We start from the raw sequence: 144,179 nt of genomic DNA, 5'->3' as shown, positions 1-144,179 counted from the left end.
AGGAAATGTGACTAGAGGCTTCTAAACACTGGAGAAGAAATTTTAAATTATTAATTCAATGCAACACCCTATAAATTTGTTATTAAGTAAAATTTTGCATTTTAGAAAACTTAGTACCTCAAAATTCTTATTTCAAAATTCATTCTAAACTGTATCCAGATTCATTGTTCTTGCTAACAATAGGCTAAAAAGACATCCAGATACAGAAATGGGAAGTATAAACATCTCAAACTTGCCTACAGGGGCCAGACCCCCACCCCGCCAAAAAAAAATCTGGTACCTGAGAAATACTATTCTGAGGCTTCCAGAGCAGATAATCATATTGAATATGCTCTGTACCTATTTGGGGATGCCTTTGGTAATTGCTTTAAAAACCAAGCCTTCACCACAATGAGAAACCACTTTGCATCCCATAGGATGCTGTAATAAAAATGATATATAAAAACAAATGCTGGTAAAGATGCAGAAAAATTGGAGCCCTTTTACATTTCAGATGCAAATGTAAAACAGTTTGACAGTTCCTCAGAAAGTTAAACATAGATTTTTCGTATCAGCCAGAAATTCCCAAGGGTATACCCAAGAGAATTAAAAATATGCATCCATTCAAAAACTTGTGTATGAATGTTCTTAGAAGCATTATTCCTGGACAAGACATGGAAATAGCCTAATGCCTGCCAACTGCCAAATGGAAAAACAAAATGTGGTTTATTGATATAAAGAAACACTATTCAGACATAAAAGAGAAATAAAATACTCTTTTCATTTGTAGACATATGCCACAACCTGGTGAGCTTTCAAAGTGTTATGCTATGTGAAAGAAGTGGGACACAGAAAACCACATGTTGTATGGCTCCACTGACATGAAATATCCAGAATTGGCAAATTGATAGAGACATAAGCTAGATTAGTTAACATCAGGAAATGGGTAAATAGAGGAATGGGAAATAATTGCCAATGGCTACGGAGAGAAAGAGAATGTCCTAATATTAGATAGCAATAATGGTTGCACAGCTTTGACCTTACTAAATGCCACTGAATTGTGCACTTTAAAAGAGAATTTTATAGTTTTTAAGTTGCATCTTTTAAAAAAGATCATTTATTTATTTACTTCTTTGTTTATCTGAAAGTCAGAGTTATAGACAAAGAGGGAGAGACAGCGAGAGAGAGAGAGAGAGAGAGAGAGAGAGAGAGAGAGAAGAGAGAGAGAGAGGATTTGAGCTATCTTCTACTGCTTTCCTAGGCCAGAGCAGATTGCTGGATCAGAGGTGGAGCAGCAGGGACTTGAACCAGTGCCCAAATGGGATGTGAGCACTGCAAAGCAGGGCTTTAACCCACTGCACCACAATGCTGGCCCCAACAGGACACATTGAACCCCAAATGCATTACCCACTTGAGAATTTCTTGTTCGTAATTTTTCATGTACACAGTCTCATTTCTGAATCTCTCTTTTAGAATGTTGTTGCATTATCTGAGAATCACTCCAGTTGAAAGTAATTAAGAAAAAAAAATCTGAAAACTGGAAATAGAAATAGAAAGTAAGGAAAAAGATATGGGGAGGGTTTAAGCTTTTCTTTTGAGGCTGTGAGGGAAATAGAGGAATTTGTCAGCAAGGAAACCATGCCTCCGGGATGTTAGATGATGAGCTGTATAAACCAGAGGGCGGGGAGCTGTGCCTTGAAGCTGCCCTGTGGGGCCTGGGCAAGATACTGAAGTCTCTCAAAGTCACCACTTACAGATGGGGAAACTGAACAGCATCTTGGATGGAGAGTCCCTCAGAACAGCTATGGGCAGTTCATCCGTGACAACTCAAACAGTCTTCCCAGGCATCTCAAGGAGACTGCCAGGGAGAATCTAAGATGTTTCAAAGTAGTTAAAGGCTCGTAAATGAAATTTGGTTGTATTTCACTCACTAGCACTACTTTATGATGTATAGCATGCCATTGACATGATCCTCAGGCAATAGGGAGTTGAATTTGTTGTTCTCAATACTTGTAATGCCTTTAAGCTTCACTCCAGCCCTATTTTTTATAATGTCTTAAATTCCTCAGCTTTAGTTTGTCATAGAAATTTTCATTTTTACAATTGGGGAAGAAGTTGCTGCATTTGGCTAAAAAGGTTCAAAGTAGTTGGATATATCAATGTTTTATAAGAGCAGATTCAATTATTATAATGTTTTTTAAACTATGAATTTGCATTATTATACATAGACTATACCACCAACATAAAAACAAAATAAAACTAGATGTTTTATGAAAAATATATGAATGATGGTAAATTTATTTAAAAGAATGTTATTTAGCAATTTTATTTTATTGACAAATCACAATTACATACATTAAGGGGTACAATATGAAATTTTGACATATTCAACAATTTGGAATGGTTAAATCAAGCAAATTGACATATCCATCACCTCACTTACCTATTATATTTATGGTGAGACATTTGAAATTTATTTTCTAGTTATTCTCAGTGTATGTCTCTTAAAATTATGCAGTGCATTTTCACTACTTTCGTTATCTTGCTATGCAATGGATCTCCAACTTATTTCTCTAGTCCCTGTGAAACCTCACGTCTTTTGCTCACAATTCCCCTCCTCTCCCTCCCTCACTTCAAGCCTCTGGTAATCATTCTACTTTCTGCTTTTAGGAGTTCAGTGTGTGTTAGATTCCACATATAAGTGAATGTAGTGTTTGTCTTTCTGTGCCTGGCTTATTTCATTTAGGATAATGTCCTCCAAAGGGGTCATCAACATTATTACAAATGACAGAATCTCTTCTCTTTTTATTCAGCTATTCATTCACTCTGTACTCTGTTTTAATAATCCTATGTAGTGTGTGTGTGTGTGTGTGTGTGGTTAGGTACTAGTGAAACAAAGATGATATCTCTGTGTCTCTGGGTCATTTAAGTTATAAGCAATATAAACTTGAATAATACCCCACTGTGTTTCTGAAGACATCCCTTTGACATTTGATTTCTCTTACTTTGGATATATACACAGAAGCAGGATTGCTATTTTTGTTTTTTTGAGAAACCACCATACTGTTTTAAAAAATGACTATACTAATTTACATTCCCATGAATAACATACAATAGTTCCCTTTTTTCAGCATCTTCAACAACACTTGCTATCTTTCACCTTTTCACTAAAAGTCATTCTATCAGGTATGAAGTGACGAAAGCATTGCGGTTTTGTTAGCATTTCCGTAATGATTAGTGAAGCTGGCCATTTTTCCGTGTATCTATTGCACATAAGTATGTCTTCTATCAGCAATGTCTATTGATATCCTTTGTCCGTTTTACAGTCAGGTAATTTGTTTTCTTGATGTTGAGCTGTTTGAGTTCCTTATGTATTTTGGCATTAACCCCTAATCAGGTGTATGGATTACAAATATTTTCTCCCAGTCTGCTGTTGTCTCTTCCCTTTAGTGTTTCCTTTGTTGTACAGAAGTATTTAGTTTCAAACCATCCCACTTGTCTGTTTTTAATATATTGCCTGTGCCTTCAAGATGGTTGCTTTAATCGAACCAATTTCATGAAGTTTTTCCCCTGTGTTCACTTCTAGTAGTTTTACAATTTCGGTCTTATAGTTTAGTCCTTAATCTATTTTATAGTTTAGTCTTTAGTTGACTTTTGTATTTTGTATGAGATAGCAATCTACTTTCATTCTTCTTCAGCACTGTTTTTAAATTTATTTGAAAGACAGAGAGAGAGAGTGAGAAACACACAAATCTCCCATCTGCTGGTTCACTCCTCAAATATCCTCAATATCCAGAGCTGGGCCAGGGAGAACCCAGGAACCTGGAGTTCAATCCAGGCCACAATGTGGATGGCAGGGATGCAAATATATGAGCCATTACTCACTGCTGTCCAGGGTCTTCATTAACAGGAAGCTGGAATCAGAAGTGGAGATGGGACTAGAAGCCAAACATTGCAATGTGAAATGTGGAATATTCCAAATGGCATCTCATCTTCCAAGGCGAATGTCTGTCTCCCTATACACTATTTGTTTAAGAGACAGTCCTTTCCCCACATTATGTGTTCTTGGTATCTTTATCAAAAATAAATCCCTGTAAATGCATGGATTTATTTCTGGGCTTCCTATCTTTTTCTATTGGTTAATAGGTCTGTTTTTATGCTCCTATCATGCTATTTGGATTATAATTACTCTATATTTTTAAATCAGGGAATGTAATGCCCCCAGCTTTGTCCTTTTTGCTCAAGATTGTTTTGGCTAATCAAGTTCAGTTCTTTTGTGATTCCAAACTAATTTAAGGGTTGTTTTTATATTTCTGTATGCAGTAAACTTGTAGGGGGCTGGTGTTGTGGTATAGTAGGCCAAGCCTCTGCCTCCAGTGATGCCAGCATCCCATATGGATGCTGGTTCATGTCTTGGCTGCCTCCACTTCAATCCAGCTCTCTGCTATGGCTTGGGAAGGCAGTGGAAGATGGCCCTGACCCATGTGGGAGATCCAGAAGAAGCTCCTGGCTCTTGGCTTTGGATCAGCCCAGTTCCAGCCATTGCAGACTTTTGGAGAGTGAACCAGCAGATAGAAGACCTTTCTGTCCATCTCTCCCTCTCTCTGTAACTCAGACCCTCAAATAAATAAATAAATCTTTTTAAAAAAGAAATAACATTGTAGTTTTGATATGAGGATTGTTGAATTTGGAGACTGCTTTGGGTGATAAGAACATGTTTATGATACTCATTCTTCCTATTTATCTTTCCATTTATCTGTATGTTCTTAAATTTCTTTCATTAGTGTTTCATAGTTTTCAGTAGAAAAGACTTCACATCCTTTTGTTTAAAGTAACGTTAAACATTTTAATTAATTTGTTGCTGTTGTCATTGGGATTATTTTCCTAAGTTCCTTTTCAGATTCATTATTGGTATTTAGAAGTATTACTGATTTGTTATGTTGATTTTGTATTCTTCAACCTTACTGAATTCACTTATAAATTCTAACAGAGTCCCTTGGGTTTTCTGTATAGATAAGATCATGTCATCTGCAAATAGAGACAATTTCATTTCTTCCTTTCCTGTCGGGATGCCTTTTCTTTCTCTCACCTAACGTGCACAAATTTTTAAAATGATACTCTCAAAGGTTTTAAAATGCACAAGGAAATCCATACAACATAATATTAAGCTAGAAAATAGAATGTCAAATTCCATATCTCATGTGAAATTAATAACAGAAAAACTTGAGAATAAAGACCTGAATTTCATGTTAAAGTCTTAACAATTATTATCTCTAGAGAGTAGAATTACTATGATTATTATGTTATATTTATCTGAGTTTTATAGATTTTTCTTATTTTCTTTTTAACTCAGGAAAATAAACTTATATATTTGATAAAATAGATTGGATACAATCTAAAAGCTGGGTCTTGGACTTTTGAATTTTCCAGCTGCCAATTTATGTGGCAGAGCGTGTACAAAAAGGATAAGATATTATGATTCTGTGTTCAGGATGTCACAAGTTTCACAATATTCCAGGAAGATTTCTCTTTTACATATATATGGGTCAGACTTGGCTGGTGCCGTGGCTCACTTGGCCAATCCTCCGCCTGCGGCGCCAGTACCCTGGGTTCTAGTCTCGGTTGGGGTTCTGTCCTGGTTGTTCCTCTTCCAGTCCAGCTCTCTGCTGTGGCCTGGAAGGCAGTGGATAATGGCCCAAGTGCTTGGGCCCTGCACCCATGTGGGAGACCAGGAGGAAGCACCTGGCTCCTGGCTTTGGATCGGCGCAGTGTGCCTGCCGTAGCGGCCATTAGGGGAATGAACCAACGGAAGGAAGACCTTTCTCTCTGTCTCTCTCTCACTGTCACTGTCTAACTCTGCCTGTAAAAATATATATATATATATATATATATATGGTCAGACTGAAACTTGATACAGTTAGATAAGTCTCTTAGTTTGTAAATAATCGTCATTTATTTTTCATAATTATAAGCAACTCACAACTAAGTCTTTTTAAAATTCACTTTGTGCTGAATATTTAAACATATGAGCCATATCTTAAGGATTTCCCTGAGTGAAAGGCCAAGTCTCTACCTCTTCCCACTCACATTTTATTGATGAGAAAAATTGAGACTCAAGGAAATTAAGCAATCGGTTTAAGGGCAAAAACTGATTACTATGAAAACAAAGGCTGGAACCCAGGAGCCCTAACTTGGCAACTGACAAAATTTACAGAGCAAAAGATGTTGACAGATAACAAATGATTAACATAATTTAAAAGTTAGTGTTCCTTTTCATTGGAGATTGTTTAAACTAACTTTCAGTTTTCTGGCAATTAAAACAAATGCCCACAGAAAAGGTAAATATTTTTACTCAGAGAACAATCAAAGAAAGAAGAGTCTCAGCCACCATGACAAGCATGTGGAAACCAAAAGTGAGCGCAAGCATCTACGAGGTCCAAGTCCTCCCAATGGATCTGTCTCCTCTTGTCCACATAAGCTTATATGCATTGAGCACCTATTCTATGAAGCGCTGTGCAAGGCTCTTTTTCTTAGTCTGCCTGGGCAATGTACCATCACAACCATGCTGTGAGGAAAATGTTATTACCATCCATGCTTTGGAGTTGAGTGAATTGATTAGGCTCAGACGTTATGAGAATTTCTTCTATTAATAGCCAAAGCAGAATGTTCATGTTGCCCACATAACTCCAAAGATGACACTACCTTAATAGAGAGGACGGCAGGTCCCATGGGTGGAGCTCATGGCTGTCTATCACCACCACCCTCAGCTTGGCACCTGTTTCCCACTTGGTAGCTACTTGAGTGGGTCAGGGACAGAATCCATTTTTTAAGACTTTTCAAAGAAATCAGAATGAAAGAGGGATACTTCCTGTCTGCATTGTATATGAGTCTATGTGTACAATTATCTCCTGCCCTACTTTACTCACAAACTTTTAGAGACTATGTCCATTGGAATATGCCAGCACTGCTTCATGCTATGTGTATTCCCTTAGTACCAAAACACTGTGTGATAAATCAAATTTTCTTCCTCTAGGTCCAGATAGAATCTAATTTGAATGATGGGCTGTTGAGAGGGGTAAAATGAATGATGGTTTGGGAGAAGTTGCCTTATTTCTGTGTGAAATACAATGTCTTTGGGAATTTTTTTTTCTTTTACTTATTGCTTATTCTCTGAGTATTTGTCTTCTAAATCCCTCCGTGCAGGTACAAAGAATATCGGTCTCTCATGGAGCAGGAAGTGCTTTAAATGTTACCCCCTTCCCCTTTCTCATTTTTTTCTTTGGCTAAGTCAAACTCATTAGTGGTGAAAACCCAACTCAGGGTGACCTGTGCTACAAGGCTCACCTTGCTGTCATGAGGACCTGCAGCATCCACACCTCCTGGGATTGTATTAAAACTCAGGGTCTCGCACCTCCCCCCAAACCTGCTGAATGAGAAATGCTGGAGTTGCAGTCTCATTCAACTGGGTGTTTAAATGGTCAACCAATGATTCTGATGTGCCTTGAAACTGTAAGAACCACATTTATAGAAATGATATCCCTTAAACAAATGTTGTAAGTGGTATAGACCAGAGCTCTAAACAGATCAGATAGACAGAGTGAATCTGGTAATGTAGTTCTTAAATGTTCACTTGCTAGGGCTGACAGACGAAAGTACAAAACACCCAGTGAAATTGGAATTGCAAACCAATCACAGATTCTTAGAATGAGTATGTCCCATACAATATTCGGGATGCACTGAAAGAAAATATGTTGTTTATTTGAAATTTCAGTTTAATTGAGTCTCCTGTATCTTTACTTGTTAAATCTGGCAACCCTATCACTAACCCATTCTTTCATAACAGATTCTGAGAGGCAGAAGTAGCTGTCCGTTGGTGGGATCAAGTGGCCTCTTTTGTTTTGATGCCACAGCAGAGCAAGTTGGAAGAAAGCACAATGTAATTTATGTTTGCGCCTTTTATAAGCACTTTGCTGCACGCTGTGATTTGGGAAAACAGTAATTACTATACTTAACATTACTTGTTTATTTTGTATCATGGAAAAATAGAATATCTCTTCTACCCTTTTTAACCTTAATAGGAAAGCACAAAATTCCTCTTTATTTGTCCTTCTAGAGAATGTCAGAAAATCATTTTCGAAATGGCAGAAGGTGGTCACCAAGCTAGGGCTAAGTTTTTGGCCAAGGGGGAGGGGGCATGTATATATAGGTGCGTGCTTGGAGGGAGGGAGCCATAAGAAATTAGGAGGCCAGCGCCGCTGCTCACTAGGCTAATCCTCCGCCTTTGGCGCCGACACCCCAGGTTCTGGTCCTGGTCGGGGCGCCAGATTCTGTCCCGGTTGCTCCTCTTCCAGTCCAGCTCTCTGCTGTGGCCTGGAAGGTAGTGGAGGATGGCCCAAGTGCTTGGGCCCTGCACCCACATGAAAGACCAAGAGAAGCACCTGGCTCCTGGCTTCGGATCAGCGCAGCGCATCGGCCATAGGGGCCATTGGAGGGTGAACCAACGGAAAAGGAAGACCTTTCTCCCTGTTTCTCTCTCTCTGTCCACTCTGCCTGTAAAAAAAAAAAAAGAAATTAGGAAACAAATACTGTATATCCAATGTGTCAGACATTGTGTATGATGTTTTGTATAATATATATTTAACCTTGAAGCTATAGCAAAGACATTCTTGGGAAAAGTGTGTTAGAGACAAGATAGTTTGGCGTAGATGGCATTACTTTTCCCAAAAGCACATGTCCTTCTTTGTGAATATATTGTCTCTGTTGACTTCAGGAAGAAAATATACCCACCTGTACTTAACTCTCATACCTTTCCTTCAAGGAGGACATATGCATATTTGTTTTTTGTTTATTTAAAAGGCAAAAAGAGAGCTTCATTTTCTGGGTAACTCCCTAAATGCCTGCCACAACCAGAGCTAAGCTGAGACATTTCAGATCTCCCACATGGGCAGCAGTCACCCAAATACTTGAGCCATCACCAGGGTACACATTAGCAAGAAGCTGGGTGGAAATGGAAGAGCCAAACACCTGTCTCACATGAACTTAAATATTTATTTAACTAAGTTATTTATTTGAAAGGCAAAGGGAAAGACAGAGATATAGAGAGGTCTTTCATCCATTGGTTCACTCCCTAAATAGTTGCAACAGCCAGGGCTAGGCCAGGCTGAAGCCTGGAGGCAGGAACTCCATCCTGGTCTCCCACATGGATGGAAAGAGGCCAGATACTTGAACCATCTTCTTCTGCCTTTCCTGGATCAAAAGTAGAGCCCCTGGGTCTTGAACTGATTCTGATACATGTGATTCCCGTGTCACAAGAGGTGGCGTAACAGGTTGCACCACAGTGCTTTTCCTGCATGAATGTTTCCAGAAAGGACAACCTGGCAAACTGCAAGGAGTTAAATTCTGAGCTTTCCCTGAAGATTCTCCTAACCACAGGCTACTGAAGCCTTCAATGATTCTCTGAGATAAAATGCAAGAAAAGAGAGACTCCCCTGAGAGTGGTTCATGAATTTAATAACCCTGTTGAATATGCTGACCTACAGGTACTAATTATAAAACACTGTGAAAATTACAGTGCATGTGTTTCTTATTAAATACTCTACATAAATATATATTTTAACCAGTAACAGAAATACTCATATTTTGAATTTGCTTTTCTTTTACACATACCCTTTATCTACTAGGAATTGAGAGGGTGCAGGCATTTGGTTCAGTGATTAAGTTGCCATCTAGAACATTTGCATCATGTATCAGAGTGCCTGATTCAAGTTCTGACTCCACTGTTCCTGTTCAGCTTCCTGTTATATGGACTCTGGGAGGCAGCCGATCATGTCTCAAGTACTTGAGTCCCTGCCACCCATGTAGAAGACTTGGACTGAGTTTCCCACTACTGACTTTGGCCTGGCTCAGTCCTGCTGGCTGTTGCAGGCATTTAGGGGAATAAACCAGAGGATGGAAAATCTGTCCCTGCCTACATCTATCTTTCTCTCTCTCTCTCTCTCTCTCTCTCAAATAAAATTAAAATAAATAATAAATTTTTAAGAATTAAGAAGAAACGAATTGTCAGCCAAATGTTCACCCCATCTTCTACCTCTAAAATGCAAGAGGAATGACCCGTGGGCTCACACAGAACCCAAATAGCCTCTTCTACCCTCCAACCACCATCTCAGGGCAGGGGTGACAGTGGAAAAGAACCTGCAGTCACGCTGACTGTCCTGACAATTTTTAGTCTATTTTTGTTGAGTGACAAGCGAACTAATGGCTAGGTGGTGGGATCATGAGTGATGGGAAAACAAAAAGTTGTAAGAAAGAGTGGGCAGGCTTCAGGCCTTGGGGAGTCTAGACTGCCTTGTTTTGATTTAAGAAAGGACTGGTCAGGGCTCCTAACACCATTTATAACTCTCCATAAAATTTAACCAATATATTTTGTCTGTCTTCAAAGCAACCTCCCAAGCAATTAGTTTAACTGCAATTTGGGGATGCTGACATAGCTCCCGCAGTTTTTCACTAGCCATTAACCAAGCAGCTGTTTGGGGGGAGCTTTTTTTTATTTTTATTTTTCTAAACCAATTCAAATTTAGGAATCTCTTTTATGGGCATTCAAATTGCTTTTGTTATTTCTCCTTCCCTACCAAAGATGCAGTTTTTGTGATTTCTAACCAAAAAACAGAGGATTGCTTGACAGAATAATTCCATTTGCTTTCCTAGCTCTGGATAGGGTTGTTTAATCTGCAGAAAGCAGTGGCAGAAGTGAGAACAATCAAGAGACAGGAAAGTGTGTCCTTGTGTCCACTCTGCAGTATAGACGCTAACTGGTAGTGTATCACATTGTGACTCTGCGGACATCCCCGATATTTGTTTAATAGATACTTGTAGAGTGTTTTATTAAGCCAGGTGTTGAAACTGGTGATGAGGAAAGGGTTCCTGATAAAACCAACAAGATATGCACATCAGCCATTGTGACACGAGAGGACTTTTCATTTGGGGATGCTCCATAAACTGGAAGCTTGTAAAATATAACTTAGTTTGTAATTTCCTGCATTTCACTAAATCAAGGCCCACTAATATTTAGAACTGGGAATGCACTTTGTGGTAAGATTGATAGTGTTTTTCACTTTTGTATATTTGTCCTCTGTATCAGCGACAACCTTGAAGAACTACTTATACATGGCCGTATATAGGCTTGTAAGTGCCTATTAATGCATGTAAATAGGCATGCATATTTATAGGGGAGTACTTTTAAAAGTTCATGGAAATGGAATTAAAAGATAAGCTGAGTTTGCAAAAATTTTGAAATCTGTTCTTAGTGTTTTCATCATATGAATTTTCCATTAATTCTTCAAAGACCTGTGTATGTTTGTAATTTTCTGGTACATTGAAGTTGCTTAATAAATAGCAACCATTGATACCAATTACAGCAAAACTCCATAATGATGTGGTATGTGGAAGACAACAACAAAAAAAAAAAACCACCAACAGTGGGGTGGGGTCACTTTGTTTTCACAGTGAATCAAAAGGAAATAAACAAACAAGCAAAAACCCTAGTATTTTCAGCCAGCCTATAATGTCTCTTAAAAGACCAGTAGATAAAATAAAAAGAATAAAACTTCTATTATGCCTAAAGACTATACTGTTAACTAACCCTGTCCTAAAAAAACATCCTTCCTGTGCATTTAAAAATGCAGAAGTGGGGCTTGAGGAGTAACTAGAGCCAATCGTCAATCGCATGGCCTGTGACTAGGCATCATCATTGGGCTTCAGTTGTATTCTGCAGTTGTGAATTTTTTCATGCATGTTGTATGTTGGCTGGTGAATCAGATCATTCAACTAACTGATCATCTCATTCTCAAACATCTAATTCAAATACAAAAATAATTTTTATGATTTTATTAAAATCATATTCTAATTTGTGCCCCTAAGGCTGTATCAACAGGACATCATTAAAGCTGACAAAATTAATGATAAATTTAGTTACAGAGAAAAACAATGTTTTCAGGCAATCAGTGTAGTTCAAGAACGATAGCCTGCATAGTTATAACCAGAAATGAATTTGTTACAATAGTTATCATCCTCCAAAAATCAAAAGTCTGTGGCATAAATAGCATTTATCAGTAGATACCAAGTTTTTCTAATCCAGAATCAGAATTGGGTAGGTATTGGGTAAGTGTTGGGACAGAATGGTTAAGCCCCTGCTTGGGTAACATGCATCCCATACTGGAGTGCCCACAGTCAAGTCCTGCCTCTGCTTGCAATCCAGCTTTCTGCTAGTGCATGGGAAAGGCAGCAGAGGGTGGCCCAAGTGTGCCATGTGGGAAACCAGAATTGCATTCCTGGCTCCTGGCTTCAGCCTGACTGTTGTGGGCATTTGGGGGAATGAAGCAGTGGAAGGAAAATCAATTGATCAATCTCTCTCTCCCCTCCTTTCTCTCACTGTATGCGAGTGAGAAAGAAAGACTCTGCCTTTCCAATAAATAAAATGAATTAAAAAGTAAAAGAATTAGGTAGGAATGTTATCAAGCAACAAGGATCTCCTCTATATTTTATTTATAAAGATAGCTTGAAGAAAAGTTTTTGTTTTAATAAACATGGGCATTTATAAAGAAGTCAGCTGAGAGACTCTGCTTAAATATCACTCATGTTGCAGCTTCTGTGAGGAAAAAAACCTGCATAAACAATTTCCTAGACTAGTTAAAATCACATAATATATACACATTGAAACTATTGACTATTTAAAGGAATTGACTACAAAGCTCCACAATGCATTAGCACAGAATCCATGTTTTCTGCCTAAGCTAAGGAAAAATGATTCTTTCTGTTCCTACAGTTCATTAATTTCCAAGCTGGGTTATTAAAGGTGGTAATGCTTAGTTCTTCAATATGTTGTCTTCTCTTCTCTCTTATTGATTTTTAAGGAGTAAAAATGGGCCATTTCATATCCAGGAAGTGAATAGTCATTTCGTGGCCCTGTGTTTCATACCTCATATTGGGGGGAATGGAAGTTCTTCAAAAAAAACTCTTGGAAATACATATCATGAAAAAAAAAGACATAGATTTCAAAATTTTGCACCAAAATTAGTTTAATTTTTAAATCCACTTCTTCATGAGCTTTTTAAAATATTTTCACATATTTGACCATGAGGAACAAGATTTTTGCCTTTCGTCTTAGCCAAATAGAAGCAGAGTTTTCAAAAATCATCCCTTGGTTCCAAGGAAATTTCAGGAAATGTTTTCTCCTTTGCTTCCTCAGACTTCCTGGGAAGCCAACCTTGCCCCATATTATCTTTGAATGGCTTCATAGTGTCTAAGGGTTGATGAGGATGAGACAGACTCAGGAGCCAGTCTGCTGGGTTCACATCCCCGCTACCCTTGTATATCTTCGATTGACTTTGAGTAATCACTTGCTCGCTGAGGTTCAGTTCTCTCATCTGTGAAGTAGCAATAACACAATAGAACCAGGAAACTAGTAAGAACTTAATAAATATTAGCAGGGAAAAGCATTCTGGAAATTGGAAGGACTGCCTCTTGGTAGAAAGGCCCTGTTTTTGGAATCTAAAGTGCTTGATTGTGTGATATTAGACCATTAACTAAACATCTCAGAGCACTTTCTCCTGGGCTTCTTATAAAGATGAAATAAAGTAATATCTCATTGGGAACCACTGTTGAAGTTGCACTGACTTTGGCATCCAATGGGAGATTTGAATCTCAACCCTTTTGTTCACTAGCTTTGTGATCTTGAACAAGGTTGTTCTTTCTACCACTTCATTTGTAAAAGAGGAAGCATAATATCTCCATTGCAGTATCATGAGAATCTGGAAGTAATTTCTCTACAGTCCTTTAATGCATTGTAGGGACTTCATAAATGGAAGATGCATTGTTTTGTGAAATATGTTGGCATCTTTATCACTCTACATGGATATTAGCTGCCTACCTCATCATCACTATTTTTGTTCTTCTGGAAGATGAACTGGCAAAGCTCTTTCTCCCAACCCCTACTTGCAGACTGGAAGAACCTTTAGCAGTTACTGCTTCCCAAAATGCCAGGGGTATATGCCATAACTTTGAAACATAAACATCTCATGACATCTAAAAAGTGGTTCAGTTTTTATTGAAATTGTATATAATTAAGGTATACAGTGTGATGTTTAGATATACATATACATTATGAATGTATTATTTCAGTTAAGTTACTTAGCACATCCATCTATTTACATAGTTACCATTTGTGTGTGTGTGTGTGTGTGTGTTAAAATTTACCCTTTTAGAAAGGTTAATGCCACAACCTGTAGCATCAGCATCCCCTATTGGCACCGGTTTGAGTCCCAGCTGTGCTACTTCCAATCCAATTCCCTGCTATTGTGCCTGGGAAAGCAGCATAAGATGCTCAAGTCCTTGAGCCACTACATCCACCTGGGAGATCTGGAAGACACTCCTGGCTCTTGGCTTTAGCCTGGCTCAATCCTGGTCATTGCAGCCATTTGGGTAGTGAACCAGTGGATGGAGGGTCTCTCTCTCTCTCTCTTTCTCTCTGTCTGTCTCTCCTTCTCTCTATCTCTTTAACTCTGCCTTTCAAGTAGATAAATAAATCTTCATTAAAAAATTTCAAGTACATAACATAGTACTATTAACTATAGATCCCATTAGAATGTGCATTAGAATTCTAGAACTTATTGTACATAACTGAAACTTTGTATCCTTTAACCAACATCTTTCCATTTCCCCCAAAATCTCTGCCCTGGTAGGCACCATTCTATTCTGCTTCTATGAATTCAACTTTTTTAGATTCCACATAGAACTGATATCATGTTTTATTTGTCTTTGTATGACTGCCTTATTCCAATTAGCATAATATCTTTCAGGTGCATCCAAGTTGTTGCAAATGGCAGGATTTCTTTATCTTTTAAAACTGAATAATATTACATTGTGTGTGTGTGTGTGTGCGCGCGTTAACTTCCTTAACCATTCCCCCATTGTTGGACACTTCGGCCATTTGCACAACTTGACTATTGTGAACACTGCTGCAATACACATAGGCAGTACACATCTCTTCAAGTTACTGACCTCTTTTCTTTAGGATAGAAACCCAGAAGAGGGCTAAGTGAATCACTGGAAGCTGTATTTTACTATTTTGAGGAACTTCCAAATTATTTTCCATAATGGTTACACCAATTTGCATTCCCCACAACAGTGTGCAAGGGTTCCCATCAGGGTTCCCCTTCAGACGTTTTGATAATAGTGATCCTAATAGATAAGAGATGATATGACATTGTTTTAATTTGCATTTCCCTAATGATCAGTGATATTGAGCACCTTTTCAAATCCATTGGCCATTTGTATGTCTTCTTTAGAAAAATGTCTATTCAAATCCCTTGCTCATTTTTAATCATGCTTTTTGTTTATTTATTATTGAGTTATATGAGTACTTGAACATTTTGGACATTAACCACTTATCAGACATACAACTTCAAATATTTTTCCCATTCTGTGGATTGTCTTTTCATTTTATTGAGTATTTCCTTTCCTGTACAGAACCATTTCAGTTTGATGTAATCCCATTAATTTATTTTTTGCTTTTGTTACCTGTGCTTTTGATGCCATATTCAAAAATTCAATGACAAGATCACTGTCAATAAACTTGTTCCATATGTTTTCTTCTAAGAGCTTTATGGTTTCAGGTCTCATGACTTCTGAGGTTTGAAACTGCATGATTTTTTTCTGGTGCCAGTAGAAGGCATTGCCTTAGAAAATGGCTCTGTCAGTGATCTGCTTTCTACAGCATGTATCAGAAATCCAGATTAAACACATAGAGACTTACCCACGGAGACAAAAGAAGCTGCAGGGAAAGCAATCCAGGACTGGTTCCATGGCTCAACAGTGCCCTCAGCATAGGCTCTTCCGCTCTATCCGCCATTTCTTTCTCAGTGTGTAACTTTTGTCTTCATGGACCTGGTGGAAACAGACTCCGAGAAGGAAGAAGGTAGATGGGGCAGCAACTTCTGCTTCTATCCCATTGGCCAGCTCTGGGTCACATGGCTACAAGGGAATCTGGAGGAAAGGTTTACTTGACATGTTGTTGCTTCAAATGAGATTGGGATTCCAATATCAGGGTGGAAGGGGAGGACAGATAGCATTTGGAAGCTGGCTGGCACTGTCTGCCACAGTATTCTAACACTTAAAGGGGAGGTAATAGACAATGAGCTGGTGCTCCCTGTAGTGGAGCCAAGGTCTGTCGAGGTTGCATCAGAATATCACTTCATACTGAGAAGTTCAATAATTCTAAAATTCAACCTGTCTTCCATTATACGGAATAAGGTACAGTTTGCTCTTCGTGCTTTGCTCACAGGAAATATGGATGTACAATTGAGAGAACTAGTTAATGTCTGTGGTAGCTGTTTGGTTGTGATGTAGTTGGTTTGGATTTGGTTTGATTTAATCATTTTGTTTTTGTGGGATGTGCGATGGCCTTGGACATCTAGGCAAAAACGCTTGTATATCCCATGGCCCAAGGCTGGAGCTACGTCTCCCCAAAGTAATATGTGACATTCTCCAAACTAATTTGGAACCTCTGTGAGGATATAACAGCTTGTTGCAACCCTGCTAGTCAGAGCACAGCATGGGCAGCACAATAAGCACCAGTCCTGCATTTCATGACTGGAGCTTTCCTGGAGGTGAAGAGGGGAGCACTTGACTGAAATGTAAATTCTACTCAAAATAAGCTTGACCTAACTACACATGGACATGAGATGTTGTGATGAATTCTCTGTCTTAGAAAGGAAGATAAATCAAATATATAAAGTCTAGATTGGAGATGTAAATACCAAAAATAAGTCAATGTCTGTAACAAGCCCATATAAGTCAACCCAAGAAAAATGTCTGTTATTATTTGTCAGAGGGGACCTTAAAGGGGCTAGAACAATTCATCCCATTGATATGAAATTGTCCCTCACCAGGAGGGAAAACTAAAATATTTCTCCAATGACTTGACCCAATAGCTAAAGTTTTTATGTTACTTGTCAAGTCTTAAATTTTGGATGCTATAGAAAAAAGGAAGATATTAATTTGACTTTACCTCCTATAATAGTTGATGTGAATTGAGTTATCAAACTAACTCTAAAAAATTCTATGAAGTTGAAAATTTTCTAGGAGTAGTCATTGTGCTTTCCTCCTCCACAAAAGTACCCATGTGATGCTAGGCACAAAGCAGGATGTTGTCTGAAGTTAACAGAGAGAATGACTCATGGGAAAGAAGGAGGGAAGATCTGAGGAGAGCAGAGCTGAAGAGGCCAGTAGACCTCTGGGCACAAGGATAAGCATTGGGAGCCAAGGGGAAACTGGACATCTGGGGAAAAAGGAACAGAAAGAAGGCCAGAGTGGCTCCATGGAAAATACAAATGCCATCTTGTGAATTTGGAAAGAATTATGCTGTCCCTTGGCATCATAATAGTGGATACCAGGAACCAACTGTGCAATGTCACAGAAAAAGGAAATGAAGAGGATAAATATTTGTCACCAGGTCCAGTTCTGGCATCTGCTTTGGATTTATTTTTAAATAAAGCAGGTCTTATTAAAGTAATTAGCCTAGCTGTGACAATTTTGCTCCTGATTCTGGAGTTCCCAAGATAATAGACCACATGTTGAATAAAAAGAGAATTCTAAGCCTCCATGTTTCTCCAGGGTCCTTTTTCAGGACATGGTTATTGCCCAAATTCATAAGTGTTGAGCTAATGGAATGTTTTAATTGCTCATGTTCCTCTGTAGGCAGTGCTAGAATGCAAGCCATAACACTGATTAATTTCACATTTTGATTAAATGATATAAAAATCCTTTCCATCTTGTATTTTAATCATTCAGTGCTTTTAGAATATGTCCTTTAAAATTAGGCTTAGAGTGAGGGGCTAATATGTTTTGATGAATAGTAAAATGTTTGCCCTCTTTTTCCTCCTCCTATGTCAACTCCTTCTATCTCTGTGATAGTATCCTCCTAAATGAGACCCTGAGTCAGAAACATTTATTTATTTAAGAAGATTTTTATTATCAGTGTGATACTTTTTTTTTTTTTGACAGGCAGAGTGGACAGTGAGAGAGAGAGACAGGTCTTCCTTCTCCATTGGTTCACCCCACAATGGCCTCCACGGCCGGCGCACCACGCTGATCCGAAGCCAGGAGCCAGGTGCTTCTCCTGGTCTCCCATGGGGTGCAGGGCCCAAGCACTTGGGCCATCCTCCACTGCACTCCCTGGCCACAGCAGAGAGCTGGCCTGGAAGAGGGGCAACCGGGACAGGATCGGTGCCCCGACCGGGACTAGAACCCAGAATGCCGGCACCGCAGGCAGAGGATTAGCCTATTGAGCCACGTCGCTGGCCCATTAGTGTGATACTTTTAAAAGGCTATACCCTGTGTTAACTCATTTCACTCCACAGACACACACACACACACACACACAAGCACTGAATTTATCTCGTCACACTTGGGATGAAGAAATTAAAATCCATCTTTGTCTTTAGAATTGAAATACTTCACTCTGGGATTCTAAACATTAATGGCAAGGTTATAAGTAGTTGACAAATCCTTTTGGGAAAACAATATGTATGAAAATTGTAAGTGGGCTTGTTGTTTGACTAGTATGTATGTCTCAGAATCTGTCCAACTGAAACACTTGCATATTTGAATAACAATGAGTATTTCATACTGCAGTATAGCTTATAAGGACCAAGAATTAGGAAGAAAATATAAATGTTTTCATGAGCAGAATGATTGAATAAACTACAGAATAGCCACCTTCGGGATTCTATACCCATTTAAAAAGATGATTAATGTGTAAAGAAATAGTAAAAAGGTGCTGTTCAAACAGTACATATTGGATGATAGTTGTATACATTTATGTATGTGTGCCATTCTGTAGAAAGTGGATTGGAAGTATGCACCTCCAATTGTCAACTCTGGCTATTCATGGAGAGCACAGGGATTGAGCATGAAGAGGACCCTCATAATTTTGCTGAGATTTTTTTATTATATAATTTGAATGTTTTACAATGGAAATGTGTTTATGTGCAAGGGAACTCAAAAAAAGTTTGTGGAAATATGGAGTTCAGTCAGTGGCCATCCCACCTTGAATGTGCCTTATCCCATCTGATCTTGGAAGCTAAACAGGGTCGAGCTTGGTTAGTACTTGGATGGGAAATGTGGAGTTCAAAGTTAAGCTTATTTTGATGCAATAAAATTTTAATATACATGCATATTTTTACATAGTATACATTTTCCTTGAAGTTCTTAAAGATTCCTCATATTTGTTGAGTAATTTTAAAAAATGTCTTAGATAGTAACACCAAGAAGAGAAAATGAGAGTAATTGAGTGAGTGTTTAAAATTTGATATTTTGTTACTAAGCAGCACAAATGTACAAGTACACAAACACTGATATGCACATTCAACTTCAGTCACCCAACAGATATTTATTGTGTACTTACAACTTGTACAGTGCTAAGATAAATGGACAAGACCATATGTACAATATAAAAGTGGAAAAATGATAAAACTAAGAATGAGTCAACGTACTATTAAAGTTCTACCAAAGTCATATGGGAGAAAATGAATTATAAGATTTGCACAGAAAACTCCACAGGAGGCCATTTGGGGTTATCCATGTGAAGTTACAGGAATTAATGTTTATGTTTCTACCTCTATGATAACCAAAAAAATGGCTGGTTATACAGAGAGATGTCAAGAAAGGAAGGGATATTGACTCAATAAGTGGGTATACGGAAGGGATATTGACTCAATAAGTGGGTATACCTCTGTACCAGGAAGATTAGAATCTGATTTCCTTTAAAGATTCATTTTATGTTTGAAAATCGGAGTGTCGAGAGGGAAAGAAGAAAAAAAGAGAGATATAAAGATATCTTCCATCTGCTCCCTCACTCCCCAAATGGCCACAATAGCCGGGGCTAGGTCAGGCCAAAGCCAGAAGTCTGGAACCCCATCCAGGTCTCCTATGTGGGTAGCAAGGACCCAAATACTTGGGCCATCTTCCTCTTTCCCAGGTTCATTACCAGAGAACTGGGTTGCAAGCAGAGCAGCCAGGACTCAAATCAGCACTTTGTTATGGGATGCTAGCATCACAAAGGTTGCTTAACCCACTGGGACATAGTGCTAACCCCTAGAATCTGATTTTTAAGTTGCTTGTCAGCTTTAACAAGTAAAATACTGGCTTGAGTTTCAATTTTAAAGAGTACACTCAATAATAATAAATCACATTTGATTTGCAAGCTTATGAACTTAATAAAATGACAAGTAGTTTGCAAGTGGACATTTTTGCAAGTCCTGAGCAAGCAAGAAGAGGGAGCACTGTCAGTGCAGAGCTACACACTGAAGATGTTAGATTTACCAAGATGTACACATTTCAAGCAGAAACTACAGATTGATAGAGGACTCATAAATGCTCTATCACAACTTCACAGTTATTCATTGAGGGCCTAATATGTGCCTAAGCCATACCAGCTATTTTACATAGACTGCGTTACTTAATTTTCCAAATCACCCTGAACATATGTATGAGGGGACTTCACAGCAAGAGCAGAATTACAAGATAAGTTTATTTTTGGTGAAAAATGTTGTAATCTCTGCATAGTTTTTTTCACTATAAGTGTTTTCCATGGTCTTTTTGAATACCCATCCTATTATTGCCACATTAATCTGGAGAAAATGGGGCCCCAAAGTGTTAGGCAAAGTGTAAGTATTGTCACTTGGCAGAGTTAGGATGCCAGCAACACTCATCTCATTTTGAAGCCAGTGTACTATCTCCTAAAAAGAAAACGAAGAGAAAGAGCAGGAGGAGGAAACAGTGGCAGTAGCAGCAGAGGGAGGAGCATACAAACAAGAATAGATTCTCACAGAACCCAGCAATCCCACTAGAAATGAAGGCAGCACATGAAGGAGGTACCGACATGATCATATTCACCTCTGCAGCATTCACAATAGCCAAGCTATGCAATCAATCTAGGTGCCCATCAATGGATGAATGCATAAAGCAAATGTGGTATCTATGCACAGTGGAATATTATCCCATCGTACAAAGAATGAAATCCTGACATTTGCAGCAAAATAGATAGAACTGGAGAACATTATTTTAAGCAAAATAAGACATAGACAAATTCCACATGTCTCTTTCATATTTGGAAGCTAAAATACATACGTATATATATATATATACATATCCACAAGTGTAGCCATGTATGCACATGTGCATGTTCTATCTGAATTTAAAATAGTCATTATAGAGGCTGGGAAGGGAGGAGGAAGTGGGATGGGGAGGTTAAATAACAGGGATCATAATGGATTCTGTTGTTTCAGCACAGTGGGTGACTGTGGCTCCTGATGATGCATTATATTCTGTATAAAGAACTGGAATGGAAGAGCTGGGAGGTTCTAAACACAAAGAAAAGATAAGGAAATAGAAAAACTTGTTGCCTGGGATGGTTAGTTTAAGCTGTGTATGTGTTAAAAGATTATATTGTACCCCTTAAAAATGTACAAGTAGGGGCTGGTGCTGTGGCATAGTAAAACCAGCACCTGCAGTGCCGGCATCCCATGTGGGCGCCGGTTCATGTCCCAGCTGCTTCACTTCCGATCTAGCGCTCTGCTATGGCCTGGGAAAGCAGTAGAAGATGGCTCAAATCCTCAGGCTCCTGCACCCATGTGGGAGACCTGAAGGAAGCTCCTGGCCTGTGGCTTTGGATAGGCACAGCTCCAATCATTGCAGCCAACTGGGGAGTGAACCAGCAGATGGAGGGCCTCTCTCTCTCTCTCTCCCTCTCTCTCTCTCTCTCTCCTTCTCTCTCTGTGTAACTCTGACTTTCAAATAAATAAATATTTTAAAAAGTACAATTATTACATGTTAATCCAAACTTTCAAGAATATTATTCAAAAAGATGTGTAAGGAAGGAAAAAAGAAAAGAGAAGAGAAAAAAGAAAATGGAAGAGGCACTATTATCAATGACATAATTTTTCATGTCTAAAATTGAGGACCGAGAGGTGGGTTGAGATTGTACAGATCTCAGCTGGGAAGTGGAAAAATCCAGAGCAAAGCTTATGTTGTCTAAATACCTTCCTACTGTGCAACTGCTGACTGTGCAATGTCAGAAAATTAAACCACAGTAAATCTAACAATTCATTATATACTCATTTTATATCTCTATACTTTCTCTAAACCTGTAAGGTTTCTCTACTGTAAAGGTAGAAAAATTATTCAAAAATATTTTTTTTATTTCTCCCTAATAGAAATAGTTTTTTTCTCAATCAAGCTGTAATAGAGAATTGAACAAACTATGTATTATACATTCAGATTACACAGAGCAATAAATAATTCTCAAAGGAAATAAGCAATGATTTCCAAAAATTCAATTGACATCCCAAATTAGATCTACATAAAAAGATCAGCCAATTAACTCAGCCAACAGCTCTTTCTATTTTGCTATTCTCACTTGCATTCTAAAATTTTGTTTATATAATTACTTCAGAACCATAGGGGAAGTAAACTCATTTCGATCTTTTAGGCAATAATTGTCTTATTCAAAGGACAGCAATTTATCCATGAATGTGAAAAATATACAAAAGAATAATAACCAAGAACTCCTTATACTATGAGAGGAGAAAATTGTGTCAAATCGCCAAAGAAAGAAAAGGTTAGGAAGATTTACTAAAATAACCTAATCATTTTATTGGGATAAATGGCAGAGGAAAAAGAAATAGAATTGGTCTCTGTTTTCTCCTTTCTAAAGCCATCACCCACAGAGCAGGGTGGACAAAGAGCTGGCCATGTTATGGATTCTTGATGTGGAAATTCAGGAGTATCCGTCCTTTTACTTTGTAAGAAAGAGACAGTTCTCTGCTCCCACCTACAGATCTTCAAAGTCTCCTTTCTTCAACACTGTTTTGCCAAATCAATAGTGTTATTGGAAATATGTGTATAGCAAAATGCTCATAACAGTTCTATTTGTATTATCCTCAACTGAAAGTTACTAATAAGGAGATTACCACAAATAAATCATGATTCAAGGATAGACCATAGTTCTTTGATCCTTAGATGCCATTAGATGCTACTGATTGCAAGATGCAAAATTATATGACAGGCTACTTTGAGGAAAAAGACACACTATATCAAATATTCATTGATTGTTTTTTGTGATTTTTGACTTTTTCTTATCTATTTTTATTATTTTAAATTTATAAAACAAAAATTGTGAGAAAACAATACGATACCCATATACACTTCACCCCTTTTCCCCTATTAACATCTCATATTAGTATATTTGTCACAATTATTTTTGATTAATTGATAATCTCATTTAGTTGTATAATTACAGGCCCCTACAGTTGAAGTTGGAATCTTCTTTATGTATTCTCTGGTATAAACTTTTATCTAAAACCTTTGGCTATTGTTCAGTTTGTGTAGCTCAGTTAGGATGGACTGCCTTCCTAACCTAGACCCTGATAGCAACTCCCACCCCATTCATGTCTGTGATTAAGCACTTAATTTCTAAGAATATGAAAGACCACCAGAGTTCTGTCAGCATTTCCTCTTGATTAAACTCATAGTACTTTCTTCCATTGAATCACTAGTGCAATACATTAAATAGTTTCTCTTCAGAGCAATCTGGAAGCTTTTGATGGAGATATTTAATGCCTGAGTGACAGGCCATCACAGTGCATGATCACTCAGATCTATTCTCCCAGCTTTGAAATACTACCGTGGCCTACTCTTGAAAGCTTGGCAATTTCTACTGTCTCTAATTTCATTGCTTAGGGTTGAGCAGGATTTCTTCAACATGCACCATAACCTTTTCTTGCAAAGCCTCATCATACTGTGATCTTACTGAAGGCATTTAAGAAATCATTAGAAATCCACATTTAAGTTAAAATTCAAATGTATTTGGAATTGTCAAGCCAACTGAGATAATCAAAAGGGAAGATATTCTATGCACTTAGTTCAGATCACATAGACTCAGCTATGAATATTTACAATGTTATCTGCATTTTCCTTTGGCATTTTTAAAATTTTTTTTTTTGACAGGCAGAGTGGATAGTGAGAGAGAGACAGAGAGAAAGGTCTTCCTTTTTGCCATTAGTTCACCCTCTAATGGCCGCTGCGGCCAGCGTATCGGGCTGATCTGAAGCCAGGAGCCAGGTGCTTCTCCTGGTCTCCCATGCGGGTGCAGGGCCCAAACACTTGGGCCATCCTCCACTGCCTTCCCGGGCCATAGCAGAGAGCTGGCCTGGAAGAAGGGCATTTTTTAATTTTTTTAAACTTTTATTTAATAAATATAAATTTCAAAAGTACAACTTTTGGATTATAGCAGCTTTTTTCCCCCCATAACCTCCCTCCCAACTTCAACCATCCCATCTCCCACTCCCTCTCTCGTCACATTCGCATCAAGATTCATTTTCAATTATCTTTATATACAGAAGATCAATTTGGTATTTACTAAGAAAAGATTTCAACAGTTTGCACCCACACAGAAACACAAAGTATAAAGTACTGTTTGAGTACTAGTTATAGCATTAATTCACATAGTACAACACATTAAGGACAGAGATCCCACATGAGGAGTAAGTGCACAGTGACTCCTGTTGTTGATTTAACAATTGACACTCTCATTTATGACGTCAGTAATCACCTGAGGCTCTTGTCATGAGCTGCCAAGGCTAGGAAGCCTCTTGAGTTCTCCAACTCTGATCTTATTTAGACAAGGCCATAGTCAAAGTGGAAGTTCTCTCCTCCCTTCAGAGAAAGGTCTCTCCTTCTTTGAAGGCCCGTTCTTTCCACTGGGATCTCACTCACAGAGATCTTTCATTTAGGTCATTATTTTTTTTGTCACAGTGTCTTGGCTTTCCATGCCTGAAATACACTCATGGGCTTTTTAGCCAGATCCAAATGCCTTTGGCATTTATTTTATACCCTGTAATTTCAAAAACATTAAAATGAATATTATAAATTCTCAGAAAATGAAAAATCTCAGCAACAAAACCGAAACAGTTTTAGACAGGTTTAAAGAATTTTCAGACACAAGTGAAAGTACTCACTTATTAGCTCTTGGATGTGGGATGAGTTCCTTAACCTCTGTTGAAACAACATCTACATCAAAGACCTTCATTGAAGATTAAGTGAAGTGATACAGGGGCTCTGCGCTCTGGTCCTGGGCCAGTATCATCAGCATTCCTTGGGAATTTATTAGAAATACACATTCTCTATCTCCACTCATAGGTGATTTTGATGTGTGCTAAAGTTTATGAGCCACTGGAATAAAGCATTCAAAACATCAGCACATAGTATTGATTATAGATGCTGTCTTTTAAATCTAGAGCATGTGAACTTTATGCTATTTGTTTTGTATACCTAATCTTCCTTAACTGTCACAGTGACCCCATCAGCCGGCACTGCATCTATTTTACAGCTGAGTGGCCCAAGACTCAGGGAAGCCAAAGAGCTGAGGCTTGTTCAGTAGTGTCGAGTGTCTCCTTTTGAAACATCAGTGTAATGAGCTGCAGATCCCATCCCTTGTCAATCACATGCTTCTTGGTTTCATTTAGTTCACCCTCTCGTTTTACAGACTTAAAAAAAGAGACGATTTGCAAAAGAAAGTGACTTGCCAAGAGTTAAATCATTATCAGGAGACCCTAAAGTAGAACTGAAATCTTAAAGCTTCCAGCCTGAGATATTTTCATTATCTCACATTGGCCCTAAGTCCATTTCAAAGACTCTGACTTTAAAGTAACAATTGATATACATAAAAAGTCCTTCTCAGTGTGTGTGTGTGTGTGTGTGTTTCTTTTGCAGAATACTTAAGAGCTTAAGTTTCGCCCCAGAGCATTTCAAACTATTTTTCCCAGCACCAACTTGTTTTTAGATTTATATTCTTGGTATTCCTGAAGCAGTTAACTTGGGGTTACTACATCAGAACTTCCTTGTTTCTTCCAAAACAAGCATTATTATTTCACACTTTCAAAAATGAAATACCTAAAGAGATATTAACCCCAGTATCTCCTGATAAGTTGAAAGCTGTTGGCTGGCACCTGTTTGGTAGTAGCATATCCACCTAAGAACCAAACTGTTATCTCGGGATTCCCTCAATCCTAGTTTTCATAGTTTTAGCATATTATCCTCATCTATTGAATTGTCTATTTGCCAGTTAAAAGCTAACTCCTTATGCTGGCTCTCCCAGTTCCCAACCACAAATTAAGTCCTTTGTTTTTGTAGTAAGTTTTAGTTGATAAGTTGTTAGTGATATTATTGAGACATACAAAAGAAGTTATTATCATAAAAAGTTGGAGACTTGACAGAAATTAATTGCTCATAATTAATGTTTTCCTGAACATTTTTTTAAAAACTGGATGGGGGTGGGGTTGGAGCTGGCATGGTGGCAGAGTTACAGAGGGAGGGAAATAGAGAGAGAGAGAGACAGGTCTTCCATCCTCTGGTTCACTCCCCAAGTGGCCACAATGGCCAGAGCTGGAATGATCTAAAGTCACAAGCCAGGAACTTCTTCCAGGTCTCCTATGTGAGTGAAAGGTCCCAAGCACTTAGGCCATCTTCTGCTACTCTCCCAGGCACATTAGCAGGGTACTGTATTCAAAGTGGAACAGCTAGATTTAAACCAGCACCCATATGGGATGCTGACACCACAGATGATGGCTTTACCTGCTACACCACAGCACCAGCCCATAAAATAATTCTTTAAAAAGAAAAAAAAAACTGAACCTGGGGGTAAAGTGTTATTTTGCACTTGAATTGGAAAGGAAGCTATGTTCTATGTTCAGTTTTCAAGCTAGAAACTCAAGGACTATGCAGTCTACTTTGGGCTGTGTTCTCACCTTTTGCTGTGACTTCTCACAGCCAACAGGCCCTCAACCCTTCCATATGACATTCAGATTATTTAGTTATGTGAGTAGATACAATGGAATGACTATCAAGTAAAAAAGGATAATTGACAATTTTAGTTAATGAACTTCTGTTTGACCAAATGACACCAATTATACCCTTTCAATATTCAATTAAGAACCATGACATTCTCAATTCTGTGTCACCAACATTGTTCAGAATTTAGAGTAGCCTCCCTAGGTGGCATGAAAGTAATTCCCTTGATATTCAATGACTCACCTCTGGGTTCCAGGATCATAGAGAAAAGGGGAATGACTCAGGCTTGTGACCTCTCATGAACTCATATTCTACAAAGAGAGAGAAGGCAAATAACTATAATGCAAAGTAAGATATGGTGAAGGAAAGAAAAGTTGGTACAAGAAATAAAGGACCTTCATTATTGCACTAAAAGTCTGAGCTTGGTCATTTAGCCACTAGCTGCTCCTCAGGGGCTACTGAGGAAGGAGGACAAAGGTAACTGTTCAGATCTGAATGATGGGACTCTAAGTCTAGGGTCATGGAGAACAAATGACAGAGGGTACTGGAAGGAGCAAAAAGCAATAATTGGAGGAAATGACAGGGGCCCAGAGTCAGGCAATGAAAAGATGAAACTACCACTCCCATCGTTTTAGAGTCCGGCTATAGAAAACACGAAGTTCTGCACTAGAGATGAGAAGTGATGTGAAGAAATAATGGAAGGGACTAACCAGAAATTGGTCAAAATTTGTCTTCTGAATATCTTACCTCAGAAGCCAGGAACAATTCCTACCTACAATGGAATTAGAGGTTTTTGTAATTTCAACAGATCATTTCAGAGATTACTGAAAACATCAATGGAATTATTTTAAGGTATACTTACATTTAAAATATCAAAAATGATAATAAAACAGCACACATTTAATAGAAAACTGACTCTAATTCTAAAAAACTAGTTTTACACATTAGCACTTTATATGCTTATGCTAAATACAATAATTCTTACATTCTGCTGTGTGCTATAATTTATAGAAGTAAGTTAGAGTCTAAGCTCTCTCTCTGAAGGGCTTGTTCAGGTTTTTGTATCCCTGACCTTCCAAACTGCCTGCCATAGAGGTTTGCTTCTAGCAGAGCATCAGCATTCCCATATATATCAATATTCTTTATTGAGAACCGACCAGATGCTAGGTGCTCATCAGTGTGAGAGAAACTTCTGTAAACATTATACAATAATCGCTGCCCTCACTGATCTGACAATCCTTAGGGAACATAGGACGTCCCATTCCATGGGGGAAAATCTTATGACGGGAGAGGTAAGGGATGCGAAGGATGACCAGAGTACAGTATCTAACTCAGGGAAGCACAAAAACCTTCTCAAGAAAGACTTGAGAGCACTAGGAATTAGAGTTGAAGAGGGAGGCAACAGTGCAGCAGACAAAGGGAGGAGCATCTGTGAAGACCAACAGGACAGAAGAGGACATGCTACTAGGAAAGAGTTCCAATGGCTCTGGTACAAAGAGAGCCAGATGAACATGCAGAGGATGGAGGCATGATCAGCCAGGCCAAGAACATGAAGATTCTTTGTGATTTCAGCGCAGGGCCTGGCACAAAGAAAGCAAAACTATTGGATATAAGAACATGCATCAGCTGTTTTAACATACTCTCCTTCTAACCAACCAGTCTAAATTCAACGCAATCCAATGGAAACCTGAACACGGTTTTCCAAATAGTTTGGCAAAATGATTTGAAATTTGACAGAAAAGAAGGAAAGTACAGTAGATAACACAATTATTAATGAAAGCAAGTTTAAAAGACATGTGAGATCTGAAATCAAATCCTATTTTTTTGCTATTTTTTAATTTTTTTTTTATTTTTGACAGGCAGAGTGGACAGTGAGAGAGAGAGAGACAGAGAGAAAGGTCTTCCTTTGCCGTTGGTTTACCCTCCAATGGCCGCCGTGGCCTGCACGCTGCAGCCGGCACACCGCACTGATCCAAAAGCAGGAGCCAGGTGCTTCTCCTGGTCTCCCATGGGGTGCAGGGCCCAAGGACCTGGGCCATCCTCCACTGCACTCCAGGGCCACAGCAGAGAGCTGGCCTGGAAGAGGGGCAACCGGGACAGAATCCGGCGCCCCAACCGGGACTAGAACCCGGCGCCACAATTCGGAGGATTAACCTGTTGAGCCACGGCGCTGGCCTGAAATCAAATCCTATTATTAAGCTGTGATAATTTTAACAGAGTGGTTTCAATATACTCATAGGGAAATAGATAAGCTGAACAAAATATAGAGGTTCAAATCAGACCTATGTCTACATATGGATGCGGCATTGGACAAAGCCTGCATTGCAAATCAGAAGAATGAGAGAACATATTTGTTGAGACTATTGGTTTTCTATAATGAAAATGAAACAGATCTTTTTACCTGATCATACACACAAAATCAATTATAGATGAGTTAAAAATCAAACATGAAATTCAAAACCAAATCTTTTATTAAAACATGTGCTTGATGGGGGTGGCATTGTGGTGCAGTGAGTTAAACCACCAGCTGTAACACCAGCATCCTATATCAGAGGGCTGATTTTGTACTAGCTACTCCACTTCCAATTCAGCTTCCTGCTGATGTACCTGGGAAAGCACCAGAAGATGGCCCAAATAGTTGGACCCCTACCACACACACAGGAGACCAAGATAAAGGTTCCATGCCCCTGACTTTGGCCTGGCCCAACTCAGGACAGACAGAACAGATTTATGTATTTATTTGAAAGGCATAGTTACAGAGAGAGAAGGAGACACAGCGAGATCTTCTACTCCACTGGTTCACTCTTGAAATGTGTACAATGGCTGAAGATGGGCCAAGCTGAAACCATGAACCAAGAATTCCATCCAGGTCTCCCATTTGGGTGGCAGGAGCCCAAGAACTTGGACTATCTTCCACTGATATTTCTAGGTACAGTATTAGGGAGCTGGATCAGAAGTCCAGCATCCAGGACTCAAACTAGCAATCAAATGGAATGGTGGTATAGCAGGTGGAGGCTTAACCTACTGCACCACAACACTGGCCCTTAAATAAATCTTTTTATAACATATGGTTGAATGTACTTTATGAAATATGGTTAGAAAAAAATTCTTAAATAAAATGAAGAAAAAATTGATAAATTTGTGTAAAAATATTGAATTCTGTGCATCAAAACCCACCTTTAAAAACGTGGAAATGCTTGAAGGGTGAGCATTTGGCTCAATGGATAAGTTGCCACTCAGGATGCCTATATCTGATGCCTAGTAACATATTGATGTCCAGAATACAGAAAGAACTCCTATAGATCAATATCAATTACAAGTACATTGAAAAATAATGAAGGGAAGAGAAAGGGAAGGAAGAAAAGAGGAGTGGGGATGACAGGGATAGAGAGAGGGGAAAGGACAGAAGAGGCAAAAAATGATAATTTTACTAATCAAGAAAGTAAAAGTTAAAACCATAATGAGGTAACACTTAACATCCATCAGACTAGCAACAGTTTACAATTCTGACAATACCAAGGGTTGGTGAAAGTTCGAGGCATCTAAACATCACTACAAGTGATATAAATTGTATCATCACTTTGCAAAACAATGTCAATTAAAAAATACTTTCAAATGTGCAGATCCCATAGACCAGCAACATGACCACCTCCTGGTCACCAGGAGGCATGGAGAAGATCGTTACTGAAGTAGTACTTGTAGTGGAAAGAAATAGCGTGGATAAATTGAGATTTAGTCATACAGTAGAATACTCATGTAGCAGTCTAATGGATGAATTACCTTTAAGTGTCAAACTGTATAACTCTCAACATATATTGTTGGACAAGATAGTAAGTTTCAAAGCCATTCAATGAGATATGATTTGTTTAAACATAAAGTATGTAAAGTAGTATATATTATTTGCATTATTTAGACGACACTTTTAGAAATACAAATTGAATGGGCGAACTAAATTCATAGTTACAGTTATCTTATGCTGAAGGTCTGTTGGGGATCTGATGGGAGCATAGACAGCTTCTACTGTATCTTTATTGCTTTATTGTCATGCTGTAGTACATGCTTGTGTGCAATATTATCCTTGATACCTTTTTATATGCTTCAAATATTTCATTATTTTTCTTTAAGAAAAATCTCATAAACTTGATTCAAGTATTCTATTTGAATCATAGGTTGCCTTAACCATAATTAACACACAAGAACACATATAATTTCACACAAGAAGAATTTTCACATTTTTTATTCCCTTTTGCCTTCCCAGTAACATTAGTCTAGATAGGGGACAGAGCTGAGACTTAGATTAGTGTCTCTCCCAAGCCAACTAATTGAATGACAGAAACAGGACTGGAACCAGATGCTTGGCCTCACCATGGCTTCCTCCAGCCAGGCTGCCACTCAGTGTCAGGGAAAGAGCTGGTGCCATGGAGACAGCCTGAAATGGCTTGATTTAAGGGAGAAAAGAGTTCCAAATTGCTCCAAACAGTACTCTCCAGACAGAGCAGAAGAGCTAGCCTGTTTCCATAGCAGATGCTGGCGGCCAGTAGGGCGGGACTGCGTGCTGCTGGCTCAAGCAGCTGCAGAAATGCAGCCACAGTTGCACGGCCAGGGGACGCCTGGTCACCCCTCCTCTTCACATATTCAGGCACTAATGGGACCGATCTTTGTCAACAAGCATTGCAATGTCCAAATCCCCACTCAGAGCATGATTAAAGATTGGCTTCTCTGGGTATAAAATATTATTTCCGTTTGAAAATAGCATCCCATAAAAACAAATTAGGTGATCTTAATTGTAATTCAGGTACAAAATGTGAAATGAATCTGGCATTAGGCAGAATGACACAATAATCATTTCAAAGTGGAGTTAACTTGTGGGCACCTGGAAAGCTTCCCTCTTGTCCAGCCCTAGTACCTTCCACAGGCAAACCAGCTCCCCTCACTGGCTGGCTCAATGTACAAGGGACCAGAAAACTGCTACCATCATGGAAAACTCCAAATGTGTTAGAGAAGCCCTTCTATTTTTGTTTAGCAAAGAAAATTGCCATACACAAAAAAAATCAATTGATGATACACTGAAATTCTTGTTTGCTGATACATTTTCATAACCATTAGGCTTCTGGAATTAGTCACTATAATGCATTTAGCTAGTTCAAATGAACTACTGAAAGGAATTAGTAGCTATTTATACAGTAATTTATAATGAACTATTAACAAGCTTCAGCTCAGTGCACACATGGTTTATTAACACACTGAGATGCTCCTTCATTGAACAGGGTTGGCATGGTACCATTCTGTACCATTTTGAATAAATGGACTCATCAATGTCATTGCCGACAAAGAAGTGCAGTGAAGCTGTGACTCATTCTTCTTACTTGATTTCTCTGAGTTGTCACCGTGAGTAAAGATGAGGAAAGTCAGAATGCTTTCATGTGTTCATTGCTTCTAAATACAGTTGTAGTTTCAACCTTCAGCTTAGCTTCAAATACAACTCAGGGAGACTGTTCCCTTGAACTCCAGGCTGGAGTATCCAGTGGCCCCTCAGCATTCCTATTAGGGTGTTATTTAACAACTCACTATGACTGTGTCCAACTTCTACTCAAAGACAACTTCCTTCAGGGTATTCTCTCTATATCAACTTTGCGAAAAGTACATCCTTCTCATTGTTCTAGCCAAAAACCTTGACACTGTCCTGATACATCTATCAAGAGCTTGACTATATCTCTGCACCTCCAACACTGTGACACTGTCTTAATCCACCGTCTTTTATTTAAAGGTTTTTTTTTTTTATTTGAAAGTCAGAGAGAGGCAGAGACACAGAGTTTCCACAGAGAGTTTCACTTCCCAGATGGCTGCAGAGGTGAGCTGAGCTGGGGCTGAGTCAGGCCAGAGTCAGGAGCCAGAAGCTTCATCAGGGTCTTCCATGTGTGTGGCTGAGGCCCAAGCACTTGGGCCGTATCTTCTGCTTTTCCAGGCACATTAACGGGGATCTGGATTGAAAATGGAGCAGCCAGAACATGAACTGGTGCCCATATGGAGTTCTGGCTTCACAGGCATCAGTTTTACCTGCTATGGCATAATACCAGCCCCAATCCACATCTTGCCTGGATTACTTTAGTAGCCTCAAACTTCTGCTGTCCTGTCTACCTTTGTTTTCCTTTAGTTTATTCTAAAAAATGTAGTCCAAGTGTTTCTTTAAAAAAAACAGATCATGGAACTCCACTGTGCAAAACCCATTAATGGTTTCCTGTTGCATTTAGCACTCAAGGCAGATTTGGGCCCCCACTAGACTCCATCTATTTGCATCTTAGCCTCTCACTGGCCTCCTTGAAAAATTCAATTCTGTTTCTGGGCCACAGGGTCAGCATGATCCTATGGGAAGAGCACAGGGCCAAATTTAAGATCCAGAACAACCAGCTAATAGTTTATGTTCCTGAACTACTTAATTTCTTGGTTTCCTTATTTGTAAAATGGTGATAATGCATACAGTGGTTATGAAATGAAACCAACTTTACAAACTGCCTATTATATATTTCACAATCAGTATAAGGGAGGTATTTTATTATGATTTCTTTTTATTTAATGGAGCTACTGGCTTGTCACAACACAGTTCTGAGACTTACATGGGGCAAAAAATCCTTGGAAATAGTAAAATAGCAGCAGTGAACACTGTTGAACAATTAACCCATCATGATGCCAGAACACTTTGTTAGTTCTCTTACTCATTTAGCAAGCATTTGTTGAGCACTTAGTATGTGCAGGGCACAATTCTGAACACAGAAAATGGGGGTAGTGAGCAAAATAGACAAAGATCAGTGCTCTCTTAAAGTTTGAATATTAGTACAGAACAATAGAAAGTAAAATAAATGAGGAAAACATACAGTATATGGGATAAATGCCAAATGAGAAATACAAAGCTGACAAGGGGGAAATAAGGTGGTGGGGCAAAATCCTGGAGTCAGACAGCCACACCTTCTACCTCTCAGACCATTCCTGGGTCCCTGTGGTGGCTCCTGTCCTTCCAGATCTTTAGACACCAGCAGCCCTCCTCTCCAGCTCCCTGAGCCCTCTGTGGGTGGTTTCAGGACACATTTGTCAGCTTAATTTATATCCTCCAAGAGATAAGCTTCCACATCCTCACCTGGCCGGGGCAGGCTCCTTCTCCCTTCTCTCTTGAACATCCCTGAATAGACTTGGAGATTTCATGAGTCTGGAAAGAGCTCATTCCCCCACTCCTTTTGCCCAGGTTTCCCCATGACCCTGCCCAGTTAGCATAGATGCCACAATCCAGCAGGCCTCCAAAGCTTGACCCCTCAGTGGACTTCAGTCCCTTCCCCTGCTTCACCTGTCTTGGAGAATCAGATATGCAGCTGACAGACCTGCATCCAAGCAAAGCTCACATCCTTCCCCACCTCCTCCTTCTGTTTTATCCATTTATACATTTACTTGCACAGGAAACTGTCTGATGAATCCCTTTGTCTCCATCCCTTATACATCCTCTTTTCCACTCAGCTACCAAAGGAATTTCTTAAAAGTAGAGTTTGTATCATACCCTTATCTGCCCCAATATCTTCTCTTGCCTTTAATGTAACCACTGGACATGGCAATAAGCACTCTCCATAGTCTGCCTCTAATCTTCCTTTCCATTTTATCTCACAAATCTACAATCCTCTCCTTGCTTTTAAGTCCTCTATTGTGGTCTTCCCTCCATTCCAGCTGAGCTGAGTCCTGCCCTGAATGCCTACAGCCCATAAAGCTCTTGCCTAGGCCTACAGTCTTTCTTTACATCATTTTAGCCAGTGGTCCCCACAGTGAGGGGTATGCGCTACAGGAGATGTCCAAGATAATCCATCAGGGAGCACAGCTCTAAGAGAAAAGTCCATTTCTGTTTACTTTTTTATACTGAGATATAAGTAACAAACTGATGCTAGTACTCAGGTAGTCTTGGACAGGAGGTGTTCTGAAGGTAAAAACATAGTCTGAAAACAATGAATGAGCACTCCATTATGGTTTCCATATACTGAGTACATTTTAGTCTAAAGTGCCAGTTAACTGGCTTTATAGATTATGGTATCAGAAAAAAGGAGGATTTTATTATTCTTACACTGAGATGGGTAATGATCATGAAGTCTTTTCATCACATAAAAGGTCGGCACAGAGTTGGCAAACATAAAGCTGAGTTGGCATTTTTTTCTTTCAGAAAAGTTTTCTGAAATCTCTGGCCTTTTCCATAAGGAAAAATAGCTATTGGCACCCTGTTGCTTAGCAGATATTTTCAAACACAGAAATAAATGCACACCTTCAAAATCAGGTGATATTTGGATCATGGATGAAAAACTAGCTATTTGTCTGAATCAATTTTTCTATGTAGAGACTATTTTGAGAATGTCAGTGTAGGAATCTTTGCATTGTTACAAGATGTTGTTACTGATATGATGTATATAACCTATTAAAATACCAAATCTGTGTTTTAAAAAATTGGAATTAAATTTTCTTTTTATTATTTTTTTTTGGTTTTAAAGTTTGACCATTTTTAAACATTTTGCCACATGCACCTTAAATGTAGACATAATATACATACACATTTATCTCCTTGACAACAGAGATATTAATATCATAAAGTGAGGGATTCATGAAAATGATCATAACATGGGGAAAGAAGGGAATGTTATTATTTACATGATATGATTCAATGAAGTAGTATTTACAGCTATATACTAAATGATATAACCTCTTTAAATATATTCTGTTATGTGTGTATATATAAATATTGTGCACAAAGGGACTTTAAAAAGTTCATGGAAAATGGAAATAAGATGGTTTTTTGGGTTGAAAAGATATTTTGAAATATATGCATAATTTTTGCATAAAGATTTTCTCTAAACATTTTAAAGACCCCTTGTATATAGACAAGTATCAATCTCCCTTTCTTTCTCTCCATATAAATGTATTTATTATATATTCACTTATATTTATACTTTATAGCAAAACCTTTTTAGCAGTATCCAAAAATAACTGATTGGCATCCAGTTAGGTACATATTTAGAGAAGATAGCCAATATTTAAAAAAAATAAAAAATAAAAAAAAATAAAAAACCTTAGCCTAACTAGTGCGAGAGATTAAAAGAAGACTAAGTAAGTTTAGGTATCAATGCATTTCTTCTCTCTGGAACTATGCAGCTTTGGGCAAATGCTCAGTGGGGCATTGTTGGTAATCATAGAAAAGCTGGATTTACCTAAACATCCATCACTATAGAAATGGATACATAAATTGTTGTCCATTCGTACAATGTAATTCCACACAAGTGCAAAAATTAGGAACTAGGAGCTAAATACAATTACTTGGATAATTTTCAAAAACATCTTTGTGCCAAAAATGTAGTCAGTTGCAGAAAGACATATTAAGGCTGAATCCATTTATGTGTCATTTAGGAACATTAAAAAAAATCTTGAGTTTCTTATTTTAGGTACATCCAGATGTAATGAAAATTAAAACAAGAATGGATATGAAACACTCTTAATGGTTCTTCCTGGAAGATGGAAGAAAGAATGAAATCCAAGAGAGCATCACAAGAGTTAGATGGCTATATTAATGTTTGATGACTCATGCCTGGTGGTGGATACATGGATTTTCCTTTTATTATTCTCTGTGCCCCTGAAATATTTCATAATAAAATATTTTCTGCTATTGAACTTTAAAAAATCACTCAGAGGAAATTACAGCAGTGACAAATGTGTAGAGTTGTATCTGTGGCAAAGACACCCTGAGGTGCTCTGTTAACTTTAGAGAGCAGTCATGGAACTGCTCTGGATTTGGAAAGTCTATGTTCTTCTGTTTCTCTAACCATGGCAGAAATTCCCTCAGGGTTGAATATAAAATACTGGATATCAGAGCAACCTGGAGAGTTACAATCTGTAGAGCATACAAGCAGGTAGAAACGTAGACGACAGGCGTGCAAGCAAGTCAGTATTCTCCACTTTGGACTATAAGCATCTTTCTGTATTTCTCCAACAATTCCCAGTACCACATGTCTTTCAGATGCATAACAAAATCAAATAAAACTATGTTAATGAAGACAGAACAAATGGGGCCATCACTGTGGCATAGTGGGTTAAGCCGCCATCTACAGTGCCAGCATCCCATATAGGTGCCGGTTCGAGTCCCAGCTGCTCCACTTCCAATCCAGCTCTCTGCTATGGCCTGGTAAAGCAGTAGAAGATGGTCCAAGTCCTTGGGCCCCTGCACCCATAGGAGAGACCTGGAGGAAGCTCCTTGCCTGTGGCTTTGGATTGGCATAGCTCCGGCCGTTGCGGTCAACTGGAGTGTCAACCAGCAGATAGAAGACCTCTCTCTCTCTCTCTCTCTCTCTCTCTGTCTCTGCCTCCCAGGGTGTATAAATCCGACATTCAAATAAATAAATAAATCTTAAAAAAAGAACAAGCTATAATCATCAAATTGTGGCAAGGTTGATCTCAGAGAAGACTTAAGGTTTTGGTAGAAAGCCCACATTCTAAGCCAAGATAATAAAAGATTTCTCTTTAACTTAGAGAAGTAAATAAAAGGAATCAAAATATTCCTTCTTAATTTATTTAATAAGTAACTTTCATTTAAAAACAAACTCTAATATATTCATAATGGATATCTTTGCACTCTAAAAGCAGTATTTAATAAAACACAACATTACCAACTTTACAGAGTTAGTCTAAGTTCAAAGGCTTGTAATGAAATTTCCCACCTAATGATGAGGTGAAAAAATGAGTAAATTCTGGACCCAAAGTTTAGGAAAGTTGTATTGGCCATTTTTAAATAAAAGAAGAGAAACAATTTAAGAAAGCTTTAGGTGAGGTTATTTGTGGAGATTTGTGGTTAAACTATCCAACAATATTCATGATTTGGATAAATCATTCTAACTTTGTGCAGTTTAGCTCTCCTTACTTGCAAAATAACAAAAAATATTATTTTGAGGATAATATAAAAGCCTCATATGTGACTTCATTATTATATGCCAGTACTTGATGTTTTCAATTGCCATGTTCCTTAAATGTCTAAGACATCCCAACATACGAAATTTAAAAGATCCCAGCAAGAACTTGTAGCCATTTTCCAAGTTGCTGCGCAAATCTCTAAAGTTCTAAGGATAAACATAACAGATAATTGTTTGAATAGATAAAATACAAACTTCTAATTCTAGCTTCCTGCTAATGTGTACACACCCTGGGAGGCACTAGTGATGGTTCCAGCGCTTGGGTCCCTGTCACCCATTTGAGAAACCTAAATTGAGTTTCCTGTCTCCTGGCTTCAACCTGGCCCACCCCAGCCATTGTGGGTATTTGAGGAAAAACCCAGCAGAAGGGAGATCCATTTCTTTCTCACTTTCTCTTTCCTCCCCTTTGTTTCAAATAAAAATGAGTAAATAAGTAAATAAATGCAAACACCATATGTATACAGTTCAGCTGGGACATAGCACACTTCTGGATGGCACAGTTCCCAGAATAGTAGGCAAGTATGCAGATAGTCACTTTTGTTGGGTACCAGATACTGTACTACTGCCAGGATACACGTGTGGAGGACACAATATCTCTCATCAAAAAAACTTCCATCTCAGTGGAGAAGGCAGAATCATAAGCAGACAATGGTAAAAGAAGTTGTGAGTGTGAGGACAGGAGTTGTGGTACAGAAGACAACCTGACACAGCTTAGGGAAAGGGATTCAGCTAAGGGTTTATGGAGAGACTTTGCCCAGGTTAAACCTAAAAAAATTAGTAACAGCTAATGTATAGAAGGTGGGACAGGGGCTTCCCAGGCAGGTAGGTGGAGCTACAGAGACAAAAAACAGCCTACTGTATCCAGGGAGCTGCTGTGACTACTTATAAAGCCAGATTAGACTTTTGTAATGTGGTCTGGCATTAAGCTCCAGACACAACCACCAGCTTTGGAAGAGCTGAAGTCCTACCTTCAATATGTGTCCTTTCTATTCTTTTACATGGAGTTTGATGTTCTGCTTATGACATTTTGTCCTTTAGCATGTTTTCCATTAGATGTGTTTTTTCTACTGATTACTTTCTGTTCCTAGGTTTACTTGCACAGTATCCGTGGATTCCACATTCTTAGATTCAACCAAGATGGGATGAAAAATATTGCATCCATTTTGGAGACTTGCAGACATTGTCCTTGTTTATTCCCTAAACAATACAATAAAAACCATCTACATAAGCACTCAGATTAGATTAGGTATCATATGTCATCTAGAGAGGGTTTAAAGTATGAGGAGGACATTTGTAGGCTATATGCAAATCCTACATCATTTCATACAGGGGACTTGAGGATCCACAGGCTTTGGACCTCAGAAAGATCTGGAACCAATCCCATGGATGCTGAGGAAGGGCTGCACTTCCTTGCATCACGTGCCACTGTCAGCTTTCAACCAAGTCTACCTGCTCATGATTTAGACCTAGGGCTCCCTTATGCTGTTGAACAACGTGCCTTCAGTTGAAGACATCTTTCATTTAAAATCTGGTTTTATAAATGATAAAATGATATGCTTAATTACAGAGATGAACACATCATACAGAAATGATTATTTCATAGTTTAACCAACTTCCTATTGTTAGACATTTTTGTCATTTCAATATTTACTGCCAAGGATAATACTGAGATAAACAATCTTATATAAATCTACGTGATTTTTGAACCTGCATATTTAATATCTGTGATTTCCTCATAAAAACATATTTATAGAAGTGTAATTGTTGAAATAAAGTATATTGAAATAAAATCTTTTGCATATATCAGTAAATTGCTCTCTATAAAAGTTGTTCTGATCTGTGAGGAAAGTGTCTGATTCCCAACCTTCCTAGCTATTTTTTTTTTAATAGGAGAGTCTTATAGAGAGAGACAGGGCTCCAATCTTCCAGTTCCTTCCCCCCAGAAGCCCTCAACAGCAAGGGGGCCAAAACTGGGAGCTGGGATCTCAGTCTGGGTGGCAGGAGCTCAACTACTTGAGTCATCACCTGTTGCCTCACAGAGTCCACCTTAATAGGAAACTGAATTCATGAGCAGAGCTGGGACTTGAACCTAGTTATTCTGATACAGGATGCAGACATCTTAACCGCTAGGCTGAACATTTACCCCTTCCTACCTATTTTCAATTAATAATCTAGACTGAGTCTATGAAGTGGCATCACGTCTTTCTTTGGCATATATAGTCATCATGTTGAGATCCTATGAGATGATTAGTGGACATATATTCCCATCCTGATTAAAAAAAAAAATAGACATGTGTATTGAATAGTGAAGGAAGTTGTAGAAATTCTAGAGTAGTGGTTGGAGGCAAAATCTTTCTAGTACTAAGTTAGTTTTCCTCCATGCAGATAGTTGGTCTGATTTCCTTGGCCCACATTTTAAAATAAGAAGATTTAGCAAAAACATCTTGATTCTTGACTTCTTCAGAAAGATTGAAACATCGAGAAGCATTATACACACCAGGTGCAAATGACCAGGGCTAACAAATGTTGCCTTGTCAGACAGCTGGTACCTCCAGGTGCTCACATGTTGCTTCTAGCTGCCTTTACTCTCTTATGTTACCTGCCTGACACTGTCAGCTTTAGGTTGCAAATTGGACTATCAAAATATGCTTCTTCACTGGAATATTGGTGAAACTTCCTGGAATAGAATTAAGACATGGATTTCAATATTTAGCAGATCAAACCAGGACCTCTGAAATATAGCAGCAATAACAGCAGGCTTGGATCTGAGTTGGTGGATTCTAATCCAGTTCTATATTATTAAAAGATTTTTACCATAATATATTTACATAAATCTATAAATAATTCATGTGTGAAATATGCATAGCTACAAATAATATAATTGCTAATCCATTATTAGAAATAAGTGTAACAATAGATTTCAAACATGGAATGCAAGAATTTTGTTCACACATACTTACTCAACCTCAAACGGCATCAAGCACATTTGGAAAAATAATAGCCAATTTAAAATTTTAAATATCTAGCTTGTGATCAGAGGACAGAATTATATTCATTTCATGAAGTTCAAAAGTGTAATTAAACATATATCTGTGCATGGTGTCAGAATTCTGCAGGCAGTTAGCTATGCAAGACTGCACTGGAATGAAAGCACATGAAGTAGGCACATGCTGTCTTCAATTGCAACATAAATACAGTCATGCAGAATAAATATGGAAAAGCCCTCAGGAGAAAACTGAACAAATGATAAGGGGATAAGCACATATCTTTGTTAGGAGAAATAGGCCTATGGTTTTATTTTACTAAATCTTAGTCAAACATATCAAGAAGATTTATGAAAAGGCTTGCAAGTAATACTGAATTCTTTTAATGCAAGAGGTATGGGTCTTAAGATGTCCTATATAAAATGATTTACATGACAAGCAAGAAAGGGAATGTTTTCAAGGCCCATTTTATGTAAATTACTTTTAACATAAAAATGAATGCTTTCTTCACCAAGGTATCAATGCCCTGAGAGTGTGCATGCACAGTAGTAATAGGTCAGATGAATGAACAATTTAGAAGGGTCCCCAATGTGATGAACTGAAAACACCACCATATCTGCTATTCCAGTTTCTAAATTTTCATGTTTAATTTAGCTTGTTTAGTATTTTAATGTTTATCAAAATTTCCAAATAAATACCAAACAGAGTAGCATCATTGCACATGCCTATTACTTGGCTTCAACAACCATTAAATTTTGACCCAAATTGTCACAACCACATCACCCAATCACCCTCACCCCTTTCGCATTAACTTGAATTATATTCTAGATATAATTATGTCATCTACAAACATTGCAGAATGCATGTCTAAAAGATAAGGACTCTCTTTTTTTCTTAAATGTAACCATACTACTATTATAACACTTGGGGAAAAAAACTTTCCTCAATATTGTCAAACATCCTATTAGCATTTAACTTCCAATTGTCTTACAAATGGTATAATTCTTTTAGCTAATTTTTTTTTTTAAATCAGGTTTCAAATAAGGTACTCAAATTATGATTGGTGGGTTTTTTTGTTTATGTTGCTTTAAAATAATACCTCAATCTTTTTTATGAAATTCATTTCTTAAAGTAAATTGGATTATTAATTTAAAGGCTATATGAAATAAAGTTCAGAGTTAGTTTCTGCTTTTCATTACATTAGTATCGGATTAAAATGGGAGAAAGTAATCAATGAAGGGTAGCATATGTATGTAAATGGGTATGTACATGTGTATGTATATGTATAGTAGAACACCCTTTTTAGAAACATTTTGGTAACAATGTGATAACTCATTTATTCATGGGTACATTATTTGTTTGTCCATCCATCTGCATCCATCAATCCACTAACACTCTCTGACCACTCTGCAGTATGCAGCATTCCTCCTACAAATAGGACCTATCAAGTAAAATAAGACCTTGTTTGCTCCCTGCCCTCTTGTTGTTGCTACCTAGGAGTCAGAACTTGAAAGAAATTCAATGCTCAGAATGTACAAATGTCCCTGCAGCCCAATTACACAGGAAAGAAACAACCGCCTCCATCTCCATTTCTGAAGCTGTGCTTCATTGCTGCATCCCCTAGTAATCTGTGTCCACACAGGTATTTTATGCCTTGATGACTATGTACAGCTCCTACTCAGCATATCCTGGTGTAGGAATATCAACATCTTCTTTTTTCTTTTTCTTTGTTAAGTTCAGCATAGGAACCTCCAGAGTTCTGTCATGAGCTTTTTTGTTTGTTTGTTTGTTTTTTATTTTATTTAAGGTATACAAATCTCATGTATTTCAAATATACAGATTCAGGAACATAATGATACTTTCTACCTTACCTTCCCTCATGCCCATGTTCTCACACTTCTTCCTCATGCTTCTCCTATTCCCATTCTTATTATTCACAAAGATACATTTTCAGTTAGCTTTACACTCATAAGATTAAGTAAGTAAATACACTAAGTAAAGAGTTCATTAAATAATATGAAGAGAAAAAAAAAAAAAACACTGCTCCTTAACAGTTGAGACAAGGACCATTCAAAATCATTGCATTTCAAAGTTTCAATTTCACTCCTATAGGTTACCTTTTAGGTCCTCTATTAGTTACCACAGATCAGGGGAAACATATGTTTCTCTTTTTGAGGCTGGCTTATTTCACTAAGTATAATGGTTTCAAGCTGCATCCATTTTGTTGCAAACGACAAGATTCCATGTTTTTACCACTGTGTAGTATGCCATATATATACACACACATACCATAATTTCTTTACCTAGTTTTCAGCTGATGGACATCTGGATTGATTCCATATCTGTGCTATTATGAACTGAGCTGCAATAAACATGGGGGTACAGATCACTCTTTCATATGTTGATTTCTTTTCATTTGGGTAAATTACCAGAAGTGGGATGGCTGGGTCATATAGCAGGTCTATATTCAGATTTTTGAGGTGTCTCCATACTGTTTTCCGCAGCGGCTATACCAGTTTACATTCTTACCAGAACTGGGTTAGAGTATCTTTTTCCCCACATCCTTGCCAGCATTTGTTGTTTGTTGATTTCCGTATGAGAGCCATTCTAACTGGGATGAAGAGAAACCTCACTGAGGTTTTGATTTGCATTTCCCTGATGGTTAGTGACCCTGAGCATTTTTTCATGTTTTATTGGCCATTTGAATTTCCTTCTTGAAAAATACCTGTTCAAGTCCTTTACTCATTTCTTAACTGGATTGTTTGTTTTGATGTTGTTGAGTTCCTTGAGTTTTTATAAATTTTGGATGTTAGTCCTGTATCAGTTGCATAGTTGCAAATATCTTCTTCCATTTTGTTGGTTGCTTCTTCACAATATTAAGTGTTTCCTTTGCAGTGCAGAAGCTTCTCAGTTTGATGTAATCCCATTTGTCAATTTTGTCTTTGATTTCCTGTGGTTCTGGGGTCTTTTCCAGGAAGACTTTGCCTATGCCAATGTCTTACAGAGTTTCTCCAATGTTCTGTAGTAATTTGATGGTATCAGCTCATAGATTTAGGTTCCTAATCCATTTTGCATGGGTTTTTGTATAAGATGTAAGGTAGAAGTCTAGTTTCATGCTTCTGCATTCCAAGATCCAGTTTTCACAGCACCATTTGTTGAAAAGACTGTCCTTGTTCCAGGGATTGATTTTAGCTCCTTTATCAAAGATAAGTTGGTTGTGGATGTGTGGATTGATTTCTGGAGCTTCTATTCTGTTCCGTTGGTCTACATGTCTGTTTTTGTGCCAGTACCAATTGTTCTGATTATAATTGCCCTGTAGTATGACTTGAAATCTGGTATTATGATGCCTCTAGCTTTATTTTTGCTGTAAAAGATTGCTTTAGTTATTCAAGGTCTCTTTTGTTTCAATTTGAATTTTAGCATCTTTTTTTTTCTAGATCTGAGAATGTCCTTGGTATTTTGATTGAGATCATCTTGAATCTGTAAATTTTTTCAGTAGTATGGACACTTTGATGATATTGATTCTTCCAACCCATGAACATGGAAGATTTTTACATTTTTTGTCTTCTTCTATGTCTCTATTTAATGTTTTATAATTTTCACTGTAGGGATTTTTTTACATCCTTGGTTAAATTTATTCCAATGTGTTTAATTCTTTATGTAACTATTGTGAATGGGATTGATCTTAGAGGTTCTTTCTCAGCCAAGACATTGTCTGTGTATACAAAAGCTATTGATTTTTGTGCTTCAATTTTGTATCCTGCCACTTTACCAAACTCTTTTATGAGTTCCAATAGTCTTTTAGTGGAGTCTTTTCGTTCTGTGATATATAGAATCATGTCGTCTGCAAATATGGATAATTTGACATCCTTCTTTCCAATTTGTATCCCTTTGATTTCTTTTTCTTGCCTAATGGTTCTCACTAAAACTTCCAGGACTGCATTGAATAGCAATGGTAACAGTGGGCATCCTTGTCTGGTTCCAGATCTTAGGGGGAATGCTTCCAACTTCTCCCCATTCAACAGGATGCTGGCTGTGGGTTTCTCATAAATAGCCTTGCTTCTTTTGAGGAATGTTCCTTTCAGACCCAATTCTGTTCAGATTTTCATCAAGAAAGGATATTGTATTCTATCAACTGCTTTCTCTGCATGTATTGAGAAAACCATATGGTTTTCATTCTTGAGCTTGTTAATGTGATGTATCACATTTATTGATTTGCAAATGTTGAACGATCCCTGCATACAGGGGTAAATCCCACTTGTTCCTAGTGAATGATCTCTCTGATGTGTTGTGGTATCAATTAGCTAGTATTTTGTTGAGAATTTTTGCATCTATGTTCATCAGGGATATTCGTCTATACTTTGATTTCTCAGATGTTTCTTTTCTAGATTAGGAATTAAGATGATGCAGGCTTCATAGGAGTTTGGGAGGATTCCTTCCCTTTCAGTTCTTTTGAATAAATTGAGAAGAATTGGAATTATTTCTTCTTTAAATGTCTGGTAGAATTCAGGAGTAAAGCCAATGGGTCCTGGACTTTTCTTTGTAGGGAGGGTCTTTATTACTGATTAATCTGTCTTAGTTACTATTCTATTTAGGTCTTCTATGTCTTCATGACTCAACTTTGTTAAATTTTTATATATCCAGGAATCTATTCATTTCTTCTAGGCTTCCTAATTTGTTGGCATATAGGAATTTATAATAATTCCTGATTATTTTTTATTTATGAGGCTACCTGTTGTTACATTTCCTTTTTCATTTCTGAGTTTATTGATTTGGGTCTTCTCCCTTTCTTTTTTGGTTAGTGGGGCCAATGGTATATCAATTTTGTTTTTATTTTGTAAAAATTAGCTCTTCATTTTACTGACATTTTGTATTTTTTGTTTCAAATTTGTCTACTTCTTCTCTAATTTTAATTAATTCTTTCATCCTACTAATTTTGAGCTTGGTTTGTTGCTATTTTCCTAAGTATTTGAGATGCACTGATAGCTCATTTATTTGGTACCTTTCCATTTTCTTGATGTTGTACCCAAATTGCTATGAACTTCTCTCTTAACACTGCTTTTTCTGTATCCCTTAAGTTTTGTTACACTGTATTGTCATCTTCATTCATTCCAGATTTTTTTTTATTTCTCTTTTGGTTTCTTCTATGACTCACTGTTCATTCAGGAGCAAGTTGTTCAGTTTCCATGCATTTGCATATGTTCTACAGATCCTTAAGCTTCATTTCTTTGTGATCAGAGAAGATGCATGGTATGATTTTGATTTTTTTTAATTTGCTGAGACTTGCTCTATAGTCTAGCATATGGTCTATCCAAGAGAAAGTTCCATGCACTGATGAGAAGAATGTGTATTCTGCAACTGTGAGATGACAAGTTCTGTAGATATCAGGTCTATTTTTTATGCAGTCAATTAATGCAGTTGTTTCTTTGTTGATTTTCTGTCTAGTTGATCTGTCCATTGATGAAAGTGGGGTGTTGAAGTCCCCCCATTACTATTGTATTGGAGTCCATATCTCCCTTTAGATCCATTATCATTTTTAATATCCAGGCACACTATAATTGGATATGTATACATCTATTATAGTCACATCTTCGTGTTGAATTTATCCCTTAATCATTGCATAGTGCCCTTCTTCATCTCTTTTAACAGTTTTTGTGTTAAAGTCTGTTTTGTCTGATATTAGAATGGCTAACTCCTTCACTTTTATGCTTTCTATTAGCATGGAAAATCTTTTTCCATCCTTTCACTTTCAGCCTGTGTATATCTTTGTTGGTGAGGTGTGTTTCTTGTTGGCAGCAAATAAATGGGTCTTGTTTCTTAATCCATTCAACTGGTCTGTATTGTTTTAACTGGAGAGTTCAGACCATTTATATTCTAGATTATAATTGATAAGTAATGAGTTGGCCCCATCATTTTTCCATAAATATTCCTGTTATTTACTTGGATTTGCTTTGTATTTTTACTGCGAGAATTTCTGCCTTCACATTCTTTGATAATGATAACTAACTTTCTGTGTTTTTGTGTGTAGCACATCCTTAAGCATCTTTCATAAGACTGGATGAGTGGTGACAAATTATTTCAATCTCTGTTTGTTATGAGAGGTTTTTATGTCACCTTCATTCATTAATGAGAGCTTTGCAGGGTGCAGTATTCTGAGGTAACAGGTTTTTTTTTTTTTTTCAGCTAAGACTTGGACTATTTCTCTCCATTCTCTCCTAGCATGTAGAATTTCTGATAAGAAGTCAACTGTGAGTCTAATTGGAGATCCTCTGAAAGTAATCTGGTGTTTCTCTCATGTGCATTTTAGAGTCTTTTCTCTATGGTTTACCTTGGAAAATTGGCTACCATGTGTTGTGGTGAAGATTTTTTTTCTAGTCATGTCTATTAGTAGTTCTGTGCACTTCCTGTACTTGGACATCCCTTTCTCCAAATCTGAAAAGTTTTATTAATTATTTCACTAAATAGGACTTCTAACTCATTCTCTGTTCTCACCCCTTTGGGAAATCCTAGGACCTATATGATGGATTGTTTGATAGTATCCCATAAATCTCCAACACTGCTTTTAATTTTTCTAATTATTTCTTCCCCCCTCCTTCTCCTTCTTCTCCTTCTCTTCTTCCTCTTCTTCTTCTTCTTCCTCCTCCTCCTCCTCCTCCTCCTCTTCTTCTTCTTCTTCTTCTCACTCTCCTCCTCCTCCTTCTCCTCATTCTCTTCATTCTCCTCCTCCTCCTCTTCCTTCTCCTCCTCCCTCTTTTCCTCCTCCTCTTCCTCATCCTCTTCCTCCTTCTCCTTCTTTTTGTCTGACTGAAATATTTCCATAAATTTGCCTTCTAGTTCAGATATCTATTCTTCTGCCTCACCAAGTCTATTGTTAAGGCTTTCCAGTGCACTTTATATTTGACATATTTAATTGTTTATTTCTAATATTTGATTTTGATTTTTCTTTAAAATTTTAGTATCATGGGAAAATTTTTCATTCATGTCATGCATGGGTTTCTTTAATTTGTGGATTTGGTTATCATTGCTTCTGAATAATCCTATTGTTAATATTTTGAATTCTATTTCACACATTTCATCAATTTCTTCATCTTCACATCTAATATTGAAGTGTTATGTTCCTTTGGAATGGAGCAGGGAGGGGTCACATTGTTTTCCTTATTCTTATTTCTTGACGTTCTGCATTTATTTTTAGGCACTTTTGGGGATAGTTGTTTTTTTTTTCTCTAATAGCTTTTATCTTTGAACTATTTCTCTGTGATTTAGTGGAATGTCTGCCCTTCCAGTGAATACCCAGAAATGTGTGCTTGGGGTGACTAGGGATCTCAGGTCAGTGCCCTAGTGTGGAGAGAGTATCCAGGGTGGCACCCAAGTCGGGCCGGTAGATCTCTTCTTGTTAACAGAAGAGAGGATGTATTTACTTCTGTTGGCGTAATCACCCCCTCACCTCCTCTCTTCCAAGGTGAGCAGTGCTCAATTGTTAGCCCATCCATGCTTCTGCATGAAGTGCACAAAGGGATCTTTGCAGTCTCAGCATCAGAAAAGGATCCCACTGCAATGACCCACCCTAGGCAATCATGGAGCTCTGATCATGTGGAGCCACACACATGACTCTTGCCCTTGAGGTACAGAAACACACATGGATATTTTAATAATGACTGCAAAGTCATAAATGTGAGAGTACTTCAAAAAGCCCACAGGAAAATGGAATTAACTGACAACATACCTCTTCCATGAATTTTTGGAAGTACCCTCACAATATTGTCATTGAACTGAATTTAGAGTGTTGGTGTGCAGGAAGGGGTTTGGTGAACAGAGAGTAGTTGGCTAATATTCTCAGTGTAGTAAAAATGCTCAAACACAGAGTAAGAGGAAGATGCTGGATGGGAGGCAGGCACAATTAAATGCCAATTGCAATTTTCTTTGCTTTGAAATACGTATGGACTGAAGAAGTGCTAGGACCTTGGGACAGTGTCAGGAGGTGGAGTAGTCCAGCTGTCCTTAAGAATATGCCCTGGGGGGGAAAAAAAAAGCCGGCACCATGGCTTAACAGGCTAATCCTCAGCCTAGCGGCGCCGGCACACCAGGTTCTAGTCCCGGTCGGGGCGCCGGATTCTGTCCCAGTTGCCCCTCTTCCAGGCCAGCTCTCTGCTATGGCCCGGGAAGGCAGTGGAGGATGGCCCAGGTCCTCGGGCCCTGCACCTGCATGGGAGACCAGGAGAAGCACCTGGCTCCTGCCTTCGGATCAGCGAGATGCGCCGGCCGCAGCGGCCATTGGAGGGTGAACCAACGGCAAAAAGGAAGACCTTTCTCTCTGTCTCTCTCTCTCACTATCCACTCTGCCTGTCAAAAAAAAAAAAAAAAAAAAAGAATATGCCCTGGGCAAGCTAGAACAAATGGGCTGCCTGGCTAGGCTGGTGAGGCAATGACCCCTGCATTAAATATGATTTTTTCCACATATGTTTGATCAACATCCATTTGATGAGCACTTGGGAAAATATTTTCTATTAATAAAAATTGCAAAGCCTTTTGTTCAAATTTAATGTGAGGTATTTATTTTGTTCCTTGTTATAAACACCATATTTTAACATATTTGAAAACGCTTCACTTCACAGCTTTTCTGTCACTCATAGTTACAGTTAGTCATCAAACTCCCTGAAAATAGGCCTCACTCACATGGGTGTGCTCAAAATATATTTAAATTGTCTTTTCTTCCAGTCTTCGTGTTGGCAAAATATTTCCAAGTATTCTCCATTTGACTTTTCCATATTCTTTCCAATGAGAAAACTTCTTGTAGATCACTGGATCTACAGGTAACTAAATAAACTAAATCGCTTAATACTAAGCCTTTGCTGGCTTCTGTTTGAACTGACTGCCAGTTCTTAACTATGCAACTGTCAAATGGTAGGTTATAGAATTATTGTTACAGATGTATATCTTCAACATGCACAGCAGACATAGGTTTGTAGGATGGGGAGGACTTTTTTCTGAGAACTTAGAATATTGTTCTCCAGCTGCAGTGGGGACCAGCTGAGGTCTTGCCAGTATTGAATAATGCAGCATATGGAAACAACCTCCTCGAGGAAAGCAAGCATTCTAAACAGCCCTGGTCTCTTTTGCTGTGGCCGGAACTGCAGCTGTGCAATGCAGACTGGCAGTCCAAGACAGTCTGATGTTGTCTTATAGCTTTCCAGGGTAGAAGAGGGAGCAAAAGGAGTTCTCCACTGGACATCACTCAGGCTTGATCACTTAAGCCACCATTCTCCTAGGTCCCACCCACTGCCACACACTCATTTTTTTCCCAACACTGGGTTTCTCCTTCTGCCTAGATTTGTAGGAATGGGGGACCTTTTTCCTTCCAAGGGCCACTTGGATACTTATAACACCATTTGTGGGCCATGCAAAATTATTAACTTAAAAATGAGCCTGCTGTTGGTTTCTTGAATTTTGAATGCCACCTGCATTTACCCTGGCAGGGAGTGATTCTGGGCCTCACACAGCCCTTGGGCCGGATATTCCACACCCCTGGATGTTGCTAGAACTGGCCCTTTTGTTCATATGCCCTCTTTTTAAGGTACATTTCCTTTAACAACTCTGAACTTTTTAAATAAATGACTCTCTGTCAGGGCCACCTCCTTGCAAGAAGAATGCTGAGCCTCACAACCGAAGGCATCAAAATCATAACCCTTCTCTTCCAGATCTCCCAGTCCTGGTGCGAATTTTCCTAGCCTTTCCTTGCCAGTGTGTGATCCTCACAACCAAAGTGGGGGAAACAGTGCCTCTGTGAGGCCAACAAATGCCTGCTTACACTAATACCTACAAAAGGAACTCCTGGCTTTCAAGACCAGATCTAAGTGTACTCCTGTGGTATCCTTCAACAGAGAACATCTCTGCCCAAGGTGACACTGACAGCCCAATCCTCTTGGCTATGAGCATTTCTGGATTTAGTGTTGCAAATTCCCCTTAAATTAAACAGCTTGTCACTGAATGTTCTTTGGTGTGCCTATTTTAGAAAACTATCAGATGTTCTATCTTTGACTTAGTGTCAACCAACTATTAATAAAGAATCTTTGACATGCAAGAACTGGAGTTCAGGGATGGCCAGCTTTTGCCCATTTTAGCTAGACCAGAAAATCTGTTTAACTACTTTATATTTGGGTTAGGAAGATCTTTTAATAAATGGGCTGTGAATTGAGTGGGTTTTAATTGGGAAGGTAAGTGATGTCCAGTGAGATCGATCTTATTAAAAGGATAAATCTTTCATGCATGAAGTTTTAATATTTCAGCCATGAGATTAGCACCATTATGTTGCAAATCTCATTTAAATTGTTTGCCAAGGACTTGAATTAAAAACAGTCTGTGATAATACAAAGTCACCACAGCCATAAAGCAATGACAGATAACTTTTAGTGGGTTTCAGAATAATTGTTCATTCAACAAAATGATTGCCAAGTCAAATTTGCTACATCTGTTAAAGAAAATGCTTAGTGATGTGCTAATTACCTTCGGTAGTGTACTACTTTTAAAAAAGTGTTAAAATTAGTTGTATCTAGAAAAGAACTCCAATTCCTTTGTTGCAATGAATAATGCAAAGGTTTGTTTAAATTCATGCAGTCCTATTTATGAAAGAACACCTGGGTAGCTTTATTTTGAGCTTAGAACAAAACATAAAATTGTTGAGAACATGATATTTAGATGTACTCATTTACATTCTTACGTAGATCAGTGGGGCCAGGAAGTGGTGTAGGGGGATGGGAGTGGAGTGGAATAGCTTAGCTGAGGACATGCAAATCAGGATCAGCAATGTTCTAACCACCCGTAGCCTTCCAAGTTGGGACAGAGGAAAAGAATACAATCACCAAGATTCCAGTATGGATACTTTCGCACCATGGAAGGAAAAGAAGCCCCATGCTGCTCCTGTTAGTGGGGAAAGGAAAAGAACAACTGGCAGCAGTGCCTTGTTTGTACTGGCTCCTACTCTGCTTTCTGTCTCTCTCCTTTCCTTTACTCCTGGCTTAAATGGACCCCTTCCCACAGCTCCTTCACCCCCTCTACACCTCACTCACACACTCTTATTATTTCCCTTAAAATCTTCTTCCAAAGTTCTTTTCCCACATTTAAAAATATTTTTTTTTTAGTTTAATTGAAAGGGAGACAGACAATGCAAAGAGAGGAAGAGAGAGAGAGAAAGAGAGAGTGTGTGAATTCTTCCATGTGCTGTTTCACTCCCCAAACGTCCACAACAGCTGAGTAAGTGAGGAGCTGGGACCTCAATCCAGGTCTCACATGGGAGGCAGGGACCCAACTGCTTGAGTTATCATTGCTGCCTCCCAGGGTGTGTGCTAGCAGGAAACTAAGCTCAGAAGTGGAGCCAGGACTCAAACCCAGATACTGTGAAATGAGATGTAGGCACCCCAAGTGGGGTCTTACCTGCTACACCAAACCTCAGCCCTGTCTTTCCACATTTTTGGAAACAGTTTCACGAACCACTCCAGCCTCAGAATGCCTTATTCCCTTAGCTGCATCAAAAGGTAGCAGAGCTAGCCAGCTGCCTGGATGGATTACCATGGAATTCGTGTGCATCTGATACATTTCCTAACCCATAAAGTCCAGTGTGGTCCTTTCCCCCAAAGAATAGAGACTTTAGAGAAATGTAGAAAATGAAATATAAATTCTCTTGCAAACACTCCAACTGCTGTTAAGTAATTTTTCTGTGTGCAAATAACAATTTCATATTCAGGGTAGATCATCAATGTGAGACTAACTACCTAACAGCCTCTGGTGTTAGTCATTGGAGTCAATTAAAATCCAGACACTGAATATTGCCTGTTGAAGAAATAAGTCTTAGCAATCACATTTGTGCACATTCCTGCCATTATTATAGAGTACTAGTACAAACCACTATACAGCTATGTGTGATAGAAAAACTATGAAAACAAAAAGAAATCCAAATGACAAAAAATGGTGGGCACTTCATAATCCTTCATTACAGAATATTATTTTATTAATAGAAAATCACTTTCTCCCCTCTTTAAATTTTGAACAAATATTGAATAATATGAAGTTGATGGCAGACTAAATCAATGGCTAGGGTGAATGGCTGAGGCACAAATTAGAAATTAGGTTGGAAGGAAGGATGTGATAACTGAGCTACTTAAAAAACAACACCATCAAAAAAACCAACCAAACAAAAAGCACCACAACACCCACATTTGCCTTCCTCTCGGCCTTCCAAATAAGATCCCACTCCCAAATCATCTGATGGCCTGGCATTCGTCTCCCCAAATTTTTCTCCATGATGCCTGGTCCTGAGCCTCAATTTCAGGCCTGAAAGAAAACTGCTGAAAAAGCCTCTGCATGTTTGACTGTCATCTTAGACTTGACACCAGCAGCCTTCTCCCCACCCAGCTGTCACTCAATATCGGGGTGTCTGTCCCTCTGCTCCCTCACCGGTACTCCAGCAAAGCCCAACCTTCTCCATTCTGCAGTCTCTTCCACCAGCACCCCTCCCACCGTGTCTTCCCATTCAGGGTCCCACTTCCTCAAGGTATGTGACAAGGAGATGCAGGGAGCCTTGAACTTCTCCCTACTATGCATCCTTGGAGTGTTCAGTGGAAGTCAGAGAACAGAATCAGCAGCAGGTGCTAACAGAAACCTGCTCCCTACTGCCTTAAATGTATCCACCTGCACAAAACCCACATTCTCACACTGCCTCTTGCTGTGTGCACCCTGACAGGGAGGCCCTTACTGCCTCTGTCCTGCACAGAATATTTTCAGGTTCCACTTACAAAAGGACAGGAGGTTAAAATCACATGCAAAGTGTCCTGAGTACATATCTGTGTTACCCAGGGAGCAACAGTTTTTAGTCTAATAGGAGCAGCCACATTTCTGCCTATAAAAATCCCCTGAAGTCAAATCCTCCTCTCACAGTCCACTGCCCTCATCCAGAACCTCGTCAAAATTAAAACTTTATACTGATTTGTGGCACATAGCACATGCATTTATCTAAGAGATTCTGAAAGAATTCTCACTTATAATGGAGGTTGGATATGCTTTTATGGAATGATTTTTAACTAACACTCATGAGAATCAACACTACTTATAATGATAAATTATCATTAAAATGCAAAGTGTGCAGACATACTAGAGAATAACTACATTAATTACTCACTGGAGCCTTTAAAGTGAATCCTAGACTACACGCAGTCTCCACCACCTGGGGATGCTGCTCTGTTCTCCCTCTCCAATAAGTCCATGATGCCCTGAGAAACCCAGCTCAAATCTCACCTTTTACAATAAGCCTTCTTTTTCCAGCCCTGCCATCACACACCTGCACATAGCTTGCTCTGTGACTAAGTTCTTTGGGGCTGACATTATCTCTTTGCTTGCTTTTCCTGTGGAGCTTAGTTAAATATGTACCTCGAACACAAAAGAGTAAACACCTCATGTAATCCAACCTGCCACACCTAGAAAACTGATATGCCAGTGGGCAAATGATCAAGGAAACTAATCCATCCGCTAATCAATCAATGCAAAAGTATCTAAAATTGGGAACCTGATCCCTAAAACTTAAGTTTACCAAATGATACCATTGTTGCCTTAAAGGAAAGAGTCAGATTTGGAGTGATAAGATATGAGTTCAACTCTGACTATTTTTTTTAACTTTTATTTAATGAATATAAATTTCCAGTGTACAGCTTATGGATTACAATGGCTTCCCCCTCCCATAACTTCCCTCCCACCCGCAACCCTCCCCTCTCCCGCTCCCTCTCCCCTTCCATTCACATCAAGATTCATTTTCAATTCTCTTTATATACAGAAGATCAATTTAGTATAAAGATTTCAACAGTTTGCACCCACATAGAAACACAAAGTGAAACATACTGTTTGAGTACTAGTTATAGCATTAAATCAAAATGTACAGCACATTAAGGACAGAGATCCCACATGAGGAGCAAGTGCACAGAGGCTCCTGTTGTTGACCCAACAAATTGACACTCTTGTTTATGGTGCCAGTAACCATCCTAGGCTGTCGTCATGAGTTGCCAAGGCTATGGAAGCCTTCCAAGTTTGCCGACTCTGATCATATTTAGACAAGGTCATAAAAGACAGAGTGAGGATAGTAACCAATGATCCTAAGAGTGGCATTTACCAGGTTTGAAAAATTATACAGCATTAAGTGAGGAAGAGGACCATCAGTACACACAGGTTGGGAGTAGAGCCATTGGTGGTAGAGTAGAGGTTATGATTACAAAGGATTACAAATGCACTAGACAGGGCCTAGAACAAAGGACCGAGTCATTATTAGAGGAGCTAAGAAAGGTGCTCTCTAAGCTACAATTTTTCTGATTGAGAGGCAAATAGAACCTGATAGAAGGGGCTTGATAATAATCTGGTGGGCTTTAGGCCTTGTAAATTCAGAGGCCCAGGCCGATCTATCTCTTCACATGGGCTACATCCTAAGGGAGGTGTGAACCTCCTAGGGGAAGGCACTCTGTTGACTTTCATTACTTGGCTGGCCTGGGAGGAGAGCTGGCCAGGTAAAGGCAGGGGGCTTCTCTAACAAGAAATTTACAGTTCTGCCTGCAATGTTGCTGACCCTACTTGACCATCCCCTCAGCTGCAGTGGTCACTTTGGAAGTTGGGCTGAGTGAAGGGCTTTTCAGCTTAGAGCCAATAAGATCTGTGGCTCTGAACTGGGCATCCTTCGACTCCAGGGCAGGTCCATTTCCAGTGATCCAACTCTTGGCAGAGCTGCCAGGGCTCTTCACAAGCTGACTTCTGCTGAAGCCCAGGCTTACCACATTGAAAGCCACTACAGTGGACTGGCCTGTTGGGTCTCCTTGAGGGCAGATCACTGTACAGATCAGCCATTAATAGGCCTGCCACCCATTGCCTCTGATGCCGAGCTTTCTTTTCCTCCTGGTTTGTGTTAAAGCAGACCAGAGGATGCAAGTCAAGGGAGTACCCAAGTCCCATCTCTAATCTTCGGTGGCCTGAACTACAAGTCTATAGTCACAGGCATGTTCTGTAGTAGTTTTTCTAAGGTAGACAATGCCCATGAGGAAAATTATATTCTCACTTTAAAACTTTCTTTCCCTTTGGTCTGAAAGGGAGGTTTTTTCTACTTACTGTATACTTCGCTGATGGCGAAGTGAATCTAGCTATGAGATTATTATTTAAGTTCTTATTTTGGCTATGCTATTACAGAAAAATGTTAGCCATCTCTTTTATAAGGTCTAAAGATTAAATTGTGTGTCCTACAGATTCCTTTATAATAGAATTAGTTTCCTACCTTGAAGAGAATAGAGAAATGAAAGAACAAGTTGGGCTTAGAATAGAGAAATGAGGGAGCAAGTCCTAGATCGCTTGCTGACAATAGCAATATTACATGAATACTTAGCAAACCGTTTCAACCATTAGATAACAACTTAAGAAAACATTTACCAGAAGGTCCAATGCCTTCTATAAATTTTAAGAATCATGTATTTGAAAACACCTCTTAAATATCTAACATGGTGTAGTTTGTTTAGCCAGTAAACTTAAGCACAACCATCTAAAATGTTTTTAGTTTCTTTCTACCAACAAGTTTAAAACATATGATACAGAGATTCAGGTCACACAAATTAAAATGTATCTTTGATTAATTTTAGCAGCTTAAATTTATGGACAATCTTATCTATAAGCCAATTAAAATAAAACTCTTAATAAAATTTCCCCATGTGGACATACAATATGTACACACGTATAACATAGCATAATAGACCAATATAGCAATTTTAATAATAGCTTTTAAAATCTTTAACTCTTTTTGTAGATTGCCATTTAATTTGAATTGCTTTTTGTTTTTAGTAACCTCAGTTAACCATACTTTCTCTCAGTTGGTACTGTTAATACATTATTGGCTTCATCTGTTTACAGAGCCATCCCAAAGTACTGAATACAATAAAAGTGGCTGGAAAAAGTCCAAAGGAACCTATAGGAGGACAGCTAAACACAGAACCAACAACGCTTTAGTTTTATGAGCAGCAAATCATATATAACTATGGATGACAAAAGACTTTAAGTCGCCATGTTTAAAATTATAAACTCATCAACCAACAAGAGGCACTTGCTTACTTCACAGTATTTTTGAAAGCACCTGTAGGATTTTACAAGTATTTAACCCTTTAGGACTCTGGGGCTTTCTCATTAAGATAACTATCATGTCTAGTAACACAAGCTCATTAGACTTTTTAATTCTCAAACATTTGTATTAATAGCATTTTCCATTATAGAAACTTAAAGTCTGGTACCACATCACATCTTGACAGTCCTTCTAATATAATCCAAATGGACTGATTAGTTGGTATCTCTATAAGATGAGAGACATAGGTCCTTCGATTTTTTCAGTTGGGCCCAAACTGGAAAAACCAAAGTCCAAGATTTACTGGAAATTTTAGAGACCAGATTGTTTGAAACTTTGATTTTTTGAATGCCTGTCAAGAATGCCAAGAAGGCTCAAAATCCAAAATATCTGGTTGAAATAAGATTCCTTAAAATCATGACATAACATAGACCAAATTTGATCATTGTTACAAGGTGATTATTCAAATCTTTGAAAATAAGCACATATTTAAATAACCCATAGCTCTTAATAAAAATGCAGCTGTTTTTGAACAATTAGAATTTAACAGACATCAAGAGAACATAATAGATTACTTTAACACATTGATTTAACAGAGCATCAGAGTTTAATTCTATGTCAAAGAGAGATTGAGCTTCCTGTGATCTTTTGCTGTGAGGTTTCCTTCCTTTACCTTCTTTCATATTGGTGACCATGTTTCTGTGTTTCTGTGTGTAACATATCTTTAAGCATCTTTTGCAGGGCAGGATGAGTGGCAACAAATTCTTTCAGTTTCTGTTTGCTATGAAAAGTCTTAATTTCACCTTCATTCACAAATGAGAGCTTTGCAGGATATAGTATTCTGGGCTGGCAGTTTTTCTCTCTTAGTACCTGGGCTATGTCTCGCCATTCCCTTCTAGCTTGTAGGGTTTCTGATGAGAAGTCAGCTGTGAGTCTAATTGGAGATCCTCTGAGAGTAATCTGACATTTCTCTCTTGCACATTTTAGAATCTTTTCTTTATGTTTCACTGTGGTGAGTTTGATTACAACATGTCGTGGTGAGGATCTCTTTTGGTCATGTTTATTAGGGGTTCTATAAGCTTCCTGTACTAAGATGCCTCTGTCCTTCTCCAAACCTGGGAAATTTTCTGCTGGTATCTCACTAAAAAGGCCTTCTAATCCTTTCTCCCTCTCCATGCCTTCAGGAACTCCTAGGACCCGAATGTTGAGTTTTTTAATAGTATCCTGTAGATTCTCGACAATATTTTTTAGATTTCTAATTTCCTCTTCTTTTCTTTGGTTTGCCTGTTTCCTTTCCTGTTCTCTGTCTTCTAATTCCGATATTCTCTCTTCTGCTTCACCCATTCTGTTTTTAAGGCTTTCTAATGTGTTTGTCATTTGATCTATTGAATTCTTCATTTCATTATGATTTCTCGTCACAATCACCATTTCTTGTTCCACTAGTTGTTTCATTTCATTTTGATTCCTCCTTAATATTTCACTTTCACGAGAGAGATTTTCTATCTTGTCCTTTAAGGATTTCTGTAGTTCAAGAATTTGTTTTTGAGAACTTCTTAATGTTCTTATCAATTTTTTGAGATCCTCTTCTTGCATTTCTTCAATCTCATCATCTTCATAATCTTGAATTGGGGTGTCTTTTTCATTTGGGGGCGTCATAGTGTCTTCCTTGTTCTTGTTAGCTTGGTTTTTGCGTTTGTTGTTTGGCATGTTGGAGATATTTGCTTTCTTCACTGTGGTGTTTTTTCTTGTTACACTATGGCTCTATATTAAGTGGACTGTCTGCTTTCCATGGAGCCTTAGAGGCTTGAGATGAGTGTGGACTGAGAGCTGTGTTTGGTTCCTCAGGGTTGAGGGTGTGTCAAAGATGACACTCCCAGGTTAGGCGTGGTAAATCTCTCTTTCTTTCTTTCTTTTTTGATTCAAAAGGGAAGTAATTCCGCACAGCTGAACGTAATTGGAGGTAGTTAGCAGGCAAATGATATACCCACAGGAGCCAGAGATTGGGAGCTCTTTCCCAAGGACCACACAGGGAATCTCTGCTGCCCTCAGTGTGGGCTCCAATTCTCCTGCAGTCTCCCACTGGGTTGCCAAGTTAGATGCTAATCTCCTGTTATTTCACCCCTCCCCCCAGAGTCAGGTTTTTCTGCTAGGCTCAGGGCCAGTGCAGACCTGAGGTCGCCCTGCTTATGACGTATGTCCAAAATGGCGCCTGCTCTGTCTTGCTCGCCTTTGAGAGGTGAGTGGAGAGAGAGAAACTTGTGTCCGTATCGGTCACTTTTTTAATTTTTTTCCTCTCTCTCTTCTAGTTAGCCTGGTGAATTTTTCCCCACGGAGTTTCAAGCCTCGTTCCCTCTAGTCTCCTCTTTCCGCTTGCCCGCTGGTGTCTCGGGCTATTGAGGTTCTGCTCACCTCACGTTCCAGCGCTGGTGTGTTGAGTCTGCCGCTGGTGTCCCGAACTTGGGCTCCCATGCTCTCCATGCAGGTCCACTGTGAATCACTAGTTCCGGAAGAGTTTCCTCTGCTGTTTCATCCCCTACTCTTCCTTGACCCTGCAGTATCTCCACTTATATTAACCTGTCTCTCCCCCGGACTAATAGTGTGCTCCCCGCCTATTCCGCCATCTTTCAAACTCTTACTATTTAACCAAACATTAGATAAGTTATTTTACATGTCTTAGAAATTGTTTTTCTCAGTTTCTTAAGAGTATAATACCAAATCAAGTGAGAGGATGAATGAGCAAAAGCTTCATAAATGATGTAAACATTTGTAATCACCAGTATTATTTCAATGAAGAGGTGGGAAATTAGGCATAGGAAAAATCTATGCAGTAGGCTAGGTCAACCTGGAGATTCTGAAATATGCACTTAGAAACAGAATATTTGAGCAAAACAAAAGTACTGTTTTTTCTAAATATTCAGCCTGCTTGTGTTCTTTAGCTTCTTGTTTTATAATTGATAGCAAAGCAGTAAATGACTTTGGGGATTGTTGCATATCTCACATATTGCTTTGCCATAGAGGAGCATAATCAAGTGGAAATGGATAAATTTTTTTGTCGAAGATTTCTTTCTGTAGGCAAGATGATGCTTTTTTCCTCCCAGTATCTTTTAGCTATTAACTTTTTACAATAATTGGCATAAATATAAAATGGTAAACAGTGTTTATTGTTTGCATACAAGTGAGTTTGAATTGGGGCCTTTTACTGCCAGTCATTCCCAGCACAATCTCAAGAATGTAATAGGCAATCAGATGGTGATTTATCTGACCCATTATTGAGAAAGAACCAAGAAAAATCTAAACATCATTTGGTTCACTCATGTGCACAATGCAAACACAAAACAGTGAATTATCCGAGTTTTGTCATTATATTCAATGCCATAAACATATTTAGAATTTGAAAATTTGCTCTTATTACTGTCCTTAATTTTTCTTTGTTCAATCATAGGAAGAAATATAGAAGTAAAGTAAATGTAATGGAGTTTCATAAAGGAAAGCTCTCTATAAAAACCAAAACAATGGATGTACCAGAAAAATAATTCTCTGGATTTTCTTTGAGCGTGGTGTATTATTCCAGTGTCATGACCGCATTCCCACTAATGTGATCATTTCATTCAGCTGCTTACAGGAAATGCCTCCTGTGATCTTAGCTAGCTACAGCCCATCATTTTTCCATCAGTGGAACTGATAGGTAAGGGTTCTGCTGAACAGATGCCATGTGGTTGTATGGCAAGGGAACATAAGAAGGGCTGAGCATTGAGTCCTAAGCCCAAAGCAACTCCAAATCAGAATGCATACTTTTAATTATTTCTGAGTATGACCAACAATTATGTTTTGAAGTTAACTTGAAAAAACAATTCAGAGTGTTACACCCCAAATTACACACTTTGTTTATTGACTTAGAAGTACTCTCATCTCTGCCTCGTGGAGTCATAGTTAGGTGAGTAAATGGATGTTTTCCAGGAAACGACACAAGTGCATGCTCAGACCACAAGCAGAGAGAAGTATGGGGAGACAGCACCCGGCAAAGGAAACTAACCAAGCTTAGGGGTTGAGACTGGAGGGAGAGAGGCAGTGGGGACAAGGCAGAGATTGAGGAAGCAGACAGGCTGCTGTAGTTGCACAGTCACCACAGTGAGAGAGAACACAGTGCACTGGGGGAGGCTGGGGTCACCGTGATGCACAGGTCAAGGGGAGTCATGTGCGAAGTAAAGTGGGGCTGTCAGCATGAGCAGACCATACCCTATAGGCTTGTCCGTATTTCTGGAAGTGCTTTAATATATGACATTGCTTTTCTTCTCTCAGCAACTGATAAGGCAGACAAGTTCCCCTTTGGGTATTAAGGGATCAGACTTTATAACCTGCCCAAGCTCACAACTAATATGTGGCAGGGGAATAATTCACACCTTAGTTGGCCTAGCTCCCAAGTTGTTGTCTATCTCTGTTCTTCATCTTTGAAAACTGCAGCAATGTGTGGAGTTGCTCTCACATAGTTCCAAGAAAACTTGGAAAACTACACTTTCAAATCATTGATAGTGTCTTAACATTGCATTTTAATCTCATGGTTTTCAGTAGACAGTTTTGAGGCCAATTGAAATATACCCATAATTCTGGCATTTTCTAACTGGGCAGAGGAGAAAGGCGGTGATCTTAAATTTTTTTAGCATCTTGAATAAGAATTGGCCATAGAAAAAACAGTGGATACATTTTTAAAAAACCATGTGTTTAGCAATAGTGCTAAACCTAGATTTGCAGAGTGCCACCAAAATTTCATGTACAGAAGCCAACATCTGTTCTTCCCTGTGAGTACAAATGGCTTGCCCATCTTCATTCTTTGATGATCCACAGTTAAATATAAATCCCACACTGTTAAAGTCAATTGGGGCCGGCGCCGTGGCTCAACAGGCTAATCTTATGCCTAGCGGCGCCAGCACACCGGGTTCTAGTCCCGGTCGGGGAGCCGGATTCTGTCCTGGTTGCCCCTCTTCCAGGCCAGCTCTCTGCTGTGGCCAGGGAGTGCAGTGGAGGATGGCCCAGGTGCTTGGGCCCTGCACCCGCATGGGAGACCAGGAGAAGCACCTGGCTCCTGCCATCAGATCAGCGCAGTGCGCCGGCCTCAGCGCGCCGGCAGCAGGGGCCAGTGGAGGGTGAACCAACGGCACAAGGAAGACCTTTCTCTCTGTCTCTCTCTCTCTCTCTCTCACTGTCCACTCTGCCTGTCAAAAATTAAAAAATAAATAAATAAAAATAAATTAATTTAAAAAATAAAGTCAATTGGATACCAGTATCAAAGAATTACTGTTTTTCAAAACAATGTGCATTGTTTACTTCATTCAAAAACTCTATTCTTTAAATACATTACCTTTTCTAGAGGTCTCCATTATTGTAGGATTCAGTCAATGGTCAGTATATTTCCAGGACAAAACTCTGGTCCTACCCCAGAAGTTTCTTCATGTGAAAGCACTGAATTTATTTATCCTAATTCCTGAACTGAATAAAGGTTTGTGGTAATGATATTGAAATGGAATGGGGGGAAGATTGGGGGAGAGAGGGATTTGTTAAGGTAATATTGGCTGCTGTTGGAAATAAAATCTGAAATATCAATCTTTGACTCAATAGAAGTTAATTCCTTGACCTCAAAATCCTCACAGTGGCAGGTGGAGAGTTCTGTTCCATGCATCAATCAGACACCCAAGGCCCTGGAGGCTCTGCCATCTCAAGGTTGCCCTGGGTATCAATATCCAACCAGCAGGTGGGGAGACAGGAATTGAAGAATTGCATGGGCAAGCCTGAAAGTGGGTTATGTGACTTCCTGCCACATTCTGTTGACCAGTACTCAGTCACAACCATACCCCGCTAGCAAGAGAAAATGTTATGTGGGTTTATATGGTCCCAGCTGTGTGCCATGGGAAATCAAGTTGTCAATCTCTGCATTAGAAGAATTTTCTTTTCTAAAACCTGTGTTCAGTCCCATAATTTGGGATCTGAAGAAAACATAATTCACACCTTGACACTAAAGTCAGCTTTGTATGTCTGTGAAGGCTTCCCTGTTCATCCATATGTAGTGGGGTTGTGATCAGGAGAAATGAAGCAGGGAGCTTACAAATTTGACTTTCATTTCAAGTTATTTATTTTGTGATGATCTGGGCTCTTGATAGAAATGAGCCTTTGACACCTCCCTACTAAATCAGAGTCTTGTACTTTTGGTGCTATCCAAGCTTTGTGCGATTTCTAACATTGGTTCAAAATGTAAACACCAAGATGCCTCCAACCACACATAGCAAATAGAAGGAAAGTGAGGAATAACATCCCCATCACAAAAGAAACTGTTAGGAGAGAGAAAGCAGGATATTAGGGAAGACACTGCCTCCAAAAGCAGCAGGAAAAGAACAAAGAGGGAGGACAAGGGCAGAGAAACAAGGGAGGGCAGTTCAAGGAACTTCTACTGGCTTGTGAGAGCTGACTGTGGAGTTCTCAGGAATTCTGTTAGCCTATTGGTAAACACATTACTTAAAAACAAATTATAGAAACCTATGATTAAGTAAATTATGTTCAAAGTAAAGGTAATAAGTACATAATACTCATCTCTTCACGCTTATTTTACTACACTTAACTATCACCTATTTCCAGAGGACATTTCCACCTACTATACATATGTGGTAGAAATACTATACTCATTATGGTTTGGTGCTTCACATCTCTTCCCAATTCTACATTCAAGGATGTCATGTTGGTGGTTTGAAATTGACCATAGTGGCTTATTTTATTTTTACCTGGAGAGTCATTTGTTAAACATTTACCAGAACACATTGCTCCTGTACAATCCAGAAAACAAGAAATGCAGAGTATTAGAGAGCTGCAAGACTTCAAGGAAGAGAAAGGGATTCAAAGGAAGGAAGTATGAATTTCTGTGCCTGCACACTTCTGCTTCTAAAGTTGAGTGCTGGCTGGAATACATCCCAGTTCCAAAGGAGCATCTCTCCAATCAGAATTGCTCCTGCACCTTGACCCATCCTGCATCAATGGCTTTCAGCCAGAACACCTATTGCTAGGTCTCCTGAGCACCAACTATCTTTTGAGGCCTCTGCCAATTCCTTGCATTGGACTTTCTTTGCACCATCATTGAATGTATAGCACATTATGTATCTTGCTTCAAAAATAGCTAATAATATTTGCCTGCCTCTAGTTTTTCTTCTCTGGATTAATCTCCCTTCAGAGCATCTTTCTGGTCATACATTCTCTCAATTCTTATACGAGGAGGCACTTTGTCTTGTCCTAAAGCCTGGTACTCTGATCCTACCCCTCCTGCAATGGACAGTCCTTCTGATGCTCTTTCCATGTCTCTTTCCAATGCCTGGGTACAGCTGTGAAACCATAAACATGGCTTCCATGGAAAGGAGGAGAGGGTCTGTCTACATACAAAGATCCTGAATGGTGTCTGAAAACACAATGATCTTTTATAGCTGCATTTTCACTTGTAAAAAGAATCTTTATGAAAATAGAATGGAATTTCAAGGGGCTTAGAAGAAATTAGCTGTTATAAGTTTTAAACAACCTAGTCTAAATACAGTTATAAATAGCACAAATGAATATATGTATTCTAATAAAGGTAATTCACAGAATATTAAATTAAAGTGATGAATAGTACAGTAGCCAACAGGCACAAACTCATTTAACTCTTGACACAAATTATTAAACATCATCGTTCTTTTGTGACCTGATCTGTGCACTGTCATGGATCAGGGGAGATTAACCACATTGCCCAAGTGCAGAGTCAGATGTCTCCATTCTGAAGGAAACCGCGAAAGCAGAGCACATCACTCACGTGTAATTAAGATTGCAATGACAGCTACTGGACTCATAGAGAAAAGCCATGTGATACCAGAAGTCTCCACTTTAAGCAAGATAATCCAAACACTAACCAAGATTGTTGAGAAAAGGGAGGAAACTTTTAGGTTACAGCCATAAGTGACTCAAATAGTGAAAAAGAACTATAATAGCAAGCGGGTGCTGAGGAGGCTGTATTTGACGGAATGTTTTACTATCTTTCTCCACTAGTGGTTTAAGAAATTGACTTCTATTCCCTTGTTATTTTCCTTCCTTATAAATTGCTTTTAAATAATAATTAGCTTAGTAAAAGCTATTTTATGTTCCCTTTCAATTCTTTTGTATTGAACTGAGACCTGAGAACTTTTTAAGGAACAGTTTTTGTTTCTAAGCACTTAACACCTTTTGTGTGACAGTGGCAATAATTTTCTGTAAATAGTACCTTGTATTAGCCAAGAAACTACAGAAATATTTCATAGCTTCAACCTTGACACAGTGAAAGCACAGCTGTGAGAAGATAAAAGGAGCATTCTAGTAGCCTTAGGTGTTAAGTTCTAGGATGCACTGGTTTCGCATGTCTGAAACTACTGTCTTTATAAAAACATTGTGTTTTGGCCACATCCTTGAATGCAACCATTTTGTATAACTGCTACAGCTTTATTCATTGACTAGATGATTAAATGAAAAGTCGAGATTTTGTTCTTGTTCGGTTCCTTTTGCCTAACTTGGAATGGCATCCAATGAGCAGATATTTGATCCTTCATTTTGTATTTCTTTCTTTTTTTAAAAAATAATCACTGGCATGTATGCTACCTGTGCCCCTATAAGATAATGCTACATCCAAACAAAGTAATTTCACAGATAAGACCTCTGTTTGTCTTCAATCTGGTATATTCAGTAACACTCTTTCCCCCCTCATGGATGCTAAGGATTAGATACATGCTCACTCTAGATGGTATGTATCGCTACAAAAGGCTGGTACTGAGAAGTACCTTAGGTTTAGGCATCAGGATAAAAAAAATCACTCACCTGTAATGCATTATTCAATGCCAGCATCCCATCTGGGCACCAGTTCGAACCCTGGCTGCTCTATTTCTAATCCAGCAGAAAATGGCCCATCTTCTTGGTCCTTTGCCATCCATATGAGAACCTAAATGAGGGCTGGTGCTGTGGCTCAGTGGGTTAAAGCCCCAGCCTACAGTGCCAGCATCCTATATGGGCACTGGTTCGAGTCCAGGCTGCTCCACTTCCAATCCAGCTCTCTGCTATGGCCTGGGAAAGCAGTGGAAAATGGCCCAACTTCTTGGGCTGCAGCACCCATGTGGGAGACTGGAAGAGACTCCTGGCTCCTTGCTTTGGATCAGCTCTGCTGTAGCCATTGCAGTCATTTTGGGAGCAAACCAGCAGAATGGAAGACCTCTCTCTCTGGCTCTGCCTTTCTCTGTAACTCTGTCTTATAAATAAATAAAATAATAATTCTAAAACAAAAAAGAACAACCCAGATGGAGGTCCAGGCTCTTGACTTTAACCTGGCCAGATCTGTCCATTGCAGCAATTTTGAGAGTGAACCAAAGGATAGAAAGTCTCTCTGTTTCTCCATCTCTTTGTAACTCTGCCTTTCAAAGAAATAAATACTATATATATATATATATATAATATACACATATATATACACATACTGCATCAACAAAATTTATATTTTCAGCTTGCACTTTTTGAAGTACCCACATATAATTCTATATTAGTATACACATGGGGTCTTTTAAAAAGTTCAGGGAAAATGTGAGTTATGAAAAAACTATGCATGGATTTCAAAATTTTTACCACCAAAACAATCTTATCTTTCAATCGCGTTCTCCATGATCTTTTTGAAGTTCCCCCTTGTGTGTGTGTGTGTGCATACATTATAAATATTACAGTGTACTCCAGAAAGTAAAGAAATGCTTACTTTTTGGGAAACACGATCATTTATGGTATTCTAAAATATAAGATTTTCTTTAAAGTTAGGACTGCATGTAAGTCTCTATTTTCCTCCCTTAAATTCAGTGCCTTAATTTAAATACAGATTTGTCTGTATCCATGTGCGTTCTCTCCTCTCCCTTTCCCTTTGGGATTTCTGGAGTAGAGAAATAAAACACTATTTCAAAGAAGAAACTCTTAGTAGCAGCATATTCACCACCTTTCCTAATGTCACCTCTGGCTTTCCATTCCTTGAATTTTAATGCTGTCTGTGCTATAAAATAAGGTATTTCTCAAAAGAGTACAGAATAACCCATTTCTCTCCATGAACTGTCAGTAGTTGGCTACATTTCCTTCTCATCATTTTAAGAATGTATGAGAAGTCTTCTTACCCACAGGAATTTCCTAACTGCTACCTGAAATAAGGTAATTAAAGGTTAGGCTCTCCTAGGAACACGTGAAGGGATCTTTAACCTCTTTGAAAATTGGATCCACATTCAGTTACCAACTTCAGTCCCCCTTCCATTTGGCCCCCTTCCTCAATGTAGCTTGAGTTCATTTCAATGAAGTCCCCAAAACACTGCACACTACTCTCAAAACTGCAGGGGAAGTGGCCTGTGATCTTATTTTCCAAATCTTTTAAAGAACAAAATACATATTACTTTGGCAAAGGAGAATTTTAAATTCAAATGAAAGAGATGAGCAAATTTTTCAGTTAAATGATGGGAGGAAGGCCAGGACCATCAAAGGGTCTTTGCTGGGGCTGGCACTGTGGCATAGAGGGGTAAAGCTGCTGCCTGTAGTCTGGCATCCTATATGGGTGCCAGGTCAAGTTCCAGCTGCTCCACTTCCAATCCAGCTCTCTGCGATGGCCTGGGAAAGCACTACAAGACGGCCCTGGACCTCGGGCCCCTGCACCCATATGGGAGACCCAGAAGACAGTCCTGGCTCCTAGCTTCAGATCGGCCCAGCTCTGGCATTGTGGCCATTTGGGAAGTGAACCAGCGGATGGAAGACTTTCTCTGTCACTCTCTCATTCTGTCTGTAACTCTACCTCTTAAATAAATAAATAAATCTTAAAAGGGGTGTGTGGGGGGAGTCTTCTTTGTTTTACCTGGATATAAATGGCCTAATGCTGCAGTTTTTGTTTTTCATTCAATGGGTGGCTAGAACAGGCTTGGGCATCTTACAGGGTTCATCACAAGCTGAAAGACAAAACTTTAAACTGCCTTAGCCACTGCCTGATGAAGAACCTGAACTTTGACTTAACTACTAGAATAGAATTGGTAAGCTCAAATTAGAAAACCCATTTGCTCCATCTGATTTCTTGAGAAAAGCTTTCCGTAGTTCTGCAAGTGACTCCAGCTACATCTGTAAACTGTAGATGAACACCTATCATTACATATCTTGCCTATTGTGAGTAGTGCTGCAAAACAACATGGGAATCCCAATATCTCGTTGATACACTGGTTTCATTTTCTTTGCACATATATTCAGTATTGGGATAACTGGACTGTATGATAGGTATATTTTTAGCTTTTTATGAACCTCCATACTGTTTTCCATAATGCAGTGCTAATTTACATTCCACAGTGTATGAGAGTTCCTCTTTCTCTGCATCCTTGTCAGCTTTTTCTGTTTTTTGTCTTTTGCTTACAGCCTTTCTACCTTGGGTGACGCGATAGCTCATTGTAGTTTTGCTTTGCATTTCCTTGATGATTAGTGATGTTCAACATTTTTTCATGAGCATGGTGGCCATTCTTTTGAGATGTCCATTAAGAAAATTTTGTGCCTCTGTTTTTTCCTTCTCTTCCTCACATCTCCTTTCTCCTTCTCACCCTGTGTCCTTTCCAATCTCCCCTCTTTCCTCCCTCACTTTTACTCCTGGTTGATCATTCTATTGCATTTGCATCCATTCTTCTTCACCTTTTGTCCAAAGCCGAGGCCTGATGTTTTAACAGAAAGAGTTATTTATTCCCAGGGTTTTGTTTTTTTTTTTTTTTTTTTTTTTTTGACAGACAGAGTTAGAGAGAGAGACAGAAAGGTCTTCCTTCCATTGGTTCACCCCCAAACGGCCGCTACGGCCGGTGCACTGCGCCGATCCGAAGCCAGGAGCCAAGTGCTTCCTCCTGGTCTCCCATGCGGGTGCAGGGCCCAAGCACTTGGGCCATCCTCCACTGCCTTCCTGGGCCACAGCAGAGAGCTGGACTGGAAGAAGAGCAACCGGGACAGAATCCAGTGCCCCAACCAGGACTAGAACCCAGGGTGCCAGTGCCGTAGGTGGAGGATTAGCCAAATGAGCCGCGGCGCTGGCTGAGTTATTTATTCCAAGCAAACCCAGTAGTTGGTGAGGCCCAGAAATGTACTTTCTTTCTTCAAATCTGGAAATTTTCACTGTAGGAAGGGCTATTTAATGCATTTCTCCACCAGTGTAACTAAAAGAGGCCAATGCATCTTTATTATTTATAATGAACAAAATTTGGTGCCAAAATGTGGTATTGTGATAAAAATATTTTCAACATATTTATAGTTTACTTAACCCCATATGTATCCTTTGTACCAAGGGAGGCAGATTTTCTAAATGGACTAGCTTATTTTCAGAAATTACAGACAGCACATAAATCACTCAGGAAGACCACACGGTGCCATTTGGGCTCAGCTGTATCTCCTGATTCTCTTAGTCTTTGACAACATGGCCCATAAAGCATTAGAATAGAATTGTTCACTAAGCTTTTCCTTTACTTACATATAAGGTGCAGGTGTAGATGACTGAATGAAAAAAAAAGGAAAATATACTTTGGGTAAACATTTACATTTTAATTTTCTCGAGGCCCATTATGTGTTTATCAAGGCGTGTAACAGCTTTAAGTTAACAATGCAACAATGCATCATTAAATGTACACCAGATGTTCCTGTTCTAGCACCTATTACTGAGAGCCCTCCACTTGCCTGTCGAGGAGGGAAAAAAATGTGTGTTCTCCTTTAATAACTAACACTAAGCCATCAAAACAAGAAGCAATAACAGAAAGACTCTGACACATTGCTTTGATAAAATACTGACTAGAAACTCATTAGTGTAACAGGCTGCAGAGGAGCCAGCATACCCACTCCTCAGCCCCATTCTTGAGAAGCGGAGTAATAAAGATGCTCAACAGAAGGTCAAGCCTAGGGATGGCACTGCTGGTGCGGTTCCAAATGATGGGCACATTGCTTGCCCTTGTGAATCACAAAGATGGAGGATTTGGGAATTGGAATCGACAGCACAGAGTATCAGCAAGTCCATTCAGAAAACGGGTAATATGTGTTTTGGAGGATCATAAACTAAAATGATACAAAAAAGTTGGAGCAGATGGCTACAGGGGCATAAACATCCTAAAAAAATTTTAAGGGAGCTTTTTATGGGAGATGTGTGCTTGGATCCTGCGATGGATTAAAAGTGGGGGAGATCTAACTAGTTCTTGGCTTTTTCTTCTGTCTGATTAATTTACCTCCCAGAGAGCAGTTACTTAAAAGGGCTTTCATAGATCCACTGTAGCAAATCCTGCAAAAAGATGATACATTTCCCCTGTGGCTGATAGATTTATGGATATCTCTCCACATCAAATCTCAGTCTGGGGGAAGGGAGGGAGGGAAAGTGGGTAGGAATAAATGTACACACAAAACTCGTGGCCTCCCTTAATGGAACACAATTAAAATAAACATACATTCCTGTTTTTCAGGCCATTTTAATCACTTTTGGACTGCCAATGTTTTCAAAGTAAAGAATCAAAACCTTCTCGAATGTTAAAATATTCTAAGCAGTTTGCCCTCTATGAGGAAAAATGTTCCTTTTTACCTAAACTGATAAACTCAAGGTTTATTCAGGGAGGAAAAAAAAAAGAAATAATAAAGTTTAAAGGAGCTGTAAAATTGCTCTGAAATATGGAGAGCACATATTTCCAAGGCTGAAGCTCTGCCCAGCTACAATTTATGGGTGAAGGTCAGATCTCTGTGATGCTTCAGCATGCAAATGGCATCCTGAGACCTTGGGGGGTGGAGTATTTGAGATTTAATTTCTCTTCAATTCTCCGTTCTTCCTGTATACCCTTATCAATGAACACATTCTCTTAATATTACATTAGTGAATTGAAGCTCTAAGCTCAGCAGTGAAATATGTTTGGACAATGTCCGAAAGTCATTTACACAGCTTTTCAGAGGATACTCCAAGTGACACTGGGCCTTCTTTTGAAAGGAGCCCAGGATCTGAGTTTGTATGTCAGGAATCACCCACCCACAGGTCTGCTCAGCATGAGATTGCTGGGATGCTTAATGGTAAATTCCGTAATCCCACAAAGGAATGTCTGAACCTACCAATTGACAGCTATGTCATTGAGCTATGAATCCTGTAATTGAGGGGATGGGGTTCTGCTTCCCACTGAGTGATCTCTTGATCTTTCACTACTGAGAGCAAAATAAAGAAATTAACATAAATAGTGCAGATGACAAGTGGAATTGTTTCTAAAACAGAATTAATAAAAGCAACCAGCCCAGTGTTCTGAGAGCTTTTCCAAATTCTGTTGGTTTGAGTATATTATTATTCTAAGCACTAGGAACTAGGATGCTAAAAGAATGGCTTTGACTAAAATGAGTTCAAAACATCATATATCTGTGTGTGTGCATGTGTATGTGTGTATGTATGTACTTCAATATATTTTTTTATTTGACAGGTACAGTTATAGACAGTGAGGGAGAGAGACAGAGAGAAAGGTCTTCCTTCCGTTGGTTCACTCCCCAAATGGCCACCACGGCTGGCACTGCACTGATCCAACTGGTCTCCCATGTGGGTGCAGGGCCCAAGGACTTGGGCCATCCTCCACTGCCCTCCTGGGCTACAGCAGAGAGCTGGCCTGGAAGAGGAGCAGCCGAGACTAGAACCCGGCGCCCACATGGGATGCTGGTGTTGCAGGCGGAGAATTAACCAAGTGAGCCACGGCGCCAGCCCTCAATATACTTTAAAAATCATAGATCACAAATAACAGTTTGATGAATACAATGAACACAATCATGCAACCACCAATTAGGTATAGAAATAGAACACTCTGGCATTCAAGCAGCTCTACTTGGTCACTTTCCAGTCACTACACTCATCCAGCAAATTGCATAATAATAGATTATTTTTTTCAGCTTTATACAACTACCATCATGCATCATATATTATTGTGTGCGTATGTGTGAACTAGTGTAGTCCACAATGTATCCATGAGACCCCTCCATACAATAGTTTTTCATTTTCATTGCTGTGTAAGTGCCATTGGATGAAATAGAGTTATATGTTCTTAAAACTGGGGATACATTCTAAGAAATAAGACATTAGGCAATTTTGTTATCGTGCAAACCTCACAGAGTGTGCTTGCACATACCTAGATGATATGGTTCAGGTCAATCAACTGACATGGCCTCTAATGTCATCCAGAACAGCAGTGAACATGGGATAGGTGGGACTGCTGCTGGACCAGCACAATGGACTGTTTGCAATAAACATCTCTTATAAGTAGAAGGACCACACCTTAAAATAACTGAGAAGTGAGAGTATAGTAAATAGATAAGCCAGTAACATGTTCATTTGTTATTATCAAATTTATCAATTGTACATGATTGTATGGGCTATTCATTTATACAACTACAGTATGGTTGGTTTGTTTACATCGGCATCAGAGCAAACACTGAGTAATATGTTATACTGTCACATTACAATATCAATAGGGAATTTGAATTTTTCAGCTCCATTATAATCTTACTGGACTACTGTCTGTCACATAGGTGGTCTGTCAGTGACTAAAATATTGTGATGTGGTGCATGACATACTACAGTTTATTTATCCATTCTAGTGGTTAAGGATATTTGGGTTGTTTCTAGAGTTAAGGTGTTATGAGCAGTGCTTCATATTGGATATATACCTAGGAGCAGAATTGCTGAGTGACAAGGTATGAAAATGTTCACCTGTAGTAGATAAGGCCAAACAATTTTACAATGTGGGTTATTCCAAATGACCATCAGTATAGGAATTCCTCTTGCTCAACATCATTGTATGATCAGATTGCCTAAGTGTTAACCCAACTGACAGGGACATAGTGATATTGCTTTATTTTCTCTATTGACTGCCCATGTTCTGCATCATTTATATTAACTGAAATTTTAATATTATGTTTTATGTAGTCTCTACTTAAATTCTTGTCAATTTTTTAAAATTCCATTTAAAAAAATTTTATTACTGATGAGTAGAAAGTCATTATGTATTTTCTAACTACGTGCCTGTTGTTACTTAAATACATTGTAGATACCTTTTCCCATCATGTAGATTGCCTTTTCCTTCCTAAATGTGTTTTTAGTGAATAGAAGGTCTTAATTTTAATGTAATCAATGCTTCTATTTTTTCATAAAGATTTATATTCCTTTGTCTCCTTTTAAAGAAATACTTGCTTACCCCAAAATTAGAACGATATTCTCCTGTTATATTATAAAAGCTTGATCATTGCAGTTTCCTGTTTAAATCAGTGATCCACCTGGAACTGAGGTTTGTGGATGAGCAGGAGGCCTGTTTCCTTATGCAGCTATCCAGCTGGCTTATGGACTGGAGATACTGTCTTTTAGATAACTTTCTCATAAGTGTTCACTTGCACATAGATAGGTTGGGATATTGAAATGGCTTTAATCTATAGATCAGTTTGGGAACAATTAACACTTTCATGATATTGAAAACCCCAATCCATTAACTGAAAATATTTTTTCTCAAAAATATTTTTAGTCCTTTTTATGTAGAGATCTTTTTTTTTTTTGCTTTTTAAAAATCTCTAGTTTACTTCTTTTTTAAAAACTTTTATTTAGTAAATATAAATTTCCAAAGTACAGTTTAGGGATTACAATGGCTTCCCCCCCCCCCCCATAACTTCCCTTCCACCTGCAACCCTTCCATCTCCCAATCCCTCTCCCATTCCATTCACATCAAGATTCACTTTTAATTCTCTAAATATACAGAAGATCAATTTAGTATATATTAAGTAAGGATTTCATCAGTTTGCACCCACACAGAAACATAAAGTGTAAAATACAGTTTCAGTACTAGTTATAGCATTACTTCACATTGGACAACATATTAAGGACAGAGATCCTACATGAGGAGTAAGTATACAGTGACTCCTGTTGTTGACTTAACAATTGGACACTCTTGTTTATGGCATCAGTAATCTCCCTAGGCTCTAGTCATGAGTTGCCAAGGCTATGGAAGCCTTTTGAGTTCGTCAACTTCGATCTTATTTAGACAAGGTCATAGTCAAAGTGGAAGTTCTCGCCTCCCTTCAGAGAAAGGTACCTCCTTCTTTGATGGCCCATTCTTTCTACTGGGATCTCACTCGCAGAGATCTTTCATTTAGGTTTTTTTTTTTTTTTTTTTTTTTTTTTTTTTTTTTTTTTTTTTTGCCAGAGTGTCTTGGCTTTCCATGCCTAAAAAACTCTCATGGGCTCTTCAGCCAGATCCAAATGCCTTAAGGGCTGATTCTGAGGCCAGAGTGCTGTTTAGGACATCTGCCATTCTATGAGTCTGCTGTGTATCCCGCTTCCCATGTTGGATCCTTCTCTCCTTTTTTTTTTTTTTTTTTTTTTTTATTTTTAACAGGCAGAGTGGACAGTGAGAGAGAGAGAGAGAGAGAGAGAGAGAGAAAGGTCTTCCTTTGCCGTTGGTTCACCCTCTAATGGCCGCCGCGGTAGCGCGCTGCGGCCGGCGCACCGCGCTGTTCCGATGGCAGGAGCCAGGTGCTTCTCCTGGTCTCCCATGGGGTGCAGGGCCCAAGGACTTGGGCCATCCTCCACTGCACTCCCTGGCCACAGCAGAGAGCTGGCCTGGAAGAGGGGCAACCGGGACAGGATCGGTGCCCCGACCGGGACTAGAACCCGGTGTGCCGGCGCCGCAAGGCGGAGGATTAGCCTGTTGAGCCACGGCGCCGGCCTCCTTTTTTTTTTTTTTTTTTTTTAATCTATCAGTTAGTATTAGCAGACACTAGTCTTGTTTGTGTGATCCCTTTGACTCTTAGACCTATCAGTATGATCAATTGTGAACTGAAATTGATCACTTGGACTAGTGAGATGGCATTGGTACATGCCACCTTGATGGGATTGTATTGGAATCCCCTGGCACATTTCTAACTCTACCATTTGGGGCAAGTCCGATTGAGCGTGTCCCAACTATTTACAAGATTTATTTCTGGGTATTTGATTTTTCTGCTCTTCTAAAATATTTTTTGGTTTTATCTCGTGTTTGTGGCGCATATAGAGAGCAACCTTGGTAAAATCACTTTTTTTAAAAGATTTATTTATTGATTTGAAAGGCAGAGCTACAGAGAGGCAGAGGCAGGGGCAGAGAGGGAGAAGCCTTCCATCTGCCGGTTCACTCCCCAAATGGCTGCAGTGGCTGGAGCTGAGCCAATCTGAAGCCAGGAGCCAGGAGCCTCTTCCAGGTCTCCCATGTAGATGTAGGAGCTCAAGGTCTTGGGCCATTTTCTACTGCTTTCTCAAGCCATAGCAGAGAGCTGCATTGGAACTGGAGCAGTCGGACTCAAACCAGCAACCATATGGAATGCCAGCACTACAGGCAGCAGCTTTACCTGCTATACCACAGCACTGACCCCAAAATCACTTTATAATTCTGATGGTTAATCTGAAAGCCATTTGTATTTTCTATATATGCAACCACATCATTAGTGAATAATAATAATAATTATTATAGATTTATCCATTGTTTCGGGAATCCACCACATTTTATTTTTATTACCTCATTCTACCTCTAGCAAAATTTTAAATGTTAGTGGTAATGGTGGCACACTTGTGTTGTTCCAATTCCTGAGGGATAAATGAAGAGGAAGGGGAGGATATTTATAAGATTATAATAGTAAGTATGAAGTGCTCTGTATGTTTCTATTTATCTCTAGAAATGATATGATTTTCTCAATTAATCTGTTATATTGATTGATTTTTAGTGTTAAACCAACCTTGTATTCCTTGAATAAGTTCATCTTTGCTGTGATTATCAATTATCCCTTTTATATATCACTCTGCGATTTCCTAATACTTTGTTGAGACTTTACATTTATGTTAATGAGCGAGATTGGCCAGAAATTACCCTTTCTATTGCAATTTTAATATTTTATAAGGTTTAAAGATTAATCTGGCCCCCAAAACAAAACATATTGGGGGGCCAGAGCTGTGGCATAGCTGGTGAAGCTGCCACCTGCAGTGCTGGCATCCCATATGAGCGCCAGTTCGAGACCCAGCTGTTGCACTTCCAATACAGCTCTCTGCTATGGCTTGGAAAGTTGTGGATGATGGCCCAAGTCCTTGGCCCCCTGCACTCATGTGGGAGACCCAGAAGAAGCTCCTGTCTCCTGGCTTCGGATCCGCACAGCTCCTGCTATTGTGGCCATCTGGGCAGTGAACCAGCGGATAGAAATCTTCTTTCTCTCTCTCTCTCCGTACTTCTACCTCTACCTCTCCCTCTGACTTTCCCTCTGCCTCTTCCTCTGCCTCTCTGTTACTCTACCTTTCAAAAAAATATAAATAAATCTTAAAAAAAAAAAAAAAAACATATTGGAGGGACCAGCATTGTTAAGCTGCTAACTTTGATGCTGGCATTGCATATGGATGCCAGTTCGTGTCCCGGCTAGTCTACTTCAAATCCATTTCCCTGCTAATGTGCCTAGTAAGGCAACAGAAGATAGCCCAAATGCTTGGGCCCCTGCCACCCACATGGAAGACTCAGATGGAGTTTCATGCTCCTGATTTTGGCCTGACCCAGGCCCAGCCATTGTGACCCTCAGGGCATGAACCAACAGATGGAAGACCTCTCTGGGTATCTCTCTCCCTTTCTTTGTGTAACTCTGCCTTACAAATGAAACAAATAAATCAAAAAAAAAATCCCACTTTTATCCTGTTTTATTATGCTTTGAAAGAGTTGTGGAAAACTGGTTTTGTTTATTCCTTACATGCTTGAAAAAATGTTAAAAAAAAAAAAATCCATGTTGTCCCTTAAGGCATTTGAATCCTGCTAAAAAGCCCATGAGAGTTTCTCAGGCATGGAAAGCCAAGACACTGTGGCAAAGAAAACAAAATGACCTAAATAAAAGATCTCTGTGCGTGAGATCCCAGCGGAAAGAACGGGCCATCAGATAATGCGGTACCTTTCTTTGAAGGGAGGAGAGAACTTCCACTTTGATTATGGCCTTTTCTAAACAAGGTCAGAATTTGTGAACTCAGGAGCCTTGGCAGCTCATGATGAGAGCTTCGGGTGATTACTGACATCATAAATAAGTGTGTCAATTGTTAAATCAACAATGGGAATCCCTGTGCACCTGCTCCCCATGTAGGACCTCTGTCCTTAATGTGTTGTGCTATGAGAATTAATGGTAAAACTAGTATTCAAACAGTACTTTATACTTTGTGTGTCCGTGTGGGTGCAATCTGTTGAAATCTTTACTTAATATATACTATGTTGATCTTCTGCATATAAAGATAATTGAAAATGAATCTTGATGAAGAATGGGATGGGAGAGGGAGTGGGAGATGGAATGGTTGAGGGTGGCAGGGAGGTTATGGGAGAAAAAGCCGCTATAATCCAAAAGTTGTACTTTGGAAATTTACATTAATTAAATAAAAGTTTAAAAAAATCCATGTTGGGGTCAGCGCTGTGGCACAGTAGGTTAAGCCTATGCCTGCAGCTCCTGCCAGTCCATATCCTAGCTGCTCCTCTTCCAATTCAGCTCTCTGCTATGGCCTGGGAAAGCTGTAGTCCCCTGCACCCACATGGGAGACCTGGAAGAAACTCCTGGCTCCTGGTTTCTGATTGGCCCAGCTCCAGCAATTGCAGCCATTTGGGGAGTGAACTAGTGGACAGAAGACCTTTCTCTCTGTCTCTCCCTCTCTCTGTCTGTAACTCTGCCTTTCAAACAAATAAATTAAAAAAGCCATCTTATCAAGAAGTTTTTAAAGATTTTTATTACATATTTGAAGCATTTTATTACTTTAGCACTTAGAGTACTATACATATATTTACTATTTCTTGTGTATTTTAATTTTTCGAAATCATTATTTTAAAATTGCTTATAACATCTATTCATCCTGTTTTTTAACAATTATAGAATCTATATTAATAATCAACTTTTATGCCTATACTGGCTCTTTCTTTTGCTCTCTCTCTCTCTCTCTCTCTCCTGCTTTCCCCTACCAAAGATCAATTGTTTTAACCCGTTCTCTATCTCCTTTTGGAATCCCATTGGTAGATATCTTAGATTTCAGATATTATCTAACAGGTCTTTGAAGCTCTATTTATATTTTTAAAACATTTTTTCTAGCTCTTTGTATGATACTATTTCTATTGAGCTCTCTCTAAGTTTATTTACACTTTCATATGTCATTTCTTTTCTAGTTTAAGTATATCCTTTTCAAAATTATTTCTTTTTATTTTAAAAAGAGAGATCTTCCATTGGCTGGTTCACACCTCAAGTTCTGGCAGGACCAGGGCTGAGCCAGGCTGAAGCCAGGAGCCAGGAACTCAATCCAGTAGGTAGTAGGGACCCAACTAGTTGAATCACCACCTGCTGCCTCCCAGCATGCACATTGCCAAGAAGCTGGAATCAGAAGTGGGGCTGGGACAAGAAGCAGGCATCTGTCTTGTACATGGTTGTCCTAAGCAGTTCGCCTGCCACACTCAACACTGCCCCATGCACCCATTTTTAAAATTTTAGCTGTAATTTTTTAATTCTAGAATTCTGTCTGTTTATTTATAATTTCTGTTTTATCACTGAGATTACTTTATTCATTGTGGATATAGTTCCTTTTCATCCTTGAGCAGAGACAACAACTGCTCTAAAATCAGATGTTGACCAGTTTCAACATCTGAGTTACCTTTAGTTTAGTCTTCTTTTTATTTCCTCTTGAGAATATTTAGTTTAGTCTTAATTTTTTTCCTCTCTTGAGCATGGGTCAGAATCCCTGTCTCTTGCTACACTGAGGCATTTTTGAATTACATTCTGGACACTGTGATTGTTACAGTGTGAGTCCTGGGATTCTGTTATGCTCCTTAGATTATTGATATTTTCATTCTAGCAGGCATTTAGCTTTTACTCGGCTGAAATTTCAAACTCAATCTCTTGGTTTGTAACTCAAAATTCAGTTCACATCTTTTTTTTTTTTTTTTTTTTTTTGACAGGCAGAATTAGACAGTGAGAGAGAAAGACAGAGAGAAAGGTCTTCCTTTTTCTGTTGGTTCACCCCCGAAGTGGACACTACGGCTGGTGCATTGCGGCCGGAGTACTTCGCCGATCCAAAGCCAGGAGCCAGGTGCTTCCTCCTGGTCTCCCATGCAAGTGCAGGGCCCAAGGACCTGGGCCATCCTCCACTGCACTCCCGGGCCACAGCAGAGAGCTGGACTGGAAGAGGAGCAACCAGGACAGAACTGGCGATCCAACTGGGCCTAGAACCCCGGGTGCTGGTGCCACAGGCGGAGGATTAGCTTAGTGAGCCGCGGCGCTGGCCAAGTTCACTTCTTTAATCCTTGGCTGAAGCCTGTCCCATGCATGCATGACCAAGTAATCAGCTAGAAATATAGCAAAGTTTATTCAGTCTTTCCCCCTCTGGCATTCTCCTTCCTGGGTTTCCCTCACTCAATCGCTAGTAACTGAAGCTGTATTTAATTCTGTCCTCTGGTAGTTCGGGCAAAAGCTGTGGGCTTTCCATTAGAATTATAGCTACCCTGATTGCTATGTGTGTCCCCACATAATTCATATCTTATAACAGTATTTGGAGACGGAGCCTTTAAGGAAGGTTAAATAAGATTATAGGGTAGCATCCTTATCCCATAGGTTTAGTGTCCATACAACAAGTGACACTAGAAAGTTAGCCTGCTCTCCCTTCCACGTGCACAAAGACACCCCAGCATTCAGTAAAATGACAGCCATTTGCAACCCAGAGGGAAGCTCTCACCCGACACCAATCCTGCTACCACCTTGATCTTGGACTTCCAGTCCCTAGAACTGTGAGAAAATACGTTTCTGTTGTTTAAGCCACCAGTCTGTGTGTTTTAATATGACAGGCTGAGCAGACTAATACACCCATAGAGCCCTGATTTGCTTGTTCTCAGGCTAACAGCCTTTTAAAACCAGGCAAATCATACTAATCAGCCTGTTTTTGCTCACCCCCCAATGACTTCAAGTTCATGGTTTTTGTATTTTTATCCCAAGTTTACACTTGTTATCTGGGAAAAGGTCAAAGCTGGCACAACTTTACTTGGCCGTAGGAGAAGCAAAACCCATGTTTATCAATTTTATTTGTATTTTCAAAGAGCTATCTCTGTCAGTTTCCTGCATGATACATTTGTTTTCAGTTTCATTAATTTCTGTTTTTATCTTAGGTAAAATATCTTAAGAAAATTAACTATCTAAATCGTGCTCCCTTTTATGTATATATGGGAGACTTAACTAACTAAGCTTTTTCCCACCATCCTGATAAAATGGACTTAGATCACTGATTTTTTTTCTTGGCCTTTAAAAAATAATACATAGGTTAAAAAAATACATTGATAATGTTAGTTGTATTATTCTAATCTTTTTATTGTTTATTAATTTTTGATAGTTTGCTCTATTACTTACTGAAGTTGTTAAAATCTCACACTATGCCAATAGAAATGCCTATTTCATCTTTTAATTCTGATTTTTTGTTTCACATATTTTTCAGTATGTTATTAGATTTAATTTTTCTGCATCCTAATTGTATCATATTTTAGAAAATAGTCTTTATAAATGTGTCGCTTTAAAAATCATAATGTGTGATAGTCTCATAGATAACTGGGTTTCCTTGTTTTACTATTTGAATGATCTTTTTCCATTCTATTTCCATACAGAAAGTCAAAGCTTAGTGTTTCCTTATATTTAAGTCTTTGTTGAAAATAAATAGGATAAAGCTAGGTTTTATATTTGTATTCATATTTATGTCCAGCCTGACCATCTTCATCTCACAATTGGAATACTAAGGTAAAATCATAGCAAAATCAATGGAACCCCATTCTTTACTTAACAAAACCATAAATAAGCACAGTTATAAAGGCAGACTTAACTATGGCAAGAAAATCTATGCTACAAGAAATGGCAGCCTGGCAGACCTCAGCATGTAGATGCACATCAGAGTGAAGCCAAATCTTAGTAATTAAAGGAGAGAAATATCGACTAGATCTATAAATCATCAGAAGTTAATATCATCTCTCCATATAATATTGCACCTTATAAATAATTACTAAATATTGGAAGTTAACTTTATCTTCCATAAACAATACTTATTTTTTCTCAGTTAGATCCTGCTGTGTTCATAAAGTCCCTTGTTAAAGAACCACCCCCACCTTATCTAACCATCAGAGTGCATTAACTTGAGGTCCAAAGACACCTTTATTAGTAGCTGCAAGCTACAAAGGAGTTGAAACTTTATACTAAATTTTATGTCAGTAGGTGGCTAAATATTTTTCTGACAAGAAAGTCTAGAGCTTTTAATATGTTTCTTGAAAAATTCCATGACCCTAAATGTTAAGGACCACCACCATCCCATAGAGTACAAACTCAGGTGCCCACAATGAATGTGAGGGAGCCTTGGCACAGCTTGCTTTTAAGAGTATGCCGAACTATATGAGGGGTTCTACAGCTCATCTGAACTACTATTTTAATCAAACCACCTTCAATGGCCTGCTGTGCAACAGGTTTTTTTTTTTGTTTGTTTTGTTTTTTTATGAATGTGGATTACTTTCCTCACTTAAATCATCAACTTTAGTGCCCTTGACAAAGAAAATCAAAACTCAAAGATGGTGATCATGAAGGATTATGAACAAATTTCTTCCAGGAGAATCAATATCTATAAAAATTATTCTTCCATTGCTGACTTAACTAAAAGAAGTCTTTGTTTTTAAAGCTTAGAGGATTTTCAGTAGAAATGTTTAAAGTTTGTATATATTTTTCAAATATGATGTTTGTTAAATTTTACCACCTTAGAGATTTTATCTTTATACTGCTACTAAAATGTTGTTTGTGATGTTCTATTCCATTAAAAAAATTTAACAAATTTGAATAACGTTGGCTAAAATTAGTCATGAGGTGAATTGAGTGGCACTGTTTGTACAAGAAACATTTTAGAGATGCCAGAATTCAGAATGGACACAAGTTATGCATAGCTGATGTTACTATTTTATGGCATTAAAATTATTTACAAAATTAACTATTAGCTAGATATTTTGTAATATTTATAAAAGGAGCAAAATGTCATTACCTAATTTGCACTTATTTTTGGTATAGTAATTTCACATGTCTCTTAAGATTGCCATTTGCATTTTTTTAAAAGATTTATTTTATTTATTTGAAAGACAGAGTTACAGAGTGGGGTAAAGACAGAGAGAGAGGTCTTCCATCCACTGGTTCACTCCCTAGATGGCCACAAAGGCCAGAGCTGCCCTGATCCGAAGCCAGAAGCCAGGAGCTTCTTCTGAGTCTCCCACGTGGGTGTAGGGGCCCAAAGTCTTGGGCCATCTTCTACTGATTTCTTAGGCCATAGCAGAGAGCTGGATTGGAAGAGGAGCAGCTGGGACTAGAACTGGCGCCCATATGGGAGGCAGGCATTTCAGGCCAGGGCTTTAACACATTGTGCCACAGCGCTGGCTCCAACCACATTGCACTTTAGTTGGAATCCTTCATTTTTGGTCAAGGACCTCAGAATAACTAGATTGACCTTGAGTTTCTTAATCATCACTTCCTAGTAATGAATGGATCAACAGAAGAGAATAGCTCAAGTTTCCAGCTCTATATCTAAATGTGCTATTGCTTCCATCTTTAATTGCAGTCCACTCAGTTCAGAAAAGGACTATTCTGCACAACAGCTGGGGATCTGAATAGACTAGACACATTCTTTGTGTGTAGTTAATGTGTCCCTGAAAACAAACACTGGGACATAGGTTTATATGATCAGCATATTTAAAAGCACTTAATCTATCCTTCTTACCTTTCAGTTATTTTTGAAGGAATATTACTTTCCTAAAACTAAACAGACACAGACATAGAAATATTTGAGATAAAATTATAACATTAAAATTAAACCTATAATCAAACTGCAGCCCCTTATATAACCTTACCATTGATTTGAAGAACTTCCTTTATTACCTGACAAGCTTGCTCATTCTGGACATTTATTTCGATTTTGTTGGGCTTTCAGCCATGCCTATAATGTTGCTGAGGAGTAAAATATCTTTTTATAACCAGAATCATAAATCTTTCTTATAACCATGAGACTTTATCTTTATGGCCATAGATCATTTTAGTTACTGTCAAAAAGTGCCATCATTTCACATTACAAATTAGAGAACTGAAAGACACTGTGGCTGACAATACCTATTAAGTGCGAGCAGGAAAGTAATTTTGCTTTCTGATAAACCAACACTTCCAATCACAAATATTTTAAACAAATAGAAATATTTAGACATGTGCTTTAGTCAAGTTTTGGAAGCACAGCCTAGTTAATGTAAGCAAAGTGGATATATGTATAAAAAAGTGCTCACCTGAATGGAGAAGGTGAAAACAGATGTTGAAAAGAAAAAAATTGATCTTTTTTTTTTGTGAGATACACAAAAAAGGGGTTTTTTTTAATCTCAATTGTACACACAAAGATTTTGTTCTGATTCAAAATGAGATAACTTTTGAGTTCTTCTTGGAAAAAACTGATTATTGCCTAGATGTTCAATATATGACCTTTGTTGATATTTTGAATGTGAGGCCATTATTGGTACTCTTTTTGGGAAGAGAAAATGGACATTTTGCAGCAGAACTTTTAAATTTTGATTAATAGATTATCCTTCCAACATGTGTTTTATTTAAAATTTTCTCTTATTCTCAGCTTTAGGTAACAGTAATTATAGTTTTAAATCAACTTGCTTCCTTAGAATCCATCCCATTGACTCGACACAAATAATGCTGTTTTCAATGAGAACAAGATGCCATAAAACCACAGAAGAGAGTTAGTAATAGCATTTCCTGTATTGAGCCAGTCTCCCCTAACATATCTCTTCATGGAATAACTTTGGTATAAACGGGGCCTTCAAATAAGAGCAGTGGATTCACCAAAGCTTTTGTGCTCTTTGTCTCTTTGTCTTTGCATACATCTATCACCATCCCCTGCTTTGCCCTGCATGATTGGGGTACCAAATCCAGAAAATCCTCCTAAGAAGGTTCTTTTGCCATCTGACTTTCAGGTAGGTTTAGCCAATGAGAGATACTGGAAAGAGATAGGGTGCAAAAGATAGGGAGAAGCTTGGGTATTTCTCCTTCTCTCATCATACTTCGGCAGCTCCCCTAGCAATAGTTGCTCCCCTTCCAAGGCTGCTGCTTCCCTTCATCAGATCCACTATGGTTCTGGCCTCACCTGAGTGCCCTCTGCCCCAGGCCTTCCTGCACAAGGCTTTCTTCCAGCCAGAGAAGTTGTGTTGGCTTTCTGAAGCTGCTCATGGCTGAGTTGCCTCACATTCACTGCTTCCTTTTTAGTTCCTCTACCACCTATATAGCTAGGACACCTCCAGTTATTTCCTAAATTTCTGTGAAAATATTGGGCAATTTCTGTCTGCACATTCCCACTTCTAAGTCTCCTTATTGCATCAAAAGGAGTTTACAATCCTAGGACACAGAGAAGAGGAAATGAGAGGATCCAAATTTATATGTTACATGAAAATTTTTTGAAAAGAGGAATCAAAGCAAAGCTGAGACTACCAGCAACACACGCATATACACACAACATTAATTGAATAAAACTGGCACTTAGTCTTCTCAACCTAACTGGTCTTTCCTGATCCTTACTCTATTTTAAATCAAAAGCTCAAATACATGGGTTCAGAACAGTACTGTATCACCATTTTCCATTGAGATCCATGACTATTGCAAATTCCCTTCTCTGGCTACCAAAAGATACAAGGTAGACCCAGTATTGATAGTGATTCTGGCTCTGGTTGCAGTAGAAGGATAAAGAAGCTGAGGACATGTGCTCAGAGAGTATGAAACTCCCACTGAGAATTAATTTTGTTTGCCCATTTCCTGATGATCTTTGTCATCATGAGGCTTCCTTCTGTTTGGCAGTGCAATGTTATTTTCTTTTTACTTTTGGCTTTGATAGAGCTGAAAGCATGACTTCGAATGGTCACAGTGTGCAGGAATTGGGCACTCTGTAAAGCAAATGTTATTTGGTGCATATTATACTGTGTAATTCAGAACCAAAATAACTTGTTTCTTTTTTAAAAAAAAATATTTTTATTTACTTGAAAGGCAGAGAAAGAGAGAAAAACATGGATGGAGGAAGGGAGGGTAGGAAGCAGAGAGAGAGAGAGAGCACATTCATCAACTGCCTCACTCCCCAAATACCTGCAACTGCTAGGACTGAGCCAGGCTGAACTCAGTCCAAGTCTCTTATATAAGTGGTAGGGACCCGAGTACTTGGGCCATTGGCAGCAGCCTCCCAGGGTGTATCAGCATGAAGCTGCATCAGAAACAAAGAAGCCAGGATTCAACCACGTGCTCAGATATGGGATGCAGGCATCCCAGTGGCTGCTTAACTCACTGTACCAGAATACCCACCCCTGTTATTTCTTGATGAGCATATTGGAGTGTGTGTGTACGGGGATGTGGGGAGTATACATCTATGTATGAAGGTATTTGAAAACATTTGTAAGAAAAAATAAATCAGAAGGTAAGCTTATTTGTTGCGAAAAAATTGAAATCTGTACATAGTTTATTCATAATATATATTTTTTCATGAACTTTTTGAAGTCTCCTCATATTTACTAGAAGTGAGAGTCAATACTGATTTTTCAAATTGGATTTTCATTCTCTATTGGAGGGAGTGAATCGACCTAAAATTCATAACCTTCCTTATAAGAGGAAAAAAGTATCCTACTCTTATATTTAACAGGGATCAATTTCAGTTAAATTTAAACAACTACTAATAATTGTGTGTTAATTAAAGAGTTTAACCAATGGTATTAAGTAGAACAAAAAAATACTAAAAGGAATAAAATAGTAAGTTGTTCCTTGACAGTCAGGACAAGGGCTGATCAAGTCATTGTTTCTCATAGTGTCCATTTCACTTCTATAGGTTTCCTTTTAGGTGCTCTGTTAATTGTCACAGATCAGGGAGAAAATATGATATTTGTGCCTTTGGGACGTCAGCATGATGTTTTCCAGATTCCCCCATTTTGTTGCAAATGACTGGATTTCATTTTTTTTTACTGCTGTATAGTATTCTATAGAGTACATATCCAATAATTTCTTTATTCAATCTTCTGTTGATGGGCATTTAGGTTGATTCCATGTCTTAGCTATTGTGAATTGAGCTGCAATAAACATTGAGGTGCAGACAGCTCTTATTTGCCAATTTAATTTCCTTTGGGTAAATTCCAAGGAGTGGGATGGCTGGGTCATGTGGTAGGGCTATATTCAGGTTTCTGAGGAATCTCCAAACTGTCTTCCATACTGGCTTTACCAATTTGTATTCCCACCAATGGTGGATTAATGTGCTTTTTCCCACACATCCTCACCAGCATCTGTTGTTAGTTGATTTCTGTATGTGAGCCATTCTAACCAGGGTGAGATGAAGCCTAATCGTGGTTTTGATTCGCATTTCCCTGATGGCTAGTGATGCTGAACATTCTTTCATGTGCCTGTTGGCCATTTGGATTTCTTCTTTTGAAAAATATCTATTTAGGTCCTTGGCCCATCTCTTAAGTGGGTTGCTTGTTTTTTTATTGTTGAGTTTCTTGATCTCTTTGTAGATTCTGGTTATTAATCCTTTATCGGTTGCATAATTTGCAAATATTTTTTCCCATTCTCTTTGTTGCATCTTCACTTTCCTGTTTCTTTTTTTGTTGTAATTCAAATGAGAAAACCAAGCACATGTTGTTGTAATCTGGGCTATGAATTTCTATCTCTATAGGGGTTGTATTTTCCAAACCGAGATCTGGGATATCTGTTATGGCAAAGAATTTCCCTTAAGATGTTCTTAAATCTTAGATAATCATTCTTAAAAGGTTATAAAGTATAATCATGTATTATGCACATTTCACAGTTATATTTTTGAAAAGAATAAAAATTTTTAAGAGTTAGTCTGCCGTGGCTTAACAGGCTAATCCTCCGCCTTGCGGCGCCGGCACACCGGGTTCTAGTCCCGGTCGGGGCACCGATCCTGTCCCGGTTGCCCCTCTTCCAGGCCAGCTCTCTGCTGTGGCCAGGGAGTGCAGTGGAGGATGGCCCAAGTGCTTGGGCCCTGCACCCCATGGGAGACCAGGAGAAGCACCTGGCTCCTGCCATCGGAACAGCGCAGTGCGCCGGCGGCAGCGCACCTACCGCGGCGGCCATTGGAGGGTGAACCAATGGCAAAAAGGAAGACCTTTCTCTCTGTCTCCCTCTACTGTCCACTCTGCCTGTCAAAAAAAAAAAAAAAAAAAAGAGTTAGTCTTTAGAAACACCATGACATTGATTCAAATGGTGCCTTCTTAGTCTTCTAAGGATTGATTCTTTCTGTTTGTTGGACTTGTTGAATAATCCACAATGGAATGGTCATTGGATTATCCACAAAAATGATAAAAAGTCTTTGATGACATCACTGGAATAGTGGGCATTTAAACTAGAAGCTGAGGATCAGATTCCTAAAACACTCCCCTTGTTCAGAACTGCAGTAATAGGCTCCCAAGAGTTAAGAAAAACAATCATAGCAGAAATAAAAGAGAGATAAACTAGTCTTTCCTCAAAACCAGTTTAAAATCAATGCAGAGAAAGAAGGCAAGTACAATCCATATTTTTTTTCACAAACATGTCTTCCAAGTTAAAAGTGTAAGGAGGCAGCTTTTCAATAAAATATGTAGGAAAGCTGTTGAGAAGGAATTCACTGGTCCGGAATCTTCGGATTGCAACCAGTTGTGTAAAAACAACATGAGGGGTAGACATGTGGCACAGAGGTTAAGTTGTCACTTGGGACACCCGCATCCCATGTGAGAGCACCTGGTTTGAGTCCCAGCTCCTCCACTTCCAACCCCAGCTTTAGACTACCAAGCACCCTTGGAGGCAGCAGATGATGGCTGAAGTACATGAGTCCCTGCCAGCTATGGAGGAGACCCGAATTGAGTTCAGGTTGACCAGTCCTAGCTGTTGTGGGCATCTGGGGACTGAATCGACAGATGGAAGTTCGCTTTCTGTCTTTCCTGTCTTTCTCTATCTCTCTGCCTTCAAATACAATTAATTATTTTAAAGATTTATTTATTTATTTGAAAGAGTTACACAGAGAGAGGAGAGGCAGAGAGAGAGAGAGAGAGGTCTTCCATCTGCTGGTTCACTCCCCAATTGGCTGCAATGGCCGGAGCTGCACTGATCCAAAGCCAGGAGCCAGGGGATTCCTAGTCTCCCACGCAGGTGCAGGGGCCCAAGGACTTGGGCCATCTTCTACTGCTTTCCCAGGCCAAAGCAGAGAGCTGGATTGGAAATGGAGCGGCCAGGTCTCGAACTGGCACCCATAAGAGATGCCGGCACTGCAGGCCAGGGTGTCAACCCGCTGCGCTACAGTGCCAGCCCCCAATTAATTATTTTTTTAGTGTGAGCCTTAATGAGTTGCTCCCTATAAGCTCTCTCTGCACCTTTTTTTGGGATGCCCTTGCAGAAAAGAGCTTCTGGAACAAAGTGTTAGGAGTCAGGAGAAGACAAGCATCAAAGCCACAAGGAGGTCTGAGGAACTCTGCTTTAGGAATAAGCCTAGAAGTTACTTCCCTGTGCTTCTGAACATAGCTAGAAAGAAAACAGAAAATATGCTTTAGAAACTTTGAGCATATTTTACTTAAACCTTTGTAGCTTCTCCATGCCTATTACTTTTATTTATCTGCTTTCCTGATACTAGATAACAGCAAACCCCTAAAAGGAAATCCTGCTTCTTCTTGTTTCTAGGACACTAGGAAAAATACTTTAAAGAAACTACATCTAACTTGGTATCCTAGCTTGGAGGAAAAAGAATTCTGAGTAATGTCAGAGTCAGATCCTGGTCCTTAAAAAACGGATCAGCTACATGACATGTCTTACCACAATGTCAAGCTTTATTAACGATTAACAAATTAATTTAACTATGAACTAAGCAGGCTTCAATGAGTAGGCCATGACCTCTGTACTCCCTGTTTCACTCAGAAGTCATTGGATGGAATTGGTGAGGCACAGGCAGTCATGGCAATAGAATAATATCCACAATGATATAGTAATATAATGTATCATTAATGCAGTGGTTAGCAATTGCAATCGCACTATTAAGTGAAGAGCAATAGGAAGAGAGGGAGAGAGAAAGAGAGAGAGAGAGAGAAGAGAGAGAGAGAGAGAGAGAGAGAGAGAGAGAGAACGTATGAATGTATTGGGGTTGATGAACCAATGTCAGAGTCCTAAGGTGTAGTCCAGACATATAAGCCCCCATCTTGCAAGGAAGTCTTTTAGTTGCAACTTGCAAGGAAGTTCAACCAGAGCCTGCCAGTAGTTGCCAAGGTGACACTGATTGACAAAGCAATTTGCAAAGCATGTCCAGCAGACAAAGAGAGCTGCAAGCTGGAAAGGTCCTCTCTTTGTGGTGTTTCGGTCTGGACATTTCCAGTTACACATGAATTCGAATGTGCATTGTTCTCTCCCTGGCTCCGTTCTAGGAAGTAGTCTGGATTCTGGTTGGCTGTAGCTAAGGTGATTCTCGCTGGTCTGGTAAACATGTTGTTTTGAAGACTTAGGGACCTTGTTTGCTTCAGAGATTTCTGTTCTCAAAATGCAGTCAGTTGGCCGGCACCATGGCTTAACAGGCTAATCTTCCGCCTTGTGGCGCCGGCACACCAGGTTCTAGTCCCGGTTGGGGTGCCAGATTCTATCCCGGTTGCCCCTCTTCCAGGCCAGCTCTCTGCTATGGCCCGGGAAGGCAGTGGAGGATGGCCCAAGTGCTTGGGCCCTGCACCCGCATGGGAGACCAGGAGAAACACCTGGCTCCTGGCTTCGGATCAGCACGATGTGCTGGCCGCAGCGGCCATTGGAGGGTGAACCAACGGCAAAGGAAGACCTTCCTCTCTGTCTCTCTCTCACTATCCACTCTGCCTGTCCAAAAAAAAAAAAAAAATGCAGTCAGTCTGCACAATTAGAGTACAATAGGATCATCAGTCCTTAGAGTTTGAGCAAAGGTGCTAGGACTGGGGAAAGAGAGGGAACCTTGAAGTTAAGCATCCGGAAATGGGCACCTTTCCTCTGTGGGGATCTTGTCAGGAACCACTTACACGATCGCTTTCAAACCTCCCTGACTCCACAAACACAGCAAAGCCAGCACAGTCCATGAGAGAAGCCAATCTCTATCAGTGCATTGGTTACCAAATCAATCTTGCTTTCTTATACACTCCCCCCACCCCTTCCTTTTTAATCTCATTATGAGCAAAAACTGCCCCATTTCATCATTCCATTCTCAGCAGTAACTGGCAAAGGAATGTCCCAAGGAACAGCAGAACAGTATGGGGTAAGATGGATTGGGATAGCAATGCTTGGTACAATTTTCAAAAAGGAATTTCTCTCTCAAAATCAAAGTAAGTTCTCCAGAGTTGGAGACCCAACTCTTCCCAGAGGGAGAACTGTCTCTAATTCACACTCAAGGCCCAGGTCTCAGATCAATTTTCTTTCATACTAAACTACAGTTATCTTCAGTACAAAGTCATTTTCAAGGTAAGAATATTTTAACTCTAACATTTTGTTATGAAAAATTTCTTTTTTTCTTGTTTATGTTATATGAAAGAGTTGAAGAGAGAGAGAGTTTTTTTCCACCCACTGGTTTACTCCCTAAATGGCTTCAACAGCCAGAGTTGGCCAGTCGGAAGCCAGGAGCCAGGAGCATCTTCTTGGTCTCTCACATGGTTGCAGGAGACCAAGCACTTGGGCCATCCTCTGTTGCTTTCCCAGGCACATTAGCAGGAAGCTGGATTGGGAGTGGAGCAGCCAGGAGTCAAACCAACATCCATATGGGATGCTGGCACTGCAGGCTGCAGCTTTACATGCCATACCATGGTGCTGGTCCCTGTGAAGAATTTTCAAATGTACCACAAAGTTAGGTCAGAGTGTGCACCCTTATGCCCACCATCTGAATTTTATCACGAGTCTATTACTGTGCTTACTTTGTCATAGATCTTTCCGTCTATGCATACTACAAGTCCTCAAGAAACCACTGTTGTGTGACTCAACCTCCAAACATCAAACCACTTCCCCCTCAATACAAAAGAATATATATAAATAAATAGAAAATAATTTTTTACAAATTTTAATTCAAAATTTACATATAATTAAATGTACAAATGAGAAATCTGTATCTGCTGAGTTTCTTTCATTTGCTGAATTTTCACAAATATCTACATCTACGTGATTAAGATGCAGAATTCTATATTATACAAAATTCTCTCTGCATTATCAGCCTCCCAGAGAGGATGCTCAGGCCCTTTCCTGTGAACCCCCACCCTCCCATCTCTATCAGCTTCATCAGCTCTTCTGAATCTTCCTCCAAGATGACGGTATTTTCATGCTTGGCAAAGTCACGCCAGTAATGGTTTTAGTGATGAACCTTTGCAGTCAGTCAAACTTCTGGGATATTTGGCCTCAACCCAAGAAAAATTCATCATTTCTAAATGATTGATTGATTATCTTAGATAAATGAGCAAAAGGAGAATCGTTCTATTGCCTCATCCTCACCTCCTGCCCATTCATATCTAATCACCTGAATAAGAAATAAAGTACACATTTTCCCTGCTTGATGAATCAGCAGTTTCTCTCATCACATAATGGAGGGTCAAGCAGAAGCTCTTTTTCTGCATATGGGCCCCGTGTGATTACTGTCCTCAGAATAGGGGAGAAAAGAGAACAAAGTTGAATACCACCAACAAGCTCATTTTGCCACAGTTATACTTCCTCACCACTAACATTGACAGCATAAAGAGAAGTATAAATATAAAAGCCACATCTTGCCAAAGTAATAACCACTCCTGGGTGCAAATTACAGATGATGAAAAGTGGATTTCTTCTCCCAAGCCAAGGGGGAAGGTGAGTCGGGAGCTGCTGTTGCCTTGTCGTTGCCTTATGCTCAGGAACTGTACCTCATGGTTTTTGTTCCAAAGATTTATCAATATATTTGAAAGCTGAGTTACAGAGAGAGAGAGAGAGAAAGAGAGAGAGAGAGAGAGAGAGAGAGAGAGAGGATATTCCATCTGTTGGTTCACTGTGCAAATGGCCGCAACAGCCAGGGCTGGGTCAAGCCCAAACTTGGGACTTCTTCCACCATAAGGGGAGCAACCTTGACTCAGCCAGTGCCACATGTGGTAGTTTAAACCACTGTGCCACAACTGCCGTGCCACAGCCGCTGGCCCCTGTGCCTGATTTTGAGAGCATGAATTCTACTCTTAAAATGGCAACTGCCTGTAGGAAGTAGCATTCTGATTCATTGCTCTGCAAAATTAAGGGGGAACTTTCTGACCCCTGTGACATGTGTACATCTAACATTGGTCTTTGCTGAGGTTTTGAATTGGGTTCATTGATGGCTAATATCATGCCTCCCCGTGGTCCTACTGAATCACCGTTGTTTCTGGTTCCTCTTCACTAATCCTTTCCCCCCACCCCTTTCAAATTTCCTTTCCCTTGCATCATTTCATGCCTTATTCCCATGATTGAACTTGCTGCTTCTTAATGTGAATTCCCACCCCTCCCATTCGCCACCATTGTGCTCTGGTCCCCAACCCCCTTTCATTTATGATCCTTTTATTTCTCTTTCCTGCTGCTTAATGATATTTCCTGCTGAGAAGCTGTGCTCAAAATGCTGAGAGGCCTGTAGCACCCGCAGGCTGGTTCACTGGGCTTCTCTCAGGGCAAGCGCTCCCCAGCAGATGGAAGTAGGACTTCAGACACGCTCATCCATCGCAGGACAGCTCTGTTGTGATGCGTCACTCTTTTCCACCCTTTCACCTTGTTGGTTAATGAGCCTAGACAAATATGCTTTTCTACTTATTTCCTTGTTTCAAATTCCATGTTTGATACTTCAGAAAATATATTTACGTTGAAAATTTATTTTGGGTGCCATATTTTGGAGACAGAAGCAGACATGATGTTCATTCACTTCATGCACTAGAATGAATGTGCATTTTTGTTTGGTTCTCAGAGGGAGGGTGCAATAGTAATAACTACTGATATTTGTATCACACTCTTCTTTGTAACGCGCTCTCTCACACAGTGTCCCATTTGAGTCTGATATCAACTCTAGTCATTATTTTTATGACTCTCATTTTAAGTCAAAAAGGTCCCCAAGCATTCATTAGAGTGAGGGAGTGCCTCAGAAGAAGGATACTTAATTGGTCAGCACAGAAGCTAAACGGGAATATCTGTTCACACAAGGCTAATGCAAAATTTGCCTTCCTCCTTCCCCGCTGAGCTTCCCCCCACTGGATCAGCCATTATGCAGTTTCCTAAGAGGCTGCTATTTTTCTTAAAACACCCAGCAGTGGTCAGAAAGCTACTGCTCCAATAATTTTTATGCTAGAACACTGAGCCACATCAACAACCGTCATGAATATACAGGCATTCCACTCTTGACCCTGAAGATGTACTCCTAGAGAAATTGTATGCAGATCAAATTGTACATGAAATTGTATTATAAAACACACCAGAGTAATTTTCTCTTTTAAAATAAACCCAATAGTATCTTTGCACAAAGAATTCTTTCATCGTGCAGATGGTCCGTACTTGTAAATTTAGGGCTGTAGGCATGAGTTTGCGGGAAATGAAGGACGCATCAATTTTCATGGACTTAAGTAGACAGTGGTCTGAGATTCACTTTTTTGCACTACTCAGGGGATCCCCAGCAACTGTTCAGTGAAACAAAGGGACAAATTAGTCCCTCTGGAACAACAGAACTCTGCCATTATTCTTAATATGAGTTGATATGAGAAAAGGTGGCCCTTCCCTCTCCACAGTGGCTTCACCTTTCCCAGTAATTGTTTCCTTGGAGTAAACTCGAGCTTTATATTTGTGAAAAGCACTAGGAATTGTTTTTTTAACAAACCACATGAGCATCCAATATCCTTGAACAAAGCATGCAAGGATACGGAAGCACTTTCCCTGCATTCCCTGAGATGCAGTTCAAAATGTTACCTGTATGTCTCCAGATACACCTTAAGCAGGCTTTGCAATTCCTAATTTATGTCCTTGGAATCAACTCTAAATTCCCGCAATCCTTTGTTTTCATTCTCAGTTCATGGACACACACGCACTATGCCCTTGGGTTATTGACTCCACCTCTGTTTACATCAGTGTGTGCCATATTCCACATTCATTAAAGAATTCTATATGTAAATAACAATCATCATCCTTGATAAGAAAGGTATTTCTGAAATGCTCATGGCGGAGAAAGTATAAGGTAGAGCCAAAACATATTCCAGAGGGTTGTCCAATGTCCATTTCTGGCAAATATCTCAAGAACTTGAGAACTATTGTTCTTGAGGAAGGAACTGATTACACATCAGTTGTATACAGAAGCAATTGAGGATGGTGTGAATTTGTCTCATTTACCAGGATCTTTGCATCTAAGTCCTCTGGTTTCTGTAGCAAAACAGAACAAGACAGACCATTGAGCGCCCAGGTATTTATTGGCTATATAGAGTTGTACCCCAAGCTATGAGAGGTCAGAAATGTCCTAGTTCATACCCAGAGAGGATTTTCATAAACATTTTTATGAATTCATAACCTTTAATGACTTCACAAATAGTTCCCAATTTTTCCATACCAAACACAACTATGTGGGAAAAGATATGAAAATTATATTGGGAAAGACAAAATTGATGAATTTGGTGGTACAATTTCTGTAATTTTTACCTTTTTTCCCCAGGAGGTCCCTTATCATTTAAAACATTTTTATTCTATATTAACTGCCACATATCAGAAAAACATATGATGATATGATTTTTGGTTTTAGCCTTTGTTTACACTCCTGTAGAACTGTGGTTTTCCTACTTTTTACTTCTTGGATATTATAATTAGTGGTGAATTGTGATTATGGAGTGTATTGAAACTATGTCTTTGCAAAAATTAAAGAGGAAAAAAGAAAAAACAGAAAGTGGGGAAATGAGGGAGGTAGAGAGAGAGGGAAGGAAGTCTGGTTATCTTCTTAGAACTGTACCTCTGAAATACATGAATTCTGTTCTCTTTATATTAATAAAAATAAAAAACATATAAAATAATTTTGGAAATTATTTTGTATTCATGTGAGACACAGAAAAACAGAAAGAAAGAGAGACAGGGGGCCAGCACTGTGGCTTATCAGGTAAAGCAACCACCTGCAATGCCAGCATCCCTTATGGGTGCCGGTTCTAGTTCTGGTTGCTCCTATTCCAATCCAGCTCTCTGCTATGGCCTGGTAAAATAGTGGAAGATGACCCAAGTGCTCAGGTCCCTGCACCTGCGTGGGAGATCAGAAGAAGCTCCAGGCTCCTAGCTTCAGATCAGCACAGCTCCAGCTGTTGCAGCCATTTGGAATGTGAACCAGCAGAATGGAAGACTTTTCTCTCTCTCTCTGCCTCTCTGTAGCTCTGCCTTTCAAATAAATAAATGAATCTTATAAAAGGAGAGAGAGAGAGAGAGAGAGAGAGAGAGAGGAAATCTATCTGCTACTTTACTTCTCAAACAACCACAACAGCTGGGGCTAGGTCAGCGCTGAAACTGCCAGCCAGAAACTCAATCCAGTTTTCCCATGCGGATGGCAGGAATCCAAGCATGTGGCTATTAGCATCATCAGGAAGCTGGAATTAGGAATCAGAGCCAGGAGTCAAACCCAAGCACTCCAGTGTGAGACACGGGCATCTTGCTATCTAGGCTAAGTGCCTACTCCCTCTCATCCTATCTGGTTCAGGAAGACGATATCCAAAACATTTTGCTCCCCATGCACAGGTTTCAATAGAGATGTTATAACTCACTTAGTTGATAGGGGGAAGAAAAACCTAATGGCATTATGCAGAAGACATTCTTTAAAAAAATCATCTATTTATTTGAAAGGTGGGGTGACAGAGAGAGAAGCCGAGACAGAGATCTTTCATTAGCTGGTTCACTGCCCAGTTGGCCACAGCAGCTAGGAATGGGCCAGGCCAAAGCCTGGAACTCTATCCGAGCCTCATGTTGAGGGCAGGAGCCCTGCACTTAAACCATCTTCCACTGCTTTCCCAGATACATTAGGAGGAAGCTGGATTGGAAGCACAGCAGCTGAGACTCGAACCAACGCTCATATGGGATGCCAGCATTGCAGATGGCAGCTTAACCTTCTGCACCACAATGTTCGCCAACAGAACACATTTTGAAGATACTGTCAGCTCCCTGAGAGCAGGTTGAAGCTGAAAATATGAAGATCTTCTAGATCTTTTGAGTTTTCTGCTTAAATTCCTTTGATATTAAAACTCCATGTGTTAGTACTAATCCTCAAATTATTTCTCCACAGTTTTCAATATAGAAGCTTGGAGCTTGCTGTGAGATTACATCTGGGGAATGGAATCATAAGTAATTTCTTCCTTGATTCTTTATTATTTTTTAAACTTTATACAAAATGTAGCACACACTGCCTATATAATTATAGATATGCAATGATATATATCTCAGAGAAAAATATAGAAAATACCTATATTTATATGTAAACACATATTATTATACCTATATATACATATTAATACAAGTAACATATACTACCTATGTAATTTTTTAACTAAAAATTGTGAAAGGAATAATAATGGTTCCCTGTTCCATATCAAAATCTCAATTTCTTGTTTGCTGTATCTCAGCAATAATTTTGGAAATTTTTTTGCATTCATGTGAGACAGAGAAAAACAGAAAGAAAGAGAGACAGAGGGCCAGCACTGTGGCTTATCAGGTAAAGCAACCACCTGCAATGCCAGCATCCCTTATGGGCGCTGGTTCTAGTTCCGGCTGCTCCTATTCCAATCCAGCTCTCTGCTATGGCCTGATAAAACAGTGGAAGATGACCCAAGTGCTTGGGTCCCTGCACCTGCATGGGAGACCAGAAGCAGCTCTGGGCTCCTGGCTTCAGATCAGCACAGCTCCAGCTGTTGCAGCCATTTGGAGCTGTTGCAGCTGGATGGGTCTTCTCTTCATGTATCATCACTGGATTTCTGCCTCCACAAGGCACTGGCTGTACTCTATCCACCCCATTTCCCCCATTCCTACTGGACAACACACATAATCCTGTCATCCTTAAGCTACCCTCATTTCTCAGCCAAATTCTATACTTTGCTAATCTTCATCCTCAACAAAAGTTCGCATTCTTCAGTAAGTCCTCCATTGGTCCTAACCCCATATTCACTTTGACAAGCCTCTGTGCTCTGCACTCACATTTAATTGCCTTTATGTTGCTTTTTCAAATAAGCATTTTATTGAAGTAAAATGTACACATAGGCAAGCACATGAGTCCAAAGTGTGCAGCTGGATGCATTTTTGCAAAGTGAAAGCCACATCAAGGATACCAGCAGCACCCAGGAGATCTCATGATGCCCCAGGACCATAGCTTACCTCCCAACCCACCAAGAACCACTGGTTGGAATTTTAACACCATAGATTGCTTTTGCCTCAACAATATATACTCTTGTATGTCTGGCTTCTTTCACTCACCATTATGATTGTAAGAATAATCTACATTGTTCTTTATGGCAGTACTTTGTTTTCATTGCTATATAGCATTCCATCAGATGATTACTCCTCCCCATTTTCATTTTGATGGACATTTGGTTTATTTTCAGTTAGGGACTATTTTAAGTAGTGCTGATGTGACTATTCTTACATATGTCTTTTGGTAAATATAAGAACATGGTTCTCTGAGGTAACCATAGAGGAGTGGAATTGCTGGATCATGTGTATGCATATGCTAAGCTGTAAAAAATAATCTCAAGTAGCTTTTCAAACATATGATGTTGTTTTTGAACGTTTTCTTAACCTGGAGTTCCCTGATGGTCAGTTGTGATGAGAAAGTCAACCTTGACACCAACCTGATGGACATCCACATTCATGCCTGACTCCAGTGCATCCCGAGAGCTACCTAGAAGAGCCTACTTCATCTTTTAACCCTTGTGAGTGAAAGACAAGTCATTTTTGTCTACTCAGAACCACCCATAAACACCTAGAGAGCAAGAACCATGCATTATTTAAGCTTTTAGAAGTTCTAAACCCATCCACACCTTAGTCCATCTGCTTCAAAGATCACGGTTTTCAGTACGTATAGTATGACATTGACACCTAACTGTGGACTTTCACCTGGGGCATTATTAGCACATTCTGTACCTTTCTAGCAGCACATATTCCTATCTACTGCCATGATATCAGTGTGTAAGTCCTTTTTCTCCTCCCTTCTCTACAAAAAGAAGCAACAGTTGTGAATACCAGTGGATAGTATGCACATTTTACACTAAGGGGACTCTTCAGCTTTGTATGGACTCACAAGTTCTATGGACATTAGTGGCCATTAGGTATTTTTCTTTTTTAAAGATTTTATTTATTTATTTGACAGGTTGAGTTACAGACAGTGAGAGAGAAACAGACAGAGAGAAAGGTCTTCCTTCCGTTGGTTCACTCCCCAAATGGCCACAACGGCCAGAGCTGCGCTGATCTGAAGCCAGGAGCCAGGTGCTTCTTCCTGGTCTCCCATGTGGGTGCAGGCACCCAAGCACTTGGGCCATCTTCCACTGCCCTCTCGGGCCACAGCAGAGAGCTGGACTGGAAGCGGAGCATTCGGGACTAGAACTGGTGTCCATATGGGATGCCGGCACCGCAGGCGGAGGATTAACCAAGTGAGCCATGGCACCGGCCCCCATTAGGTATTTTTCAAAGTCTGTTTGAATGGCAGAATGACAGAGAAAGAGGGAGAGACAGGAAGAGGGAGATCTTCCATCTGTTGGTTCATTTCCAAACAGCCATAACTCAAGCACTAGTATAGGTCAAATTTAGGAGCCAGGAACTCCTCTGAGTCTCCCACAGAGGTGGCAGGGGCCCAAGTACTTGGTTCATTATCCACTGCTTAGCAGGGAGCTGAATTATTAGCCTGTACTCAAACCAGTGCTCCCTTATAGGTTGCCGGTGTAACCCACTCTACCACAATGACAGTACTATTCATTACATATTTTTATGCAGTATGAAAGCCTCTACATTTTATAAGGAAAAGCTAAATTGAATCCTCCTTAAAATGCATATTTTTCTTTCCTTGATTTTAGGTTTAAGCATAACATGAAATGATACCAGAATAAGTGGTTACAGGAAATGCATGTGTATCACATTTGTATTCCCTGCATCTTTCACATGCCTCCCATAATGAGCATCTTACTATAAATGTACTCACTAGCAAAGCTCACAGTAGGGTAACTACTTCCCCATATGGGTGAGCACAAGTATGACTAAGGCTTTTCCATTTGATTTTGCTTGCAGCAATTCTTATTTATGAAATAAATAGAGGAATTCTTTCCAAAGTAAAGCATTTTCTAGGAGATTGCATAACATTTAGGTGAATAAACTGATTTTCCATTTTAACGTTTTTCTTCCTAGGACATTTGGAATGTAGAATTTATTCAAGTCAGAGATAAGGCAGCTTTATTATATACTTGAAACTGCTGGGTACATGTTCCAGGATTTCAGGCAAGCTCTTTAACCCCTCCATATCTCAGTTCCCTCTTAGTGTGCAAATGGGAATGATCCACGCCTTACCCTAATTTACAAAGCCCTGGAAAGATCACGAATATGCTATGAAAACATTTTTATGCATGTTTATTCATATAACAAAAGATTACTGAATATCTATGTGAATTGTTCTAGATTTTGTTCTATATACTTGTTATTGTTCTAGATACTAGAGAACAAAACAACCCAAAATTCTGCCTTAGTGAATTTATATTCCATTAAAATAAATAAAATGTTAATGATAGTGCCAATGTATGAACAATGTACTTCCTTGAAGAGGAGTAGATGAGGGAAATACCTTGAGGAGAAACAGAAGAGGCAGAAGAAACAGCAAGTGCAAAGGTCTGGAGGCAGAAGAGTTCTGGGCATGAGGAAGCCAGTGTGGTTGAGGCAGCCCAAGTAACAGGAAGAACAGTAGATAATAACATCACAGAGGTAACCAAGGTACAAACCACACGGGGCCCTGGCTTTGGGGCCCAGGAGCTTTGGCTCCTGGAATGCACTATCCATGTCTTCAGGGTCCATCCCCAGGAATGGTAGTGCTGCATTATAAATGGGAGCATCTACAGTTTGAGAGGATACTGCCAGCTGCTCCCAAGTATACATATTTACACTTTCACAAATTTTTGAGTTCATGTTGTTCCATACTTTCTAATTCATGTTTTTTCAGACTTGTAAGTCTTTGGCAGATAAGAAATGCTTGTATTATGGTTTTGGGATACTTTAGCTGGCCCTGAGATACTATTCACTGGGTATTAGTATTGTGGGTATTACTTCCTCCCGAAACATGCTACATTTCAATTACCTATCATACTTATTTTCCTATTGACATGGATATCTTTATAGTTTCCCACTATTAATCACTGTCAGTCAAATGCACTAGTAGTATACTTTCCAAGCCGGTGCCTTGTATTCTTTGTTCTTATGTGTTTATAGATGCACTGAAGTTTTAAAATTTTTTTTTTTTTTTGCCAGGCAGATAGAGAGAGAGTTATAGACAGTGAGAGAGAGACAGAGAGAAAGGCCTTCCTTCCATTGGAAGTTTTAAATGTTAATGTACTCAAATATTTTCTTTTGTGATCTTATTTAAGAAATCATTTATTATGCACAAGAAATTTACTATCTTTATTTTTTAAATTGTCTAAAAATTTTAGTTTTATATTTAGGAATTGTGTATCCCTGGAGTGATGTGAAGCAGGGATTTTTGTTCTAGATGGCGAATGAGCTGTCCTAGTACCACTCTCCTCTTTGGAGAAATATAAGCTTTATAGTTAAGTTTTCATATGTGTGTGGGTAATTTTCTGGGTTCTTTAACCTCTCCCATCCTACCAATTTTCTTTCTCTACAATAGTATCACTGTATCCTGACTGTTAATGCTTCCTAATAAATATTGAAATATGTACAACATTTTTTTAAAGTTATAATGGAAAAATGGAATCAAAAGTGAGTTTATGGGGGGATTTCAAATTGATGCAATTTTTTCATAATATACATTTTCTATGAACTTTTGGTTATAGAATTTTATTGTACTTTATTTGAAAGATATTCAGGAACAGACAGCTCCCATCTGCTGATTCACACCACAATTGCCTGCAATGAATGGGGTCAGCCTAAGGCCAGGGCAAGGAGCCAGAAACACAGTCTAGGTCTTCTGCGTAGGTAGCAGAAACCCAATCACTTGAGCCATCACCACCTAGCAGGAACGAGAGTGGGAATTGAACCCAGGTACTCCAATGCAAGATGTGGGTATCTTAACTACTAGACCAAATGGCCACCCTTCTATGAACTTTTTGAAGACATCTTGTAAACAAGTAGACACTTTCCTCTTATTCTTCCTCAAAATTGTCTTGGCTGTTTTTGACACTTTGAACTCTCATGTAAATTTCATATCCATTTTTTTTCAAGTTCCATGTGAAAATCTTTTGGGACTTTTACTGGAACTGCTTTGAATTTAGGGGTATTAATGTCTTTATGATGATGTTTTATTTATTCATCTTATTTACAAAGGCACCATAGCATTCATTTGTTTAGCTATTTTTAATGTTAGTCATTAAAGTTTTATGATTTCCACCATGTACTTCATACACATCTTTTGTTGGATTGTTTTCCTCAGAGACATTTTTGCTGTTGCCTTTATAGATGGTGCCTCTTTTTATGTTTTTGTATTTTGTCTCTATGTGTTCTTTGTGAATAACGAATGCAATTTTTTAATATTGATCTAATATCCAGTAAGTTTGCTGAACACTCTTATAAATCCTAATAACTTCACTATAGGTTCTCTTGGGTTTTACATGTAGAAGATCATATCATCTGAGAATAAGAACAATTTTATTTATTCCTCTTTGATTCATATGCAGTTTATTTCTTTATCTCATTTTAATTCATTGACTAGGCCCTCAGTATAATCTTAAAGCAGAGATGGAGCATTTTTGTCTTGTTCCTCATTTTAGAAGAAATGAGTCTAACATTTCTCTGTTATGTACTTACCATGAAGGTTTTTTTATTGATATCTTTCATAAACTTGATGAAATTCTTTTCTATTCCTAGTTCACTAAGAACTTTTTTCATAAATAGATACTGAGTTTTATCAAATAACTCTTCTTTTATTGAGATTAACGTGTAGTTTCAGTTCCTAAATTTGTTAAATTTCATTAATGAGTTTGTTAATTGTCATAATACATTTTCTAATAGATTGCTAGAATTGATTTATTGATACTTCGGGTGAAATTACTTTTTAACATTCTTTTTTGTTTGAGAAAATAATATGTGTTTTCTGTTTGGTGAGTGAAAGTATGTGTGTGTGTTTGTGCAATAGACCAAAGTGGTTAATTACATGGCTAAAATTATCTGCCTCATTACCAAATATTTGCCCTCATCTATCAATTACTTAGAGTGATACATTCAAATCTTCTTCAACAACTGTGGGTTTGTCAATTTCTCCTTACAAGTGTGTAAACTTTACCTCTAAATATCTTATTAGGCACGTAAAAGTTATAATTATTATAACTTTGCAGTGGAGTGAATGATTTATCATGTGAATATTATGCTTTTCTTTAGCTCTGACAAGGCTTTTTCTCCAAAAAACTATTTTATTTAATATTTATTTAGCAATGCAAGCTCCCTTTGATTAGATTCACCCAGTGTTTTCTTTTGTGTCTTTTTCTTTTCAGCATTACTGTACCCCTGTGTTATAGATGAGTTCCTCATAAGCAGAAGCAAAGTAAATTTCTTGTAATCCAATAAGAGCCTTTAGCTAGTCAGTTTAGACATGTAGTATCTTTTAATTTTCATTAAATTCTGTCATAGTTCCTCTGTTCTGTTTTCCCCTTTTTTCCCTATTTTCTCTACTTGATTGGAAGTTATACACTGTTAATTTTTTAAAAGCTATCTTTAAAATGTTGTGTTTTAAAGTCCAAGTTGAGCAATAGTTCTACACTTTCTGAATAATAATAAACTCTGATCTTCCTCTTATTTTTTCATATGTCACTGATTTTCACTATTCTCTGCAACCTTTCTCATCACAAATTGGTCATTGATATCATTTTGGTTACTGATTTATGCAATTATCATTTGCTTCACTTTACCTGGTGTGCAGTCATCATTAATTATGTGTTTGGGATTTGTTGTTCTTCTTGATTCTGAGTCCAATTGTCCATCAGTTGTGAATGCTATCCATCAATATCATCTTAAATGTTAACCCTCCTGCATTCTCTTCATTTTCTCCTTCTGGTACTCCATTTGGAGGCTTTGCTACCTCCTTTTGCCAACAGACAGAGGTTTTTAGTCTAGTCTTTCTTTATGGGATCCTAGCTTTATGAAGAGGCCTCAGTCTCAATTCCTAATATGGGACACTCCCAGGGTTCTCAATCTTTTCCCCTCGCTCTCTCACCCACTGCAGGTATCTCTGGAAGCACACATTCTCATTTGATAACATAAGCAAATACCCTGAGAGCATCCCTAGCTTCCTGCGTACTCACTTACCATTTTATTTCTTACTTTTGCTCCTGTGATCCTAGGTACCTTTTTAAGAAGATATTTTTTTTTTTTTGCACATTAATGTTTATTGCAGCTCAATTCACAATAGCTAAGACCTGGAACCAACCCAAATGCCCATCAACAGTAGACTGGATAAAGAAATTATGGGACCTGTACTCTATAGAATACTATACAGCAGTAAAACCAATGAGATCTGGTCATTTGCAACAAAATGGAGGAATCTGGAAAACATGCTGAGTGAAACAAGCCAGTCCCAAGGGACAAATATCATATGTTCTTCCTGATTGGTGATAACTAACCGAGTACCAAAAAGGAAACCTGTAGAAGTGAAATGGACACTATGAGAAACAGTGACTTTTTGAATTTTTTAATATTTAGCTTCCACATATAAGGGATAATATGAGGTATTTTTTTCTATGTCTAGCTTATGTCATTCAACATGATGTTCTCCAGTTTCATCCATTTTACTGCAAGTGTTAGAAATTCATTGTTTTTATAGCTAAATAATATTACTGTTGTGTATATATATATATATATATATATATATATACCACATTTTCTTTAGCCATTCGTCTGGTTTTTTTAGAAAACTTTTATTTAATAAATATAAATTTCAAAAGTACAACTTTTGGATTATAGCAGTTTTCCCCCCATACCCACCCTCCCACCCGCAAACCATCCCATCTCATAGTCCCTCTTGAAGTTACTTTTTTCATTCCTTTTTTTAGAAACTTAATATACTTTAAATAAGCACCCAATATTGATAGACCTTTTATGAGCACTTAGACATAATTATAATACAACTTTTTGAGGACAGAGGTCCTTCATGGGAAGTCAGTGCACACTGACTCCTGTTGTTAATTTAATAATTAACACTCTTATATATAATGTCAGTGATCACTCAAGGCACTTGATATGAGCTGCTTAGGCTATGCAAGTCTTTTCAATCCACAGACTTCATCAGTATTTATTTTTTTTAACTTTTATTTAATGAATATAAATTTCCAGTGTACAGCTTATGGATTACAATGGCTTCCCCCTCCCATAACTTCCCTCCCACCCACAACCCTCCCCTCTCCCACTCCCTCTCCCCTTCCATTCACATCAAGATTCATTTTCAATTCTCTTTATATACAGAAGATCAATTTAGTATAAAGATTTCAACAGTTTGCACCCACATAGAAACACAAAGTGAAACATACTGTTTGAGTACTAGTTATAGCATTAAATCAAAATGTACAGTACATTAAGGACAGAGATCCCACATGAGGAGCAAGTGCACTGTGGCTCTTGTTGTTGACCCAACAAATTGACATTCTAGTTTATGGAGCCAGTAACCACCCTAGGCTGTCGTCATGAGTTGCCAAGGCTATGGAAGCCTTCCAAGTTTGCCGACTCTGATCATATTTAGACAAGGTCATAAAAGACAGAGTGAGGATAGTAACCAATGATCCTAAGAGTGGCATTTACCAGGTTTGAACAATTATACAGCATTAAGTGGGGAAGAGGACCATCAGTACACACAGGTTGGGAGTAGAGCCATTGGTGGTAGAGCAGAGGTTATGATTACAAAGGAATGAGGCCCAAGTACGTTAGACAGGGTCTAGAACAAAGGACAGAGTCATTATTAGAGGAGCTAAGAAAGGTGCTGTCTAAGCTACAATTAAGTTTTCTGATTGAGAGGCAAATAGAACCTGATAGAAGGGGCTTGATAATAATCTGGTGGGCTTTAGGCCTTGTAAGTTAAGAGGCCCAGACCTATCTATCTCTTCACATGGGGTATATCCTAAGGGAGGTGTGAACCTCCTAGGGGAAGGCACTCTGTTGACTTTCATTACTTGGCTGGCCTGGGAGGAGAGCTGGCCAGGTAAAGGCAGGGGGCATCTCTAACAAGAAATTTACAGTTCTGCCTGCAATGTTGCTGACCCTACTTGACCATCCCCTCAGCTGCAGTGGTCACTTTGGAAGTTGGGCTGCGTGAAGGGCTTTTCAGCCTAGAGCCAATAAGATCTGTGGCTCTGACCTGGGCATCCTTCGACTCCAGGGCAGGTATTTTTTACACTGTATTCAGCATGACTACATGTTTTATAACTGAAAGGTACTCATGTAAAACCTAGGCTGCAATATGATAAAAACATAACTCTACATCACTAAATAACACAATTTTCTTTATTCTTGTACACTTTTCAGGTCTTAAAGATATTATAGGACTTGCTTGTCTTTGCTGACAGCAGAGAATTCATTTCCCAACTACTTAACAGAAGGAACAAAAAAATGAATTGATGAATCAATGAAACACAAAATTTCCATCCAAATAATGAAGAGTGATCCTTATAAGATTTATATTCTGAGGCCAGCATTGTGGCATGGCAGGTAAAGCCATTGCCTGCAGTGCTAGCATTCAATACAGGCTCCAGTTCGAGTCCTGGCTGCTCCACTTCTGATCCAGCTCCCTGCTCATGTGCCTGGAAAAGCAGTAGAGGATGGCCCAAGTGTTTGGGCCCCTGCCACCTTTGTGGGACACTTTCAAAAGAGGCCCCTGGCTCCTGGCTTCAGTTTTGCCCAGCCTTTGGCCTGGCCCAGCCACAGCCATCGCAGCTATCTAGAAAGTGAGCCAGCTGATGGAAGATTTATTTCTGTCTCTCTCTCTATGTTTCCTCATCCTACTCTGTAACTCTGACTTTCAATAAAAAAAGAGAATTTACATTCTACTTTATTTATCTTGCCCAGTTGCTGAAGTTCACCTGAGGTTTTAAATGGCATTAATTTAATCAGATAATTCTAACATTTTCTAACCATCTAGATTTATTGTACCCAGTTTGCTGGTGAGTGATCTGGTTCAAAGTGTGAATATCATAAAATTCCAGAGAAAAGATACCAAACTAAGGAAAAAGACATACTAGTATTCACCATTCCACCCTGCAGGTAGTCAGAAGGGAGATCAAATTTCGATCGTTTGTAGGTAATTACAGTCCTGTGTGAGTGATGTCTACACCAGTGGTGTTTCACTATGCAACCGGCTGAACAGCAGAATTCTCTACAGAAAAATTCTAAATTGTCCCATCAATGGTTAATGTTTTGCAAAGAAATCACCATAAAACGCTGATCATTTGAAAAAGAAATTATTGGAGGAAAATGTTCAAGCAACTTTTATGTGGAGAATGCCGTCAAACGAGTGAAAGAGAGATTTATCCAATATCTGGAGAAGTGTTTTTAAAATGTAATGTGTATAGGAATCACCCAAGGTTCTTGTTAAAGTGAAAATTCAACTTCCGTAACTTAGTGCTGAAGTTTCAATTAACAAACTCACAGGTGATACTGCCACTGCCAAAGAACCTCATTTTGAGTGGCAGGCCCCAAAAGACTCAGGTAAATGGGTATACTTGAAAAACTTTAAATCAGGGCTATCCAGCATAGTAGCCACCAGCCACTTGTGGCAACTGAGGACTTCTGATTTCTGCACAAATTCAGTGCAATACAGATAGGTTTGGTGGTTGTAAATACTAGGATTGCAAACATTCAAAAATCCAGATTCTTCTAATCGAGAGATTTTCATGGACTTCCATTAATTTGCTCTATTAATTAGCAAATAATGGTTAATGCATAAAGGATTAATGGATATAAAGTATAGGCAGATAAGATAAAATATGCTGTGTACTATGTTGAAAAGACAGTATCTTTTGGGGCCGATTCATCTTTTAAATTATAAATTTTTTCAACAAATATTTAGGGGGCGCTCTCATGTACAGGGCATTGTATGGAGACTCTAGGTTCTCATAATCTAGCAACGAAAGGAGACATGAATGTCAATGGCAGATGATAGAAAATGAAGAATATCACCTGTGTGGTGGTGATGATATGGAGTTGAAAAGACAGCATCTGTAATCTCGCATGGTCCCCTTGGATGAAAATGACCAAGGAGAATTTTTTGGAAGAAGGAGACTGTGATCTGGAGCTTTAAGATGGAAATTAATCAGGATACTTTAAGTGTGGAGACCAACAGTTTTCTTCTATTTTGTTTAAAGGGTACATTTTTGAGTGGTAGACTTGATACCACTGTGTTGGCCTTTTGTTTTTTGTTTTGTTTTGTTTTGTTTTTTTTACTTTCCATTTCTTAAACATTAACCTTGGAGTTTAGATCAATAGAGGAAATGAAGGACATGGACAATGAGGGCAGGGAGAAAAAAAGAAGAAATGGAAATTATTGCAGGTTTTTTCCCCACATGCTTCCTATCTTCAATACAAAATAACTTTTGTTTAGATTTAAGAAATGCAGTCATAAACCAGCTTTCAAAATAACAGAAACTACCCGATTTTCAAGACATTGAAAGTACATGCTCTAACTATACATTTCAAAACATTTAAGATTCAGAGATGGTCTAAATATACCATCCTTGCAGCAAAATTTCCATATTCATAAATTATACATAGACTCACATTATCCTAGTATCTATGTGTTCATCCATCCATCTATTAAATAGCAACTTTATCCTGAGGGCTCTACCAGGTTTCCAATTTGAGGAATCTGTGGGGGACAGCCTGAAAATCCAAGGTCCTATTTTGTCCTGGTTATTAATTAAGCATCTGTAAGTGCCAGGCATTTCCAGAGTGTGCACAGACATAGTGCCTTGCACTTTGGCTTGCACTGGAGCTCGTGTAGGGCAGGACAGAAACTTGTCCCAACTGGAAGGAGAGGCAGGTAAGGACTGTGTGTGTGCAGAGCCCAGAGGGTGAATGCTGACCCCGAGTGTTGGAGCTGCTTCAGACAATCCAGACTAGAATAAATACCATCTGTTTACAAGGCTATTGAAATACCTCATAAAATATTTATCGGATAAAGTACAGACTATTTCGAAAATGGCATCAAATATTTTTAAAACAAAAATGAAATAAGGATAAAGGAGAAAATGACTCATGCCCATGGAAATTCAGTTTTGTCAGGATATAGCCTCAGCAGAATCTGGACACCCTCTTGAGGTGCAGAGACAGAAGTTAGTTGTAAGTGCCCAACACGGCTTCTTCAATGGCTGAGCATAGGCTGGGCCTCCCTAAGAGATGATTGTCTTTTCTAGAATCAGCAAAGAGGGAGTTGAAGAGAGTCAAAGCCAGGCCTCCTTCCTAGACACCTTCCACGATCCATGGGACTTCTCAGCAAGGGATCATCAACTTCACGTGCATGCTGCATCCGGTGGCCAGGGTTGGCAGAGCATTCTGAAAACCTGTTTCTTTTCAGAACTTCAGCCTGTGTTCTGAAAAGCCTCTTAGGTGTATGCCTCACCTCCTCTTTTTCACCTCCACTTAACAAATTATAGTGAAAGCTAAGCTATGTTGATAGCACTTTCTTGGAGATATGTATGAAAGTTTGCGAGAGGCAGGATTGTGCTATTGAGAATACAGGAGACTTGTGGATTTCTCCCATTCCTCTCTATAAGTACAACTGGAATTCCAGGACGTTGTCCATCAGAGAAAAGAGGGCAGCATGACTGGGAACCTTAGGTCCCACAGAACGAGTGTTAGGTTTCCTGGGTTGTCTCTAGTTTCATATGTCCAAGCCTTGGAGCTGAAAATGGCAGCAATCCAGAAAAACCAGTATGTGTAAAATAAAAGAGCCTCAACAAGAGCTTGTTCTCTCTCATCAAAGGCACAGTGAGGGGGCATCTCTAATCAGGAAACATTTAGACCATTACTGTTGTACTCCACCCTAACACTGCTGAAAAACACTGTGACCCTATGCGCACCCACAGTAGCACAGACCAAGAGAGGAGCCTAGACTTCTACCTTCTCAAACCCAATACCTCACCCCCAATGGCAGGATGGTGTTTGAAAGAAAGCTGTGTAAGGTGCAGAAACTCCAGTTCCCTGAGTGCACAAATGGGGTCACTTTGCTTGCAGTGCCGCCAAATAATTAGCCTTAATCAGCTGTTGCTCAGAGAAAAGCTTTACTTACTTGTGACATAGGAAGAGGTAGAGTTCCCTAAGGAAACTGCCTCCCAGAGAAGCAGTTTGTCCAGGCTTCTATGGCCGTGGTTGGGAGCATGTCTAGGATATGGAAAAGAGGGAGCAGTATGCATCTTTATGCATTGTATGTCCAAAATCTGACTCACAACTGGACTCCTGCAGCATTCATGGTCCCTTGTTTATGATGGGCTGGCCCCCTCTGTGTACAGTGGTGCAAGATAAGCTTTCCTGGAGCATCCTCTGAAAAAACAAGCTCATGAGAGTAAACTTTCCTATTCTCTGCCCCTGCTCTGGTGCCTGTTTTTGCCTAAATCCTTCTCTAGCTTTACAATCCTTTCCAAGTGGTAACCAGAACCCCCTACCCCCATGATATCCGAGGACACCAGATGCGGAGGCGAGACTCCCACTCCCATCTGGAGATAATTCTAAAATTTATATGGAAAGAGAAAGGAACTCAAATATCTGAAACAGCGTTTAAAAGGAAAAATAAAATCTACCCAAATCCAAGACTTAATATATAACTACAATACTCAAGACTTTCTGATATTGGCATAACTTTAGACTTACAGATCAACAAATGTGAATCTACAATTATCTCAAAAGGTTTAACTTTTGGAAAGTATTTGTGCTACAACCAACTTTATAAAGTAGTAGTACAAAATCTTCACAAGTTGGAGAAATAATTATTTTGGTATAGACATTAAAACTGAATTGTAAGTCATGTTTAATTAAAATTTAGCCTTATGTTTTTAAAATACTTTGAGTATGATTTATCAAGTCAAAATCCAGATGCAAAGCCAGAATTCGATTGGTGATTTAAATACTTATAGTTGAAACTAGGCTAGATAACCTAGATAATCTTGTAATATGACCAAATATGAAGAATTTGTAAATTTAGAAATAAAGCTTATATTTATAACTGTAATTTGTTAATAACAAATTAAGTTAAATTGTTAGCTTAAGTAAAACTCTGACTCTAAACTACCTGTGTCAAGGAATAATAAGGGGGGCGGGCGCCATGGCTCACTTGGTTAATCCTCCGCCTGCGGCACCGGCATCCCATATGGGCGCTGGGTTCTAGTCCCAGTTGCTCCTCTTCCAGTCTAGCTCTCTGCTGTGGCTCGGGACGGCAATGGAGGATGGCACTAGTGCTTGCGCGCCTGCACCCTCAAGGGAGACCAGGAAGAGGCACCTGGCTCCTGGCTTCAGATAGGTGCAGCTCCAGCCATTGCAGCCATTTGAGGGGTGAACCAACGGAAGGAAGACCTTCCTATCTGTCTCTCTCTCTCTCTCTCACTGCCTAACTCTGTCAAATAAAAAAATAAATAAATAAAGAGCTAGCAATGTGGGATAGCAGATAAAGTTGCTGCCTGCAGTGCCAGTATCCCATATGGGCCTTGGTTCATGTCCCCGCTGCTCCATTTTCAATCTAGTTTCCTGCTAAAGGTCTGGGAAATGCAGGGGAAGATGGCCCAAGTTCTTGGGCCCCTGCCACCCACTGGGAAGACCTGGGAGACTTGGAGGAGGCTCTTGGCTCCTGGCTTCAACCTAGCCCACCTCTGGCCATTGCAGTCATCAATGGAGTGAGCCAACAGATGGAGGATCTCTCTTTTTGTGACATTGACTTTTAAATAAATAGATAAATTTTTAAAAAAACAAAAAAAGAAAACATAAGATTTGGATGGCCAGAACCATATTGTAAAATATACATACATGTAATGTATACAAATGTGGCAAACTCTTCTTAAAAAATTAAAAGAGTAGCTGGGACATGAATGAGTGCCTATTTGGGATGCTGGCATCATAGGAGACAGCTTTACCCATTACACCACAACACTGGCCTGGAAACTCACATTTTAATCAGCTCTTAACACTAGGCTACATGCCCACCCCCATAGCTTTTATTGTTAACTCATGAGAATTAATTTTAACTCATAAAAACTTACTAAATGCAAATTACTGTTAATTACTATAGCTGATAATTATTCTTTTCTGATACATGGACCTATATTCAATTTTAATCAGTAAGCACATCATCCATTTGGTAAACTCAGTTTTTACTCTACTGCAAGGTTTGGTTGATATGTAAACATGGTTTAAAAGTTTTGTATCTTTCAGCAACATTTCAGAAATCTATAAAAGTTTTGATCCTCAAATGTTGATAACACTAATATCAAATATTTGTATAGCACTGCAGGATTTAAAAACACATTTACATGAGTTAGTTGTGCTTGACCTTTCAGCAAACCCTTGACTGAAATCCAGGGTCTGTAAGTGACCTTCCCAAGGCTAGGCAGCAAAGGCTCACCTAGTTGTCAGGTCCAGCAGCTTTTCTCAACTGCCAACCTGGCTTCCTATTAGTAAATATTTCAGACCCAGAAAGTGCTCCAATCCATTGAATAATTCTTTAGTTAGAAATTGATACTCCCATGGCAATGCCTTCACAAAAGACAAATAATTCTATTTTAAAAGTAAAGCTCGACTATTTCTTTTGATGAGGACAATACCAGCCCAACATTATTGATGTCAGAGCTGTGAGCTTATCTGAAATGAATAGAGTTTAGTTGCCTGACTTCAGCTAGGAAAGGAGAACTATCTCCAAGTCCAGAGCAGAGCAGAGAAAAATGAAGAGAAACACATATTTGAGAAGGACTTGGTAATTGCTTCAAAATATGAGTCACTGCTTTATAATTTAACTCTCCGTAAGGCCTGGCATTCCTTAATCAGTCATGCTCGGAAATCAGTATCCAAGTCAATGAATGCTTTTGGCGGCTCCTGCTTCTCCAAGGTAGGAGCAGTAAGTGTCGTAAGGAAATGATTACATCAGTTCCGTGCATGTTTTAAATCATGGCCCAGTTGCCCTCTCTTGCCCACTGGAGCATGTCTGTGTCCTCATTATTTGCATGCTTAACATGCCAATTGCCTCTTTATCCTCTCGCTGAGTACCTCTTCTTGGAGGTGTCCCGGTAATGCATAATTACCCATGTCCAGCCTATAGATCAAACTCCAATCTAATTTGCAAAACCAAGGAAATACAAAGGAGGCTGCACATAATTCAGACCTCATGTGGTAATGATTAAGTTATCTGATTCTTGCTTTCACATTTTCCTGTTTGCCACTTAATATTCTCCCCACTATCTCTTCACAACAAACACTTGATAAGTCATTTTGTTTGTGCTACTTGGGCTTCTCTTTAAAAAAAAAAAAAAAAAAAGAGTCCCACAGAGCCTTGTTACATAGGAGTTTCAGGGATTGGATGCCTCCTTTCCCTTAACTCCCCAGCACAGTCCTGACCAGGGTGTGTTGTGGCACTGCAGGTCCTCCGTCTCCCCATCTTGAGACGTGAACAGGGCCATGTCTTATTTTTAGAAGGTAATAAGTCAGGCCAATTATGTACTCTGTGGAAAGGCTTTTAGTGATTCAGAACACTATCTTTCAAGAGGCCCAAATTTGCTTTGTGAATTCCTCTTCAGTGAGCAGAACCAAATACATTTATGGTAGGGCTAAAGAGCCACTGTTATGGCCAAGAAATGAAATTGAAAATGTTATCAGAAGTTTTTCTAGCCTAATCTGAGTTCAAATTATCATGCTCCCCATGTAGCTGGAAAGGTAAGACAGGACACAAGGCCATCAAAGTGGTCTATGGGGAAGGGTGCAGTCTAACGTGCCCTAGAACCAGGATACCTAAATGGGGCTCTAGGATGGACTTTTGGAGCCCAGGAACTTCATCTAAATAAGTAAAGAGAGCAGGGCTTCGGTGCAGTGGTTAAGACACTGCTTGGGACACTGGCATCCTGCATCGGAGCACCTGGGTTTCCATCCTGGCTTCACTCCCAATTCTAACTTCTTGCGAATGTGCGCCCTGGGAGGCAGCAGATAATGGCTCACGGACTTGGGTTCCTGCCACCTACGTGGGAGAACCAGATTGAGTTCCAAGCTCTTGGCTTCAACCTGGCTCTGCCCTGGCTGTTGTGAGCATCTGGGGAGTGATTCAGCAAATGAAATCCATCTCTCTCCTACTCTTCTCTGCCCCCTCCATCCTCCCTCGTCCTCTCCCTCTCCCTCTTGCTCTCCCCACCTTTCAAATAAATAAATAAATAATATCTTAAGAACAATATGGAGGCTGGCGCCGCTGCTCAATAGGCTAATCCTCCGCCTAGCGGCGCCAGCACACCGGGTTCTAGTCCTGGTCGGGGCACCGGATTCTATCCCGGTTGCCCCTCTCCCAGTCCAGCTCTCTGCTGTGGCCAGGGAGTGCAGTGGAGGATAGCCCAAGTGCTTGGGCCCTGCACCCTCATGGGAGACCAGGAGAAGCACCTGGCTCCTGCCATCGGATCAGCATGGTGCGCTGGCCACAGCACGCCAGCCACGGCAGCCATTGGAGGGTGAACCAATGGCAAAGGAAGATCTTTCTCTCTGTCTCTGTCTCTCTCTCACTGTGCACTCTGCCTGTCAAAAATTTTTTTAAAAAAAGAACAATATGGAAAATAGTGTGCCTTTGCAGCATCGATATCACCTGGGAATTTGCTAGAAATGCTGGAAGCTCTGGGAATGAGGCCAGCACCTCCTGTGCTGAAGTTGGGAATCACTGCTCCATAGAAAGGGTGGCCAGCTTTCCTCTCATGGCCCTCGCTTGTCTCCTCCCACTGCCCGCCTTGTTCAGCTCCAACAACACTGACCTGGCAGCACCCTGGGCATGCTCCATCTTGGTACACTAGCACTGCGAAGATCCGTCTAACTCATTATCCCTCAGATATACAAGGGTTCTTTGAAAATTTCACAGAAAAAAAAAAGATCTATTTATTTTGATACAAAACATTTTTAAAGTCATGCACAGCTTTTTTATAGCAGTCTTGTTCCATGAACTTTGTGGAGTACCCTCAAATGTGCAGCATACTACCTGGCCTTCATATCCTTGCCCAATGTTACCTTCTCATTAAGCTCTGCCCTATTGTAAAGGACGCACTGCCCCAGTCCACACCACCAGCATCCCTGACTCTGTTCTATGGCTCTCCTCCATTTCTCTAAGGCATGACACCTTACGTAATTAACTTGTGTGTGAAACTCTTTGCTTATTGTCTGCTTCTCTTGTCCCCTAGAATATAAGATCCACAAGGACAGCAGCCTTTGCTTTGTTCCCTGAGTGCCTAGAATAATGTTTAGCACATAGTAGGTTTTCACTAGGTAACTATAAAATCAATGAATGAATACTTAAATGAATCCAGGTCTGACAAGGGAGAAAAGTTCTCTTTAGAAGCAACTTTGTCATCTTCTATCCCAAGGGAATTCTTCTTGACAACCACATTGCTTCCACTATCTCCACTGTTATGTGGTTCGAGGTGTGCACATGTTGAGAAGGATGGGGTAGAAAGTGTGGGAGAGGCTCAGGAATGAGGCTGGGCAGAAGTGAGAAAGGATTGTGCAAAGTCCTGTTTGATTATATTTTTGCCTTTCATATTATGATTTCTGAGTTTTTATAATAAATATGTATTAACTCATTTAATCCTGGTATGAAATTTATCAAGGTAGAAATCACATTTATCCTTTTATAAATGAGAACTTTGGGTATAGAAAGGTTAATATTTTGACCCAGTTTACACAAAAGAGGTAGGACTTGAACATAGAAATCTTTGTAGTATAACTGTTAACAGCTATACTATATTTAACCATTCCAAAGTCAATGACTTATAACTTTATGTTAACATTCAGAAAATGTTATTGCAATTTTCGATTATTATCTTTTCCCTACTAGGCTGAAAAAATCTTAAAAGAAGTACCATATCTAATTTATCATCACTACCTACCCAAGGCCCTGCGTGATGTTGATGGATGGATGGATGGATGAATGCATGGGCAGATGAAATTATGGATGGATGGAGGGGTGGATGGATGGTGCATGGATGGATAGATGGACACACAGATGGACAAGGGTATAAATTTCAAGCTGGCTGATCCATTCAGCTCTAAGATAACTAAACAGCCCCTTGAACTCCAGAAATGAGTTAATAAGCTTTGGGTTTTTTCTCAGCTTAAATCTGTCAAATGAGCCTGAGGTTTTGTAATTGAAAAAGTATGTACGGGATCAGATAAGGGAAAGTGAATTATAAGGAAGTTTGTTTCTAGGTACTTTTGGCCACAGGAAGATCAATTTCCCCAGCTAACCTGCTTCCTTCCCCTGAAGATAAAGAGCAGTCACAGAAGGGGAAACAAAAGGTCTCTGGGCTGTGCCCTTTTCCTCTGTGCAGGGTTGGAAGGATGAACCTGCTTAGCCTTGATGACTGGACCTTAATTTCCAAGAGTAATCACTACCCAGTGATAAAAGTAAATTAAAAAGAAAAACTTTCTAGAAGGGAAGGAATGCTGAAAGAATGTAAATTGTACTATGGCTCCCTGACTATGCTCATGAGTCCTTTAACCCTATTCTTCCTTCCTGCTCTGGCTCTATTTACTAAATAAACAGTTTTCAGAAGACATTCGTTGATGCTTAAGCATAAGTTCTTACAAATGGATGACAGCTTAGTAGAGGCCCTGATGATGTTATCAGGCTCAGCCTCCCTCTTACCCAGGAAACTTCCAACTTCCCTCATCTCCTGCCTCTGCTCCTGGTATGGCTGGAACAAGGAATGATCCGATTTCCACTTGGGCCTGAGGATGGCCCAAGCCCTTCCTCTGCAGACCCCATGGCTGCTGCCCTCAGCTGGAATAATAAGGCTCGGAGCCCTTGTCAAAGACATCAGTGCCCCTTAAAATAAGCACAGAAGCCAAGCTTGACACTCTGCACACTTTGGAAATTTACCCTGCATCAGGTAGCTTTAGAAAGGAAGTTATTGATCTCATCAGGACATCACATGCATTATCAGCTGTGAGTGGGAGCTTTTCTCTACACCAAGGGAATCGAAACCTGCAGGCATTGTTTGTTTCTGTTTCCCCGTCCCAAATTCTAATCCAAGGGCAGTTATCACTTGGGCTCCATGAGAACCACCTTTTAAGTTTTCAAAAAATACTGATATTTGAACACAATCTAAAGATTCTGATGCACTAGGATGGAGGTGAAATTCAAGAAGGCATCTGTAATTTTTAGGAGCTCATCAGGTGAATTTGATGCACAACCAATTTCAGAAAATACTAGTAAGAGTTTTTAATCAGATGTCATCTTATATTATCATTGACTTTTTTAAATGAAGGTATATTTAAATTCTCCAGTTAGTATTTCATCAATCTAGAAAAATAAGTAAGAAACTATCATCCCATAGTCTCATTACTAAGAAGTAACTATTGTTAACATTTTGGGGAATATTTTTTCTGAACAATTCAACTTGCAAATATATATAATTTTAAGCATAAGTCAGCTTTCTAAATAAACTTTACACACACATAATAATCATTCTATTAATCAAACATATGTATCCTAATGACAGGCTTTGGCAAAAATTTTGTAGAAAATTGGAAATAATATAGGAGATTGCATAGGAACTCAGACACAAGGGGATATTTTGTGAAAAATTATTAGACAGTTCATGTTTACTAAGTGATATTCTTTTTTAAAAATATTTATTTATTTAGTTAGTTATTTATTTGAAAGAGTTACAGAAAGAGAGAGAGAGAGAGAGAGAGATCTTCCATCTGTTGATTCACTCCTCAGATGGCTGTAATGGCCAGGGCTGGGCCAGGCTGAAGCCAGAAGCTTCTTCCAAATCTCCCACATGGGTAGCAGGGGCTCAAGCACTTGACCATCTTCCACTGCTTTTCCCAGTACATTAGCAGGGAGCTGGATCAGAAGTGGGACAGCCAAGACATGAACCAGCACCCATATGGGATGCCAGCATTGCAGGCAGAGGCTTTACCTGCTACACCACAATGCCAGCCCTACTAAGTGATAGTCTATCTCATCCCATGTTAGAAGTTTTTGGGTTAGTGCCAGCCAAAATTCCAGCAAATGAAACAAAAACCTTCATAGAAGTGTATAGGAACTGTAGAAGGAAGTGAACACAAGTATTAGGTAAAATATAGGGAAGGTGAAAGAGTAGAGTTGGCAGATATAATGCAGGATTTCAAATGTCAATTTCAGATAAATAATTATTTAACATTAAATATATTTTAATTGGTTTACCTGAAATTCAGGTGTAAATACCAATCTATGTTTTTTGCTAAATATGACAACCCTTGGAGGAGGGAATCCATACCTTTGCTGGGACAGAACTAAACCATGGTAGGCAAATATGCAGCCAGACTCCAGGTCAAGAACAAATTCAGCACAAAGGTTCATTGCCCTGATCTGTCTCAGAATCTGACACAGCCCTGACACAACACAAAATCAATCCCAGTACATCCCATGCTGTCCAGTTCAGTGCATGAAATAGGCAAACCAATGGAACCTATCATGAATCTAATGCAGTCACCCTTTAACCTGCACTCCCTCCTTTGCTCATGTGGTGAGTCTCCCTCTTTCAGCTTCTTACCTAAATCCCTGTTTCACTCAGGAAAGTTTCCTTTAAAAATGACTCTGATTATTCATTTATTACTATTTCTTATGCTTCCTTTCTCAAAACGAAACTTAGAAATTTTAGGTGGGAGATCTGCTTACTATCCATTTTCTCTATCATGATTTTTATCTTTTTGCCTTCCCCTTACACCTTGAGTAAGTTTCTCAAGTTTGTCCAGGACTTGATTTTATTGTTTCAATTCTGATTTTACTGTACCCGAGATGGATTTTCATCTTGCTATGACATTCTTATTCTCCCTGCAGTCCTGACTTACCTTACTCATACCACTTCTCATCTCATCCTCTCTCTTTCTTAATGTAACCCTTTCTTATGGTTTTTATCTTGTTTCTTGGAGGCTATACCATTTGTACCCTAATAAAGACCACAAATGGCATTGTAAGACTTCTTGTTTCTAAAGCCTACTCTAATATTTGCCAATAGAAATTAAGTGTGGGTTGCACTTAGCTAAGTTCCTTTCTCATAGCTATAGCAAAAGCAGGTAGGTACCTATCTGCTGCCCCAATATTCTCAGCATCAGGCATCATAACCTCAGCATTAGTCCTCTTTTCATCACTATAATTTAAATGCCTAAGAGAAACTAACTCATAAAGGAGGAGGTTTGATTTTTCTTATGGTTTTGGAGGTTCCCAGCCCAAGATCATGTGGCCCCATTGGTCTGGCATCTGATGAGGGTGGTGGATAGCAAAACACAAGCAGAGGAAGTTTCCCATGGTGAACCAGGAATCAGAGAGACAGGGAGTGCACTCAGCCTGTCTGTGTGATATATCTTTATAAAGTCACCACGATTTGATTATTATGATTGTGCCCCTCTAAGTGGAAAAACATTCCCTACTGACCCCTTGATCTGGAATAGGCGAAAAAGTGAACAAAAAGTGAACAAAAGCAACTCGTAGTTATTGGGTGTTACTCTACAAGCACTCCCCTGGAATGGGGAAGAGAGAGGCCCAAGTTCCATCACGTTTTAACTGTGTGCCCTTGAGCAAGATTCTTCCCGGTATAAGTCCCAGTTTTCTCACCTGAAGGAGAATAATAATAGTAATGTCTTAAAGATTACCGTAAAAATTAAAGACAGTATTGTAGAGCACCTAGAAGTCTTGGCAAATAGCACATGTTCAATAAAAATTAACTGTTAATCAATTGGAGAAGAGAGACAAGTTCAATATTTGTGGGTGTCTAAGTGAAATTGCAGAACTTTGGAGCTGAGGGACAACATGCCAGAGGAGTCTCAGTGTTGCAGTGCTGCCCTCCTAGACAACCAGGCTGCTCTCCTTATGGGACACTTCCCTCTGGACCAGCCTGCCCAGAAGACTAATCTAATTTGGGCCCTCACTCCCTAGGGATCCATTGCCTCAGACTCAAACATCCCAGACCTGGAACAAGAGCTAGTGATTCTGGAGGAAGCTCCCTCCAACACTAATCTGGGGAAGCAGTTCAACCTCTCTCTTGGTTTCCAGGGCCTCTTCTGTGATGCTTCTGGTAGTAAGAAATAATGATACCATGAGAAGTTCCCATGAGGCCACCCTTAGATCAGGTGACCCAATTTAAAGAACAGATAAATGAGGACTGTTTTGGAGAGATGGTACCTGACAGTTTGCTATACTTCCTTATCTGGATGAAGAGAGTTGTAGGAGAAGGAGGCCATGTTTGGAAATGGAAAATGCTGTGCCCTTCTCAGCAAAAGTCAGAATAGAAAAGCAGGTGAGGTTGCATAGAATGGATTTGGGGTAGGTCACCCATTCTTTCCTTCTGGGATGTTTCTCTCTGAAGTAGCTATGGCAGCATCCTGAGCTGCTGGCTTGGCTGGGCTGATGTACTTCTCTCCTGACTGCCTCTGTAGCCATCTCTCCTACTGGCCCACCATCACCTGCATAGCAGAGAATGCTCCAGGATCACTCACAGACTCATTCTGGAGCTGCTCTAGACATTGCCCTCTGCTGACCTTTGGCTACCCTATACCCTGTGTGGAGTAAGGACCCTGAAACATGTCCAGAAGACAGAAGAAGCTCAGAATGCAGACGCTTCAATCTCTTTGTCAGAGTGGAGATTAGAATGATTCTCTGGCCTCCTGTATCTACAGGGCTGAAAAAGAATGGCAACTTGATAAAAATGAAAAGTGGCTACCCAAAGCTGTAGGCAGGCTTTGATGGCTGGGAAATTAATTAAGAAGGGAAAATCACCAAGTAATTTTTCCCGAGTGTGTTTGCTTTGTCTTTGAACATTTTTTTTCTTGTGTTATGTCATTGGGTTAATTGCCTTCTGACACTGAGTGACAATAAGACATGTTCACCTGCTAAGATAAAGCAAAGTTAATTGAAGGAAGTTAGTAATGAAAATATTGGACTCAATCCATTCCCAGTAGCATATGACACTTGAAGTTATAGCCAAAGTGATTCTTTCACTCTCACATAATATTTCTAAGAGGCTAGTTCCCAATAAAACAGCTATCAGTCATCCAGGGCTCTGTGTCCATCACAGATGACACAGAAATCTATAAACCATGAATCATGAACATCACTGGAATACAGAAAGCCATGGTGCTCATCTCTAGAAAATGCATTACCAACATCTTCGGCATAGATGGAAGCCAATTGTTTCTATGTTTATCCATAATTTTATTTCTGAACATAGACTCAGATGGCTGAGTGCATTCATTTCTGAAATATGTTTACCCCAAATTCACAAATTGTTTAGTTTGCTAAGTCCTTCAGTGATGGAAACAGTGCCTGATAAAGCATGAAGCCTAGTTGTTGGCTTAATTGGTTGTTTTGTTGTTAGATCTGTAAAGATGAAAAATGAGGAGGATGCCAGGCCTCCAACTTTGTGTAAACCCAGAGCCTCATTCTCTTAAAATACCAAAAATATCCCAACTTCTGAGGCACTCTTTGGCTAACATCTGTCACCAATTCAAAGGAAAATGTTACAACCACCTAGTCAATGACAAAGCACACGAGATTCAGTCGGATGACTGCAACAGTCTGCAAGTGGCGAAACTGCATGCATGCAGGAGCTTCTGTAAATGCTGGTCCAGGAAGGGCAGACCCTGCACAGCTGATCAGGTGTACTTCTGCCGCAGACACAGAGCAATTCTCCTGTCTCTGAGCTGCTGCCCTTCCAGCTGTCCTCAAGGAGCCACAGATGTCCGTGTTTCTCAAATCAGGAACAGGAGAGTGGCAATCTATATCAACTGTGTAAACTGTCATGGATGTTCTCTATTTATTCAGTAAGCATTATTCCTGCCTCAACAGCAAAGCCAACGACAGACCAAGCAGACAGTGTTCCACTTTATTTTCCTCAGGGCATTATTTAAGCTTCTTCAGTTTCAAAGGGATCCATAGATTTGTTCTAATACCTGAAATTTAGATTAGACTAAAACCTTTAGTTTATAATCAAAAGCAAAAAGTAAAAGGTTAAAGTTAAAAGGAGACTAGTATAAAAAATGACATCTATTTTATGTATGCAAGGCATTCTGTATATCTGTATCTATATCTATATATTCCATATATCTCATAAGTATCTTCTCATGCAAGTATCATAGCATGTAGGAAGTAGATGGTACATTTATGAAAAGAAGACTTTGATAAAAGTATTATTTCCAAATTTGTGAGCAAGATTTAGGAAAACTAAAAAGTTTAGTATCCTGGGTCTGGTAAAACCAAATGCACCCTCAGTCCTACGCCAGAAGGCCAAGAGTGGAAAGTAGTTTGTAGAACCCAAAGAGTATGGCCATAAAGACAAGGGATATGACCTGGTATAGAGGACAGATTTGTGGCCAACCAGGAGAGCTTAATGGACAACAAATACCCACACTTCTCTGCCCCCACCCCCCAGCACCTGCCAATGCTCTCCATTGGCCAAACCCAACCAGAGGCTGGAGGTCAGAGACGCCTATGGATGCACACCCCTCAGGCAGGGTGGAAAAGTGAAGAGAACATCTTGAGGAGAACGTGGACATGCCCAGTACCTGAGGTGTGAAATTATCCCATTTTACAGAGGAAGTCTCGGGCCTGGACACAAAAATGTCCATAGTCAAACCACCAGGATCCAAATTATAGCTACAGGAGTCCACGGGAGCCACTGGGCCACTGAGTAAAATAGACAAGTTCTGAGTGAGTTGAAGGACAGAAAAGATCACACCAAAGCCCTCTACACCTGATGGTGAGAGGGGAGGGGAAGACAAGCAGGTGCTAAAGAATAATAGGAAGGAGGGAGTGGGAGCCGTGGAGGGTAGGGCACATAAGAAAGGGAAGGCCAGGGGCCCTGGGAAGGCAAACCACCAAGGCCTGGCCCTGAAAAGGACCCTTTCCTCCAGGAGCCATGCAAACCTGGCTCCCAGGGCACAGGACAGCCATCATAATTCCACCATCAGACCCATAGACAACTGGATCCCTGAGATAAAATCTTTAGATGTCTAAGCCAACACATTATCCCCCCAAATTTGCCCCTGTTTGAGGACAGAATACAAGGTGTCAAATGTAAAAAAAGAAGCTTCTTTGGTCCCAGCCAAATTAGGAGTCTAAATGAGAGTCCTCTGTAGTGAGGTCAGTATGTGTCATGAAAATGCCTGACACTCATTGTCCTTGGTACAAACCAAACCTAGCACAAGCCAGAATCTAGGAACTTGGGCTCCATGGAAGAGTGAAAATGAGCCCTCAGCTTGAATGTAGGAACTTGAGTTGAGGTTTTGATAAGCCATTTTCCAGCCTACCTCAGTTCTTCATGCCACCATCAATTCAGTTTCCTTTATACAAAATGCTGTGATCATGGGCCAGCCCAGGAATGCCATATCAATTTATTATGAAAATCAAGCAGCATAAGGCACAATTATGAACTATAAAATATATGAAACACAAAATCTATTTATATTATTCAAACCTGATTTAAAAGTAAAATTTAAAAAAAAATTAGCCCAAAAACAAAACCCAGGGATTGAGGTGGAAAGTGTATCTATCTTGTTTTCAGAAGTCTCCTGATTATTGAATCATTTCCAGTCCTACCCACTATCTCTAACCCCATGACCTAGTAGAGGGTTGAAAGGGAAAAATTTACATAAAATGTAAATGTGACTGTGACTCATTTCTTGGCAATTTTCCTGAGTGAAATATAATAATAAACTAACATCTGTCTTTCTCTTTCCTCTGCAATGTGCCTTTCCCTAATCCCATGTTCCTAATGAAGATCTAGGCAGCTTGCGAATTCCAGGTACATTCTTTGGTAGGGATCATAGCATCTTTTTTTTTTTCCAACAGTTTGCACCCACACAGAAACACAAAGTGAAACATACTCTTTGAGTACTAGTTATAGCATTAAATCACAATACATAGCACATTAAGGACAGAGATCCCACATGAGGAGCAAGTGCACAGTGACTCCTGTTGTTGACCCAACAAATTGACACTCTAGTCTATGGCTCCAGTAACCACCTCAGGCTCCTGTCATGAGTTGCCAAGGCTATGGAAGCCTTCCAAGTTTGCCGACTCTGATCATATTTAGACAAGGTCATAGTCAAAGTGGAAGTTCTCTCCTCCCTTCAGAGAAAGGCACCTCCCTCTTTTTTTTTTTTTAATTTTTATTTTAAGGGAAAGTGTTTATTGGGGAACACCCAACTGACCGGAAAGCTGATTCCAGCAAAGACTGGGAGAAAAGTCATTCATCTTTTGTAGGTAGAGGGGTTTGTCTGTAGAGAAATTTTGAACAATTATACAGCATTAAGTGGGGAAGAGGACCATCAGTACACACATGTTGGGAGTAGAGCCATTGGTGGTAGAGTAGAGGTTATGATTACAAAGGAATGAGGCCCAAGTACGCTAGATAGGGTCTAGAACAAAGGACAGAGTCATTATTAGAGGAGCTAAGAAAGGTGCTGTCTAAGCTACAATTAAGTTTTCTGATTGAGAGGCAAATAGAACCTGACAGAAAGGGCCTGGTAATAATCTGTTGGGCTTTAGGCCTTGTAAGTTAAGAGGCCCAGACCTATCTATCTCTTCACATGGGGTACATCCTAAGGGAGGTGTGAACCTCCTAGGGGAAGGCACTCTGTTGACTTTCATTGCTTAGCTGGCCTGGGAGGAGAGCTGGCCAGGTAAAGGCAGGTGGCATCTCTAACAAGAAATTTACAGTTCTGCCTGCAAAGTTGCTGACCCTACTTGGCTGTCCCCTCAGCTGCGGTGGTCACTTTGGAAGCTGGGCTGAGTGAAGGGCTTTTCAGCTTAGAGCCAATAAGATCTGTGGTTCTGACCTGGGCATCCTTCGACTCCAGGGCAGGTCCATTTCCAGTGATCCAACTCTTGGCAGAGCTGCCAGGGCTCTTCACAAGCTGACTTCTGCTGAAGCCCAGGCTTACCACATTGAAAGCCACTGCAGTGGACTGGCCTGTTGGGTCTCCTTGAGGGCAGATCACTGTACAGATCAGCCATTAATAGGCCTGCCACCCATTGCTTCTGATGCCTAGCTTTCTTTTCCTCCTGGTTTTTGTTAACGCAGACCAGAGGACATAACATCTTCTTTTGAATGGTATGTTCTTGGGACCCAAGAAAACCAGTTTAAAAAATTGGGTCCATATTTTCCTTCTTCTGCTGTACCTTTGTGCCAATAAGATAGTCACAGATGGGCAATGGATGATTCAGGCACCGAGAGTGAGGTCACTCATTTAACCAGCTTTACTGAGTGGTTCCTCAGTGCCAGGCACTGTGCCCAAGGGCTGAGGAAAATGAGATAAGTGAAAGCAGATGACAGTGCCCTGCCAAAATTCATTCACAGGTTAGTGGGGAAGTTGTTCAAGTAAACCATCAATTGAGGTTCATTGTGATCTTTCCATGAAAAACTCAAAACAGGCGAATAAATCTACATTTGAAGGTTTTCACCATATAAATAGGACTATAGTGTAAAAATTCGATACCTTGTCAGCATATTTTGCCTATGTCAGATATTTCTCATCATCAGAATATTTGACTTGACATGAATTCAGGTTGAAATCCTCAGATCTGGATTTTTTACAGTACACTCTCTGTGAAGTTATTTGAAGACAATTTGGGCACAACTCAAAAAACTTAAGTCCCCATGGATAATCAACAGTAACTACAAACCATAAAAATGACCAAATTGTGAAACAAAAACAGGATTCTCCTTGGTCTAGGGAATTTCCAGTGACACTGGTGACAGAAGCACTGATTTAATTAAAATTTGTCTTTCTTATTAGAGAAAAACAATCGAAGGGCACAGGATAAACAGAACATGTGCCCATCAGGGCTGCTGCAGAATAACAACTAGAGAGTCCAGGGTGGAGGAGTCAATATTTAAATGAGGCCAAAACCTTGTGTTCTATAATCAAAGATGAGAATTCTATAATCAGAGGGAAAAAGTACTGGAAGGAGGATAGGAACAATGAATATAGGGCTTCAGGATACACCCTCCTTTAGAAAAGGATTTCAGTCTCATATGTTATTAATCTGCCAAATTGACTTTCACTGTGACACATGACATGCAGTAAAATGTTGTCAAAAATGAATTAAAATCTCACTAATTAATTTATGCATTCCAACTGGTTTTGAACTCCTGGATGAACTCAGAGATGGGCAGATTGATCACAGACTTTCAGAACTGGAAGGAAATGTAGACATCTTTTCTGGCTAACCTCATCAGCCTCTCAGGTGAGGAAACTGAGTTTCTAAGGAGTTAAGGGACTTGGACAAGGTCAACCAGATAGTTGATAGCAGGGCTACATCTAGAAAACAGGGTCTACATTTGAAGATGATCATAAAAGCCTGGCAAAGCAGGACAGGAAATGACAGCTGGCCCACTCACACAATCAAATGAGTCAGAAAAACTAGCTTTCACTATGCTAAAGTTTGAAGAAGTACAGTTACCCACGCAAATGAAAGTCCATTTTAATAATCGACCAGAATCCTTTAATTGAAGACAACCATTCTTGTCAATTCTGATCATATAAAGAAATTACATGATGAGTGGGTAGCTACAGAGTCCCAGAAGGGACAAAAAAAGCAGCCTACGTTGAAGTCCGTGGCAACTCATTCTCCAGGAAAAGTAGCAAGAGTAAATCTGCCCCATTTCCCTACCACAGGTTTTTTAGGAAATTCAGATATAAGTCCTACCCTACAGAGCTCTTCTCTGGGAATCTCCAGATTTCAGTCCTGGCCTTCATGTGAAAAACACTGAGCTACAATGCAGCTGCCTCATCTACCAGGGAAATGTTAGAGCTGTGACATTTGGGGCAGAGTGTTCTTACATGCATGTCCCTAGGCAATTTTGTTCATGAAATACTGCAGAACTGGCAGTCTTTGTAAATGTCTTTCTGGGAGCATTGATTCATAAACACTATTGGTGCCATAGAGTACAATGGTCCCTCAGCTTTTGGATTTTACAGACTAGTACATTTTCAAATAAATTCAGGCTTCTCACTAGTAACTTTCTAGTTTGCTAAGTAAAGGCATTTTTTAAAAACACATCTAGATCATAAAAGAAGACTCATTTTAAGTCTCAACAAGTAGCAAGGATATGTATACTCAAAAAATGTGGTACTGTAAGTTGAACCAGTTCAACTTTATGAAAATCTATATTGCCTTTATTTTTAAAATTTCACACTGGGGCAGTGAAAACTTTGACATGGTTATTTTCAGTTAGTCCACAGACAGCATTTGGAAACCATGATCTTACTCTATCAGAAAATACCTCTATTACCACAGATATTTTTTTGAACTAGCTACTAGCTGATTTAACAGGAAATAGATTCTAAATACAATGGTTTGAGAGATTTTACCCATGGGACTACTCAGAGGGCTGTGGGCAGAGTCAAGGGAACAATGAGGATGGTGAGACACCCAAGACACGCACCTCCAAGAAGCTGTTATCACCCAAGGCCTGAGGGCCATGAGCAGGAAGTAGTGCTGACAGATCTCAGGAGAGCTTAGACCACAGAAGAACCATCAGGAAGCCCTTGTAGTCATGCACTAATCCAGCTACTTCCAAAAAATACCATTCAGAGTAAGGAAGGAGCCAGCACAATATACCTTGACACCTCTCACCTCTTGTCCCCCACATTCTTGTTGGACCCTCCATTGGCTGTACCAAACTAGAATCCAGGAGGCAAGGGAACTCAGGTGATGTGACCTATAGGGGTCTACCTCCTGGGGCTAAAGCAGAGCAAAAGAGAGAGAAGAATGGGTCTGGTGATAGGCATAGGGAGGGGATGGAGAATAGCCAATACAAAACAACTAATTACGCAGTTATAATAAGTGGTCACTCTACATGGGGGCACAAAGTTGTTAGAAATATAAAATCCTTTCTTTAGGCTAGACAACAAAAGAACAGTCTGGACAATATTTTCATATGTTTACCCTTCTTATACCACTGTTTTCTTTCTGGTGCCATTTTCCTGTTGAAGATTTCAGTACCCAAATTAAAGTCAAAGTACACATAAACTTTATTCTCTAAAACTTTCCTACCCTAAATATGTTTGGGATTTATAACTATTAGTTATTCAGTTCTGATTATTGTTTATATACTTGTTTTCTTAATTTTGTTTAAAAATTATACAAGGGTTCTTCAAAAGTTCAAAGAAAATTGAATTAGAGCATTTTATTTTGACATAAAGAATTCTTAAATTCTGAGCATAGTTTTCTCATGTATTTTCCATGAACTTTTGAAGTACTTCATATGTATTAATCTAGAGGAAATTTTCATATAAATTAGACCTGATTTGATCCACTTCTAAGGAGGAAAGAGGTCAGTAGTATAATTTGTATCCATAGAAAACGAAGTCCCAAAATCACGACAGAGCCTGATGAGGGTGCAGTTAAGGAGACACTCAGCTGTCAAAGCCCCTATCAATTGTTCTTACTCATAAAAAGTGGAATATCTTTCTTTGCTAAGATCATTAATTAGGTTCTGTTTATACAGAAGGAGACAAATGGGCACAAAGAATAGATACAAAATTGCTTAGCATAAGAATGTGAAAAAAAAACTGATTGTCCAGAAGGTGTCAAGGGTCAGAAAAAAGAGGAAAGAGAGATAGGAACCCCCACTCATAGGGAACAAGCAATATAGTGTGAAGCTAGAGACCATGTGGGACAGCAGCCACCTGTGGTAGGAGGGCTCAAAGGCTTTGATGAACAGGTAAGTGGTATGTGGTGTTTAGTGGCTTTGTAATTCATGTTGTAATGTTTCTCCACAGACTTCAGTAAAGTCTGATATATACGTAATATACACACACACAAAAAAAAAGAGCTGAGTTCCGCTTATAGGCTGAGTACGAGCAGAAACACAGCAGTGGTAGGAGGAGAGACCCTAGCACAGTTGGGAATCCAGAAACAGAAGACACTAGGGCTGTAAAGAACTGAGACAAGAAGAGCTATCAAGAATTCACAGGACTCTTCAAGAAGCCATTGGGTTGCCTTTAGAATATCAGACAGTCACTCAAGTCAATGTTATATAGTACATGTGAATTAAATACTAAGTTGAGAGAGCCATTGGTCATTGAGACTTTGGGGACTCCAAGTGCTACTGTTATTCAAGTGAAGTAGAATCCAAATTCACTGATGGAATGTTTCATGCTGCCTCTACTTCTGATACTCCACATTTTATAAACACATCATGTAAAATGTATATTTGCCAGATATTAGCCCTCAAAATATATGCATGGAAATAGTCATAAGTAAAAAGAAAAAGTGACAGATATTTCAGTTTTTAGGCCACTACTACAATCTTTGGACAGAGAGCTACTGTTTTACTGCCCACAAGACACTAATTGTTCTCTTTTACTCTCTCTTTGAAACAATAGTGTGTCATGCTATGGTTTAGTCTTGGAGTCTTGTAAACTTCCTTAAGATTTTCAAAATGCTTTCAAATAAACCCATCCAATCTCAGTATCAGAATGTTAAATATTTTGTTATTTTCAGTTGTACATACCATTCTTTTTAGAGCAATGGAATATAATGGAAATAGTTTTATAAAGGAAGTCTGGAGACCTCAGCAAGAGTCTAGCTTTGCTTTGAAGTCTTGGATGACTACAGGTTTGCCTTTCAAGACTTTAACTTCTCTCTCCTAAAATGAACAGATTAAGTAGTTTGATGGCTAAAGACAATGAGTAAAAGTTAACTGGCATTCTAAATAAGCCCATAAATTCATTGGATTATCTTTCCCTTTTAATTCTTCTGTGCACCTGCTCTATCAATTTACCAGCAATGATTGGAGAACTCAGTGATTAGTCACCTTAGTGTTTATAGCAGTCAATGTGGAATTATTGACTTTATTACTCTACTTTTATTTAAACATCACTCATACATCAAATCTAGATCAAATATGAGATTGGCAAACATTGGTTTTTAGGAATTCAAAATAAGAATAAAATATAACTCCTACTCTTGAGGAGTTTCCATCCAAGTGAGAAGATGGATCTGTAAACAAAGCCATATGATCAAGTTATATAAAAAGCCCAAGGGAAGATAAGTGCACTGGCTGAATATTGCAAAAGAGTTGGGACATTGAAAAGGGCTTCACAAAGAAGGGGCTGTGTAAGTTGGAGCCCATAGCAGTGGGAGAGGAGCAGCACACACACAAAGGTATTTGGGAGAGCAAACAGGTGATGTGTTTGGAAACTAGTACCTAGTGCAGCATGAAAAACTGTGAGATAAGTAGATGGGAAGGAAAGTGAAATAAAGTTGCAATGGTAGGTAGAAGAATTATCCTCTGTGGTCGAGGCTGATAACTCTCAGAAACAACCAGAGTTTCTGTGGTAGCTGAGAATGTAGCCACTCAGCTAACGATTATATCTGCTGTTGGCCTTTCTGCAGAGTAGTGTAGTCTGTGACTAAGTTCTAGCCAATGAGATTGTAAGTGATAAATACCACTAAAAAGCCTGATGTGAATTCTTCTGACCCTGTCCCCTTCCCACTGGATAGAAAAGGGAAATAACAAAAGTAGCTTCTTAACCTAGAGATGATAGAATTGCCCTACTGTACAAGGAGCACTCATACTTCTGAATGTTACATGAGAGATGAGTACTACATGAGAGGTAGACAATCCTATGTAAGTCATGGTATTTTAAGTCTTTTTGTTGTAGCATTGATAACTAATTGAACAACCACAGCAGGCAAGGAGGTGAACGGCCTGACTAGGCACATGTGAGGCAAGGGAAAACATGAAGGAAAGAGCCTAAAAAACAGAAAGCAATGAAGCACCCATGAGGGAACATCACAAAGTTCACAGAAAATGGAATTAGAAGATAATGCACACTTCCATGAACTTGTTGAAGCTCTCTCCAACTGAGAGAGGCTCTGGAAAGAACAATGTCTCATGTAATCCTCGCAACTACTTTGGAGATAGTATTATTTGCATTTGAAAGATGAGGGATTTCCCACTTACCTAGTTTAGGTGCTCAGGGTCTTGCAGTCAGTAAGCAGCAAAGTTGGGATGCAAATCTAGTTTAATCTGTCTTTAAAGCTGGTGTTTTCCCGGGCCCGCCTTCCACCTAAATACTAGACCATCTGGAGTGGGGATGGAGTTGACCACACTGAGGTAGGGTGAAGTGGTAAACAGACTGCAAATGAGGCAGAACTGACGGGAACTGATGACTGACAGAGTGTCTCGGAAGACAAGAAGAATTACTTATTCACTTATTCATTATCCGGGCATGAATCCAAGATTTTGTGGAGGGTGATGGGCTGTCACTGACCTGTTTTTGTTTTTTCCTAAGTGGGATTCACTATTTTATTTTTTTTCCTTGTTCTTGTCAAAGCCCATTCAGTTTCTGTTCACACTTTGCATGCCAACTGTGGTTCAAAGACACTTGCAGAGAGTGTCTCCAAAGGCTTCTGCATCTCTGTTAGGGTGTCCTTGATTCCTTTTCCACATCAAACATTGGAGATCAACCAAATCTACTGGTAGATGCTGTGCAAAGCTGGAAGACTGTTTATCACTCCTGGCCATCATTGCCATGGCATTTCATCTTTTGCTTGAACCAGTGGTCTAATATGGAATGGCAGTTAAAAATTGCTGCTCATTGCTTGCAGAGAAAGTGCTTTAACTGAAATGTGTTATCTAAATAGTACAGTAACATTGAGACAGAAAATTGTGGCCATTGTTCAGCAAAGATCTCATGGAAACAGCCAAAAAGAGTTTGGAAATCAAATTGACCTTTCATGGAAGGTGTACACAGTGACATCTTACTTTTATCTTTGTGTTAGTTTCTTTACTACAGTGAAATACCTGAGACAAGCTGCCTATGAAGGAAAGAGGTTTATTAAGCGCTCAGGTTTGAAGGCTCAAGTCTAATATCTGATGGCCACATGGGTTGGGGGTGTGGTGAGGGCAGTGGAGGGCAGTGAAGGAGCACTTGAGAGGAAGGAATGCATGGCAAGCAAGAAACAGGTTGACCGCTGGCTCAGGCTTTTCTAATGAACCTTCCTGAGAGAACTAGCCAAACCCCTAATCATCTAAGAACCTCTCACTAGTTCTAGGCCCACCTAAAACTATAATTGGACTAAATTTCTGCCTGTGTAGTATCATTAACTTATTACTTTGGGGTTTAAATTCTTGCATGAATTTGGGAGCAAAGTCATTTTCAAACTATAGCAATCTAGCACAGATTTCAAAGCAATTCTCTATTTATTGCGAACTTTTCCCTCTGAAGTACTGTAGGTAGCAGGCCGGGTAATGGTAGGTAGGAAGATAGAAATCAGCCCATGTGTGTGAGAAGGGCCTAAGGAAAACAAAAACTGTAGAAATGTAGCAGTCTTGGAAGCATGACTTCAAACAAGTCTTACCCATACACCAGTAACTTTATAGACGATCGATTCCAGCCTTCCCCCAAGGAAAGCACCCCAGGAGAATCCTCTCTGCCTAGTGCCAAGAGGGCTAGCAACTCTGAGATAAGAATAATTTCACCTATTTCACACCCAGCAAACCCTTTGTCCAGGAGAAGAGAGTGCAGGGGAAGGAAAAACACAGGAAGGAAAAACAAAGGACCTCTTGCCCTTTGCAAGCCCCAGTCTAAATGCACACTGTGCTCTCTGCTTTCAGTTCTTGGCTGAGATGAGTGGCTGACCTGTCAGGTGTATCCTCTCTATTAAACTTTGTAATCTTGCTTGCTCCAGTCTGAACAGTGGGGCACTCTCTCAGATCCTTCTAGAGAGGTGCTTATCCATTCTGACAAATGCACCACCTCATTAAACATTGCTGCCTTGCTTACCACTTCTCTCTGTCTCACATCTAAAATTCTTTTCTTACTGGAAGAAAAGAACCTCTACTGCAGCTATGTCTGCTAACAGGAAGAAATATCATCTCCACTTACAGGATTAGGATCAAGCAGTTAGGTGTCTTGTCCAAGCTGTCTGAGCTACTGTGGCCTTAGAACTCACAGTAAGTACAACATGACTTTAAAACCTGTCACAACTATATAACAATATGTGATAATGTCAGCAAAACAGTAGAATCTTCTATTTCATGACAGTCTCTGCTTTCTAACATTTGTTCTCTTTCAAATATCCTCCATCATTTTGCAAAATAATAATTATAATACTGATGATGATGCTATTCTCAAAGAAATGAAAGCACTTACAATGTTAGAGAAATGCTCTCATGGAAACTCAAAGCGTTTTTCAGATCATGAAAAGGTTGTTTCCAGGGCTCGTGTTTCTCCTTACAGAAGCTGATGACTAGGGAAGAAACTTTAGCAACTGTCTAGGGCACATGTGGTATCAAGAATGTGTAGACAGATCGGAGATGAAATTCAAAAGTTAAATGCTCCCTCTCATTTCAACTACTGGGTAGTAATCTCATAAATTTCTGGAAGCCATACCAACTCCCTCAGCACTGTCCAGTCCTGGGAGCCAAACTCACAGTGCCAGTTCTTATGTATGTCAGACATCAGGCAATTGACAAACTGTAGGGCACACTCAGAGTACAAACCTTAGATCTGCTAGGTCTCTCCAGAGCACAGATGCTGTCTTATTCATCTTCGGATTTCTAATGCGTAGGACACCAGTACTCATTAAATGTTTGTGGGATTATAAGTAATCCAGATCAAAAATACAAAGTCTGCCAATATTTTGCCAAGGTAGTATAATAGGTGAATCCACTTCTATTTTTACATATGACTATTCCAACCCCAGCAGTGTGCACTGGAGAGGATGTTTATCAAAGTACCAGAAGGGCCCCTGCTCCTGCCTCCTCCTACCTCTCTGGGTCTCACTCTCCTATACTCTCTTTTTCTATGTTTTTTCTTTACCTCTTTGTATTTTTGAATATTTCTGTCCTTTTCCTCTCTCTCTTCCTATCCCCAGTAAAGTCCCTTACAATTCCATGGGTTATCTAGAAATAAACACAAATTGTAAGTCATGAATTACCTAAGAAAAAACACAACTTATAAATCATGGTAAAATTCTTTATGAATTATTCTGAGTAGGAATGATCAATATTACTATTAGAATCAAAATTTTATAAGTACTAAAACTGTACTCCATAAAGCTTACTAACAAGAATTAGTGAAAATAGGAAATACTCCAGAGAGTATGTGATTAGGAAAAAGCTAGCCCAAGAAAACTGCACTTTGTAGAAAAAGCATCCATAGGAGAAAAACTCATTATGGCCCAAGCTATAATCATTTTTTAAAATAACTTAGCAGTGCCAAAAATGAATACTGGCATAAATTAACTGAAAAAATTAATCTTAGTGAAAATAATTTCAGTAAAATAAAAATGAAAATGGAAAAAATATTGAAAACTATTAAATGAACTCTATAGAAAATTAATCAGGGAATTAAATTGGCTAAATGGCCTGTATTCCAGAAACTGGTTTCATGAACCAAATTATTCAATATTGGAATAATTCTGACTGCAGTTTTTTTTATTAAATACGTTCTTGGAGTCAAAATATTAAGTTAAAAACAGTGGACCCTAAAATTCTCTACCAATAATATCAGAAATTTGAAATCCACAAATTATTTCCTTAGCTAAGAAAATCTGTTTTTTGAAGTTTAGTTTTCATGTCTTTCAGGTAAAGGGATGGTAATAGATTATTTTCCCTTGTTTATTTAATTATTGATTACCCAGATATAGTTTCCATTGTTTCTATAATTGTAATTTTATAATTATTATTGTTTCTAACATTTTAAAAACTAAATTTCAAGTCAGTATAAATGAAATCAGATCCAGGCAAAAAAAAATATTCTTTTGGGTCACATAAGATAAAGTCTTAGGTAATTAAACCTATAAATGAAATAGTTAAAGCCATATAAAAAACATGTTCTCACTTTGAGAAATAAAAAAATTGTCTCTCTTTACAAACTGAAACAGAAATTTCCATCTTTTCATTTCTGAGATTCTGTAAGATACTGTCCGAGACATCATAGAATCTCTATGAATAGTGGAGTTTGAAGTAAAGTCCTCAAAAGCAAATTTTTAAATTTTATACATCCTGCTGGAGAGAGTATTTTTTGTTTGTTTTTTTAACTTTTATTTAATGCATATAAATTTCCAAATTACAGCTTATGGATTACAATGGCTTTCCCCCCCCCATAACTTCCCTCCCACCCACAACCCTCCCCTTTCCCTCTCCCTCTCCCCTACCATTCACATCAAGATTCATTTTCAATTCGGAGTATTTAAACTACACATCATTATGATACACTTCATTCAGTGCAATCATAAGAAAATAAAACACAGTAAGTCAATGAGCAAACAAGATTAATCAGATGATCAGTGTAAAATTGGATTAAGTAAATAATCAAAAGATTTATGAATTTGTGTCAAAAATTTTTTTCCTCTGACTTTAGCATGTATATTTGATTTTACTTAAAACATTAAACACTGTTAAAAATATTCCTATGTAAAAGCATTTTCATGAATTTCCATTTTCTGTTGTGTGATTGGCATGATCCATACGTTGACCTTAAGGTGCATCTTAACAGCCCTTAGCAAAATACGCTAGAAACTCATTCAAAAGTCACTGTTGTGCCACAAACCATCTGGCTAGAGCAGCCAACAAGGCTATAATTTGGTTCTCATTATTATTAGCCAATCTTCCCACTTCCATGTATAGGTCATCAAAAAGAAGTTAACAAAAATGACAATTTCTGCTCATTTTCCTGCATATATAATATCCTTAATCATATAAAACAAACCCTTCAAGCAAAAACTTGGATTTCATGCAGAACCATGTATAAAAGAAAAAAAAAAAAAAGATTCAGAGACCACTGAAGCATTGTTCCTTGGCAAACTTTAACTTATGACATTCAAATAATGATAAAAATGACAATAACAACATCACCATAATAAACAGGAAATGACAATATAATAATACCAGCTAACACTGAGGCACTCACTATTCTAAGCATGTGTGTATTAAAGTTTCACTAAAAGCGGTGGAATAGGTGCCATTATTGTCTCTGCTTTAAAGACGTTGTCTTTGGAGAGGTCATACAACCTGCCTACATTCACACAAGGAGGAAATGTCCGCCCAGGACCTGAGTACAGCTGGTGTAGCACCAAAGTCTTTGCAGTTCAGCCTCCCCAGATTAGTATGTGTTTGGAGGGAAGGATGATTGCATACAGAAACTAAAATTCCATTTCTATAGCAATTGCTTGTGAACTTCAGACATAAAAGTTTCCATTTAACAGGAAAGGCAACTCCCTTAGAACTGTAAACTGAAGACTGTGAACTCTTTGGCCAAATCCTAAGAGGAATGTCCTATCCTACATGGGAATTTATTGTCTCATCTCAAAATTTTCCTTCCCTATTTGGCTACAACCTGCTTGCCCTTCAGAGTTCAGTCCCTTAAGAATTCTGGGTGAATGTCTTTATCTTGTTTTCTCCATTGCATTTGTGGGTCACAGCTGCCTTATCTCTTTAAACCTAACACCCACCATGGTATTGGTTTCCATTTGCATTTTGAAAGGATCATGTGAGACAAGGAATGGAATAACACCAGCATTCTCAATTATGGTTCCCTCATCCTAACACCTCTTTTTTTTTTTATTTAATAAATGTGAATTTACAAAGTGCAACTTTTGTATTATTGTGACTTCTCCCCCCCCACAACCTCCCTCTCTCCCGCGGCCCTCCCCTCTCCCACTCTCTCTCCCATCCCGCCCTTCATTGAGTTTCATTTTCAATTACCTTCATATACTGAAGATCAACTTAGTATATACTAAGCAAGGATTTCAACAGACTGCACTCACACAACCGCACAAGGTATAGGGTATTGTTCAACTAGTAGTGTTGTTTTTAAGTTTCATAGTAAAACACATTAAGGACAGAGATCCTACGTGGGGAGCCTGTACCCAGTGACTCCCATTGTTGATTTAACAGTTGGCACTCTTATTTATGACGTCAGCAATCACCTGAGGCTCTTGCCATGAGCAGTCTAGGCTATGGAATCCCCTTGAGTTCACCAACTCTGAACTTGATTAGTCAAGGCCATATCACAATGGAGGCTCCTTCCTCCCTTCGGAGAAAGGCACCTCCCTCCTTGATGGCCTGTTCCTTCCACTGGGGTCTTGTTCACCAGGATCTTTCATTTAGATTGTTTTTGCCACCATGTCTTGGCTTTCCATGCCTGTGAGACTCTCATGGACCTTTTAGCCAGATCTGAATGCCCCAAGGGTTGATTCTGAGGCCGGAGTGCTGCATCCTAACACCTCTCAGCTCCACCCGTTACAACTCTGACAAGCTCAGCCAGGCAATTGTACAGTCGAAAGCACTGTATGTAAATGAAAAAGTGAGGAGGAAGCTGAAAATTAAAATATATCCAATTAATGTTAACTTTCACTGGAAAATTATGCATTTACTCCCTAAAAGTAACATGCAGCAGCCTTTACTCATTGACTGCACAGATTTTCAGGAGAGTCTGCTGTGCAGGGGACACAATGTGAAAAGGGCCTGGCAGACTCTGCCTTGAGGAGTTCACAGGCCAGGCAGGAGATTCCGACAGGAAGGCAAAGGAGAGAATTAAAAACCCAGAGGCGCTGAGATGCTGTGGCAGCGAGGTGTGAAAGAGGAAGAAATGTCAATTCTCCTTGTTGATGGGCAGGAAAAGCTTCATGGAAGCTAGGATGTTGTGGCTAAGTCTCCGAAGAAGCGATCCTAAGGCAGTGCAAGCAGGTGGTGGAGGCAGGGGCAGACCAGGTAGAAAGTGCAGGACAGAGCTCTACAGACTTAAAACACAGCACCTTTTGAGGGGTCTGCACGGAGTTCAGAGCTCCAGTGTCCCTCAGCCTGAGGAGCAGTGTGCAGGGAGGGGCGAGGCTGGCGAGGCCTTGCAGGCCCCATGTACACCTGTGTGCTTTCTCTCTGGGAGCAGCATGGACAGGAGGGGACAGGCACAGAGACTGCTGGCTGGTTAGAAGGTTGTTTCCTGAGTGAAAGATGCTGAAGTTAAACAAAGGCATTGAGAGAGACTCAGTTGGCCTCGCTGGCACCTCTATGGGATTTAGAAAAACCCCACTTTTGGTTCTGCGGCCCCACTGGCTGGGGTGCAGCTGACCCTCACCACCTTCTGCCAGGTGCCTTTGCACAGTGCACAAGACGCCTAGCCCACAAAGCGGCCTTGGCAGCCGGCGTGGGGCAAAGAGGAAAGCACTTCACGACTGAATGGAGTGTGTGAGGTGAGAAAAAGACAAGCCTAGGGTGACTCCCAGATGCCTAATTTGGAGGAATATGTGAGTGGTGGCACCATTTACTAAGAAAGACAATTGAGGGCCGGCGCCGCGGCTCATTAGGCTAATCCTCCGCCTAGCGGTGCCGGCACACCGGGTTCTCGTCCCGGTCGGGGCACCGATCCTGTCCCAGTTGCCCCTCTTCCAGGCCAGCTCTCTGCTGTGGCCAGGGAGTGCAGTGGAGGATGGCCCAAGTCCTTGGGCCCTGCACCCCATGGGAGACCAGGAGAAGTACCTGGCTCCTGCCATCGGATCAGCGCGGTGCGCCTGCCGCAGCGCGCCTACCGCGGCGGCCATTGGAGGGTGAACCAACGGCAAAGGAAGACCTTTCTCTCTCTCTCTCTCTCACTGTCCACTCTGCCTGTCAAAACAAACAAACAAACAAAAAAAAAAAAGAAAAGAAAAGAAAGACAATTGAGAAAAATAGATTTGTAAGAACAGAGAACCAGGTGACAATGAATGCTTTTAATGGACAATTGCTGGAGAACCAAAACCTAATTGTCTACCCAAGGGAAGCCTCTCTTTGATCAGCAGTGCCTAATTCTGCTAGGACGTCGCTTCCTCTGCACTGCTACAGCTGCCCTGTGGCTGCGAGTCTTCATTGGAGGCCTGCGGTGGCTTATCTGCTTCCAGTCTCAGTGGCGGGAACCTAAAGGATAGGTCCTCTCAGAGAGCCAACCTTGCACGATGAGAGCTGACCTGGGACACTGGGTGCTGAGTCTGGGCTTCCCCAGCCCTGGGACCAGGAAGAATTTCTGAGGCTTTCTCTGTGCCTATTTTTCTCCGACATGGTATAATAACCACACCAGCAGTTACCAAGCAGACCATCAATCCCATCATGGCTAGGGCCGTAGACAATTCCTTCCAGGAGTTCCAGGACTAGACACAAGTGCCATATAGAGGGGTGCCCAGGAATCATTATTGCTGGTTGATACTGGACTCTTGTGAATGTAACAATATCTTCCTCAGGACAGTGTATCCATCAGGATAGGCTAAGCAATGCAATGGGAACAAATAACCCCCAACCCTCAAAGGCTTGGAGAACAGAGGTTTGCTTCTCAAGGAGGCAGGTTAGCTGTAGCGCATTGTCTCCACTCCTGGATTCCAGCTGATAGGCAGCCACCATCTAAAACTATGCTGCCCATTAATGTAGTCCCTAATCACATGTGACTACTTGCATTCATTAAAATTCAGTAAAACTAGCAATTCAATTTCCTCAGTTGCCCTAGTCACACTGCAAGAGCTCAACATCACATGAGGCCAGTGGCTACTCTGTTGGGTGGTATAGATAGAGAACATTTCCATTATTACAGGATGTTGTTCTGATCATGCCATGTTACAGCACTGGGGCTTTAGAATTCTCCCACCAGCAATTAGATAACAAATGTTCCATCCAATGGCTAGGGAACAAAGAGTGAATTCTTTCTTGTGTCCAGCATATAGAGAGCCAGAAAGAAATACTTGGTGAACAGCTTTTTTGTTCATGATTTCCAAAGAGATCACCACCCTTCCTTTGTCATCATCCATGAGAGGAACAATGCAAGCAGGACTCGTAATTTGGACCTGTGAAAAGAATAGAAAAAATTCATCAATTGATTTGCTCTAGAATGTCACAAGTAGGTTGTGAGTTGAGCATTTAAAGAGTAACAATGACCGCAATGACATTTCTCTGAGCTCTTCTTCTACCTTGTGAGCCTTATCTTCAAAATGACCCTGTGTAGGCCTATTGTAATCCCCACTTCAAGTAGGAGGCAACTGGGGCTCAGAGAGGATGAGTGATTTAATCGGAAGTAGTCTACCTGACTTCCAAACAACTGCCATGTTCTAGACAGAGATGGGAGTTTTATATGTCAGTTCCATAATGATGACTTCAATCCTAACTTCTAATTCTACACAAAGACCTGCTGTGCTTTGAATATGGTTGGTCCTCTCTGAAATCCATAGTGAATTTTAATCACTATTATGCCACATTAAGAGGTGGGGCCATGCAGAACCTTTGAGAAGTAATTAGAGCTTTGCCCTCCTGGAAGGATTAATTCATTCATGGATTAATGAATTTGTGGATTAATGAGTTAACTGGAAAGTGAGTCTGCTATAAAAGCCAGTTCGACTAGGGTTCTCATGTGCTCTGTGATACCCTGAGCTACCTCTGGATTCTGATAGCCAGAAAGCCATCACTGGATGTGGCCTTTGACCCTGACAAACGCTGTGAGTCAAAGTAAACTTCTTTTCTTTATAATTTTACCTTGTCTGTGCAATTGTGTTATGAGCAGCAGAAAATAGCCTGAAACCAGTCTAAATGTGCTAGATAAATACTTTTGGCTTAGTTACAAAACTATGCCAATAAAAGTATCTGTAGCCGGTGGGTATTTGGCCTAGTGGTTAAGCTAGCTGTTAGAAAATAAATAAATAAATTAATTAATTTTTTAAAAAAGATAGCTGTTAGAACTACACTCACGTCCCACTTTGGAGTCCTAAGATTCCATTCCCAGTTCTGGCTCCTGACTTAGCTTCCTGCTAATGCAGATTCTGAGAGGCAACAATGATGGCTCAAGTAATTTTTTTTAAAGCCATGCACGTGGGATACATGGATTGATTTCCCAGATCCCAGCTTGCCCTCCCTCACCCCAACTGTTGCAGGATTTAGGTAGTGGATGTCTCTCCTCTCCTCTCCTCTCCTCTCCTCTCCTCTCCTCTCCTCTCCTCTCCTCTTCTTTCCTCTTCTCTTCTCTTCTTCTCTCTTCTCCTCTCTTCTCTTCTCCTCTCTTTTCTTTTCTTCTCTCTCCCTATATCAAATAAATACATAAGTAATATGTGGTAAGAACTGTCATAAACATATCAATATGAAATAGTAGTCTATTTTATACTTTGACTTGTAAAAAGCATATATGTACACATATATGTAATTGATTCATGTGTGATTAAGCCTCTTGGAAGTACTGTAAATCTAGGAAAAGAATTTTTAAATTTTGTTATTTGAAAGGCAGAATGACATAAGAAGAAACAGAGAGAGAGAGAGAGAGAGAAAATGAGAGAGAGAGTGCTATCCACTAGTTCGCTCACCAAATGGCTACGACATCCATATCTGAGCCAGGCTGAAGTCCAGAGCCAGGAACTCCACCTAATCTCTGACATGGGTGGCAGGAGACCAAGCACTTGGACCATCCTCTGCTCCTTCCCAGGTGCATTGATAGGAAGCTAGATCAGAAGTTGAACAGCCAGAACTCACACCTGCACTCTCATATGGGATGCCCACTTTACAAGCTGTGCCACTGTGGCCAGCCCCCAAGAAAGCAATTTTGTAACAAGTGTTCAACTATTAGGTATGCAACATCCTTCTATTCCTACTTATTTCTTAACATTGTCCTGTGCCAACTTCCCCTCGCTCAGAGGCAAAGTGGCAGTCCACACAGCTCCTAAATATGTGTTTAGCCTTGAGGTTGGAATGTAAGTATCTGCATAGAGCAGCCGTGCCCCACCCCACCCCACCCCCACCCCCACCCGCAGTGTTCTGCTTGCTAGCAATGTGCTCTCTGGCTGGCCACCCTTGTCTCAGGAGTCCTGCTGCTGCTGGTGGCCTGCAGATGGCATTTCCAAAGCAGCAAGACCTAGGCTGGCCATCCCACTGATTGGCCAAATAAATCACACCCTCCCCTGGTGCTCCTCTCCCCCTCCTCAGCATTCCTTAGCAGGGTAAACAGCGCCATTTCAGCAATTTTAAAGGTGACTTGCAATAAAATATGTATGTAGATTTACTTCAGCACTCATAGGCTGGGCAATAAATTTATACCAGGTCAACCATGGAAAGCCCTTCAATTAAAAAAGAAGAAAGAAAATACAGAAAGTAAAGTTTCCATCAGCATTTATCTTCAGATGAAAAGAAAAAGAAAAAAAGTGAATGTCTTTCTTCTCTCCTCTTTTGTAATGGAAAAGAGAAAAATACCCGCGGAGTATTTCAATAGTCTGCTTCATAAACCTCTCTCGGAATGCCTAGAAATAACAAACAATCCTCAGTGTCACCAACTGTTGCGACCCATCCTCCCCTGGGCTGTGGGCCTCAGAAGTGCATGCCTGACAGGTCTCACCACTTGGGTGCAAATCTGAAGCTTTGCTTTGGCTTTCTCCCCCTTCCTTATGAAAACTGAGGGATTAGTAGAGCCAGAGACGGAAACCCCGCTGATCCACCCCCATTGGCGGCTCACGGGCTTTCTCCTAACACCAGTGAGAGCCCTTCCAACTCTCAGTACCCCTGGCTTTCGAGAAAAACTGTCTTCAATCTCCATAAAAGGGTACCCTTCGACCTCTGCCAAACAAAGGCTGCGATTGCTTCATACTTTTGATTTGCCAAGAATTTATTGGAGCCCATCAAACAAATTTCTATAGCTGGAGAAACTGTACCCTTTTTGTTTGTCATTATTGTTGTTTTTAATCTAGGCTGCAGTCCAAAAGTTTGCAGCATGAGTGAACTGTTAAGCTCTGCTTTCTAGTTTTATTTGGCTTGGGAAAAACAAACACATGGCAGTGCTTTGTGTAACATTACATATTAGAGGTTTCTAGTGGTTGGTATTTGCCTTAACATCTTCAGAATAAAATCCTAAATTGAAGCTACTAAAACATTAAGTCCCTCATGGATAAAGTAGTTCTTTGCCAAGTGGGAAATATGTTAATAAAATCAAATTTATCATCATAAAAACAGTATCTAGGTACATGGAAGACTCTTTTTATGGACTCAGTCTAGGACCCATCTCATTCTAAGGTCACTCACCGTAAGATCACAAAAGCAGCTAGGGTGGAGCAGTGTCACCGCTCCAGAAAGCTCCCTCTTTGTGCTCATATACTGCTGGCAGTATATTGGAGACTAATTTAATTTTGAAACATAATATTGCATGTAAAAGCCACTGTAGAAAAACTTTGTGATGATGCCCCTGTTGATTTTACAACTATTAAAATATATCCTGAAGGACCCCAAGTTTGGGAATCCAATGCACTCGGGTGGTCGCCTAAAGACCCAAACTCCAAACCGGTAGATGCAAAAGCAAGAGGATTTTTATTAGGCATTTGCGCAAATGGGCTCCCTGTCACCAGAGGCGAAGAGAAGCCCCAAGCAGCAGTTACAAGCATCTTTTAAAGGCAAAAACCACAGGATTAACATATTTTGCGGGGTTTGGCTTGATTGGCTAGTTTAAAGGTTACCATGGGTACTCATTGGGTCCTTTTAGATGGGGAGTGGCTGCCCTGGGCAGGGGTAAGGGGACTATTTTCTCAGAATACCAGAGGAATGTTCTGCCCGTTAATCCTGGTGGAACATCTGGGAAGGGCGTCTGTGAAACCTGCCTGAGATCGGGCCCTGTTTCTTGTTCTCAGGCCCAGTTCCTTGTTTTTAGTTTGACAACATTCTTACCCCCAAGCGTTAGCAAGCAAAGCTGATGTGTACAGAAGCAGGAGATCTGCAATTAGCTCTTAGCCACACTCACCATAAAGCACACCAAACACCAGAGTAAGGGTCCCTCGGGTTTTCCAATCCCTGATGCCACTGAAATTTCCATCTTAATCGGAACTTTTGTTTTTAGTTCATAATAGGAAATGGGTAACAAAGAAGATGGGAGAAAATGACCCTGAGAGCTGCAATGATAGGCGGTGCCTACTTATTTCTACAGCATAGCCCGTTGCTTTGAAGATTAAATTCACCTGGTAATTATGGTATGCATAAAGCTCTGTTTGCGCTGGACAAGGAAACAGGCAATGACATTCATCCAAAGTTTATGTGGCTGGAAAGATATCTCTTCTATCCCTCCATGCCCCCAACACTTCAAGGGACTCTGCAATTCTTGAGAAATAATATACGTTGCAGGAGATTGTGAGGAGGGACAATTGGAAGTGGAACAGATGCTGTGGACTGTGTCCTTCTTAGCCCTGTCCCCACGTCTGGCACATGCTGCATGATCATATGTATGTGGTTCTGCTGTGTGGGTTGTTAGATGTAGAGACTGCCTACCCACATCAAGAAAGTAACAGAACCCGGAGGAGCATGAGTAAAACCTTTACCTTTCCCTAACTGTGATATCGGAATTGACCCCTTAAAATATATACAAAAGTGTGGCCCCTTAAAGTTCCCCAGAGGTCGAGTCTGGGGTGCCACACAATTTCACCATATGTTTATTAATAAATCCCCAATATTAATAAGCCCAAGTGGGTCCTTGCCTAATATTTAGAGAAGAATTCTAAATGCTGGCATAAATGAACAAGGAAGCATGGTACATTTTAAGCTTTTATTCAGTGAAAAAGATGCATAGCAGAGTGAGGGCTTTACTTCAGTCTAAGGAGAAGGGAAAATCTGAGTTCATACCGAGTACCAGGAACCAGCCATGTGGAGGAGCATCTAGGCCAGGAAGCCTCAGGCAGGGGGGCCCAAAGGCCACGCATCCTGGAGGCACAGGGCTACAGCCAGCCCCCTCCTGGCTAGAGGCCAGGGAAAAAAAGAGGCCAGACATACT

Source organism: Lepus europaeus, chromosome 2 (assembly GCF_033115175.1).
Source record: "Lepus europaeus isolate LE1 chromosome 2, mLepTim1.pri, whole genome shotgun sequence".
In the NCBI taxonomy this organism is placed as follows: domain Eukaryota; kingdom Metazoa; phylum Chordata; class Mammalia; order Lagomorpha; family Leporidae; genus Lepus; species Lepus europaeus.
Note: the sequence above shows the minus strand (reverse complement) of the source record.